Source organism: Marmota flaviventris, chromosome 1 (assembly GCF_047511675.1).
Source record: "Marmota flaviventris isolate mMarFla1 chromosome 1, mMarFla1.hap1, whole genome shotgun sequence".
NCBI lineage: Eukaryota > Metazoa > Chordata > Mammalia > Rodentia > Sciuridae > Marmota > Marmota flaviventris.
In genome coordinates this window covers 216,467,751-216,594,663 of record NC_092498.1, presented here as the reverse complement: position 1 = coordinate 216,594,663, position 126,913 = coordinate 216,467,751, and the positions used below count along the sequence as shown (strand labels likewise).

The window sequence follows — 126,913 nt, the reverse complement described above, 5'->3', positions numbered from 1 at the left end:
ATCTATATGCTGATTCTGGAACCTTACTTCCGGAGACTTTCGTGCTGAGAGAGGAGGAGTGGTGGAAGGGACGGAGCTCAGCACCCACACTCGCAGCCCCATGAATGTTTTCACCAGCAGAAAAAATCTCTGCTCCTTGGGGGATCAGGGAAGGCTTTGGAAGAAGAGGCCTTTCAGGTGGGCTCTGAAGTATGCATAGGGATTCACTATACTGGTGATCCTTTTGTAGGGAGAGGGGAGCCTGGAGCTCCCTTCACCTGACCTTGGCCGAGTGCCTGACTATTTTTAAAAAGTCATCAAGGAGGAAAGTCTTCATTTCTACTTTTTGAACCTGTCTTATTTCAACATTGTTTTTTAGGATATTGTTATTTGAAGTTGTACTTATTTGCTTTTTTGTGTAGGTAATTCATGCATCCACGTGGTTCAACAGCTAAAAGGTACCACAGGGTGTGAAAGGGAAGGTCATCTTCCTCCCACGATTCTTAAAACTAATCTGAACACATTCTGCATACCACTCTTCTCTCCTCCCAGGTCGCCTTGCTTTTTCATGAACACTATACCCTAGTGAACACTGGTGTTCAGAGAGCTTCCTCATTCTTACAGGGAACTACTTCCTAACATACTGTGTGAAAGAATCCAGGGTCCTCTTGAGGGGCACATAGACTTCTGTGGTTGCAAATCACTCTCGAAGTGAACGGTCTTGACCTGCTCCCTTTCCTAGCTTTGAGCTTCCTAGCTGTGGTCTTTGGGCCAGCTCCTGATAAGCATTCTGAGCCTCAGCCTCCTCCTGCAGAATGAGTTGTTTTGCAACTACAGGAGAAAGTGCTGGGTCCACATGTACATGCCCCGCTGACATTGCTAGACACTGCCAAGTTCCCCTTCCTGGGAGCTGTAGTGATTTACCCACTCCTCAGCTTACATGAAATGCATTGCCAATTTCCCCAGGGCCTGGTCCCCAGAGCATGTGGGCAGGCTTTTGGATTCTTGCAACCTGGGTACAAACTGGAAGCTCAGTGTCATTGACATTTGCATACCTCTGATGCTCAGAGGTGTTGTCCCCTGACACAGGAGGTAAAGGGTTAATGGGAATGGTGTGAGGGTGGGGGGTCTTGATCCCTGGAAAGGTGGTTTCCAAACCTTACTGAAAAGGTTAAAGGGGAGTTTGCTCTGATTTCCTGTAAACCACACCCTGTCCCTGGCTGTGCCAGGGTGGGGGAGGCCTGGAGAATTAGAGCAAACCTGGCTTCTGTCCCTTTGATTGCAAAACCCTCTCAGGGGAGACAGAAGATGAAAACACTTGCTCAAACTGATCCCCCGTGGCCCCCATGACTTCCCCACTCCTTCCTCCCATCAGCCACCCTATTTCCTGGTTTCATGATGGCCCTAAACAGGGGGACTGGGGCACTGGCAATGCTGACGAGGGACTCCTGTCCTGCTGCAAGGATTGGTTCCTTCTTCTGGAGCCTCAGTTAAGCCATCTGAACAGTGGCCCACAGGACAGTGCTGCTATGTGCCCTTGGGAGGGGCCCAATGCCTAGAAGTCTCCTGGCTGAGATGGGGGGATCAATACAGGGTCGCCATCCTTCAGGCTCGTGGTGCTGGGGATCTGGATGGGCTCCAGACCTGGTGACCACAGGCAAGGGGGCTGGAAGGGGAGCCAGAGGCCTGGAGAGGACCAGGCCCACTGGGAGGAAGGGGAATTCCTGGGCCTCGTGGCCTTTCTCGGGATGTGTACACATTGTGTCCAGAGGCTTGGGAGGGGAATGGTGGACAAGATGAGCCAGCAAGGGAGGGGTGGGGGTTCCCAGTGGAGGCCCAGGAAGCCCAGCACTCTTGTATCTGGGCGGGGCCAGGCTGCTGGCTGACAGGTAATGGGGCATCTGAATGGACTTACTCTGAGCAGGTGCGGCAGGCCCGTACCTTTAGGTCCCACATGCAGGCATTCAAGCAATCTGCGAGTATTTAGGGGAAAAAATGGCATCTTTCCTGAACATGCCTAGAATTTTTTCTGGACATTGGTCCCGACTCGGTCCAGTGTAGCTGCCGCGGCCACCGAGTTGCACTGTGTTGGTGTCACCCATCTGTGAAGTCTACAGGAGGCTGCGAATACTGCACTATTTACATAGGGGACTTGGCCATCCTCAGATTTGGCACCCCTGGGTGTCCCATAGGAACCAGGCCCCTGAGACTGCTTATTATTTTCCTGATGTTGAGATTTAACTGGAAGTCCTGTGTTTGATCTAGCACCCCCAGATGGGGTGCAAGGAGGGGGGTAAGGATTTAAGGGTGGGTCCCAGGCGCCCCACTGCACACCTGCCTGGGTACACCCTGCCCCCATTCTTTCCTCTGAGGACTGGCCAGCTAGTGTTTTCCCAGAATCTCCCTCCAGGACCCATGAGAGGCCATCCCCTTCTCCCTCCTCATTACTCATTAACCCACAGGTGACCTTGACCTGGCTGAATCAACCAACAGCCCCGTGTGTACACTCCGCAGACAACCCCCACCCCAGGAAGACACAGGGAAGGGAGGTTTGGGTCCCAGCTCTGCAGGCGCCTCCCATCCCAGCCTCAGTGCTGACTCTGTCATGCTGAGAGGAGCAGGCAGGACCCCATCTGCTGGTGAGAATGCAGGGACACATGATAAAGAGGACACCTGGTTTGGTGCCCTGAGCAGCATGTTTGTTGAGCCAGTTTGTATTTTTACTGACCCCTACTTCTTCTCCCCCTTGCCTGACTTTGATGACAGCCAGCAGACCCCCAAGCCAGTCCTTCTTTCCTCTCCCTGGATCTGGGTGCTAGCAAGCCCCTGGGTCCCTCCCAGTCTATCTTTCCTCTCCTCCCCATGGCCTCTGCTCCCGCCTGGTCCAGCCTCTTCCGTCCAGCTTGTCTTCTCCACAGTGGCTGGGGACTGTTTCTAAAATCCATTCCTTCAACAAAATGATAAAATGGAAAATTCCAGAAATAGCTGGGTACAGTGGTATATCTCTGTAGTCCTAGCTACTCAGGAAGCTGAGGCTGGATAATTGCTTGAGCCTAGGAGTTTGAGGCCCCATCCTTCCTCTCCTTCCCCAAGCCCGGGCAGGCACTAGGTTTGTCTGTATGGATATTTCACAGAGATGGAAACAGCCGGCGTCTTCGTGTCAGGGTTAATTCATGGGCTGCTGTGGCTGAGGCTCCTCTGCAGCGCAGCATGGATCACGCCTCACGGCTCCATTCCCTTAGGGCAGAATGATGTTCTGTCATGAGGATGAACGGAGTTTTCTATGGGCATTCCCCCATGGAGGGACACGTTTCCCCTTGGGAACTGTGACTAATGCTGTTGGGAGCAGAGGTGCTGGTCCAAGGACCAGTTCTCAATATATTTACCAAGAGTGGAATTGCTGCTGGGATCGTGTTCTGGGGATTGAACCCAGGGCTTCGTGCATGCTAGGCAAATGTTGTGGATTGGATGTGAAGTGTCCCCCAAAAGCTCACGTGCGAGACAATGCAAGAAGGTTCAGAGGAGAAATGATGGGATTGTGAGAGTCTTAACCCAATCAGTGAATTGATCCCTGATGGGATTAACTGAGTGATAACTAGAGGCGAGTCAGGTGTGGCTGGAGGAAGTGGTTCCTTGGGGGCGTGGCTTTGCGGTGTATATTTTGTATCTGGAGCTGGAATCTCTCTCTCTCTCTCTCTCTCTCTCTCTCTCTCTCTCTCTCTCTCTCTGTTTCATGATCACTGTGATGTGAGCTGCTTCCCTCTGCCACACTCTTCCACCATGATACTCTGCCTCACCTCAGGTCCTTGAGGAATGTAGAGGCATTTTTCTGGACTAAGAATTCTGAAACCGTGAGCCCTCAAATAACTTTTCCGCCCCTACAATACTGCGGGTCAGATCCTTTAGTCACAGCAGTGAAGACAGCTGACTAAAGAGCAACCCACCTTCCACTGAGCCACACCCAGCCCTTTGTATTCTATTTTGAGACAAGGTCTCACTAAGTTACCCAGGATGGCCTCAAACTTGAGGTCCTCCCCTGCCTAAAATGTTCCAGTGACTTCCCACTGAGCTGACAGGGTGGGCAAATTACAGCCCATGGGTCAAAGCCAGCTGGTTCTGTTTCTGAGCAGCCCTGGACAGAGCTCAGGTGGCTGCTATGATGGTGAGACTGGAGAACCTGCTGGGGTGGCGGCCTCTGCCTCTGTCCACCCAGGCCACCCTCCAAAACATGTTCATCACCACCTCCAAGTTGGAGCCTCCCTTCAGCCACTGCTGGGCGCTGATGGGTGTGATCTCCCTTGGGAGGCAGCAGCTCCCATGCTGCCTGGCCTCTGGACGGCCACTGCAGAGGACAGCCAGGCCCTGCCCAAACACTTTGCTGGGACTTGGTTGTTACTGGAGCAGAGAAGGAAGCTGCATTGAGGGCCAACTCGAAGCTCCCAAACTGCCTGCATTTCAAGTGACCCTTGGACATGTCACTCTGGCCAGAGTATGACTCCAGAGTCAGCACCCAGTGCACCCAGCCCTCTGGGCGCCTCTCCCCCTGGTGGCAAGTCTGAAGTGCCCTCCCTGGTTTTTGTCATAGGCTCAAATTTGCCTCTTCACACTGCCCCCCCCGCCTTAAAATAGTAACTCTCTGGCTCTTATTAGGCAAACCTTGCTTTCTTTGTCCTTAATAGATCCTTGTGGTCTCTACCTGGGGCTTTCTTGGTCCTCTGGCTCATGCCTTTTGGGTCACTCTGCCCAGGCATCTCCAAGAGGGAAACAATCTTCTCTTCCCTGGATGTCTTGAGACAAGTTCCTCCTCCTCATCTGGCCTTGACACAAGAGACCCCACTTCAGAGGAGCTGTCCCTGATCACCTGTGTTGGCCAAGGGTCTCCAGAGAAAGATACAACAGGAGAGAGTAAGATAGACAGAGAGACAAAGACAGACAGAGAAACAGGGAGAGAGACAGAGACACAGAGATAGAGAAAGAGAGACAGGGAGGAAAAGAGAGAGGGACAGTGACAGAAAGAGAGAAAGAGGTAGAGGTAAGAGAAAGAGCAGAAACAGAGACAGACAGAGACAGGAGAGAGCTGGACAGGGAGAGGCCCATGTATTTCAGGAAAGAGCTCCCAGGATGGTGGGTGTGGGCAGGCCTGAAATCTGCAGGGGCAGCCAGCAGGTGGAGGCCTCTGGGAAGAGCCCGAGGTGCGGCCTTGCATCCAGGAGCTGGGAACGGAGGCGGAGCTCTGCCTCCTATGTCATGGCCTTGAGGCAGAAGCCCTTCTCAGGACACCTCAGTGTAGGCTCCTCAGGTGACCGGTCATCTCCGACCCTGCCACCCAACATCATCCAGGGCCAATTCCTGACCTGCAAGTCCACTGAGATGCGAATCCCACCACAAAGACCTCCCCAGCCTCAGTTTTGGTCCTGGTCACTGTGACCAAATGCTCCACCCAGCTGGGACAACCAGCCGGGACAACCTTTCTGGTTGCCCTCCTCCATTTCTGTCTGGCTGAGTCCCTTCTGTCCTCCTTCCCCCCTTTCAGAAGGTCAGGTTCACAAGATCCCTCCTGTGCTGGTCACAGAACTGTGCACAGCAACCCCCAACACCCCCGAGGGTTAAAGAAATGAATACAATGGCCCCAACTGAAGCCAGGGTTTTGAGGTGAAGCCAGATCCCCCTTCTGCTGGCAGATGGGTTTGAGCAAACTGTGTCTCGCAGGTTTCCTTCTGGGGCCTTCTTGTCCAGCCAATGTGAAGAATAAAACCCACAGACAATAATGAAAGGGGAGGCTGAATGGAGCAGGAGTCACGACCTGAGAAGAGGGAATTCCCGAGATGCCGAGGGAACTGATGGTGTTACAGCCCCGGGGCCTTCCGGGAAACTGAGGCAGCGCAAGACCCCCCCCCACTCAAGCCCCGATGCTTTCCATCAACTCAGAAAGATTTCAGACATGTCACCCAGAGTAACAGGCATGAGTTTATTGAAGGTTTGGGAAAAGGGAAAGGGGACATTCTCAAGGGACAGAGAGGAGATGGACAACAAGCCTCGTCTGCACTCCAGATTCATTGGAAATCCACAGAAGTGTCCAGAGATTTCCCCCACATCTGCCTCTTGAGTTTTGATTGACAGCAGGATGACATCAGACTTCCAAATCCCCATGCTGACCCTTTCTAATAGGATTCTTTTTTTAAAAAAAAAATTAATAGCTGTAGATGTTCAGTGTGACTTAATTTTATTTATTTATTTTTATGTGGTGCTAAGGATCGAACCCAGTGCCTCACACATGCTAGGCAAGCATTCAAACAGCCCCTCTAATAGGATTCTTTTTTTTTTTTAAAGAGAGAGTGAGAGAGAGGGAGAATTTTAATATTTATTTTTTAGTATTTGGCAGACACAACATCTTTGTTTGTATGTGGTGCTGAGGATCGAACCCGAGCCGCACGCATGGCAGGCGAGCGCACTACCGCTTGAGCCACATCCCCAGCCCCTCTAATAGGATTCTTAACGCAACATTCTTAGAGATATTATGGGGAGAACTATTCTTATATCCTGAAGTGCCAGGATCTGGTCTGTGGAAAGAGTCACAGCCGTCTTCCCCTTTGGGGTAACTTGGGTTCCTCTTGTCAACCTTATTTCCAACCTGCATTTCTCCTGCAGATAATAGGTAGTTTCCTGGGGAATGTGACATATCCTGTCCACTAAAGCCAGGCAGGGCTGCAGGTCAACTGCTTCTTGGGAAACAAAGGCATCCAGGGCTGAGCACAGTGGGCTCGCTTTGTGGAATTAGTCCCTGAACCTCGAGTTCCCACCACTCACCTCTGTCAGCCCCTGGCACAAGCAGGGGGGCCGCGAAAGTGAGAAAGAAAAGGACCCAGAGAAGGTCAAGGAGGTGGGGGGTGTGACAGGGTGAGCCAGGGACCCAGGGAGAAATGAGGCACCAGGGACCACCTTCACAGAGCCTCTGGCATTTGGGGGCACTAGGAAGTGCCTAGGGCCTGTGAGGTAGTATCCCCCACGTTCCTGGATTGGGAGGTGGGGCCTTCCTGGACTTGGAATTCTTAGGGGGAGGGAAGTACCCTCTATGATGGTTTGAGAACGGCATTCATTAGCCCAATGTCTCTCTCTATAGCATTGTGGGCAAATACCCGGTATTCTACTCCTTTGATACCTAGTTATATTAAACCCTCCTCCTATGGGGCAATTCCTTTTAAAATGTCCTGTTTGTTCACAATTGTAGCATGTTTTTGGCCTGGCATCTAAAACCTGTTGTACTGCAGCTGCCAAGACTTGCCCTTGTTCATTAATGTCTCTACATAATTTAATATGTGTTTAAATCTTCATGTTTCCATGGTCTAATGACCTCTCTGCACCAATGATTTGCTTGCTCATAAGCCAGTTGTTTTATTAATGGCATTGCTTGTTCTGTATTCCCAAAAACTCTGGTAGCTGTTTGAATAAGCCTATCTACAAATTCAGCATAAGGTTCATTAGCTCCTTGTGTAACCTTAGATAATTGACCTTGTAAACCTCCATGTCCTTGTAAAGTCTTCCATGCGCTAACCACATCTGCAGCAATTTGTGAGTATATGGCAGGATCATATGCAATTTGTTGCTGCTGATCCTCATAAGGTCCCTCTCCTAACAACATATCTAGATTTCTCTGAGGATAACCGGCTGCTGCATTTCGCCTAGCCGTCTCCGTGCAAAATTCCTCATTGGCAACCTTCCATAACAGGTATTGTCCTCCATTTAGCACAGCTTTACACCTACTAGTCCAATCTGCTGGCGTCATGTTCAAGTTGGTAATGGATTCCACCATGCTTACAGTGAAGGGTGCTTGAGGACCTTAGGTTGTTACAGTCTCTTTTAGCTGCTTCACTGTTTTGAAATCTAAAGCATGGTGAATTCGCTGCCTTTCCTGCCTGCTCAAATACAGGGCATGCTAATATTTGAGGTCCTGTCTCAGGATCCCATCTATCAACTACGGGGATTGGGGGCCTCCCAGCATATGGAGGTGGCGCTGTTGGTTGGACACTTACACCCTCTGGTGATAGAAAGGTGTTAGTAGCAGTCTCCTGTTGTAACGTTTCCCCTGATGGCTTTTTCTGCTCTAAACTTTCTTCCTCTGTCTCACTAGCTCAGGAGACCTTCTCTTTTACTTGAATCTTTTCCTCTAACTCGAGAGACCTTCTCTTTTACTTGAATCTTTTCCTCTGACTAACTCGAGAGACCTTCTCTTTTACTTGAATCAATATGTCTTCTCCTTCCTCTACCATTGTCTGAACTGAAGGCTTTGGACTAAGCAACCAAGATACCAATGCCCACAATGGCAATGTGCCAACTGGCAGAGTCCCTGGGCTTTTCTTTTCTATTCTTTTTAAATCTTCACCATGATGGTTCCATTGTGATATATTTAACAACTCCTCCTTAAAAAGCCATGGGCTACATTTTTGTATTGTATCAACGTATGCCCTGACTGTTCTTGATTTTACTGAGATGCCTTCTTCCTCTAACAATTCACTTAACAGTCTTTCGGTTTGTTTTTTACTAATTTCTGATCCCGTATTTCTACTATAATGCAACCCAACAAGCTGACGCCAAATAAAACCGAGACAGAATGAAACAAAAATGGAACAACACAAAATCATTATATCAGCCTTTCTATCCTCCTGAAATGTCCATCCGTCCTTTCTCCCTATCTGTTCCTCAGATGTGAGCAGTTTTTCTTCCGTCTCACTCATCTCCAGGGACAGGCAACTTAAAACAAAAGCGAAACAAAAGGAAAGAAGAATCTTAAAATGGCTCCCCATCCTCTCGCCCTGCCCTCAGGGGCGAGCAGTCTACCTTCTCACTTACCCTCAGTCCTTCCCGTGCGGGCCACCAAATGCGTCAGTCTGGCTGGGCACAATTCACAAGCCACTTGTGAAGCACAAGCGAACTTTATTTTTAGAACACACACCTCACCACTGGAGCTCTACAGGAATTCTCTCAGAGCCCAACTGCCACCACAGGCTTCCCAGGAGCCGCTCAACCTCCCACTCCTCCTGCTCTTGAGGCTGATTGGCTGGGTTATGTGGGCGGAGCAAAAAAGTCACCCAATGAGCAACTCCGTGGTCTGAAAGGGCGGGGAAACAGCCCAATGAGCATCCCTGCAGAGGAGCCAATCAGCTGGCAGCTGGAAGCTTGCTGGGGCCACCATGAGCCAATCAGCTGGAAGTTTGCTGGGGCCGCTGTGAGCCAATCAGCTGGAAGTTTGCTGGGGCTCCTTCGGCTGTGGCTCTCAACAGCTGTACACCCTTCCTCCCAGAGCAAAGGGACTTCCCCAGATGACCTCAACCCTGGCTGGATACCAGGATCCCACCCATGCCCAGGCCCTTCCCAGAATTCAGATTTCAAGGGACTAGATGTGCACTTTGAAGAGGCACTTGCCATATAAACACCCCCACCCCTAACCTGCCCCACTGTGGCTGCTGCTCCCAACAGCACTGGTGAGGCTGTGACCTCAGCAGGCCCAAGCTCCCTCCCCCTTGCTGACTCATGTCTTCCCCTCTCCAGTCAGAAATACCTCCAAGGCCACCCACCTGCCAGCAGCCCCTGACGCCCCCTCTGGGCACAACCGCCTGCGCATCTACCCTTGGAGCAGTCACTAATCAGTTCTGGCCCTTTATAAGTGGGGACCAAGAGGGTGGGGTGAGCCTGGAGCAGGGCCAATGGCAGGCCTGTGAGACCTGCAGATGAAGGGCAGACACAAAGGAGACAGGTGAGCAAGAGGGCAAGGTGCAGGTGGGGATGAGGGGACAGGCAGAGCAGCCTGTGGTGCTGGGAAGAACAGGTGAAGCTCAGAGGAAAGGGCTCCTAAAAGGTAAATGTGACCGAGAATGTGGGTGAGGACGTTGGAAAGAGCCCAGAGAAGAGATCCAGAGAGGGCTGAGGGTGAGGACCCAGAGGGCCATGCAGAACACAGACACCTGCAAAGGTGATGCAGGTGAAGATGTTCAGGACGGGCCAGGTGAGGACAAGCAAAATGCAGGTAGATATGGCTGAGGGTGCAGAGGACAGCACAGGTGGGGGTTCAGCAGGGAGCACTGGTCAGATTCAGTGAGGACACAGGTAAGCAAGCAGGTGAGAACTGGGTGCAGAGGCGGGGGCTGCTGGCAGGGAGGGGGTGAGCATTCAGGTGAGGACGCAGCTGGAGGGCAGGTGAGTTAGGGCTTACTTCAGATGAGGTGCAGGGCAGGCTGCAGGGTGGCAGGTGAAGGAGGGAAGAAGGTGGGGAACAGGGGAGACAGCAGGTGCCCCTTTCCTCTCACAAAAGACTCCAGATTTGGGGAGACGTGGAGTACAACCGAAGCTTTATTGGAGTGGTGCGGTGGTGATCAGTTGGGGCAGCCAAAGACCACCATGCTCTCGGCGAAGGCGCCCAGGTCCTGGCACTGTTTCTGGTTCTCCTCGTCCTGGCATTCTTCTGCCTCTGGCCAAATCTCCACCCAGGTGTCCTTGCCAATGATGTAACGGATGCTGGGGGAGGGGCGGCAGGTCAGGCGGGGCGGGGACAGGGCCGGGGCGGGGTGGGGCGGGGCGGGCTCGCGCAGGCGCAGGACACCCACTTGGGTTTTTCTCCCCAGAGGTCAGAGGAGAGACCCCACAGGAGGTAGTGCTTGCCGTCCTGCAGCTTCAGCGCCTCTCTGCACTTGACGTGGCTGATGAACCTGCGCTCCTGCCCAGCCTGCACCTCATCGGAGCCTGGAGGGGAGCGAGCGCCAAGCTGAGCCCTGGGAAGGGGAGGGAGGAAGGAGGGGTGCAGGCAGAGAGATGGGGCGCTGTGTCTGACCTGACTTGATGGTCTGCTCCACGACCATGACGTACTCGTCGAAGTCCTCCGACAGCTCCGACCTGACCAGCCGGGTCTTGTACACTGTGGAGGAGGCGGGAAAGTCTGGGTCATGGGCAGGTTGCCCGTGGGGTGGGGGACACCCTCACCTGCATGGGCCCCTGGGCGTGTGGGTCCCTCCCCACCCCACGCGGAGCCCGAGGGGTCTCAGCCGGGCAAGCTGCAGTGAACCCTCCTAGGAACACACAACCACACGTGGTCACTTGGTCACCATCCCACAGTCATGCTCAGAGGCATGTAAGCAATTCCAGCCGCCCACAAGTAGAGTCACACCCAGAAGTATGGCTGCGCTGATGCATGGCCGTCCACAGCACTGTCCTGTCCAACCATGGCTATGTGCGACTCCCTCTCACAACCCCCCCCACACAAGCATGCACGCAGCTGTAGCCGCCCAAGACCCCAGCCACGCACAGAACCCCAGCTTCTCCAGTTTACTGTCGTCCACAACCAGAGCTTCATACAACACAAACCTCAAGTCACCCACAACTAGTCACATACACAATGACCAGTGACTCCCTTCCAAGTCATCCATGGCCGCTGTTGCAGGCAGCCACACAGAGTGCAGCCACCCGAAACTACAGGTACATGTGCCCCTAAAGCTGCTCCCATCCACAGCCCTCTCCAGCCACAGCCTCACACACCACCTGATGAAGGGCAGCCCCGCAGACACGCCCCCACAGCAGTATCCACTCAGGCGCAGCTTCCTCCCAACTCCACCATGGTAACCATGGTTCCCCACAAGGCTATGCCCTTCGCAACACATTCTCACACACTAGTCACCACAGCCTACAGGCCCAGGGCCTGACATGCACACCGCCATCCTCGTGTACACTCACGTGCACCCTCATGTGTGTACACACACACACACACACACACCCCACCCCCACTCACCATAGTCCACCCCAGGCTCACAGGCCTTGTCCAGCCGGTCATTCAGCGTGACCTCCTCCTCCTGCTGCATGAAGCAGTTCTCTGCAGGGTGGGGGTGGAGACTCTGTGTGAGCCCCACTCCTCACCCAGGGCTCACTGCCCATGGGTGTGGCTGGCCCCAGGGCCTATCCTTTTGGTGACCCCAGGGCATGGCTCCCAGGGTCCCCATTTAGGGTGGGTGTCTCAGGGTGGCTCAGGGCGCCCACCCTCAGCACAGCGGCACAGGTCCTTGTGGCACAGCTTGCTCAGCATTCCGTCCTCCTTGTCTGGGTGGTAGAACTGGGTGCACGTCTCCTCTGTGGGCAGAGTGATGGGGAGGGGCTCAGAGGCCTGGCCCTACACCCCAGAGACCAAGCCTGGCAGACTCAGATTCCCAGTGCCCAAGTGCCCAGGGCCTGCACATGCCAGGTCCCCAACCCTCTATTCCTGAGACTCTTCTGATCCTTGGGACCCTTGGGCCCTGGGAACTTCAAATCTCCAACCCAAATATCCTTGGGATCCTCATTTTTCCAACCCTCAGATCCCTAAGTCTCAGATTCTTGGGACTCTCAGAATCTTGACTCCTGGGTTGTTGGGACCCTCCTCTCCCCGACAGCTCATGCATCTATGGGACTCTCAGAGCTACATTTTTCTGTTGGAGGACTTTGAGCCCCTTAGAACCCCAACTCACAGGTCCCCAGGACCCTAAGACCCCTGGAGCCCTCAGTCTCCAGACCCTAGGTCCCTGGAACCTGAGAGCCCAAGCCCAGCTTGGCTGCTCACCCAGGTTGTAATAGGAGTAGACCTTGACAGAGCCCGGCTGGATGAGCCCCACATTGAAGTACTGGTGAATTTTGAAGGACAGACATTCTTCCTCGCTGTGTGAGATCTGGGGGGAAGGAGGTGAGGATGGTCAGTGTGAGGGGAAGGAGTTATGTGATGGGTCACTGATCCCCCGGGGATCGGGGCCTCCGATTCCCACCCAGCATCATGGGAACTTGTGCAATTTTAGGAAACACTTCCCCAAGAGCTAGAAAGGAACTGTGTGATGGTCAAGGTCATGAAGATCTCAGATTCTGCATGGGTTCATGCAGGGTGCCCTGGAGGGGGTGCAGACAGAGCCGAGGTGGAGTAATGGAGGCATCATAAGGAGTATGGGCAGTGGGGAGGAGGAGGAGGCTGGGCCGAGCAGCAGGCCCATTCTCTTTTCTCTCACTGCCCACTTGCAGTTAGGTCTGGACAGGAGTCAGAGCTCTGCTGACTGGTCGCTGACATGCCTGCTATGATTGGCAAGTGGCTTTCCCCCTCCCAAACTCATGTGGGGACACAGTTCCCTGGTGTAAGGGCATTGAGGTGCGAGGGCCTTTCAGGGAGATAATTAGGTCACAGGGCAGGACCTTTGGAAGGGATCATCTTGCAGGAGTGGGCCAGGTCTCCTGGGCTTGGATTGGTCACCACGACAATGGGGTGTGGTTTTCTGGACTTGCTCTCTAGGCTCTATTCCCACCATGTAACCGTTCTCTTGTACGTGCTCCCAGTATGACAGCTGAGGGCCCTTGTCAGATGCTCTCTCTCCTGCCTTCCAACCCAATTGGCCCTGTCTCCCCCAGCCTGGGGCCAGCCTGACCTGAGTACAAAGGTCAAGGCAAAAGAAAAGGGCAGCCAGATAAGGGTCCAGGTGCCTGTGGAACCTCCCAGGGGAGCTAGCAGGCTGACCTTGTCCAGGTAGATGAGGAGGGTGTTCTTGTTAGAGAAGGCTTTGCTCAGCTCGTACTTGGAGATGTATCTGTCCACTCCGGTGCTCAGCTGGGGAAGGGCGGGGCTTATGAAGAATCCCTCCTGGACCCCTGCTCTCCCTGCAGCCTCTTCCCCATCCCCATCCCCGAGCCCTTCATACCAGCTCGAGGTCATTTGTGTCAGGACCGAAGCCCGTCATCATGGCTATATCCAGGATGGACATCGTGGCATCCTCTTTTCCCAGGTACCTGGACAGGGCAGAGGGAAGGTTGTTGGAGCCCAGGGCTCTGCTCCTGGATGAGAGGGGTCTGTCTGACCAGGGATCGAGGCCTCCGATTCCCACCCAGCATCATGGGAACTTGTTCAATTTTAGGAAACACTTCCCCAAGAGCAAAAATGAAGCGTGATGGTCAAGGTCATGAAGATCTCAGGTTCTGCATGGGTTCAGATCTCAGTGCTGTGTAAATTTGATCAGTTATTTGACCCTTCTGTGCCTCAGTTCTTCTAGAAAATGACAGGAATATGGGCAGCCCTTACTTTGCATGACTCAGCTACTTCAGTGAACTAGCATCCCATGACATGGTTCAGACCACAGCACTCGGGATAGTAGTCATCCTTGCCTACAGTACAGACCTTGTTGCTAGCTCATCAACCCACAGAGTGCTCTGTAAAGCAACATGAGCTCCGAAATCAATGACCAATCACATGACTCCTCTGAAAGCCTGCCCGCGAAGATCACGGAGCATGCATTTATTCAAGTAACACACAGACAGCAAAGCATGAAGCTGTGGCGCCTCTGTCCTCCTGATGGACCCACATGACGCTTTACCCAGGTGGGTCCTGAAAAGAGGGAACTGGACAACAAAATGACCTTGCAGCAGAGAAATGAAGAGATGATGCTGGAAGTGAGCGTCACCTAGCTGCAGAAGGTGGCAGGTGCTGAGGACGATGCCCCTGCCGCCAGGTGAGGAGGGGTAGTGACAAAAAGGAGGACAATGTCCCAGAGGAGGACAGGCTTGGAGGATCCGCTCCAGGGGAAAGGGACTCCTGAGAAACCTCATGACTTGGGAGGCTCTAAGGATAAAATGGAGCGGATCTGAACTCAGACAGGAGCCCGGCAAGGCAGGATGGGAAAGGAGAGCTTACTGCAGAAGCCAGCCCAGAGAACAGTGTTCACAGGGGAGAGCTGCGCAGGTGTGTGGGAAACGCACGAGCCAGCTTCCCCGGAGGCTGAGGCACGAGGACCACAAGGCTGAGGCCAGCCTTGGCCACTTAGCCACACTCTGTCTCAAAATAAACATTTTTTTAAAAAAGGGCTGGGGATGTAGCTCAGTAGTACAGCATCCCGGGTCCAATCGTGAGTACCCCAAAGCAAGCAAAAAATCATAAGGGAAAACACCTTTATTTTCAATGTTCTAATGTTTTAAGTTACAGAACCATAAAAACAAACAAAAACCCTGCCTTACTATATTTTTCATTTCTTACACCATTTTGTGGGAGTGCTGGGGATGAAATCTATGGCCTCCTGTGTGCGGGGCAAGGGCTCTGCTGACAAGCTCCACCCAACCCTCCCTGTCATTTTTTTTTTTTTTGTCTTTGTGGTGCTGGGGATTGAACCCAGGAGGGAGGGCCTTGTGCATGCCAGGCAAGCACTCTACCCACTGAGCTCTTTCCCAGCCCCCTCCCTATCTCATTTTACGAGAGAGTACAACAGTTTTTAGGGTTCTGATAGAAAATTTAAAAGTCATGGAACAATTGTGACATCCCCATTGCTGCAGTTGACCGTCTGCCTCTACCACATGGCAGATACGTAAGATGGTACCAGATGCACGGGACACTCAGAACTCCTGGGTCCCATGGATCCTGTTCCTGGGGCTGTAGCCCAGTGGTGGAGCTGTGGCCTCCCATGTGTGAGGCCCTGGGGTCACCCCAGCCCACCAAAAATTGCAATAAAAAATAAGTAGAAGGAAATCTTGCTAAAGACAGAAGGTCGACCAAGAGGAAGCCCAAGGACCCAGCTTGTTACCTGGTACAGATGGCAAGGACCATGCTGCTCTTGGCATCCTGGGGCTTTTTGGCTAGAAACACAGAAGGGGGTGAGATGGGGAGGGCGTTCCTGGGTCCTGATGCAGGAGCCAGGAAGAAGAGGGAGCTGCCCAGCCACGCCCTCCGCCCTCTCTCTTTGAACAGAAACTGGCAAAGGGAATGCAAAGGGCCTTCATTCCCTGTACCTGTTTCAGGGGCTGGCTTTATGGTGACCCTGAGGTCAAAATTCTTGCATTTGACCTTGCCTTTGATTTTGGCATGGTACACTGTCACCACCTGTGAGATGGGAGGAGACAAAGTCTCAAGGGACTTGAGATGGCTGAGGATAGCAGGAGAGGGTCACTGTGGGGCAGAGGTCAAGGGCATGTGGAGGGCTCTGGGCAGGTGGAGGGCCATGGGGAGGTGGAAGGCCACTGGGAGGTAGACGGCCCTGGATAGGTGGAGGGCCTGGGTTGGTGGCTCAGCAGCTGTGGGGCCTCAGTCCTCACCGACAGTGTGCCTTGGCCTTTGCCCTTAGCTGTTAAACTGAAACCCTCGTTTTGCTTGGTCTGCAGGGGAGAGAGAAGAGAGGGTGTTAGGAAGCAAGCCTTCCCTGGCTCTGAGGACTTCCATAGCCATGTGCCTCCCTCCTGCTTCCCAGAAACCGTGGGGGGCGGAGGCCCAGAGCAGAGAGGGCTTGGCATTACCTCCTCTGATCGCAGGAGGCTACCGGATTCCCAGAGGAGGCGATGCTTGATCTGGGAGCTGCGGCTGGGCAGGTGGAGGGCCACCTCCATGTTCAAGTCCTTGTGGTCAGGTACATCTGTCTGATATTGCGCCAAGGCTTGGAACACCATGAAGGTGGCCTGGAACCCATGACAGAAGGAAGGTGAGCTGAGAGCCCCCACTGGGGGAGAAAGAGGCTTGGGTCAGAGTTAGGGCATTAAAGCTAGGCCCAGAGAGCACCAGAGAGCAGGGGTGAGACTGCGGAGTGGTGGGCACCGAACACACGGCTCACGGCCCTCTCACTGACACAGGCTCAGACCTACAGCCCACCAGCGTGTGACATTAAGATTGGAAGCCAGACATGGAGGTATCCGCCTGTTATCCCAGTGACCTGGGAGACTGAGGCAGGAGGATCTGAAGTCAAGGCCGGCCTCAGCAACTAGTGAGACCCTGTGGCTGCATAAAATCTAAGAAAGGGCTGGGGTTATGGCTCAGTGGTTAGGCACCCTGAGTTGAATCCCCAGTACCAAAAAATATAAAGACTGGAGTTCATCAGATGTTGAGGACATGTTCCATTTTCAGGAACTCCCCTGGATGCAGAGGCTTAGACCAGGACTTGAAGACCCTGCGGACGTGTCTAAGAGCCAACAGAAAGCCCAGCTGTGCTATGACTGGATGTGAAGGGTTGAAGATTGGTCCCCATGCAGCCTGTTGTCATGGGGTGTGTGAGGAGCACCTGAGGGCTCTGAGATCATCAGCACATGGACCCTTGGAGGGACTCACAGCTGGGTGGGCTGTTGACAGCTGGTGGAAACTGCAGGGGTGCCCCTAGTTGGAGGCAGTGGGTCCTTGGGCAGTGATCTGGTCCCTTCCTCTGGTCCCTTCCTGTGTCTGCCTTCCAGCCACAGTGAGGTGAGCAGCTCTACTCTGCCCCATGCTCGCCACCATGGTGTGGGCCTCACCAGGGCCCATAGTGACAGCCCCAAGCAACTATGGATTGAAACCAAGAGCCAAATAAATCCTTCTCCTCTAAGTTGATCTTCTCAGGCATTTTGTCACAGCAATGAAAAGCTAATACACCACATAAGATGCAAGGTCTAGAATCCCTGAGAATGGGGCCTAGACCTATCCAGAGGAGACATTCTTAGACCAGGACTTAGGGACCTGAAATGTGTCTAGAACGCAGTCATGGAAGAAAGGACCTCCTCGGAGCCTGAGGATGCTGAATCCGAGTGTGACACTGTGAAGCGACATTGGGATTTTAATGGAGAGCCCCCCAGAAAGAAAGAGGCTCAAGCTGGAGCCTGGGCGGCTGGATCCTGCAGTCACTGAACCGTGGTGTAGAAGGCCCTGGACGTGGTGTAGGAGGGAGAGGGCCTGGACGGTGCCCTGGAGTCAGGGAGAGCCCGCTTCAGAACGGGAGCCTGGTGGAAGTGGCAACGTGGACCAGGAGCCACCAAGGGAAGAGGGGGGCTCACTCCTGAGCTGGAGCCCCGAGGACACGGAATGGACAGCAGAGAGAGCAGAGGCTCCGCTCAAAGCCTGGAGCTTCTGGAATGAAGTCTGGACCCCCAGGAGGGTGTGTACCCAAGACAACCTGGGTTCTCTGCTCCTCTCCAGCCCCTTGCTGGTGGGACAGAGGGGCCTCCCGCCTGGGTCTCAGAGACCTGTCTGGGAGCGGTGGCAGGCTACAGGAGGTAGGGTGCAGGAGCCCAGGGGTGGGGCGCTTGCCTGGGTGGAGCCATAGCCGCCTCCATAGTATCTCTGCTCATTGAGCCAGCGCACCACGGGGGGCACGTTGTCGAAGTCCCTCAGCAGGAGCAGGGCCAACAGGGCATAGGACGTGGCCTCCACGTTGTAGAGATGCTTGTCTGGCTCCTCCCAGCGGTTCTTATCTGCAAAGAGGACACCCTGAGCCCCCAAGCTCACTGTCCTTGCAGCCTGGGGATGGCCCAGGGAAAGCTCAGAAAGAGACTCCTGCCTGCGAGGCACTGAGGTCTAATATGCAGGCCAACATTCAAGCCCTGCTCTGCTCTGTGGGCTCTGACTCCGCCCTTCAACCCAGTGCTCCCTACCCCTCCCTGAGTGAGCCAGGCAAGGGCCTTCTTCTGTGATTTGCAATGACAATGGAATTAGAGCCACACATCACAGCTCAAGGTATTCTCCCTTCAACCCAGTCTTGCATCCCTCCCCCTCCTTATGGCTGCCCCTCACCTGTGGATGTGTTTAGGAATTTTTCAAAGAGGGGGCCCTTCAGCCTGCCCATCTGGGCCAGGGCATAGCCAGCAATGGCCACGGTGTAGGGCCTCTGCAGGTTCAGATATCTGGATTCCAGGAAGTCTCCTGCCTTGGAGATGCTATCTCCCAGGAGCTGTGGGACAGAGGGGCGGGCACTCTGGTAGGTGGTCGCCACCACAGCCATGGTCAGCATCCTGCATGCGCCACTCCTGGGGCCTCAGGATACTGTCTGTCCTGGGACCTTTGTCTTGGATCTGTGCTTTCAGTGTTTCCCAGACCTCCTGGCCACCTGTGAGCGCCTTGTGACTGAACAGCTGCCATGTACCTGAGCGTCCCATGTCAGTGGTGTGCTGGGAGGTTATCAAGGAGCCCTCTCCTGCAAAGGCTGGGGGAGCCCTGGTTTGTACTGATTGGTGGTGTAAATCCGCCCCCCAGGGTCAATGTCAAGCTGCCAATGTGACGTCACTGAATCAAGTGTTGGGAAAAGATGCTCTGAACAGGCAGGAGACAAGAGGAGGAGTCCGACTCAGCAGGCAGCCTGGACGAGCCCGCCCCCCCGCCGTTCTCCCCCCTTCCTCCTTCTCCTTGCCATCGCCCTCACTTCCTGCGTGCCTGCTGTGTATCCACTTGCTGACCATTGAAACCCTGAGAGATGACAACAGGGATGCCCGAGGGTCGTGGCGATCTGGCCAAGACCTCCACGGATTAAGTATGGGGTGATTTACTAGGTAGTAGGTGCAGGGCTCTGGCGACCCCCCCAAGGCAGCGCCTCCCCTCCCAGGTGGACATTCCCCAGCTTGGGACAGGGGGCTCTGAGGAGGGCGCTTACGTTGACCTGCCCCTCGCAAATGTCCTTAGCCTCCTGCAGGGCGATGAGAACAAAGGCTGTGAGGGCCACATCACCTTCCACGCTGTTCTGGTAGCCACCCTGGGACGGGAGCAGAGCAGAGACAAGGTCACCATGTGTCCACACAGGGCAAGCCTGCTCTGGACAGGGTTGGGGCTCCTCCTAGGGCTCCCTTCCCTCAGGGACAGCCAGACTCTCTCATATGAATCACTGCAATCATTTGTTCATTCTGCAATGTCACCAGACGACCCCTCGCCTGGCGATGTGCCTACACAGGGGTAGATGAAAACCTGGCCCAGCTCCAGCCTCCTGAGCCTCTTGTCTAACAGGGACAGGAGGCAGGAGCCAGAGGCTCCTCCGTAGGTACAGAGGTTCCTCAGCTTCCGAGGGACTCACATGCCAACAAACCATGGCAAAAGGAAAATATCGTGTAAAATTCATTCGGTGCCCTGACTTTCCACACATCCTAGCTTAGCCTGAACTGTGCTCGGGACACTCACATTAACGCCCCTCCCACGAGGCTATTATACCAAGTGCTGAATTTCTCCTTCTTGTATTCAACCTGTGCTGAAAGGGAAGAATGGAACGTGGTGTGGGATATGGTTTCCCACCATCGTGAAGTGCAAGATCCTAAGTGGCACCATGGTAAGTCGGGGAGCACCTGTATTAATTTCTGACTTATGAAGGCTCTGCAGAATAGGACACAGCAGTGAATGAACTATGGGGCAGTGACCCTGTGAGGTCAGGACAGCTATCGTGGAGAGAGCACAGCTGGCACCCTGATCTTTAGAGGTGTCAACTCTCAGTGTGCAGGGGTTAGCATGCTGGGCACCAGTGAGAGCTTGTGCAAAGCCCCTGTGGCAGGACTGAACAGTCTTCCACCAGTGTGGGTAGGGTGTAGAAGGAGAGGGCAGGCTGTGAGGCTGGGAGCCTGGAGGTCAGACTAGGGCATTGATTCTCTATCTTGGGCATACCTCAGCATCACCTGGGGAGATGGGATAATTAGAAGTCATATTCCGGGGCCCTATCCCTAGAATTTCTGGTTCAACAGGTGTGGGATGCTATCCCAGAATGTTCATTTCCAACAACTTTGTGGGTGATGCTCTTGCGGGTCTGAATATCACACTTTGAGAACCACTCCCCTGTGGAATTTAAGATTCAGGGGAAGGGTTGGGGCTGGAGCTGGGGCTCAGCGGTAGAGTGCTCACCTAGCACGTGCCAGGCACTGGATTGATCCTGAGCATCACATAAAAACAAATAAATAAAATAAAGATATTGTGTCCAACTACAACTGAAAAAAAAAAAAAAAAAACACAGGGGGAGCCTCAGGACTTTCTTTGGAGACATCCAATCAGATTTGAAAAGCATCGGTGGTGAACACCTGAGAGCTAACAAGAGTGAAGCCCGCAGGGCAATGACCAGGAGCAGCATTTCCAAGGTCTCAGGGTGAAGGAGGGAGATATGTGGACCAGCTCCTCGGCTGGGGATGGGAGGAAGGGGCCAGTTTTGAGCATCATCCAGGTAGCGGAATGGGAAGCAGTGGAGATGGATTAGAGAGGACGTCAGAGTAGATGCCCAGGCTCTCCAGTAGGCCCTCTGCCTTTGCTTTAATGGAGTTCTTATTTATTTCTCAACAAGATGTCGTGCACTTTCATTTTGCACTTCTGGGTTTTACAGCGATGGAGTGACAATTATTTCCCTGTCCCTCACTTCGACCCACGCAAAGTGAATTGGGCGCCAATGGAATGAGGGAGCCTTTCTCCCGTGCCTCCCGTGCCTCCCAGGCGCCTCTCTCCCCCACTCTTGCCGTGAATCCCAATCGCTTACTGTCATTTGTTGTGCTATCACGGGCCCATCCTCCTGGAAGAGTCCATCGGGCTTCTGCTTCTCCAAGATCAGCCATTTAACAGCTCCACAGAGGACCTGGGAGTCGATGGCAATGAGGTTGACAGCCAGAGAGAAGACCTTCACCACGTAAGCTGTCAGCCTGGGGGCGGAAACAGAGTGAACCAATCCGCTCTGGGCTTGCAGCCTGCCATCCCAGTTACCCAATGAGAAGAGAGGGGCGGGGCCTGGCTCGGTTGCTGGGTTACCCCCAGGACTCCAGAGTTTCAGGAAGTCAGTGTTTAATGAAGCTCTACCTGAGCAGGTCACTTGGTTGACTAAAGGCTGCTGCATCCGTGGAAGCGCCCTGGAAGCGCCGCACAGGGCTGTTTGTGTCCTGCTGGCCTAGACCACCCCTGGCTGAAACCCAGGCCCTACTCTGCCAGGTGCCGGGCGGAGGCTGGCCAAGCTGACCACCCTGACTCACCAGGTGCTGGGCGCCCGGTTTGTGAAGGCGGCATAGGCGGAGCTGGGCTGTCTGTAGGCCAACTGCTGGGTGTACCCTGAGGGAAGAGAGTGGTCACCAGAGGAACGGGGTTTGCTGCTTGTGAGTACCCAAAAAAAGTGTGTGCCGAGGATGTCATTCGGGAGGTGGCAAGGGTTCCTTGAGAGCAGGAGGACTCAGGGTGGGGAAGGGGGATGTCGGGGAGGGAGGAGAGGGAAGCTTAAGGAGGATGGGGTTCTGAAGGAGTAAGAGAATAAGAGACGGGTGTGTCCATGGAGCTGAGGGGGTCTGGTGGAAGTGGGGACTCACTGGAGAAGGACTCAGAAAGGGCAGGGTGCCCTCTGGGCTGGGACACGCTCAGGGGAAGGGCGCAGGTGGGACAGGATGCTCGTGCCAAGGGCTCTGAAGGGTTGGGGGATCTGAGAGAGGAGGGGAGGGGCTCTGGGGAGAGCCATTGCAGGGAGGGCGGGGTCTCAGGGGAGGGGCGGGGTCAGGAGGGGAGGGCCCACCCTTCTTAATGAGCTCCAAGGCATTCTGCCGCTTCTCTAGGCCGAATTTCTCCCACTGTTCCGTCTGGTCCAGGTAGTGCACGGCGATGACCGTGGGCGTCATGCCGATCATGTTCTGTTCCCCGCAGCCAGAGGGGGTCACGATGAGGTGCTTCAGCCGCTCCGCGTCCACGGCGTCCTCTGCCATCTCCGCCACTGGGGTCCCTGCAGCAGTTGATTGGGGGGATCTAGTACAGGGGCCCACTGTGCAGCGGGTGTGGGAGGTCCAGGCTGCCCCAGCGTTCCCAGCCTCCCACCAGACAGGGCCAAGGGCTCAGGATAGGGAGGGGTAGGAGGGCGTGGCAGGAGTGAGGAGGCTCCGTGGCTGAGGGGCTGGACAGGGCTTCTTCATGGGACTCAGGGGAGCTCCTACTTCACAGGGGGGCCCTGGTTCCCAGATCTCTCCTTTCACCCACAGTAAAGTATTCTAGGCATGAATGTTTGTATGGTGCGTCATGCCCTTTGCCAGGCTCAGTTCTAAGAGAAGAGCGCACAGCATCCCCTTTAATAGTCACAAGAACCCTGCAGGCCAATCTGCTCTTTCAGTCCCCATCACAGATGAGGGAGCCAAGGCTCCTGGCCCCCAGCCCTTCAGCTCCCAGGTTGGGAAGCCCCTTCCTGCCCTTCCTCGCCCTGGTCTTCCATCCCAGGCAATTATTGGCAGAATTTCCGCTCTCCTCCAAATGTACTTAGCAGCAAAAGCTCTCTGTGAAGTCAGTAGTGCCAGAGGGCTCCTCTAAAACAGATCCAAGGGGCGCTGCCCCAGCTGATGTGGAGGCAGGTGTGTGGCTAACAGAGCCAGGCGCCCAGACACCTTCCTGGTTCCCAGAGGGTTGGGAATGGCTCACCTTGCAGGAGGATCCTGGTCTCCGAATCAGTGTCTGGGACTTGGTCACTGAGGTCTGCGGCTGGCACCTCCTCTCTCTGCACGCCAGCTGCAGGGGAGAGATGTGACGGCACCAGCCCCTCTCTCCCCTGCCCTGCACCACTGTGCCCAGGCTGTAGCCCCACACCCTCTCCGGCTGATGGCTCACCTTGCCCAAGGTGTTCTGGGTCCAGTGTGCGAATGGCCACGGTTTTGTTGACTCTAATTCCTTCGGGCTATGCGGTGTTGGGAGGGGGAGGAAGTCCAGTGAAGAAAAGGACAGACACACAGATGGTCAGCCAGCCACTGTCATGAGGATGACTCTTGCAGAGGGTCATACCTTACACAGATCTTGTGCAAATTCATCAGATAATTCTACATCAATGACGAAAAAGTGTGAAATCTTCACATGTAGTGAGAAACTACTTGGGCTAGCTCACTGGATCCTCACAATCCAATGGGGTGGGTGCTGCTTTCACTATGGTTTGGATATTGAATGTCCCCTAAAGGCCCATGCAATGCAGGCTGAGTCTCAGGGTGGTGCTATTGGGACGAGATGCAGCCTGCTAGAGGTGGGGTCTGCTGAGAGCTCTTTAGGTCACTGGGGTGTGCCCTTGAAGGGGATAATGGGATTGCAGACCCTCCTTGCTCTGTTTGCTTCCTGGCCAGGAGGTGAAGGATTCTGCCTCACTGCACACTCCACAGCAATGAGCCACCCCACCCCCACCGAGGCCTGAAAGCACTGGATCTGCCTGATCATGGACTGGAAGCTCCAACATCCTGAGTCAAAATCAACCTCTTCTCTTCAAAAGTTGGTTACCACAGGTATTCCATTATAGTGACAGAAAGCTGACTAGCACAGCTATCATCACTCACGTTCTCTGTAATTTAAAACCTTTTAGACTTAAGTAGAGATACTTAAGGTAGTCATGGTTGGGCACAGTGGTGTGTCTATAGGCCCAACTACTCAGGAGGCTGAGGTGGGAGGATTCCTTGAGGCCAGAAGTTTGAGGACACAGAGGGAGTGGAGGAGGGAGGTGCTTTGGCTAAGCATCCCTAGAATTAGTTGCAACACAAGAGAGGATTTCTCAAAAATGTTTTTTAAATGTTCATTTGGGCAACTTTTATTCACTAAGGTAATATCACAAGAGAATCATTTTAGAATGTGAAGCCTCAACTAGATCGAAAAGTGCTGTAGGGCTGGGGTGCAGCTCAGTGATGGAGAGCTTGCCTGGCAGGCACCAAGCCCTGGGCTCCATCCTTATACTTCAATGAAAAAGAAAACAAACAAACAAAACAACAACAACAACAACAACAAAACCCTGCCTAAGCTTAGCTGTGAAGTCCCTCTGTTCAGCAGCAAGGAATAGCATGTTTATCCTACAGCAGCTTCCCATGAAGCCGGATCCTGACCACGCTGGTCCTCATGATTCCTGCTGGGGCTAGATGACTCCTATTTACAAAATGAGGAAACTGGGATGCCAGAGGGGTGAAATGACTGGCTCAAGGTCACACAGTTAGTAGGACAGGGCTGAGGTTTAAATCTGGTCACCTGGCTCCAGAGTCTGGGTGTTTAACCCATTGCCATCCACGCATCTCTTAAATAAAAGAATATGCACAAAGTAAGCAGCACAGGGCCTGAAACATAGCGAGGGCTCATGAAACAGGGGCTATTTTAGCTAGTACTAAAAGTCCAACCCAGGCCCCCATCTGTGTGTACACAAAAGGCTTCCATGTGGACAGCAGTTTCTTTCCCAGGACCCCGTCTCCCCTCACTGGTAATAAAAGCCAGATTTTGTCTGGAGATTGAGTTTTCCCCAGGGAGCTGCTGACACATGTCCAAGGAAGGCAAAGCCCCTATTGGTAGGCTGTGAGTGTGCTGCCATGATCCATTTCAGGCCGCCAACATCAGGGCACATGGAACTGGGGAGACTGGTCGCTTTGCTCTCAGGAGCTGCACAGGCAGGCCCCCGCCAGGCCTGGCACTTCTGCCCACTCACAGCCATCCAGTGTGGGGCAGAAGGAACGTGGGACCCTCACTATGAGTTTATGTATTTTTAAAAGATGATTTTATTGTAGAGCCTTAAAACAATTGGTAAAAATATAAGTTTGCTTCCATAAAAGCTTGAAAATATGAATGATACTTGAGTCTGGCTTGGGCCGAAATCCATTTCCATGTAAAATTACTTTGTCTACTTGAATGCAGCAGCTTTTCAAAGCTTTAATTGTTTTCCCAACATCTTTAACATTTTGGAAGAAATTAACCATTAGAGGGAAAATACAAATGTAAAGAGGGCACTAATTTTTCCTTTTGTGTCAGTGTGTGTCACGTGCCTTGGCTTGACAATGTGGGATCTCGTCTGCTTTAAATTAAATTTTGATATTTCATTTACTGTCCCTTTATTGGACATTGATTTGGATTTCTTTCTTTCTCTCTTTTTTAGTAATGAGGATTGAACCTAGGCACACTTAAGCACTGAGCATATTTGCATCACCCCAACTTTTAAAAACTTTTTGAGACCTTGTATTGGTAAGTTGTAGAGGGTAGCCTTGAAATTGTGATCCTCCTGCCTCAGCCTCTGAGTTGCTGGGGTGAGAGGTGTCACGCCTGGCTGGGATTTCTTTTCCTCCCCCGGTTCTGGCAACAGAACCCGGGCTTTGTGCATACACTGTCCACCTTCAGCCTGTACCTCCAGCCCTCATTTTGATTTCTTCCATAAAATATCACATGGAAAACAATATAGAGTTCTGGTTTTATAATAGGAAAGGATTCAGCATGTGGATGTGGTGTTGGTTGCACCACAATATAAATGCTCTTAATGTCACAGAACTGTACACTTAAACATGCTTCAAGGGGCAACTGTTATGTCTATTTTACCATCATAAAATTGAAATTAAAAATGAATAAGAGGAGGGCTGGTGTTGTGGCTCAGCGCTCAGCGGTACAGTGCTCACTAGTACAAGCAACACCCTGGGTTCAATCCCCAGCACCACAGAAGAATAAATAAAAAATAAAGGTATTATGACCAACTACAAAAATAATGAATAAGAGGAAACATCATTTTACATAATAACAGTCATCATAATAAAATTATTGCATGAAAATACTATTGATCTTAATGACTGACATTATGGCATCCTTAAGAATTCTGTGCCTGATTTATCTCAGTCACATTACACTAATCTTGGCTCTGCCTCCAAATATCTGAGACTTCTAAATTTCTAAGCTGGACACTGCCATGATTCCTTTTTTTGGCAGGGATGGGGGTGTACTGGGTACTCCACCCCTAGCCCCCCCCTTTTTTTTTTTTTGATACAGGTTCTCACTAAGTTGCTGAGGCTGGCCTTGGACTTGGGTTCCTCCTGCCTCAGCCTCCTGAGTCGCTGAGATCACGGGAGCAGCCACTAAGCCTGGCTTGTGATGATTCTTAGGGTCTCAGAGCCTGAGTCACCCACCGGGGGTCAGCAGTATGGAGCACAGGCACCTTCCCTGAAGGACAAGGGACAGCGGATGCACAAAGGACTCACCACGACCTTCAGGGTCTTCTTGACACCGTCGCTGATGAAGTGGTTGTACACAGCAGCCTTGACCTCCACCTCCTGCAGCCCTGTGGTCAAGGGCACAATGACATAGGGCACTGGCACCGAGGACTTGGGCGGGATCATTATAGTCTGGTAGTAGCGCTTCTTGGCTGTGGCCAGGCTGCAGAACGCTGGGTTGTGGATCAGTTCCACCCTCACCTGCCAGGGAAGGAGGTGTCAGCGCAGGTGAGCAACAGGGCGTCCTCACATTTCCAGGCCTCCGCCCCCTCCCCAGGGCGCACCTTGAGACTCTCCTTCTCGCGGTAGTTGAAGAGGACAGCTCGGATCTCCACCTGCTCATTGCGCACCACAGAGTAGGGCAACCGCAGGTCGATAAAGAAGTCTTGCATCACCGTGACCTCGTAGGGGTCTGCCACGCAGATCCCTGTCGGCACAGAGACAGCACCAATGTCAAGGGCACGGGAAGGGCAGGGTGGGCCAACCCAAAGGGAACTGTAGCTTGAACTCAAGTTGCTGCCTCTTCCATAGTCCTGGCTCTCACCCTCAACCAGGGGAGCTGGCCCAAGCTGCACCTGACTCTGCAGAAGCCACAGACTAAACACTGGCCAAGGCATGGGTTCTAGATGGTGGAGGGGCTGGAAGTGGCCTTATCATTTGATGATTTCCTTTCTCTTTGCAGTTTGACTTTTAGATGCATGTGTAGGAAGATAGCTAGCCTAACTAACTGGCGGGTCTCCAAAATATATCTGCTCCTCCAACCAGGTACCCTAAAGCCTCCTGGGATCACCCAGAGCTGCGGATGTGGCTGGCTGGAGTGGGGCTGTTTTTTACTTTCATTTAATTAACTTTTATTTACACTTATTCCATCTCAACCAGATTTAAACTAAAAAGCTCATAGTTGAGGATAGATGTTGTGAATATAGAAAAGCTTATAAGCTGCACAATTTATAAGGGGGATTTTTATGAGTGAGTTAAATCTCAATTCACAAAAAAAGCAATGCTAGATTCAGTGCCTGGGAAACGTTTAAGTATGCTTGCAACAACTTGGGCTTGAAAATTTGCCTATTCAACTGTGAACATCATGAAACCCAGATACACATCGAAATATTCCCAGTGAAAATCTAGTTCTGAGATGCTAAAGGGAAATGCACAATGGATTGTGAAGACTAGTGCAAATAAAAGTAAACTATAGCGGGGGGTGGGTAGGGAAATTCTCTGTTCTTTCTGCTGAGTTTTTCTGTGAACTTAAAATTCCCACTAAAAAATGAAATCTATTTTTTTAATACCAATTTTGGAGACTAAGTGTCCGGGTCTGGCCTTTGAAACCATGCAGTAGCCAGGACAGAGGGAAGCGGGGCCGCTCAGCCCACCCGGGGAGTCTGTTGGGACAGGAAGGTGCCCGGGGCCCTGACTCTCCCTCACCTTTCTTGTCCGACAGGCTCACAGCCAGGATCTCCCAAGTGGTGATGGTGTCTTTCAGAAAGATGTTCAGGACCTTCGTGGAGATTCTGGGTTGGGAGAAGTGGGGGCATTAGAAGATGTCCAGCAGGGAGGAGGGCGAGGCCTGGGGGGCAGGGCACAGGCTGGAGGGGCAGGGCACGTGGGGGTGACCCAGCTCTTGATTTTCCTAGGTTGGGATGTGGGTTCCACAGTGGCTCTAGAAGAGATGGGAGGTTGCAGGTGTGTGCAGACGGAAGGTCACCCTGGTGCAGTGTGGGGAGCTGTGGCACTGGGCAGGGGGTGGCAGGGGTGGGCAGGGGCACCCTGGCCATACCCGTTTTTCTCTGGTTCTTTTAACTCTTCTATGGCCCACAACCAGCTCTCTGGAAACTGGCTTCTGGAAATGATGTCTTCTTCTGGAATTATGTCCTCATCCATGTCACCTGACGGGGTGAGAATTGGCTTAGGGCAGCCCACCTCCCACACTGTTCCCTCTGCACTGTGGGGGCTCTTAGCTGGGAAACGCACCCAGAGGCATGCTGTGGCTCTTCATGGGCCCAGGCACAGTTACCTTTCTGGAGTCCTTACTCCATTAAAAAAAATTAAAAATTCTATTTACAAACGTGTTGCTATCAAGATAAATATAACCTTGCCTTCCTCTGATTTTCAAAGAAAGGAAAACATTTGCATGGACCTCCGTAAGGATCAGGGCCCCTGCATCCAAGGATCTGTTAGTTCTGAATGCCACCAGCCCTTTGGAGAGCTCCCCAGACCTTGCGGGGACCACTGAAGAAGTGGTGGCCTTGAACAACCAGCTTGACCCTCAGCAAGTAAATACAGCTGGACAGGACTAGGTTCCACCCTGGCTGGGCTTTCCTCAAACGTGATGGACAGATCTTAGTTTGGCTCTGCATCTGCATCACAGTAAGCAGGTGGAATCCCATAGATGCCTGGACCCACCTGCATTCTGGACTACTCCTTCCAAGGGCAAGAAAAAAAAAAAAAAAAAAAAAACTAAACCTCAACCCAAACCCTAACCAAATGATTTGCATGTGTGTATCTGTGGACACAGAGCTGACTACACGTTTTGTCTCATTAAAAACTGAATGAAAGGGCTGGGGATGTGGCTCAAGCTATAGCGCGCTCGCCTGGCATGCGTGCGGCCCGGGTTCGATCCTCAGCACCACATACAAACAAAGATGTTGTGTCCGCCGAGAACTAAAAATAAATATTACAATTCTCAAAAAAAAAAAAAAAAACTGAATGAAGGAACGCATAAATGAGGCCTTTGATGGATCAAAGTTGCTTGTTAATCCATCAGGTGGCCTGACTTGGCGCCAGGCTTTGGGGCACAGCACAGACCAGTTTCCCTGGGTGAAGGAAACTTCAATCCTTCTGAGCCTTCCCACTGGCACCCGGTGTGGACAGCCCATCATCTGGGACCTTCTCTCCTACCACTGAGGTCCTGGGCACAGTGTGTGACTTCAGACTGACTCCGCAGGACTGGGACCATCTTCCTAGCAGGAACCTCTTCCCTCACCCCAGGTGGCTCCACACTAGATGAGGTGCTGCTTCTCCCTCACACCTGAGAGCCTGAGCCCTCATGGAAGGGCCTCCTTCCTCTCCCCTCACAAGGGACCCCTCTGCCCTTAGGTGAGGAATTGGTCCTTTTCAGACTCCAGAATAGGAGCTTTTGCACCTCATGGGGATGTGTATCTCCCTCCTTGGAGACCTCCCCCTCCCCCTCAGACAGGACTTCCCCCTCCCCCTTCAGACAGGACCTCCCCCTCCCTCAGACAGGACCATCCCCTCCCCCTTCAGAATGGACCTCCCCCTCCCCCAGAAGGCCCTCCCCCTCCCTCAGGCAGGCCTGCTCCTGTCCCAGGGACTCACTCCTGGCCAGGCCCAGGAGGCCCTCGCGGCGGCGGTGCTGCTGCCGCAGCTGGGTGATGTAGCTGCAGCAGTCCAGGAAGGCCTGCACGCAGGAGGCGCCCAGGGAGATGAAGCGGGCCCTGCGCTGGCAGGGGAAGCCCATGGGGTTCTCCCGCATCCCGTCCTCGCAGCACCTGCGCAGCTCCTTGGTCTTGTACTGACCCGCTGTGGGAGCACAGACCTGCTCAGGCAGAGCCCTGGCCAGGTGCCCCCACCCAGGAGAGCCCAGGGCAGACCAGGAAGAAGTGCCCGGGGCCAGCCCTCCCCTCCTCCCTCTTTGGCTCCTGGGAGGTCACCTTGGGGCCCAGATGGCCAGGCCCCGGGCGGGTGGTGGGGAAGGGCAGGCAGAGGGCCCACCTTTGTCCATCCTCTTTTCCATGAGCTGCACGGAGCGACGCCGGCGGGCAGCAGGTTTGGAGCACTCCAATTCTGAGGGGCAGGTGGACCAAGAACAGGTTGGGTAAAGCACCTACTGTGCGCCCTGGGATCACCCCTCACAACAGCCTCAAGTTGGCGTGTGGCTGTTTCCATTGGACAGATGAAGAAACTGAGGCTCAGGGAGAAGCCTGCTGGCGGGGCTGGTGGAGGCGGGACTTGAACCAGGTGCCCCATTCCAGAGCCCCTCGCTGCCCCTACCTGTCCTCTGGGCTGTCTGCAGGTCTTTGTTGGTCTTAAAGGCCAGCCCTGCGTCCATGAAGACTCCAGCATAGTCCTGCCCACTGCCCGGGGTGCAGCCAATGTCTGCCTTCTCCACCACGTCCCAGATCTGCAGGGGGTGGGTGGCCAGGTAGGGACAGGCAGGACAGCATCGCCTGTTCCAGCTCCCCACAGTCCACGCAGCCCTTCCCACCCACCCCACCCCACTCCAGCCCACCCACAGCTCCATCCCCACCTATGCCTAGCCCCACTCCTCACCCGACCCCTTCACCTCCAACCCCACTTGCATTTACACCTTCATTCCAAGCCCTGACCAGCTCACTCCTTCCTCACTCTCTAGCCTCACCCCATGCCCCAGGCTTCCACATCAGATGGCCCCAGAGTACACAGGGCCGTGCCCAAACTGGATCTTACTGTGACCATCCTTAAGCTGGACCTTGACCATGACCTTTCCCAAGCTAGACCTTGACCATGACCTTCCCCAAGCTGGACCTTGACCATGACCTTCCCCAAGCTGGACTGCTTTTCCATCTCACCACCCCACCCTGTGTGTCCACTCTGACGTCTGTTCCACCACCCCCGCCCCGTCCTTCACGCTCTCTGATCCCGGTCCTGCTCCACCCCACGCCATCCCTGTGCCTCCGTGGTCTTGGGTCCAGCCTCAGCCACAGCCGCCCACCTTACTCTGAGTCAGCTTGTTCTTCTTGTTGAGCACAAACACGCCCTTGTCGACAGCCACCAGCCCCACTCGGGCCCCACGGTCACCCTCTATCTTGAGGGTCATCTGCTGCCCAGGTAAAGGATGCCGGTCGTCCTTCCCACCACCTTTGACCACCAGCTGCAGGGAGGTGGGAGAAGCAGGAAGGAGCAGTGAGCCCTGGGAGGGCACCGAGGATGGGGAAGTCCAGGCCGGACCCAGAGGAGGAAAGGCGGAGGGTGGGGGAGCCGCGGGGATGCTCACCGTGCCCACGCACGAGTCCTTGACGTCCACCCACACAGAGTCCGCCACCACCTCCCTCTTGCCGCTGGCACCCATCAGCGTGTAATAGGCCACCAGGCGGAAGGAAGGGATGAAATCCGCAGTGATGGTCAGGGGCAGCACCACCAGGTCCTGGCCGGGCTCTCGGGCCTGGCGACCTGCCTTCAACAGCTTGCCCTTGTTCAGGATCTGGGGGACAGAAGGACAGAGGTCAGGGCGGGAGAGGAGGAGATCTGGGCTTGGGGAGGGATGCTGGGTGCTGGAGAAGCCGTGAGCAGGGCGTGGGGGCCCAGGGCCACGGACCAGGTAGGTGTAGTAGCGGATCTTGGCATCCTGGCCAGGGTCCACTCGCAGGTGGAAGTTGACGTTGAGGGTCTCGCCTGGCTTGAGCTCCATGCGAGACACAGAGAGGTGCAGGTAGTTGTTGGAGTTGAACAGCGTGCTGTAGGGTTGGGCCTGCATGGTCTTGACGGCCTGCCGCGCCTGGGGGATGCCCTGCTTGCTGGTGCGCACCTGGGGGAGGGGGAGAGGGATGGAGGCCAGGACCAAGGACACCCTCAGCCTGATCTCAAGGCACAGGGTGTGTGACCCCTGATGGAAGGAAGGCTTTGCAGATGGGGTGAAGCTAGGAATCTTGTGCGGAAGTTGCCCTGGACTATCTGGGTGGACCCGGGGGTGGGGTGGGGTGAGAGGAAGAGAGGGGGAGAGAGAGAGAGAGAGAGAGGGAGGGAGGGAGGGAGGGGGAAGGAGAGAGAGAGAGGGAGGGAGGGAGGGAGAGAAAGAGAGAGAAGGAAGGAGGGAGAGAGACGGAGAGAGGGAGGGAGAGAGAGGGAGGGAGAGACAGGGACTGAGGGAGGGAGGGGGAGAGAGGGAGGGAGGGAGGGGGAGAGAGGGAGGGAGGGAGGGGGAGGGAGAGAGAGAAAGGGAGGGAGGGAGGGAGGGGGAGGGAAAGAGAGGGAGGGAGGGAGGGGGAGGGAGAGAGAGGGAGGGAGGGAGGGAGAGAGTTGGAGAAGGAGGAAGAAGGAAAAGGAAGGAGGCCGAGGGAGAGGGGGGAGAGGTGATTTCTTGGACACATGCTGCTGGCTCTGAGGTGGAGGACAGGTCAGGAACAGGGCCTGGGGGTGGGGCTCTAGACGCTGGCAGAGGCAGGACACAGATGCTCCCTGGAGCCTCAGGAGGAACCACCTGCCACACCTGGATTTGGGGACTTTGAGGTCCAGAACTGCAAATGAATAATTCTGTGTTTGGTCACTAGGCTGGGGCCTGACCACCTGCCTTCAACAGCTTGCCCTCGTTCAGGATCTGGGGGACAGAGCCACAGGCCTGACTCATGCCAGCCCCCGAGGCCTAGAAGGCAGAGGGATGGGCACAGGAGCCCTGGAGGATGCACGTCCCTCTGCCGCCTGCGTGGGAGCCAGTGAGGGGCAGGTATCAGGAGAGCAGTGACCCCGTGCCAGCAGTGCACCCCTCCAGGGACACCGCAGAGCACTCCTGGTGGGATTTGGGCTCCTCAGTGCCAGGAGGCCAGGTGTTCCTCTGTGGCCCCTGAGACAGCTGACCTGTCTGCCCCAGGAGGATCCCTCCACGCCTGTGACAGCACCCCACTTGCAAATCTTGCAAATGGCAGGGTCCTTCTGTACAAGTGCCGAGCCCTGGGGCACCCTCTCCCTGGTGGCGGGAGCCCCAGGATGGGGGGACTCACTGTGATAGTCAGTGGCTGCCGGTTGTTGGGCGTGTTGATGGTCAGCTTGGCCACGCCATCGTCTTGCGTCAGAGACTGCACATCACTGTCCTGGGCCACCACGGGCACACGGCGGGCTGGAGAGCCATCAGGGTTTGTCACGTACACCTGTGGACATGGGGTGGGGGATCTGGTGACTGAGGTGTGCTCAGTGCTGCACGAGTGGGGCCAGGGCCCTGCCCCGGGGCTCACCATGAGGTCGAAGGGCATGGCTGGTTTGAAGTACTTGGGCGTCTTGGTGAAGTGGATCTGGTAGGGGGAGGTCACGATCTGTATCCCACTGTGCTCGGCCTCCACCATGTCGCTGCCTGAGGACAGGGACCATGAGGGTGGCTCCTGGCCGCCCCCGGGACCAGGCCTCCTCCCTTCGACGGGGTCCCACCTCCATACGGGGCCTCCTCCCTCAGACCAGAGCTCCCTCTCAGATGCCCCTGTCTTCTCCCTGGACCTCCCCTCTCTGGCTGGCTCCTCCCCCAGGGGGCTCTCCTCTCAGCCAGACTGCCTGGTGGTCCTGGGCCTCACCTGAGTGCAGGATGACAGTGACAGACACGTACAAGGACTTCCCCACCAGGGCGTCGGCGCGGGAGGGCTGCACACCATCCAGCAGCACCTGGCGGCTCAGGGTGGCCTCCCCGGTGCCATCCTCGATCTGGGGAGGGGACAAGGCTCAGCGGGGTGGCCCTGGGGAGCTGCCTAAGAGGGGGCGCTGGAGAGAGGGGCGTCCAGGGGCCTCTCAGGTACCACAACGCGCTGGAGGGACTGGGGCAGTGAGATCCTCTGGTCGCCATCCTGGACCCCGAAGATGACGAAGGCGGTGCCGTCCACGTTCTTCCCATACAGGAACCTGCAGGGCCACGGCGTCAGCCGCCCACTCTCGGAAGGCCACGGTGCCCTAACTTCTCACTGTGGCCAAACACCCACAGTCCTTGCCCTCACCTGACCTTCACCTGGCCTCACCTGGACCTCACCTGGCCTTCACCTGGCCCCTTCAAGTGGCGTCACCTGGCCCTTACCTGGACCTTTCTTCTGGCCTCACCTGGCCCTTCACCGGGCCTCTCATCTGGCTCCTCATTGGGTCCTTACCTGGCCCTTACCTAGCCTCTTCCCAGGCCCCCTCACCTGGCCTTCACCGAGCTCCTAACCTGGACCTCACCTGGCCTTCACCTGGCTCCCCACCTGGACCTCACCTGGCCTCATCTGGCCCTCACCTGAACTCTTCTCCTGGCCTCACCTGGTTTTCATCTGGCCTCACCTGGACCTTACCTGGCCTCCTACCTGGCTCCTCATCTGCGTCCTCATCTTGTATTCACCTGGTCCCATCCCAGGCCCTATCACCTGGCCCTCACCTGGACACTCACATGGCCTCTCACCTGGCTCCTCATCTCGGTCCCCACCTGGCCATACCCCATCCCCATCCTAGGCCCCCTCACCTGGTCTTCACCTGGCTCCTCACATGGACCTATCTGGCCCTCACCTGGCCCTCACCTGGCCTCACCTGGCCTTCACCTGGCTTCTCACCTGGCCCTCACCTGGCCCTCACCAGAACCCTTCTCCTGGTCTCACCTGGTTTTCAATTGCCCTCACCTGGACACTCACATGGCCTCTCACCTGGCTCCTCATCTGGGTCCTCACCTGGCCATCACCCATCCCCATCCTAGGCCCCCTCACCTGGTCTTCACCTGGCTCCTCACCTGGATCTCATCTGGCCTCACCTGGCCCTCACCTGGACCCTCACCTGGACCTCACCTGGCCTCATCTGGCCCTCACCTGAACTCTTCTCCTGGCCTCACCTGGTTTTCATCTGGCCTCACCTGGACCTTACCTGGCCTCTTACCTGGCTCCTCATCTGCGTCCTCATCTTGTATTCACCTGGTCCCATCCCAGGCCCTATCACCTGGCCCTCACCTGGACACTCACATGGCCTCTCACCTGGCTCCTCATCTGGGTCCCCACCTGGCCATACCCCATCCCCATCCTAGGCCCCCTCACCTGGTCTTCACCTGGCTCCTCACATGGACCTATCTGGCCCTCACCTGGCCCTCACCTGGCCTCACCTGGCCTTCATCTGGCTTCTCACCTGGCCCTCACCTGGCCCTCACCAGAACCCTTCTCCTGGTCTCACCTGGTTTTCAATTGCCCTCACCTGGACACTCACATGGCCTCTCACCTGGCTCCTCATCTGGGTCCTCACCTGGCCATCACCCATCCCCATCCTAGGCCCCCTCACCTGGTCTTCACCTGGCTCCTCACCTGGATCTCATCTGGCCTCACCTGGCCCTCACCTGGACCCTTCACCTGGCCCTCATCTGTCCTCACCTGGCCCTTACCTGGCCTCACCTGACTCCTCACCTGGATCTCACATGGCATCACCTGAACCCTTCACCTGGCCCTCACCTGACTCCTCACCTGGACCTCATCTGTCCTCACCTGAACCCTCATCTGGCTCCTCACCTGGACCTAACCTGGCGTTCACTGGTCCCATCCCAGCCCTGGCACCTGGCTCCTCACCTAGCCCTCTCCTGGTCACACCTCTTGGGCCTCACCTGGCTGTGATGGTGACCTCCAGGCCATTCGGGTCATCGATGTAGTAGAATTTCTCTGCGGGCTCCACCAGGACCTCGAAGCTGGGCAGCACTAGGGTGAGAGCCGGTGTTGGCGCGGCTGGCACAGGGCCCAGCGCTCCAGGACCCCCAGGTCCTCCCCCACTCACCGTACTCCTTCACCTCGAACTCAGCGGAGAACACCTGCTGCGGCGAATTCTCATACTGGGCCCGGATCTTCCACTGCCCCATGCTGCAGAGAAGGCGGGTGAGGGCAGCCCAGCTCAAGCCCTGCTCCCCCTTAGGGGACTGGGGACCCCCAAACCCCCACAGAGCCTGACGTACTTGACCAGCTCTGGGATGTTCCAAGACAAGGGCACGATGCCAAACTGGTTTTGAGAAGACAGAGTGTCCCTCTTGATGGGGATGCCATCTGGGGTCTGTAAGCAGACAGGAAGGGCTGTGGCTCAAAGTGGCTGTTCTGAGGCCAGGCTCTGCCCCCAGCCTCTTTGCACCCCATCTATAGGTGCAGGGGTTAAGGATGTGGACCCGGGTCCATCAGCCTAGGTTCAAACCATGCCATTTACAAATTGTGTGACCTCGGGCAAGTTACTTAACCTCTCTGTGCTCCATGAGCACATGCAGCAAAAGGAAACCATAAAGGCTCCCAGCTCACTGGCTTGGGTTGTCCTTCACATAAGCAGCGCATTGATAAGGATCAGTGCCTCTCTGAATGCAGCTAACAACTAGCATCTTCTGCCCACTCGTATGCCAGACCGGCACTGAGCCTTGTCTGTGAACACATAAGAACAGCAAGTTCATGGGTTCCGCTGCCAGCAGCTAACCTTCAGGAGACAGACCTCAAAGCCTGCTTTTCTGGGTTTGGAATGCGGGCGATTCTGTGGATGAGGTTCTCTGTTGGATGGGAGCTGGAGGCACCAGCACTTAGAGGAGGAGACGCGTGGACTCTGTCCCTGGCTGACCGCCTTGATCCTCTACCCAGTCACGGGGCCTTTGCACTCGCCACCACCTTGCATGATTTCTGTCCCTCCTCATGACAATCGCTGAGGGTAAGACCCCCTTCCTCACTCTGCTCTCCTTCCTGCGCCCCTCCTTCTTCCGGTTTGTTTTTATTACACCCAGGTAGATGCCAAGGACTGAGCTGAGTTCAGGTGTTGAGACCCTGAGACTCAGAGAAAAGTCCCTTCCCCTGTGAACTTGGATTCAATGGAGGGTGGAGGGGGTTAAGAAAGGAACAGATCATACCACACATGGGATCTGAGTGTGTGTGTGTGTGTGTGTGTGTGTGTGTGTGTGTGTTGGTGCCTGCAGTGGGGACTTGCAACTCTATGGGGGTGCTCAGGGAAGCCTCACTATAAAATTGGGGCAAGGGTGACAATTGAACAGAAAATTTAAACAGGCAAGGAAATGATCTCTGTGGCTTTTCAAAGAAAAGGTGTGTATATACTTATGTTTTAAAGCAGGAACTGTCTGTGCAAAGACCCTGGGGCAGGACTGAGCACAGCAAGGATGGCAGGGGTGAGGGGAGGAGGGGAGGCAGGGAGAGAATGGAGAAAGCTGTGTGGGCTGCAGGAAGGACCTAGACTTTTATCCCAAGGGAGGTGGGAGCCATGGAAGGCTGTGGGCAGAGGAGGAAGAGACCCTCACTGGGGTCTCAGAATGTTTGGGAGCATGTGCTGCCCTGTGGGTCCCCCTGGACCTCTGCCATCTCCAGACATCTCTCTTCATTGATGTCTCTGCATGTCTCTTTGTCTCTGGTACCCCCTGTCCATGGTCTCTGTCCTGTGTGACTGGCGCCTGGCTTTCTGTACCTCAATGCTGACGACGATGGTCCGGCCCACTGGCAGCAGCTTGTGGTCCACAGTGAAGATCCGGTAGAGGACTGGAAGGCCGTGGGAGAGACAGAGGAGCCCATGAGACCTGGCCCCACACCCTGGGGCCTGGCCCTCCCCAGCCAGCCCAGCCCGTACCCGTGGAGCCGGGAGTGTAGATGGTCTTGTCTGTCTGGATGAAGAGGTACCCGCTCTGAAGGCTGACCAGCACCACCTTCTCCACCATCGTGGCCCCGAAGTTCGCCAGGACAGTCACAAACTTGTGGCCCTTTTCCGACCTGAACTCCTTGCTGGCTGGGATCTAGGCATGTGCCAGGGGATTGTTAGGGGTCTGCTCCAGGGTCCCATGCCCTGTGTCCAGATTCGGGGCCCTTGGCGGGGCTGTCACCTGCTCCTCTTCCCCAGGGAACCTGCCCATCATTTTACTTTGCCTGTGTTGTCCAGGTTGGGAGAGGGCAGTGGCACCAGGAGCAGGAGCCAAGGGGGATCAGAGAGTGGACTGAGGGTGGGCTCAGAAGAATGACAGGGTGGGAACTCAAAGGGAAAGGGACTCAGAACGTGGCTTCGACTCAGGAGAGGAAATTAAAAGGGACTGAAACCTAGGGAACGGACTTAGAATAGAGAGGAGACTCTCAGGAGGAGACTCAGAGGAGAAGTTCCAAAGGGGAGGAGACTCAGAGAGGGGCGGGGTCAGAAAGGGAGGAGACTCAGAGAGGGGAGGGGCTCAGAAAGGGAGGAGACTCACAGAAGGGTGGGGCTCAGGGGGGAGGAGACTCAGAGAAGGGTGGGGCTCAGAGGGAGGAGACTCAGAGAGGGGAGGGGCTCAGAGTGGAGGAGACTCAGAGAGGGGAGGGGCCCAGAGGGGAGGAGACTCAGAGAGGGGAGGGGCCCAGAGGGGAGGAGACTCAGATGGTGGAGGCTGGAAGGGGAGTAGATTCAAGAGGGTAGGGGCTCACAAGGGGAGGGGATAGAGAGGGAGGGGCTCAATAGGGGAGCAGCAGACTCACATGGTGGAGTTTAGAGGGGGAGTACACCCAGAGGAGGGGCGGCAATCAGAGGAGGGGAAATTCAGAAGAGGCAGGGCCTGAGAAGGAGGACGCCCAAGGACATGGTTCAGAGGGACAGACCACAAAGAGTGGGAGGGGCTGTGGAGGTCAGCAGGGCTGGTTCCAGTCTGCGCCCACCTTGATGGTGACGTTGCCCAGGTGTCCGGTGGCGCCACTCAGCACCGTCTTCTCACTGGACAGCACTTGCTTCTTGGCTGGAAAGTCGTGGACCGTGACTGTGACAGGAACGTCCCCTTGAACTTCGTGGGCCTCCAGCACTATGTTTTCCTCATTCTCCAGCCTCAGGATGTTGGGGGTGATCATGGAGTACCTGTCCAGTGGCGCACAGAGCTGTATTCCCAGGGACAGGAGACTCCAGCCCTAGCCTGGTCAGTGCCTGGATGCTCCTCTCTTCCCTAGCACTTTTCCTCAGACCCTGAAGGGGATCCAATGACAGCCTGGGACACCTGCCAGCCTCAGGTCCTGGCTATGCCTTCCTCTCTGGCACTGCCACCTCCCTATCCCCATGGGCAGGACGGCAGTCACCATGACCTCCCACCCACTTAGCCAGGTGTACCTGGATTTGAAAGCATGAACATCTAGGGCTGCAGTTTCCCACCAACCCCTGATCCTCAGAAACAAACCCAGCAACCCTCTTAAGTCTCTAGACTTCCAAACCACAATTGCCTAAAACCATATACCCCTCAACCTCTAAACCCCAAGTCCTAGAATACTCCAAACCCAAACTTAAGCCTCTGACACCACGGTCTTATTAATACAACTAGATCCACACACTCCCAACCCCACATAAACCCAAAGTACCAAATCACTAAGCCTCCAAATGCTGAAACTCATGTATTCTGAACTGTTTGGACTTGCAAAGTCCAAACTCTTAAGCCTCCAGTTTACTCCAACTCATAATCGCTAAACACACAGACCCTCCATCCTAAACTTCCAGACACTCAGTTCCTTAAATGTGCAAACTCCAATTCCCCTGTGCCTGGATTCCACGGAAACCCAGCCCACAAACACCCCAGCCAGGCAGCCCAAATTCTCATGTCCTACCACCAACCTGAAATCCACAGACACCATGTGCATCTGGATTCTACAAGGACCTGAAGCCCAAATGCCTGCTCCCACCTGGGCCTGGCTACTCACATGGGGTCCCCCAGGGCCAGGGGGAGGCTGGCCAGCAGCAGCAACAGCAGACTGGGACCTGAGGCAGGTCCCATGGTGCAGGGAGAGTGGAGGCAGAGGGACAGAGGAGAGGGAGAGGACAGGGAGGAGTGAGCAGAGCCACTGGGAGCTCCTTTTATCCACTCGGCCTCTCCCCCACTCAGCCCTTCCTTCCCCTGTGGATTGTCCCTCCCAGGGGCTGCCCCAGATTGCTCAATACATTTCCTGAGGGTTTCAAGCCCTGTTGCCAGCAAGTCCAGGGGTTAGTAACTTGAGGACATGGCCCCCAATCCCCTTAACAGAAAGTCCCTGTCCGTTGACATGACAAATCTCAGGGTTAAGGTCAGCTGGCATGCAGGATTGTTCCCGTACTCGCAGTCTGTGATGGAGAACACTGGGGTCTGGGGGCTATGGACACATTCTGCATACCACTCTTCTCTCCTCCCGGGTCGCCTTGCTTTTTCATGAACACTATACCCTAGAGATCATTTCACACTGGTGCTCAGAGAGCTTCCTCATTCTTACAGGGAACTACTTCCTATCACACTGTGTGGAAGAATCCAGGGTCCTCTTGAGGGGCACATAGACTTCTGTGGTTGCATATCACACTCTCGCAGTGAACGGTCTTGACCTGCTCCCTTTCCTAGCTTTGAGCTTCCTAGCTGTGGTCTTTGGGCCAGCTCCTGATAAGCATTCTGAGCCTCAGCCTCCTCCTGCAGAATGAGTTGTTTTGCAACTACAGGAGAAAGTGCTGGGTCCACATGTACATGCCCCGCTGACATTGCTAGACACTGCCAAGTTCCCCTTCCTGGGAGCTGTAGTGATTTACCCACTCCTCAGCTTACATGAAATGCATTGTCAATTTCCCCAGGGCCTGGTCCCCAGAGCATGTGGGCAGGCTTTTGGATTCTTGCAACCTGGGTACAAACTGGAAGCTCAGTGTCATTGACATTTGCATACCTCTGATGCTCAGAGGTGTTGTCCCCTGACACAGGAGGTAAAGGGTTAATGGGAATGGTGTGAGGGTGGGGGGTCTTGATCCCTGGAAAGGTGGTTTCCAAACCCCACTGAAAAGGTTAAAGGGGAGTTTGCTCTGATTTCCTGTAAACCACACACTGTCCCTGGCTGTGCCAGGGTGGGGGAGGCCTGGAGAATTAGATCAAATCTGGCTTCTGTCCCTTTGATTGCAAAACCCTCTCAGGGGAGACAGAAGATGAAAACACTTGCTCAAACTGATCCCCCGTGGCCCCCATGACTTCCCCACTCCTTCCTCCCATCAGCCACCCTATCTCCTGGTTTCATGATGGCCCTAAACAGGGGGACTGGGGCACTGGCAATGCTGATGAGGGACTCCTGTCCTGCTGCAAGGATTGGTTCCTTTTTCTGGAGCCTCAGTTAAGCCATCTGAACAGTGGCCCACAGGACAGTGCTGCTATGTGCCCTTGGGAGGGGCCCAATGCCTAGAAGTCTCCTGGCTGAGATGGGGGGATCAATACAGGGTCGCCATCCTTCAGGCTCGTGGTGCTGGGGATCTGGATGGGCTCCAGACCTGGTGACCACAGGCAAGGGGGCTGGAAGGGGAGCCAGAGGCCTGGAGAGGACCAGGCCCACTGGGAGGAAGGGGAATTCCTGGGCCTCGTGGCCTTTCTCGGGATGTGTACACATTGTGTCCAGAGGCTTGGGAGGGGAATGGTGGACAAGATGAGCCAGCCAGGGAGGGGTGGGGGTTCCCAGTGGAGGCCCAGGAAGCCCAGCACTCTTGTATCTGGGCGGGGCCAGGCTGCTGGCTGACAGGTATGGGGCATCTGAATGGACTTACTCTGAGCAGGTGCACCAGGCTGGTACCTTTAGGTCCCACATGCAGGCATTCAAGCAATCTGCAAGTATTTAGGGGAAAAAATGGCATCTTTTCTGAACATGCACAGAATTTTTTTCTGGACATTGTTCCGACTCGGTCCAGTGTAGTGCTGTGGCCACTGTGTTGGTGTCACCCGTCTGTGAAGACTACAGGAGGCTGCGAATACTGCACTATTTACATAGGGGACTTGGCCATCCTCAGATTTGGCACCCCTGGGTGTCCCATAGGAACCAGGCCCCTGAGACTGCTTATTATTTTCCTGATGTTGAGATTTAACTGGAAGTCCTGTGTTTGATCTAGCACCCCCAGATGGGGTGCAAGGAGGGGGGTAAGGATTTAAGGGTGGGTCCCAGGCACCCCACTGCACACCTGCCAGGGTTGGCTGCTGCCTGGTACACCCTGTCCCCATTTTTTCCTCCCTGAGGACTGGCCTGCTAGTCCTCCAATTAATGTTTTTCTAGAAACATTCACACACCTTTTATTATAGTACAGTTATTATTTTTCTCAGCTATTGTTGTTAATCTCTTCCTGTGCCTGATTTATCAATTAAACCTTATTGTATGTATGTATAGGAAAAATCATGGCAGGCACAGCAGCAGCTAAGAACTGGGATTAGAACTCCGGCTCCAGTTCGTGTTCCATAGATGTCTGAGTGTCTGATTCCTGCTGTCACAAATGACTGTGAACTTACTGGCTTAAAACAACACACGTTCAGTACCCTACAGTGCTGGAGGTCAGAGGTCTGAAATTGAGATGTGGACGGGCCGGTGCCTTCTGGGGAGGTTCCATTTCTTGGCCTTTCCCAGCTTCCGGAAGCCACCTGCGTGCTTGGCTCGGGGGCCCTTCACATCCTGCCCTTCACATCTGCCTCCCTCCTCACACCTCCTGCTCTGACCCTCCTGCCTCCCCTTAGAAAAACCCCAGTAATGATGCTGGGTCCACAGGGTGACCCAGGGTGACCTCTCCATCTCAGGTTCTTCACTGAATCCCATCCCGAGCCCCTTCTGCATGTCAGGAAGGTCATGCCAGGCCTTAGGGTTGGGGACTGCACACTCTGGGGTTGGGGAGGTGGAGAGTCTGCAGACTGCACACGGAGGGAAACGGCTGCACATGGCCCCGTGCCTTCTTGCTTTAGATCCTCCCTGGCTCCTCCTGCTGCCCCAGATGGCCCTCAGGCTCACCCGGGTGTCACTGCAGCGCCAGTGGAAACTCCTGGGCCTGCAAGGCTCCGACTTCCTCATCTGGCAGCTCTGCCGATCTGTCTGGGCTGCAGCTGGGGCTGCTTCCCTTTACAGGAAGTCCTCCCCAGCCTGCCCCATGCTTGTGACCTCCTCCAAGGAATGTTTCTCAGAGATCCCAGGGGTTCCCAGGGACCCATGGGAGGGGAGAGAGGACAGGATCCTGAGAACCTGCCCTGAGTGGGTGCACAGGTGTCTCCAACCTGCAGTCACTCAGGGTTCCGTGAAGGTGCTGAGATCAGTGTTGCTGGCCCTGGGCACAGCCACTCATACCCATTGTTGCATAGGAAACTCAATCAACTCCAAGGTCCCAGAGTCCAGCTGTTGGTGGGCAGTGTGTGCAGTGGTGAAGGACAGCTCCACAGAGGGGCCAATGGTCTGGCTTTGAGCCTTTAGTCTCCACTTGCTCACTCGTGGTGTGACCTTGAGTGAGTTACTTAGCCTCTCTATGCCTCAGTCTTCCTGATGAGTTAAGGTCCACTTATGTGGGGCGGAGCACAGGCGGCCACCACTATGTCAGCTACTCATCATTTTGCCCTTGGTGGGGGCCACCTCTGGGCCCTCCCATCCCCATCCCCGTCTCCCCCAGGTTCTGCACATGCCATCCCTCACCTGGGCATCTCTTCACTTTCCTTGGCCTTCCTGGCTGAGTCAGGGCCTGTGTGGCTCATCCCAGATCTGATGGCCCCGTGTTGGAACTGCCTGGTGACATGTCCCTCTCCTTGACCTCCCACCCACCCTGAGGAAACATGAGCCCTTGAGGGCTGGAAAGGGGTGAGGGCCTTGGCCACTGCTTTGTCCTCAGCACTGACATGGGGCCCAGAACACGGTAGTTGCTCAATTAATATTTATTGACTGTGTAAAGCAAATACAGGTTGTAAACACAACTTCCACCGAGACCTCAACCCCCAGAAAGGCAAGAAACCAGGGTAGCAAAATGGAGTGGTCCTTATTATACAGCTGGAAGTGGGTGGTGGTCCCCTGGAGAGGACAGGGCTGCCCAGCAGTTGCCGGGAGGAAGGGGCAGTCCAACTTGTAGATGGGCTCCTCTGGGGACAGTAGCCCCGGGAGCAGGGTGCCTTATCTGCAGGGTGCCCCAGCTCCCACAGGCTTTGGAGTGTCAGGCTGAGAAGCGGGCGGGAGGAGGCCGCTGGCTGGGGGTGCAGAGACATCACAAGAGCTCTCGCCTGCTGGCTGTCTTGTTGACTTTGGTCAGGCCTTCCCGGAACCCAGAATCCGTCATTCTGGGGGCAGACAGCAGAAAAGGCCGTCGGGGGCTGAAGGGCGGCAGGCCTGCCCAGAGCTGCCCCAGGCCTGCCCACTCTGCTTCGGCCACCCAGGCCCTGCCCCAAGAGCAGTCCTGGCCCGCCACTCCACACCCAGGCCCACCCTGGCTGACCCTCCAGTGGGCCTAACGCAGCCCGCATCAGCCGTGGCCCCCCACCCCATCCCAAATGGTCTTCACCCACTCAGCCTGCCGGAGAGCTGGGAGCGGAGCTGAGCGGAGCCCCACCCCTCGCCTGGCCCCGCCCCCAGACGCCCTGGCCACACCCACTCAGCCGGCCTACACTTGCTCCATCTGAACGTCCTCCTCATCCTCCTGGGGCAGCTGCAGGTACGGGTTGTCCCCAGCTGGCTGGAATTTGTAACCCGTGAGCACAAAGAAGGCAAGGGTGGAGCCCTCCACCAAGAGCTGGGGACAAGGGGCAGAACGAAGGCGTCAGGCACCCCCCCACACACTGTAGGGCCCACCCCCAGGCCCACCCTCCCTCGAACCGAAGCTTCCCCAGGGCTCACCTGGTACAGCCACTGCCACTGGAAGGGCACTGCCACCCGCAGGAGAATGGCAATGATGCGAGTGAAGTAGACGTAACAGATGACCTACGGGGGCGTGGCAGGCATGGGACAGAACAGATTAAGACCACTGGGGTGGACAGAGGGTGGGGTGGGTGCCAAGAGGCTGGTGGTTCCGGGCCCCTCGCCAAGGCCTCCCCATGATGAGGGCAGACCTCTTACCATGACATAGTAATGTCGGAACAGCTTCAGCTTGGCCAGGTTCACTGCCACTGGGAGGTGCGCACAGACAGGGGGGTCAGGGGCCACTGAGGGCAGGACCAGGGGGAGAGGGGAGGGGGCAGGAAGGACACCTGGGGGAGTGTCCCAGGGCCAGAAAGTCTGGAGAGGAGGCTGGGGGTCAGGAGGTGGGAGGTGACAAGCAGAGAGAAAGGAGGTGCCAGGCAAGGGGAAGAGAGGCCCACGGGGTGTCCAGGGATGCAGAGGCCAGGAGTGGGCAGAGTCAGGAGGGGCATCCGGGGGCAGAAAGAAGGGCTTGCAGCAGGAAGATGGCTGGGGGCCGGGGGCACAGTCCCGGGAGCAGGTCTCACCCTTCCCGTCGGTGTCAGACGCATCCTGGAGATGCCGGATGGACCTGGGACGGGGCAGGGGACAGAGGGCAGTGAGCTCTGACAAGCCCACTCCTGTAGGGAGCAGGATCTCGGCGGTCTGGGTCCTCACCAGACAACTGGGAAGAGGATGGCGCCACAGCAGATGAGGTCCACTAGAAACAGGATCTCCTTCCAGAGCCCGTAGTCGCTGGCGCCCTCCTCGCGGGACTCGATGACAATGTACGCCACGTTGGCCAGGACCTGCATGGCCAGGCGGGTAGGTGGTCACCTCTTGACGTACCCTTGACTCCTGTGGGATGTGAGCTCCCACCTCGCCACCAGGATATGCCCCCTGCCCTCCTCTGATGGCCACGGCACCCCCACCCCACCCCCTGGGAGCCGTCCCTACACACCTGCAGGGGGATCACAACCCCAAACACCTTCTTCTCCTTGTCAGACAGGATGTACTTAATGAAGGCCCAGCCCGAGCCGATCAGAGCGATGGTGATGAACAGGAGCGCTCCCTTCAGCCTGGGGCACAGGCATTTGATGAGGGGGTGCCTCCCCTGCCCACTTCCCCCTGCCCGCCCCGCCCGGCAGAGGGGGCACTCACAGGTGTGTGATGTAGTGCACGACAGCAAGGCCTTCGATGGGGTGGCCCTGGCTGTTGATGAAGTAGTAGTTGATCTGGAGGTGGACGGACGGGTGGACAGTCAGACCAGGGGATGCCTGGGTGGGTGGCTGGTGGGGTTGTTGGGGACATGGGCGATCCCATGGGATGGGTGTAAAAACTTGAACGGTTATAATCAGGATTGGGGGGGGGGGACTCAACAACGGACAGTCATCACCCACAACAGCAAAAGGACAGGCAGAGTTGGATGAGTAGATGGCCAGGCAATCGGTGATGTGGACAATCATAGTTGGACCAGGGGACAGTCAGACTGGAGAGTGGACAGTGGGAGCTGGACAGGACAGGCAGACAAATGAGATGGGGAGACAGCTGCAGAGTTGGACACCCAGGCCTGCAGAGCTGGGGGGAGCCTGGAGCGTCCCACCTTCCCGGCCCGCCCCTCACCGCCTGGCCTGGGCGCTCACACTATGGAAGAGGAGGGAGATGCTCTTGGTGAACGCCAAGGCCGCCATGAGCCAGTGGATCTTGAAGACATTGTACCTGGCAGAGGGTTGGGGAGAAAGGGCAGGGAGAGCGTCAGTAGAGAGTAGGGATGGGTTGTGGCGGGAAGTGGTGGTGGGTGTGGACAAGGGCATTACGTGTTCCTGCAGAGCACGGACACCCAGAAGATGCCAGCCGCCAGGAAGCAGGCGGACATGATCAGGTACAGCTTGAAGAGGGGAATTTCAGCAGCAGACAGGAAGCCATCGGGGTTCTTCTCCCGGATCATCACCTAGGGAGGGGCAGATGGTCGCAGGGCCTAGCTCTGGACTTGGGGAGCCAGTACGGCAAGTCTCCAGCTCTCCTACTTCTGGCTGGGAAACTGGTCTCTGAGCCTCAGTCTTCCCCCATCTCTCCAGTGGGTACATAGCCATCCCTTGGTATTCCTTGAGGGTTTGGTTCCAGGACCCTGGTGGACACCAAAGACTGAGATGCTCCAGTCCCTTATGTAAAATGGTGTAGCATCTGCATAGAGCCTCCCACAGACTCTCAGTCATCTCTAGATGACGCAGTACCTGGAGCAACATGCGGCTGTGCCGGATTGCTTAGGGATTAAGAACAGGGAAAGTCTATGTACTTGGCACAGATGCAACGTTTTCCCCTAACGCTTTCAATCTGCGGTTGGTGAATCCTCTGACGGGACATGGAGGGCCGGCCATACGGGTGCTATTTCCCACCACTGCCACCAGGAGGATTTTAAGAAGTGACACTGGGGTGGTGCTCCTGGCCTGTGGCAACCACAGCAGCCAGCTGCTACCCCTCTGCTCACGGTGATGTCAAATGGACGCTCCCGGCCAGGCATGGAGTTGTAGCAGTTGTGGAAATTGAGGTTGTACTGGCCTTCCTCTGCCCTGGAGCCGATCACCACGTGGAACTGGGCAGGGGAGAGACGAGCTCAGCCTAGGGTCCCCAGCTGTTGGGGGAGGCCAGGCTGCAGGCACCACACACACTTACGCTGAAGTTGTAGGAGTTGTTGAGGTGGCCCAGGCCCAACACCAGCTCCTTGTCCTTCCCATTGGGGTCCTGAAGGGACAGAGTCCCTCCATCAGCTGGCCTTTCCAGATGGCCCAGGCTCGGGTCCCCATGCACCCCTGGGCTAGGCCTCTCTCCCTCCCACCCTGGCTCACCGAACCTGAGACACTGCGAGTTTTGCCTTGGCTTTGTTGACTGTGGAGGTTCCTGTAGGAGACAGATGAGTGATTTTAAGAGGAGCAGTCAGAGGGACAGCAAAAAGTAGGGGGATCCACAGTGTGACCCTGCCCATCTTCCTCCCTGGCAGGCAGCCTAACTCACCACTGTCTGCTTCGGGGGTGACTGTGGGCTCTGGCTTTGGAAGCGCTGGTTTGGAAGTCTCTTCGGGGAGAAGCCCAGGAGAGATGAACAATTTCTTCTGCTCCCCATATTTTCGTACCTGGACCCTGGGGTGAGAAGCAAGGGCCTGAAGCCTGGGGTCAGGCACACACCTGCACTGAAGGACGAGAGCCCCTCAGGCGCTCTGCATCTCCTCCCCGGGGACAGCACCTGGCTGAGCCTGGGGTCACCAGGTTGACCCCAGCATGAACCATCACCCATCAGGGCGAACCCCTCACTGCTCTGCTGGCTGCACTGGCCACTACCCGTTCCTCCAACCGACTCCTGCATTCCATGTTAGCACCTCATTTTGTACCCACAGTGAGGCAACATGATGTCGAGAGTCCCTGGCACCCGGCTGCCTAGGTCTGAATCCCAGTTCTTAAGACTCAAGTTTTCTCCTCTGAAGAATGGGCATAAGCACAATGGAAGGATCACTGAGTTCACACATGTTAAAGCTCCCGGGGCACCTCTTGGAGCGCAGGAGGCACTCAGCAAGGACGACGGCCTGTAATGCTGCCAGTCTCCCAAGCTGCACCTGGTCTTCTGCTGAGCCCCCAACATTCCCTGAGCACCTCCCTCTCCTTCCTCCCAATCATCAGAGGCTTGAAGCAGACACTGGACGGTAGTGGCTTCTCCCAGGAGACTCCAGGGTCTTTTGAGCTCCTGTTCCTCCTGATCAGCTCGGCACATGTGGGTATCACACTCAGGAAACCCTGACTTGGATCTTTAGCCAGTCGTGCCCCAACTCACTGCAGACCCTTGGTGTCGATGAGGAACAGGACCAGGAAGCTGCTACTGTTTCTTTGTAGAGGACAGTCATGGTAATCCCGGGTCTGGAGAGCAGGCAAGAGGGAGCAGGGGTTACCTCTTCCTATGGGTTGGTGCAGCCCCACCCTGTTTATCTCCCTCAGGTCTCTTCTTGTCCCCACCTCTGGGGAACAACCAGGGACTATGGGTTCTAGAGGCAGGAGACAGACATCCTCCAGTCCCCAGAGTCCCTCCTTCCCTCCCCACCCCTCCACTCACTGAGTAGGAGCGAATGCCACCAGATCGAACCCGGCTCAGACTGAACCCCACCTGGTGGGTGTAAACAAAAAGGGAAGATGTGAGGGACTCCAGGAGGGACCCCTCAAGCCACCTCTTTCCCAGCAACAGAAATGTGGCTTCACATTTACTGAACATCTACAGTGTGCCCAGATCCCACACTCTTTCTCTGAGTTTCCCAACAACCCATCTCTCCCCCGTCCTCTTCCTTCATCTCCAGCCATCACATATCTCTCAATCTGCATGTCACTTCCTCAAGAAGAACTTCAACAGCTCACCCTGTTTCCCACAAATTAAAATGTTGATGGGTTTCTGCTCTGGGCCCTGGGAGTTCACACCAGGACCTGACATGAAGCTCTGTCTTTTTCAGGGTGTGTGATTCTGAGCAAGTTCTGTACCTCCCAGCTGGGGCCATCCCCTGAAACCTGGATTCAGTGAATTTCCACAGCATTCCTGAGAGGTAGTTAAGAGGGAAGGAGTCCAAAGAGACTGCTGTGCAGAGGACCTGGTCCTGGTGGAATCAGTAGATGCTAGTCATTCACTCTGACTCCCGGGACTGGGGCTGTCTTGCTCACTGGTGTGCCCTCCCCTCCCATTAAGAACAGTGTCTAAGTCAGGTGTGGTGGCCTGTAATCCCAGCTACTCGGGAAGCTGAGATAGGAGGATTAAAATTTGAGGCCAGCCTGGACAATTTAGAGAGATCCTGTTTCAAAATAAAAAATAAAAAAGGGGCTGGGGTGTGGTTCAGTGGTAGAGGGCTTGCCTAGCATGCACAAGGCCCAGGGTTCCATCCCAAGTACTGCAATCAAAAAAGAGAGAGAGAGAGAGAGAGAGAGAGAGAGAGAGAGAGAGAGAGAGAGAGAGCGCCTAGCATATATCACATGAGATATTATTATTCCCAGGTGACAAGTGAAAAAACTGAGGCTCAGAGGCCAAGGGACTTGCCCATGATCACATGAGTGAGGGGCAGAACTAGAATGGGAATCCAGAACTGGAGGAGGAGGGGTGAAGCTTGTGCACCCAGCCCTCTTCCAAGCCCCTCACCAAGGGGGCCTTCTCGTCTGTCTCTTGGAGGTCCAGCCGTAGGAGCCTCAAATCCACTTCCAGGGAGCCATTGGTGTAGAACCCGAAACTGTTGAGCTGGATATCTGCTCGCTTCTCCCCCTGCCGGACACCAAGGAGGTAGAAACAGCTCAGACTTCTTTGTACCAGCCCAGCCCCAAGGCTCTGGCTGGACGTCTCCGTGCCTCCCAGTCCTCTTTACTTAGGACAGGCCTAGAGGGTGACAAGAGAGGATGTGAAGACCTCTTCGCAGGGTGTGTCCCCGAACCACTCCAGGACAGGGACAGGGTGGCCCTGGATTTTTCAACTACAGTTCTGGTAGTCCAGGAAGAGAAACGCTGGGGCAACTGGCCCTCACTGGCTGAGAACCACTCTGAAAGTAATTATTCATCTCAGTGCGCCTGGCCTTCACCTCCTGAAAACTTTCAGATTCCAACTGGAACCCCAGAGGGCTGAGATTTCGGCTAATCCCCCAAGATCCCAGCGAATGTCCCGAAGATCCCACTCGAGAATCCTCAGAACTTCCTCTGAATGGCACCAAGGGACCCCAATGTCCCCCAAAGTGAGCCCAAGAACTTAAAAGGGCTTAGAGCGAAGGGTCCCGAGAGATAGAGCCCCAGCCCCATCCGCAGGCACGACTCTAACGTGGCTGACCAGGTGACTCGTCACCAATACGGAGAGATTCTGGGACGAAACCACTCCGAGCCTACAAGCGGGGGGGCGTCAGACTGCTCCATCCCGCCTCAGGAGGGGGGAGGATGGACGAGACCACTCCAAGCCAGGGGCTTCTCAGGGGCAAAGTTGCGCCCCGCCACCCCAGTCCGCTGCGCGGCGGGTCTCACCGTCAGCGCCAGCCGGTGGATACGCCCGGAGCAGCCGCCCAACAGCAACAGCAGAAGGAGCCGCTGCCCCCACTCTGCGGGGCTCCAGCGGCCGAGCCCCCTCCTCTCGCTCACTGCCATCTCTGGAGCTGCCGCCTCCCCTGACACCGCCTCTGACGCCCACAAGCCCGCCTACCAGCGAACCAATCGCCGCACCATGGGGCCGAACTCTTAGGAGTTTCCAGCCCGCCCAACCAATCAGCTATCATCTCCTCGATGGACCGCGCCTATGCGACACTAGATGGATAGCACTAGCTCCGAATAGGAGTACTAATATCCCTTAACCCCACCTCCACTTTCACCAATCACTAGAAAGATTGTCCCGGATATAATTTGATAAACAGTCCGTCTAACCAATTATCCTGGACCTGATATCCGGCCCTTAAAGCGGAATTCCTTGACCTAACTCTTAACGGTCCAGGACTACATTACCCAGAATTCGGCGGACGTAGACGCACTGGACAAGGAGTAAAAGAACTACGTTTCCCAATATCCCCAAGGACAGACTTCCGCTTCTTACTCTGGGGATGTGGCTCCCAGCCAGAGCTTAGGCTTTGGGTAAACACACGCATCTGTTGAGGCTGTTCTGTTCTCCTAATCTTCCTGGTCCACAGAGAGGCCAAAACCTCGCCCTAGGTTAAGTCTTGACCCTTGGATGACTCGTGACCCCAGGCTGAGTCTCCAATCTTAGACTAAGCTACGGTCCCAGAGTGAAGTAATTGGAGGTCCACCTGCAGAATTCAGGCTTAACCCCTTGCTGCTGCTGAAACTCAGCTTTAGCCTGAAACCTTGACCCTCTCTCACACCCTACCAAACCCGAACGTCCCGCTCCCCGTGCACATTGAGCCTTAATCTCCGGCTGAGCCCCTGGTCTGTATAGGCCAGCCCTGACTCCAGATTAGTCCTTACTCCTGGACCGTAGTTTCAGTTCCTGATCCCTAACTGCATTGCTGAAACCTCTGGTAAGCTTTCTACTCCAGTCTGAGATCCCATCCCAACCATGGGGCTAATCTGGGCTGAATCCCAAATCCAGTTTGAGTCTCTGACCAGATTTGAGCCAGAATTTTGCTGGGCTGGGCCCCAGTCCCTGACTGAGCCACTGAATCCCACCTTGCAATCAAAGGGTTTCTAGCCCAGAAGCCACCAGAAGCTGGGGCCCAGTCCCAGAGGAGCCAACAACTCCAGTGTAGGTTGGGAGCCGTGACACGGGAGGAGATGGGGGGGGGGGGGCAGATTCCTCCTGCAGCCCCATCTGGGCGTCTGTTATCTGTGTGGCCAATGGAAGAGTGCCAAATGGGTGGCACCATTGGCACTTCTTCCCAGAGCCTCAAGGGGATTTACAAGGTGTGAACCGACTTTTATGGGAGTAGGATACAGACTTCCAAGCCCCAGGGCTCCAGTATCTAGGGGAGGGGCCTTGTTAGGATCCTAGGATCAGTAATATTAATGAAACCTGATTGGGCTCATGGATGAGACTGGAAAATGGGGTGGTGCAAGCATGAACTGCACTGGAGCGGGGGAGAGGCCTGGGACAGGCGCCCCAAGGACAGTTCGCCCTCAGTTTCCCAGTGGAGACTCTGGAGGAGAGAATGCAGGATGCGGTGGGGGCGCTAATGGACCCGGCCTTGGCGGAGGCACGTCCTGGGCAGGATCGAAGTCCTCCCATCCGTCCTGTGGCCGGAGGAACCAGACCATTAGTGGGACAAACGTAGACGCCTGGAGCCGGGTCGTCCCGCAAGAGCCGGGTGACCTCAGGTTCTCCCTTCAACTGAATGGGGGAGGGACTTGGCTTTGGTGGTTTTAGTGCCTTGGCCCTTTAAGGAACGATTGAGGAAAAGGGGGAAGGGAAGAACCATCTGCGGCGGGGGAGGAGGTGGGAGGATGAGAGGGGCCCCAGAGATTTAGAAAATGGGTGGGGGTCCTTTAAGGGGTCGGTCCAGTGGCTGCGGGCCGCAACGTTTCTTTTAGTGGGGCGGAGCGTCCGTTGGGCCCGCCTTCTCGTAGCCCCGCCCTTGGGGCGCCGAGCTGGGATCCGCGCGGGGCAGGAGGCGTGGCAAATCGTGAAGGGGCGTGGCATGACATAGAGTGGGCGTGGCAGAGCGAGTCGGGGCGGGGCCGGGCGCACCGCCTTGGGCAGAGTCTCCCCGCGGAGGGCGGCGGGAGGCGGGCGGCTGGCGGCGGGCATCGGGGACCGGGCGCGGCGGCGGCGGCGGCTTCGGCGGCGGGAGCAGCATGGATTGGGGCACCGAGTTGTGGGTGAGTCCGGTCGACCTGACTCCAAGTTCTCCCCTGTTGGAGTGCAGACTTTCCCCCTTTGTCCCCACTGTACCTTAGCGGGGACTCGGCACTTTCCCTTCTACTGACCCCTGGGTCCCCACCCTCTTACCCCGCGTCCTCTCTCAGAGTTTTCAGCGAGTCTCTGGACGCCCAGAGACTAAGGGAGAGTTTGCAGGACTGACTTAGGGAAACTGAGGCACGGGTTGGTTGAGAGTGAGGCGGAAAGAAGTTCTAGGACCAGGCCGGGGCAGCCCGGCGAGGTCACCTATTTTGAGCGCCCTGGTCAGGCCGGCGGCTTATTTTACGGCCCCTGGGTCCCTGCCCGCCGCTCGCCTGTCCGACTGGGAGGGGGAGGGGACCCTCTGGCCATCCTCTTCCCCACGTGGGACCTACTAGTACTGAGCGCCTTTCAGTCGCCTTTAACCTACACCTAGGGGCTTGGAACGCTTCTGGAGGGGGAGGGGGCTGCGAGGCTCAGCCCCTGACCCCTCTTGGCCCTTCCCCAGTTCACACCCGAGGGCGGGGCTGCCCCTCGGCTGCCTCTTATCTCACCCAGGAAGCCCCAGAAATTTCCCCCTCTCCAAGCTGGACCTCAGAGCCCTCCCTTTTCTGGGGGCGGCAGAATCCCTAGGTTCCCGGGTGCAGCAGGGTAGCTAGATCGCCACCTCCTCTCCCACTGTGGGATTATTTTTGGAGGCGTAGTGGAGTTAGTGGGGAAACTGAGTCACTCATCCGAGGACTCCGAATCAGAGAACTTGGTGTCTGCCTGCCCCCTGGCTATTCCGAAGTTCCCCCCCTCCATTAGCTGCTGCAAACCCTGCCCCTCTGGCCCTGACTCACGCCAGGCCGGCCGGATTTTCCGGTATCTGGGGGGATTAGGGGAGCCCGGGCAGTGGGAGGAGCCTTTCCAAATTTTACACCCCTCTAGGCTGTCGGGAGACCAAGACCCTGTTGTCCTGCAGGGGCCCCAGCCCTGTTCTCTGGCCCTTCCCGGGAAGGGGAGGGGGTTCCCGCCAGCTTCCTGCCTCCTCCTGCGCCACGCCGGGGCGGCGCCGGGAAGCCACTCCTCCTTGGAGCGCAGGGCTTTGAGGCTGCCAGTGCATCTGGTCGGTGGGCCCAACGTGGGGTCCCGAGGTCGTGACCCTGGCCCTCCCCATTCCATGCTCGCCATCAGGATCAGTTTGAGGTGCTGGAGCGCCACACGCAGTGGGGGCTGGACCTGTTGGACAGATACGTGAAGTTCGTGAAAGAACGCACAGAGGTGGAGCAAGCTTATGCTAAGCAGCTGCGGTGAGACCCTAGGCCGATGCGGCGCGGAACTACGGGTGGCCTGAGGCTGGGTGGCTCAGCCTTCCTGCCTCTGTCTTCCTTTAGGAACCTCGTGAAGAAGTATCTGCCCAAGAGACCTGCCAAAGATGACCCTGAATCCAAGTAAGGATGGAGAGGGGGATGACCCCCGCAGTCCTAAATCTGCTCCTCCTAGCCAGCCACCTTGGGTGTGGGGCTCAAGTTCTCTGCTTCTCCTTCTCTCATCTGCTAAGAAGGATGCTCTGGTTCTTGCAAAATGAGTGCCTTTGGGAAAGTGACTTCTCTATGCCTCTGTTTTCCTCATCTGGGAAATGGGACCGGTGACCATGGCCTTGTGTGAAGACAGCTGGGTTAAAGTATTAAAAGTGTCCAGCCCACAGTGGCTGTCAGAACGTGTCTCTTCATTCTGAGTCTCCCATTCCAAAATCTAAAAAACTCTAGAAATCAAACAAGTGTTTTTTTTATGTGTGTTCTGTGGTAACTTGACAGCAATCTCCAACAAAACTGACTTGATGTTGATTCTAGTCTTTTTATCCTATAGTGTGAATATTGTTGTTCTTTATATCCAAGGATTGAAAATGTTCTAGTGATAAAAATTGTCCTTGTACTGAACATACCCAGACTGTTCCCCCTTGTCATCAATTCCTAACAGTACAGTGAACGACTGTGCCCATGGCATCTACATTGTATGAGTTATACCCCTTTACCCAAGTCCCCACGATTCTGAGTTCTAAATCACATCTGAATCAAGGGCTGAGGATAAGGGCTATGGATCAGAACTTATCATTGCTTTGGGGATGAATGTTCGGAGCGTGTCCCTTCTCACCTGGAGACGGGTCCTAGGGCATCCTTCTCCTGGAGAACCTGAATCCCAGCCTCTCCCCGGTCCCAGGTTTAGCCAGCAGCAGTCCTTCGTACAGATTCTCCAGGAGGTGAACGACTTCGCAGGCCAGCGGGAACTGGTGGCTGAGAACCTCAGCGTGCGTGTGTGTCTTGAGCTGGTCAAGTACTCGCAGGAGATGAAGCAGGAGAGGAAGATGGTGAGGGCCCCACTCCCCGGGTCTTGCCGAGGGCACCTGCCGGAACCCTGGTGAGCCTTCTCGCCCTCCTTTCCACAGCACTTCCAGGAAGGACGGCGGGCTCAGCAGCAGCTGGAAAGTGGCTTCAAACAGCTTGAAAATGTGAGTTCCCTGGGTCGTGGGTAGCTCTGGCCTGGGGAGCGGGGCGAGGGTGGCCCATCCCCAGAGCTGCCCCCTCTTTCTGGCCAGGACACCCCTCTCCCAAGAGTTCCCAGCATACCCATGGCCCCCCATCTGCTGGGTGACTTCCCACCAGTCCCTAATGACCTTGGTTTCCCACCTCCCCTACTGGGGATGGCTTCACTCGCTTCTGTCTCCTCCACAGAGTAAACGTAAGTTTGAGCGAGATTGCCGGGAGGCAGAGAAGGCAGCCCAGACCGCTGAGCGCCTAGACCAGGATATCAATGCCACCAAGGCTGATGTGGAGAAGGTGCATGTGGGGCCTCTGACAGTCTGGACGGGTCAGAGTGGGACATGGCCGGAACCTGGCAGTAACCTCTGCCTTGTATCCCTCAGGCCAAACAGCAAGCCCACCTCCGGAGTCATATGGCAGAAGAAAGCAAGAATGAATATGCGGCCCAGTTACAGCGCTTTAACCGAGACCAGGCCCACTTCTATTTTTCACAGATGCCCCAGATATTTGATGTGAGCACTCCTCCGCTTTCAGCCTAACTCTTACACATGTGGCAACACCCCAGTGGCCACGTCCCCGTCCTGGGCTGAAGTAGAATTAGAGACCGGTAGTGACAAGGAGCTGTGCATTCACTCAAGCTTCCTTCCCGGGATGCCTTTCTCTCCTTCTGGAACTCTTACTCGCTCTTCTAAGGCCCCAGCTCTAACAACCTCTAGGTCTCCTCTATTTTCTCTGATTTCAGCCTCCTTTTCCAGTCCCTGTTCCAGCCTGGGTGCTGGGATCATCTGTGCTGCTTCTATTTTTTTCTTCAAAGCCCTGTTCCACTGTCTCCTCTTTTGAGGAGGCTTTTCTGAGTCCCTAGGCAAGGGTCACCTTTGAGACCTGCGGCCCTGTGTTTCAGCCCCACCACACTGGGCAGGGGCTGGTGCTGATGGCCTGAGCGCCATCATGTTTGCAGAGCCCGTCACATCTGAGCCGCCCCCACCCATGCTTCTCATGCCTTTGCCCTGGCCCCACAGAAGCTGCAGGACATGGATGAGCGCAGAGCCACCCGCCTAGGGGCTGGGTATGGGCTGCTATCGGAGGCGGAACTGCAGGTGGTACCCATCATCGCCAAGTGCTTGGAGGGCATGAAGGTGGCTGCCGACGCCGTGGATGCCAAGAATGTGGGTGTCTGTTTGGGCTGAGGAGTGGGCCTGGGGAGGGTCCCCCCAAACTAGGCACTTGGCCTTGCCCCTGACTGTCCACCCACTGCCCCTTCCCCCAGGACTCCCAGGTCCTCATAGAGCTGCATAAGTCAGGTTTCTCCCGCCCTGGCGACGTGGAATTCGAAGACTTCAGCCAGCCCATGAACCGGGCACCCTCCGACAGCAGCCTGGGCACCCCCTCAGATGGACGGCCTGAGCTCCGGGGCCCTGGCCGCAGTCGTGCCAAGCGCTGGCCCTTCGGCAAAAAGAACAAGGTGGGGGCCCAGAATCTTGTGGGAGAGAGCAGTGATGGGGACAGTCGAGGCCCCACTGAGTTGGGCCCAGCCACCGGAACGCTGAGTCCCAGGCAGGAATTTTCCTCTTGGCTGCAGGCCCGGGCTGGAGGGAAGGCGGGCGGGCGGGCGGCCCATTGGCTTGGGAGTCCCCCGAGGCTGAGGGGGGCAGGGTGGGGTCCTGTGGAGTCTGTCTGCTGCTTTTTGGGATGCTGAGAAAAGACCTGCTAATGGAATTTCGTGTGGCCTGATGGCTTGTGAGCCTGTCCTTCAGGAGTGCCTCCATCTGGTCCACCACTCCTTATGCCACTTTCTTTGGGGACTTTTTGGTTTTCAGTGTCAGACGTAGACCTTAACACCCTCGTTTCCACCTCGGACAGCCCTGGCTCCCCAGTGTGCCTTAGACCCCTCCCACTGACACCTGCCATCTTGGCCTTGGGCCCTCTCCTCCCCTGACCTTTCCTGCCTTCCACACCCCTCTCTGAGTGGCGTGCCCCTTTGGCCTGTGTCTGAGCCCTCAATTCCTGCATGTGCCTCCCACACCTTCTAGACTGTGAGTCCAGAAAGCCCCTGGACAGCCGCGGGTCTGCGCTAGCCCCTGGTCCCAAGGGCCAAGGGATGCTGGAGATGGGGTGGGGGGGGGCATGACCTCCAGGCCGCAGTCTAACGTCCTCCCTGCCACCTCCTGGATTTTGTGTTGCTCTTGCACGTGTGTTCTGTGTGGTTGTGCATCTCAAGTTGTGATTTTCTTACCGTTATGATTTTTTTTTCTTTCTTTCTCCCTTTTGTTTTTCCTTCTCTGCGTCCATCTTTACGTTCATCCGTCCATCCATCCTCGTTCTCTACTCCCGCCTCCTCCTGGCTCCTCCCCTCCCGGCCCCCGCTGGTAGCCACGCCCCCCACCCCTCTCCCCCCTGGGGGGCCCCCTGCCCTCGGCCTTGCCTAACGGACCCCCGTCCCCCCGGTCCGGCCGCGACCCCTTGGCCATACTGAGTGAGATCAGTAAGTCGGTCAAACCGCGGCTAGCATCCTTCCGCAGCCTTCGAGGTGGCCGTGGGGTAAGTGAAGGCTGGGGGAGGAGGGACGGCCCTGGCCCGGCCCGCCCAGCGGCAGGGTGGCGGACCCCCGGGCTCGCTTCCCGCGGCCGGCTGGGCCCCTCTCCTGCTTCGCTCTGTGCATGGCCTTGCTCCCAAGAACCTTGGAAGGGGAGGAAGGCAGACTTGAATCCTCAGGAGTGTGCAGCGCCTGGAAGCTTCGACTTCAGAATCCCAGACTCAGGCCTCTCTCCGCCTTGCAGACTGTGGCGTCGGAGGATTTTAGCCACCTGCCCCCAGAGCAGCAGAGAAAGCGGCTCCAGCAGCAGTTGGAAGAACGCAACCGGGAGCTGCAGAAGGAGGTGGATCAGAGGTACAGCCTGGCAGAGCCGGCAGGCAGGGGACAGAACCATGCCAGGGGGTTACATTTAAAGGAATGGTAGAGTGCTTGCCTAGCACAGGGGAAAAACAACCAGAAAATAATTACACTCAGATGCACCCAAAAATCTCCCAGAGACACCAACCAGCAGGGTGGTTTTACAGGTCATTCTTCACACACCCAGAGGAAACTGCTTTCCCTCTCCTGCAAACCTTTCTAGCGAACAGAAAGAGTGAGAGCTGCCAGCTTATTTAGGAGGCTGGGGAAACCTGGGTCCCTAAATCAGTGAGCAAGAACTCAAGCCAATAAAATTACTGGCTCCTTTTACCTCACTTCTGATTTTAGATACAAAATCCTAGCCAAGCAAATCCAATGACATATCACAAAATAATACACCATGTGTGGTGATACTTGGGTATAGGTACCTAATGCCACAGAACTGTACGCCTCAAGGTGACCACAGGAGGAAATTTTATGTTGTCTCCTTTACTATATCAGGAAAAATTTTTTTAAAGAAAAAAAATACACATAATCAGTTGGGCATTATCTCAATAATGCAAAGATGGTTCAATATCAAGAAATCTAGCAGTCTAATCACCACAAAAGGGGAGAAAAGGATATGGCTGTCTATTTAATAATTGAAACACTTTAAATATTAACAATAAAAATTTGCCAGATGAAAAAGAAAATCTTTACTCACTCTTTCCAAGCAGCAAAATCCTCTTCCCAGTCCTGTTACATAACAGGAATGACGTTTGCCACTTGCCAGGAGGCAGCCAAGTTCTAGTTTGCTGTCTGCGAGTAACCTCTCAGACAGATGGCTTTTCCGGGGGTGAAGTTTCATCTGGCACTAGGTGGTTTCAGGGTTTCTATGGTGGAGGGGCAGGTAAAGGGTGCGTGCCTAGAGTCAAGGGAGGCTGCTCGTGAATTCTAGCCGTCCCAGGAGTCTCAGGCAGCTTGCTTCACCTTCTTGCCTCAGTTTCCTCATCTGTGACATGGGTCAGGTAATGACTAGAAGGAAGTTGAGCTGAGACTGCCATATTCCATGAGTGCCCCCACTACCCGGATGTACCCGGAGGTGGGAATGGGAGACTATGATAGTCTCACAGCTAGCAATCACGAACACCTGCTGGGCTCCAGGCACTATTCTGCACCCTCCACATGAACTCCCTGATCTTGACTCTATGTTTCTTTTCTTTCCTGTCCTGTCCTGGAGCTGGCAAGGAAACCCAGGGCCTCACACTTGCCAGGGAAGTGCTCTGACATTGAGCTACAGCCCAGCCCCCTAGAGCTAGGATAATGCCTAGTATATACCAGGTACCCAATGTACATAGGAATAATTGAATTATTGTGGGGGCTTACTGTGTACCAAGTACTGCTCCAGTCCTCACACCAGCCCACACACGCTGTTATTCCCATTTTCAAGGTTAAGATCTGCAGACAAGGCTCTGTAGCCTAAGCTCACACCAGCAGGAAATGCCAAACTGAGAGTCAAACCCAGGCAGTGAGCCCTACTAGCATGGAAGCTCTTTGTTTTGAGACTGGGTTTGGCTATATTGCTCAGGCTGGCCTTGAACTCTTGGGCTCAAGCAATCCTCCTACCTCAGCCTCCCAAGTAGGTGGCACCACCGGTGCAGGCTACCGTGTCTGGCCCCCACCTTTGAGTTCTAACCAATCTCTTGCTCCTTGCTTCGAGCCCCTGTTCACCTGCGTCTCTTTCCTCCTCTGTCTTGCCCCAGGGAGGCTCTGAAGAAAATGAAGGATGTGTATGAGAAGACACCCCAAATGGGTGACCCTGCCAGCTTGGAGCCCCGGATCACAGAAACCCTGAGCAACATTGAGCGGCTGAAATTGGAAGTGCAAAAGTACGAGGTAAGGGGAAGGCCCTGGGGGAGGGGTGGAGTGGCGGCCAGCCTGGCTGAGTCACTGCCGGGTGGGGGACAGGGATCCAGCTGTTTCTCATCACGGCCTTGGGTGTGCATGGGTGATCTCAGGAAATCTCTGGGTGCAGGATGGGCCGACCTCGGAGCCCTGCCCCGGAGCTGATGTGATCTTGTCCTCCCAGGCTTGGCTGGCAGAAGCCGAGAGCCGGGTCCTAAGCAATCGAGGGGACAGCCTGGGCCGGCACACCCGGCCTCCCGACCCCCCATCCAGTGCCCCCCCAGACAGCAGCAGCAATGGGTCACAGGACAACAAGGAGAGGTGAGCTGGGAGGCCAGGCAGGTGTGACCCAAGAGAGCCACCCGGAGGGCCTGCTTCCATCTGCCTTCTTCTCCCACGCAGCTCTGAAGAGCCCCCCTCAGAAGAGGGCCAGGACACCCCCATCTATACAGAGTTCGATGAGGATTTTGAGGAGCCCACGTCTCCTATAGGCCAGTGTGTGGCCATTTACCACTTTGAAGGTGAGAACGGCCGGGGGGTGGGGGTGGGGGCACATCAGTTGCTCTGGGCGTCTCTGGCTAGGTTGTTCAAGTTCGCCTAAATCAGAGACCCGGGCCCACCCCACGACAGGGTCCAGCGAGGGCACCATTTCCATGACCGAGGGCGAGGACCTTAGTCTGATGGAAGAGGACAAAGGCGACGGCTGGACACGGGTCAGGCGGAAACAGGGAGGTGAGGGCTATGTGCCCACCTCCTACCTCCGAGTCTCGCTCAACTGAACTTGCCAGAGGCGGGAAGAGGGGGCCTGTCGGCTGCTGCTTCTGGGCCACGGGGAGCCCTAGGACCTATGCACTTTATTTCTGCCCCCGTGGCTTTGGCTGAGACCTGTGTAACCTGCTGCCCCCCATCCCACCTGTCATCCCAACAGACCCGCTGTGCCTTCCAGCGTCGATGTACATACTCATGTTCAAGTCTTCCCGCCACTCGGCTTGGGCCATTTCGTTTTATATAAAAAAAAATTATGTAAAGTTTCTGGAGTCTGTGCCTTGTTAGAGGATTAGATATGGGGCCGGATCCTCCAGTGCCACCCTCCTGGCCACACAAGGAATGAGGAAGGGGAGGTGAACTTGAGCACACCTTTGACAAACCCTGCCCCTTAATGGGAGTTGGCTTTAAGTCAGTGGGTGCTTGTCACTCCAGTAGAGGAAGAAAGATACCAAACTTCATTCCTTCCTGTGCACTGTAGCTTACTGAGAATGGGTAGGGTTTATTGAGTACCTGCTGTGTGCCAGGCACTCTCCACCATGATCTGATCTGAACATTAAGTTTTCATCTCAGCCACAAACCCTAGAAAGCACATGGTTTCACTTTTGTGTTGAAGGTCAGCACAGAGAAGTGAAATGATCTGCTGAAAGTCACACAGCTTTTCAGAAGTACAGTCGAATTTGAACTCCTGATACTAAATCTGCAAGTTCTCTTACCAAGAAAAGCCACATGTTCACCACCGGGCACTGCTTTCTGGGTGTTCCCAACTGTGGGGTGTGTATGTGTGTGGCAGGAGCATGGCCTCCAGTTTACCTAGGGTGAGGCAGGAGGCTGCTACCCCCCCACCCCCAGGATCCTTGTGCATTTTTGCAAACTTTGATCGCCTCCTTTTGTGAGGCCTGGAGCCAGTTTCCACTGCTCAAGGCTGTGAGGCGCCTGGGGCAACTTTCTTGGTCTCCTTGGAGGTCCCTGGAAGTTTGGGGTCCTGGTGTAAAGAAGGGTGTCTCTTGTCTTAGTGGTCAGGCTCTAGACACTGCGACAGGATGCTAAGCACATGTTGGAACTTCTCCAGGCGTTCTGCTAGGGGCGCACTGGCGCCCCGGCTCCCCCAGAGCAGCCTCCGCATGAAACCAGTGGTCAGGGCCTCCCTCAGATCCGGGTTAGGCTGGAATCCTGGAAAGTGGGTCAGGTGGGCTGGGGGTGGGGCCCGGAAGGCCGCCTCGCCCCTCCCGCACCCCGAATCGTTGTTTTTCACCTTGAGACTTCGGACCAAGCAAAAGGACTCTGCCCCAGTATGTGGGGCAACTGGGCGGGGTTAGTAGGGAAGGGGATCCTCTACTTTGCAGGACCGAGGGGTGGCTTTTCAGAGGCTCATTCAGCCAGGGCTCCTGGGGATGGCCTATTTCAAATACAAGATTCAGGGAGCCCCACCTTGGGGCCGCCCCTGAGGCAATTTGAGGTCAGAGCCATCTTGCATTGCAAGCTTGAGGGTAGGTTGGCCACCTTAAGAGAGGGAAGGGCGAAGGTCACCCTTGAAGGCGGGAATGGTCCAGATGAGGAACCCAGGATAGCAGGGAGTGGTGGCTCTGAGCGCAGTGAGCGTTCTACCAGGTGGAAGAACTGAGTCCTTTTGAAGGAAGCTGGGCGTTCTTGGGGGTCGAGAGTCCCCGGAGGCCTGGTAGTCCCAGGTGGGAGACTGGGAATGGGACCCCGTGGGTGTGGCTCGGAGAGGCGGGGCCGCCCCTTTCGGAGCCGAGGCCATTCTTGGCGTTCCCGTCAATACTGGTCAATGGTGTGCAAGCTTGGGGTGCAAACTCCCGCTCCTGTCCTGGGACAGGTGGGGTTGGAGGCATCCAACTGAGACTCTGAGGGGTGTCCCTGATGTCAGGACCCCTGGCGGCCAGGCGCAGAGCGAGCACTCACCTCGCAGGCGCTGGGCAGCCGCCTTGCGGAACTTGGGCGCGTCGCCGGCCATCTGACGCGCGCCGTGCAGGGTCCGCAGCAGCCGCTCGCAGCCCTCCTCCAGCGGCCCCGCAAGCTCCTCGCCCTCCAGCAGGCGCACCGCGGGCGCCCAGTGCGGCAGCGCCACCTCGCCGGGGTCGCAGGGTCCTATGGAGGGGAAGGGTCTGATCTGGGTTTGGGCGGTGTGTGGGTTTAGGGTTGGGTGGAGCCTAGGAAAGAAGCCAGAGCTGGGCTTTACGGGGCTTTACGGAGCCCGACTGGGTCAAGGGCGTGGTCGAGGGCAAGGCGGGGCTTAGGACAGGGCCGAGGCTATGGGCCCGGGACCGAGCCTAGTGTGGAAGGCGGGGCCGATGGTGAGGGGGACCGGGTCTAGGACCGAAATAGAATGCAACACGGGACCAAGATGGGATCCAAGACAGGACAAGGCTTGGGGACAGACACATAGAATTGAACCTAGCACTCCACACTTGGGGCAGGGGCGGGGCTTAGGGCCGAAGCCCCAATGAGGCGGGGCCTAAGATAAGGCTAGGACCCAGTCTCGCCCAGGGGGCGGGGTCTAGGACACAGGGGAGGAGTCTAGGGTAGGGGCGGGGCCTAGGGCTGAGCTGAGGTTCCAGTTAAAGTTGGTCCCCAGCTCCGCGAGACGACTAATCCCAGACAGTCACTTACCCGTTCCCTCATCCAGCGCCCGCATCAGCGGCTTCAGCTCCTGCTCGAAGGCCAGCGCAATCTCTGTGTGGCTCCGTCGGAGGTGGCGCCACGTATGTTCCAGCCGGGACACCTAAGCAAAGAGACCCGAGCCTGCCTCCTCTCCCGTTTCATTACCTGCGCTACAGCTACCTCCTCATCCGTTTCCCACACACCTGTGGCATGAGAAGGGCTCCCATGACCGCAGCCAGCCCGGGCAGGTCCCCTGCTGCCCCTGGCCGCAACGCCAATGCCAGTTCCACCAGGCCTCTCAGTGCGGCTGCGCGCTCCTCCAGCGGTCCAGAGCAGCCCAGCACCGCCAGCGCCCCCGCCAGGGCCAGTGTCTCTAGCCTGCGGAGGCAGAGAACAAGGGTCTGGGGGCAGTAGGGAGGTTTGTAATGCGTGGGAGAGTGGGATTGGAGGTGGCACTGCCCACCTGTTCCCCCCTGGGAGGCCGTGAATAGGGAAATGTTTGGAGAGCCTGGGAAACGCTCCCCTCAGCAAGTGCAGGGCACCTCCCCCGTACCCACTTCCCCTCCAGGAGCAAGGTTCCAGGTCGATGAATCACCTCTCCAGCAGTTCCAGCCTCAAGCGATGCCCATGGGGAAGCGTGAGCAGTTCCAGGCCCGAAGCGACGCCCATGGCAGCTCGCTGAAATTTGGTCACTCCTAGGAGGCCCGCAGCCTTCGGGAGGGAATTGGGAGGTCAGGTCCATGAAGCTAGTATAGGTGCGATTGGGCCCTGCCTGGCTTCAGCCCGCCCCGGCGGTGGGGGGGGGGGGGTGCAGGTGATTCACCTGGCAGTCCACCAATAGCAAGTGGAGGGCGGTGCTCTCAGGATGGTGATCCAGGAACAAACCACGGAGAATACACAAGACGTTGGGGTCCAGGGGCCGATTCTGGGGACCCAGCAGGCAAGATCGGGTATCAGGGGGGCAAAAGGAGACCTCGTTCTGTGGTCTTGCAAAACATTTGTCCTCCTTCACCATTTCCTCCTCCTCCTCCGCCTCCCACCATGGTGACTCTGGCTCCAAACAGCTTTGGCCAGGAGGCATTCTCTGGGCACTGGGCACGCGGGGCACCAGCTCACAGTAGGTCGAGGGTCTTCCAGAGGCATCAGTAAGCGCCAGTGAGGGTGTCCGGAGGGGCTTGGTTGGTGCCTTAGCATGAAGTTGGCCATCGGAGGCTCTGAGATTGTCAGCAATAGTCCCCAGGGGAGCGGGGGCCTTGGGCAACACGGGGTCACTGCCTGTCCGGAGCAGGGCAGATACCGGCATAGTAGAGGTTCCTGGGGATCATACAAGAGGGGATGATGGGAGTGCACTGAGAGAATAGCTGGTAAGGTGGGGGCAGGTGGGAGATTCATGATTTCCTTCTGATTCATCTGCTCATTCAGTGGATAACACAGTATCCCAGCCTGACTTGGGGTGCAGTTTTGTACCTTAACAACTTCTCCAGTATAAAGGCCACCCACACTTACCAATAGTTTGAAAACTACATTTAACTTTTTCATTTCTCTTTTTTTTTGGGGGGGGGGGGGTAGGGCCCTGGGAATGGAACCCAGGGCCTCACGTGTACTGGGCAAATGTCTACCACTGAACCATACCCAAGCCCCCACATTTTAAATCTGAGTTTTTCATTTTTGCCCTTGTGATTGAAGATGGTAAGCATGGACTGAACAAAATGAAAAATAAAAATATATTATTCAAAATTCAAAAAACTACACAAGTGTCAAAAAATGAACTTATTAAACTTCCAAATGATGCCTTGTGAGTTTGTGGCATGTTGACCTCTGGGGTTATTAGTACTTAAAATGATACCAAGAATTTTAGGAGACTGCATTTTCCAAGCATTTTAAAATGCTTTGTTCTAGGGGGCTCCAAGCCTCCCCAAGGGTCCCAGCTCACTCCAGGAGTCAAAGTTCTGATACAGTGGCTGAGGAAGTCCTCATCATCTCAACCCCAAGATCTCTCTGACCTTTCCCTATTCCTACTGTTCAGCTCACTCATCTCCTTTGTTTGAAGGAACAGTTCAAGCTCTTGTTCTGACCTCAGGGCCTTTGCATGGCCTATTTCTCTGTCTGGGTCACTTTCAACCCCAGTCATCCACACTTTTCCTTCCTGTCCTGTCCCTCAAATCTTTCTCAGTGGAGCCTTTCCTGACAATTACTTAAAGGTGCAAAATCTACCTCCATCCCTACACATCCAATTACCCTTACTACTTTTAATTTTTATCCCAAAGCATACACAGTGGACTTATCTTTGTGGTTCATGGTCCATTGTTCTCTAACAGAACATGGACCCTCTTGGGTGGTAATCTTGGGATTTTTTACTCATTGATGTACCTTAGCACTCAGGGCAGAGCCTGGCATATGGTGAGGGCTCATGTTGAATATGGGGGGAGGAAACAGGACAAACAGGAAATGAGGGGTCATGAGGGCAAGCCCTCCTTTAGATAAGATGGTCATGGTCAGCCACTTTGAGGCACTGGGGTTGAATGAGAAGGGGCCAGTCAAAAAAAGGTTAGGGAAATAGGAATGATCCTGTCAATGGTGAGAACAGCAAGTACAAAGGTCCTGAAGCCATAACTAGCCTGGGAGGTTCCAGGAAGTGAAAGGAGGATCATCTACGCTGAAGAGGGTATTTGACAAGAATGGTCAGAAAGGTCAGCCATGGAAAGAACATGTAGTTTCTTGGCATAATCACAAATACATATTTTTAAGCACCTACAAAGTAGGTGACAACACTGGGGGCATTATTGTCTCCATTCACCAGAACAAGAAGTTGAGGCTCCAAGAGGTTAAATCACATCCTAGATTACACAGATGGTGAATGGCAGAGCCAATGTGAGCCATGTGCTGCCCTGGATGACACTCACCTGATCCAGAGTGGTCTTCTTTTGACTCCCCTGTGAGCTCCAAGTCTGCAGGCTGACTGTTGCTCCACTTCCTGTCCCTGGAGGACAGAGGTAGGAGAGAACTATAGTCCCAGCCTAGGCAGGGCAGCCACTGCCAATGCTGGAAAAGCTGCATCCAGTCACTCTGTAACTATGCTTCTGGACCAGCAAGGTGACCTACCTCCAGAGGACACGGGCAACCGGTGAAGACATCTTAGTTATTATATTTAGCAAGGGAGAGAGGGCAGGGTTTCTACTGGCCTCCAGGAGGGAGAAGACAGGGATGTTGCCCAACTTCCCACAATGCTCAGGACCGACCCCCACAAAAGTGAGAGGGAGAAACCTGGAGGATGTTGGGGGTTGTCAAAGAAGCAGAGAGACTGCGAGTACCTGAAATGTTCTGTGCGGACTGGGCAGTCCATAAGTATATCTTCGCTAAAGCTGCGCCGCAGAGGCCCCTGCCGAATCACAGGCCTGGAGGCCACAGCCCCTGTGGCCCGGGACAGCGGGCGGCAGCCGGTCACGTAACTGAGAACCAGGGCAGGCATGCTGGGGAACCTCTCGTCCTCCAACTGAAAGAGAGCTGCTGGTCGGCCTGGCCGGGGGCGCATGACCACACGAAACACCTCGAAATGCAGAACGGAGCCCCGCCAGCGGCAGGAGATCACAGGGTGGCCCCCACGGGACCCAGAGGCACGGACCAGGAAGTCGCCATCTTGCAGAAGAAGAGCTTCGGCCTTCTGAGGATGGAGGGCAGGTGGCAGGGTTTTAGGAATGAGTCCAGACCAGTCGTCAACAGTGACGCCTTCCCTTCAGTTCTCCACCACAGAAAGCCACCCCCGTGAAATTTCTGTGCCAGGCAGAGATTGGGTAGTTTCACATCAAACCATTTCCCCTTTTATGGTGGGCACACAACTGAACTACATTTCCCAGGCTCCCCTGCGCCCAGCATCATGTGGCAAGAGCGGGCCAATGGGACGTGGGCAGAAGTTCTGTGGGGAATGTTCAGACCTGACTGGTAAAACCTTGCTAGAGGAAGGGGAAGCCACCGGATGGGTTTGGGTCCTGACCGATTCATGGAGCTCCATGTACCCCCTCTTCAACAACCAACATGAACAAGTTCACAGTGTTGATTGTTCTTAACTGATGACATCTTGAGACTCTGGTGTAGCCAGCTGACCCATGCAACTTCAAACTTGGTGAATGCCCTGGGCTTGCCATGCAAATGTGGCTTCAAGAAAAGCGGTTCGCTGGATCCTTACAGATCACCGTCCCCCTAAACCTCTCCTTTATACATTTCCAAGCAATCTTATGCTAACTGTGGTGGCTGGTGTCAAAATAAGGTGGGAGGGCCAGGACCCCTGGGAGAGGCAAAGTGGAGCTGGAGAGGAAGCTGAAGACAGAGGAATAAATACATGACACATGTACAACCCTTCCTCTGGGTCTGGCACTGCTTTTGGTGTAAATGGTATTAACTCACCAAGTCCTTGTAACAAGGCTAAGTGGGACGTTTTATTATGACCATGCTCAAGATGGAGAAACTCAGGCCCAGGAAGGTCAAATAACTTGCCCAAGATCACATAGAATGTACATGTCAGAGTACTGGGATTTGAACCCAGGATGTCTGGCTCCAGGAGGGGGGGTTAAAAACCAAAAATCTCCCAGAATCTCATTGGACATTCAGAGTCCCAGGCCTCCTGGGGATGTGACACCGAGTTGGAGGTGGGGAGCCTTGCACTGAAAGGGAGATGCCAGGAGAGAGACAGGGCTCCAAGGGAGAGATAGAGAACTGATGGGGGGGGCATTAAGACCCTCTTCAGTCTTCATCACTATCCTCCTCAACATGATCCCAAGATGGTGAAAACTGAAATAAAGAAAGTGATAGTGCACAGCCAGCCAAGCTTCATGACAGATAACAGTGCCCCTGCCACCAGTCCCAACAAACCTGAGCACTAAGTCCCTGAGTGGAGGGTGGGAGAGATTCCCCATCAGATAGTGCTGAGACCCTGCAGAAGTGGTACCTGGCGGGATAGGAGTCCATGGTACCAGGGTTGGTGGTTGAGGTCCTCTCCATTCTGTGGCCCCTGCATGGACATCTTGAGGGCAGAGGGTGCCAGGGTTGAGCTCTGTACTTTCAACAAGGCTTGGTCTTCTACATCTGCAGAATGAAAATAATGAGCCCTGCTTTTGGAGATGACAGTCCACATTCTATCATATCTTGAAGTACAACTGTGTAATGAGATATACGTGTGTGTGTGTGTGTGTATAATGTAAATACCCATGATATATATCATACATCTATTCTGTTCTAAATTAAACAAACTACTTATAACTGGATTTTACACACACACACACACACACACACACATAATTTTTGCTGGGCATTGAATCCAGGGCCTTATGCATGCAAAATACATGCTATATTACTGAGCTATATCCCTGGCCCAAGATTATATAATTTTATATATAAATAAATAAATTTATGTTTAGTATTTATTACATAAAAATAAACTAATATACATATGTTGTATATAAAAATCTGATTTGAGTAACTTACGTTTCATGTATTCTATTTATAAATAAACATTACATAAATTTACTTCTAAATGTTTAATATTATGTAAAAATAGAATTACATAAAATATATTTCTGGGGCTGGGGATGTGGCTCAAGCGGTAGTGCGCTCGCCTGGCATGCTCATGGCCCTGAGTTTGATCCTCAGCACCACGTACAAATAAAGATATTGTGTCCGCCGAAAACTAAAAAATAAATATTAAAAAATTCTCTCTCTCAAAAAAATATATATATTTCTGAATATGTATTGTATCTATTATATATTTATGTATTATATAATACATTGTATTATTGTAATATATAACATCTGTATGTTAGGCATAATATTACATCATGTGTTATATTTTATGTTTACATATTATATATAAAATTTATTATATATAACATATTTAAAACATATATATAAAATTTATATATATATATATATATATATATATATATAAGTTCTGTCTACTAATAACTTTGTATGATATAATGTCTGCCTCAAGTAACTTCTTTAATTTGGAGTTCTGTAGTTCCAGGGAAGTAGTCATGCATCTATGGAATTCGTGCAAAGAGAGAAGATGTAACATAAGCATTACTCTCAAATGGAACATAACTTTTTTTCAATACTGGGGATTGAACCCAGGTGCATTCTGCCACTGAGCTACATTCCCAGCCCTTTTATTTTTGTTTTGAGAGGGTCTTGCTAAGTTGTTCAGGCTGGCCTCAGACTTGGGATCCTCCTGCTTCGGCCTCCCAAACAGCTGGGATCAGGCGTAGCCCCCACACTTGATGGAAAATGATCTTTCTGAAGTGAAAAAAATGAAGCTGTTGTATACCACCACATTTCATAGAAACTTGATTCACGGGGCTGGGGGTGCAGCTTGGTGATGGCATGCACAAGTCTCCAGGCTCCATCCCCACCCAGCATGGGGAAATTTTTTTTTTAATTCACCGAGTCACTGAAGTGTCCTGTGTGTCAGTGCCAAGTGCTGTTCCAGGAACTGGACCCCCAAAGTGGACAAAAGAGATGGGAACCCCTGTCCTTGGTGGAGGATGTCACGGAGTACCTGGTGGAAAGACAAACCCAGGTGGGATGTGATGCAGGTTCAGAAGGCAGGATGAAGTTTCCACAGGTAGACAGGGAGGTCTCATTCAGTAAGGACCGGGAGAATTTTGAGGGTATCCACCAGGTGGCTCTCTGGGTGGAAAACCCTGAAGGGGGATGAATTTACAAACATGCACTGTTTTGGGGCAGTGGTCCTGGGGTTTCTCAGGATGTGAGATGATCTAACTTATCCCTTTAGCATGTGATGCTATTTTTCTCTTTTTAGCATTTTTTTCCCCAATGCTGGGGATGGAGGTCAGGGCCTTGCACATGCCAGGCAAGCGCTCTACTACTGATCTACTCCCCATGCACTTTTTAAATGCAAGGACACATTTGGAGAAATATCAGTGAGTAGCAATTTTGTGTTTGCAGTTTCTTCTTGTGTTTTGGAGCCCATCCATTCCTTCGTTCTAAGGCATTCTGGGAGCTTCAGAATCATTCCACAGGCCCCTGGGCCAGTGTGTCTCAAATGTTGGGAGATAAAATTGCCTTGGGTGGGAGGGAAGGGCGTCTATTTCTTAATCCCCCCACTCCTCAACATCATGTGAATGCCTCAGAGGGGTCTGATTCCTGCTTCCTGAGTCAGAGGTCTGTGGGCCAGGAAGGGGCAGGAAGTTTCCAGATCAGTCTTGGCCAGCTTTAGGGGAGGGCAGCTGGGCTGGGAGCTGGCTCCAGGCACTGCATACCTGAAGCCAGGTGTGTTCTGAATACCTGCCCACTTCCTGTTTGTCAGATGGGCTAGGCTCTGTGGCCTTGGTCTTCTCTTTCCCAATTCCAAACTCCTCTGCCTCAGGCCCCCCCTTAGTGGGAGTGGAGGTGGATCACGGCAAGTCAAGGTTACTTTGGGGATTTCAAGGTGGGCACAGGTCAGTTCAAAGTCCAACTAAATCATCCTCCTGCCTTTCAGATAATTTATTTGGGTGGTGGGGGAGAGAGAAAGGGGGTAGAACCGGGAAAGGGGCTGAGCTCAGGAGTGCCACCACATATAGGAGACAGCCACAAGCACACACAACACCCACACAGGGGGGCTAAGGGCTCTGGGGTCTTACATTTGAATTGAGCAAACACTGATGATATTGAGCACTCAGTGTGCACTTTGCCCTCTCTAGACCCTGGAGATGCTGAGATCAAATCCCTGCCTTCCCCTCCAGAGTACAAAGACTGATAGGTAAGACACATCAGGAAAACAATGAACGAAGATAATTTCTAAGAGAAATCAATGTGGGTGATAAAACAGGAAGATGTGATAAAGAAGGCTGGAGGGGGCAGGTTGCTTTAAGCAGCAAAGTCAGGAAGGCCTTTTCCAGGAGTTGATGACATAGGAGCTGAGACCACAGGACAGAAGGAGGCAGCACTGCAAAGATATGGAGTCGTCCGGGTGGCAGGTACAGCAAGTGCAAAGACCTGGCAGTGAGATGAATCTTTATTTTTACACTTCACACCCTGGAGGAGCTGATGTGGCTGCAATGCATCGAGCAAGGAACGGAGTGGAAATCGAGAAGGTCAGGGAGAGACCGGCGGGGAGAGACCTGCGGGGAGAGACCGCGCAGGAGCTGGTGCGACCCGGATTTTAATCTCAGTGCGATGAAATGGGAGCCTTGGAAGGGTTTTAAGCGAAGAAGTGGAGCGACCGATCTGGGATCGCTCCAGCGAAAGTGGAATCAGAGGATTCCTGGGTTGCACAGGAAACACAGAAGAGCGCATGCAGGTACGCCCAGCTACACCGACACGTGTGACGCCCAGCGACCCACTCGCTTGCTCACTGGATGCCCTCTCTAGTCCACGCAGACGCGCATGGACAGGCCCCCAGATCCCCCCTGCAAGCCGGTACCTGGAATGAGAAGATTCTCCATCTCCAAATTCCCTAGTCCTGGATCTGTCCAGGGCCTCCGGCTTACCTAGGCCGGATCCGTGAAGGTCTAAGGAGGATGAGCGGCTCCAGGTCCCTCCCTGCGCACTGCAACTAGGCTTAGCCTCCCAGACCGCACCTAGTGGGAACCTAGCCAGGCCACCTGGCCACGTCCTCTTTAGACCCCGCCCCACTGGACCGGGCCCCGCCTCCAAACGTAACCTCCCAGGCTCCCACCCCGCCCCTCGTCCTTGCCCCGCCCCTAGATCGGTTCTTTGCTAACCACGCCCCTTTTCGAAGGTATTTCTTTCCGGTAGACCCCGCCTCCTTGGGAACTCCGCTAATCCCTTCTCCCAATGGCCACGCCCCCTCAAATGTAGCCCCTCCTTCTTCCGACTGACCACGCCCACTCAGCGCGCACACACCGTTCTCAGGCCACTAGAATGATTTTCAAATGTACAGACCTTAGACCCGCCGCTGCCAACAGGCTCTCCCTGAGCACCCGTGCACCGGTGACCTGTGCGACCGAGGGAGGTGCTTCTTTCCCCAGCCCCAGGGTTCCGGGTAGGGGCGGGGCGCACGGTCTGGGTCTTATCCGAGGCCGGGGGTGGCCGCGGCTGTGACGTAGAGAGGCGTGCATTTCCTCCAGACTGCCCCCTTGGGGTTCCCGAAAGGAGCCCGCGTGGGTGACAGGTTTTGTGGAGAGACGTCCGGGAAAACACAGCACACGTGGAATCGGGCTGGACTGTGGGGCAAAACGAGGGGAAGCGCCCAGGTGGTGGGACGAGTGGAGAAAGTGGGGGGTGGGCAAGAGAGGCCGCTCTGCCCACCCTATTAAAGGCTCAAAGTGTAAGTTTTCGACGGTTCATAATAAGTCTTGAAAGCAGTAGCCACCACGACTTTTACTGAGCACTTACTGTATACCGAGACTTCGGCTTGCCTGACCTACCTCAAAATATTTCAGTTTCAGTAGGTCACTCGATGGGGGAGGTAGGTTCCCAAATTTTTGATGCAGACGCTGAGGCACAGGGGAGCGAAGACATTTGTCCAGATTGTCCTGTGTGTGAGTGGTCGAGACGGAATTCAAATCCGGAGGCGTGGAAGGCTTTCATCTTTGCAGCCCCACTGTCTCTGATCTCCACGATAATTGAGACTGCAGGGAAAGTAAATGGTGACCCATTTTACAGAGGAGAAAACGGACGCATAGAAAGCCAAGCATTCTTGGGGATGAAAGTTTTGCTGTCTGTAGGATCACAAAATTGGGAATTTCCAGGTAGAGTTCCCCTCCTCTGCCTTCCACCCCCACCAATAACAGGAAAGTCTCCAGGTTCCGGAGCGGTTTGGGTAGTGAGAGGGCCAGGGGCCCCTGCAGGGACGGAGTCTAGCGCCTCCTAGTGGTTGTAAGAATTAGAACCCGGCAGCTCCCTTTCAACCCAGGTTGGCCCAAAGCACCCATGCCCCCTGGGGACCCGCGTGGAGTGGAGGAGCCGAGTCATATGGAGAGGGCAGGGGGGTGCTGGTGGGGTGAATGGGGTGAGATAGTTCTCTCACTGAAGATGATTTCAGCTGGTGATAAGAGAAGGGCTAAACGAACGGATTAATGAATGGCACTCTCCAAGTCCCTAAGGACAGGATGATAGTAGCTTCTATTTGGGTGGTGGCCATGGCCATGGTGAGAAAGAATTTGGAATAAACGAAAGGCGGAGACAAGAGAGCTTTCGATCATTTATTAATACAGCCAACGGATATTTATGGAGCTCGTATTTGTGCTGAGTGCTAGATGGGGGAAGGGTCAGCAAGCAAAGAGTCACATATTCTCAAGTAGACAATGAAGAAATAAGCACAATCATCTCTCAGTACTGCGGGGAGTGTTTCAAGACCCCCCGAGGATTCGCAAATCTGCAGGTGAACCAGTCCCTTCTATAAAAGGTGTAGCATGCAGTATGCTTTAATTCATATCTGCACGACTTACTATACCTATCACCATGTCAATTTTGTGTACATAGTCGTTATACTTGTCTTTTTAAGAGAATAATGACAAGTAAAAAGCCTGCACATGGTCAGTAGAGACATTTTCAGTCTGTGGTTGGTTGAATCCAAGGATATGTAACCCACAGACACAGGAGAAAACTGTATAATAAATAGCAGGTTTGTTGGGTAGTGATCCGAGCTTAATGTAGGGTGATATGGGATGGAGGGAAGGCTGTAATTTGAAATGGGGAGGTTTGGGAAGACCCCAGAGCCTTCTGGGCTTCAAAGAGGACTTGAGCTTTTGCCCAGAGGAAAGTGGGAGGCATGGAGGGTAGAGGAGGGACAGTGCCCTGGATCAGGTGCTCACGGTCGCCCCCTGGCTGTTGCAGGGAAGACAGTCTCTGAGAGGCCAAGGCTGGAGTCAGGGTCCAGGCAAAGGTGACGGCGCTGATCCAGGCTGGGTAGATAGGAGCCGACCCCGGGTGGAGGCAGAGGAAGAGGGGACAAGTGGGTGGATTTCGGGTTCATGTTAGAGGTGGCACTGCTTAATTGCAAGGGGGTGGGATGAGGAGGAAGCAGTGACCTCACAGTCCAGCTGGATTGTTGCCCTGCAGCGCTACCTGCTCCCGGGTGCCCAGGCCTGTGTTGAGAGGGAGGTGGACAGCGAGGCCCATCCCGCGTGGACCGCGTGGGGAGGGGCTGAGCTGCAGGTGCTCCCTCTCCGCCCTCCAGCTCCTCCTCCTCCACCTCCTCCTCCACCCCCTCCGGGGTGACAGTTAGAGGCACAGAAGAGGAAGTGGTAGCCCTAGTTGTCGCTCCACAGGCGGGAGGGCGGGCGGGTGGGTGGTGGAGGCCGCGAGCGCTCACGGGCAGCCGGGCCCAGGCCTCGGAGGCTATGGAGCTGTGGCGCCAGTGCACCCACTGGCTCATCCAGTGCCGGGTGCTGCCACCCAGCCACCGCGTGACCTGGGAGGGGGCCCAGGTGTGCGAGCTGGCGCAGGCCCTCCGGGATGGCGTCCTCCTGTGCCAGCTGCTCAACAACCTGCTGCCCCAGGCCATCAACCTGCGAGAGGTCAACCTGCGCCCCCAGATGTCTCAGGTGAGGCCGTCTGGCCTTGGCCGGGATAGGGGGACCTGGGCTGATAAGGGGGGGCTAAGCACTCTGCGTCAGGGCCAGCAAAGTGGGGGGGGGGTTCTGCTTCCAGGCCAGGGCCGGCCCAGCGGGTGACCCATCTGAGGGTAGCAGGTCCCCTGCGTGGGTGGCCTGAGTCTAGCTGAGAATGGCCAATCGGGGTTTAACCCTCCAGCCCCGCCTGGCTCTCCTGGGACCATCTGGTGGGTCCTGGGTGGGGGTGCTTGGGAACTCTCTGGGTAGCCACCAGGGTGCCTGAGGTTCCGCCTGTGTTGACCCCCAGATCCTGGCTGTGGGGGAGGGGCCCCACTGACTTCTCCCCCACATGTGCCTCCTCCTCCCTGGCCCGGGCCCCTTCCTTCCCCTCACATCTTCCTTCCCCTTGGCTTCCTGCCTGGGCCTGGGACAGTGTGGTCTAGTGGGGGGCTGCAGCCCCGGGGCCCTGGACTTCCTCTCTGTACCCATCCCGTGGGGACATCGAGGCAGGCCTTGGTCCTGACCGCTGAGACCAGTTCCTGGGGTTTGGGGGCCTAGAAGGACTGCATTTTCTCTGCTGGGGTTTGAGCAGGGGCCCAGGCTCCGGGGGACGTAGGCTGACTGCATTGCCCCAGTGGGCTCAGGAAATACATTCAAATCCCCATTTGAATGTGGTTGGGGTGGGGGTGATGGCAGGACTGTCCTGTCTCTTTGGTACCTTCTCTGCTTCCCCATGGCTGCTGAGTGGGTTCTGCTGCCTGGGAGAGGGGACAGTGCAGGGCTGAGGAGCCCAGCCTTCCTGGGGCCTGGGAGCACATGGGTTCTGTTCAGGGAGCTGAGGGTACATGTCTCTGGCCCGGGGTCTCAGAGGACATGAGTCTGCCATGGATCAGGGGGACCTGGTCCTGTCCTGAGCCTTAGGGACATGGTCCTGTCCCTAGTCTGGGAGACATGGCCTCGCCCTAGGTCTGAGCATCGTGACCCTGCTCTGGGGTTCGGGGGAGAGCTGCTGTCTGGCCCTCAGCCCTCACTGCAGGGTAAGAGTCTTTCCCCAGCAGCTGGGCGGGTGGGCTGTGGCCAGCGGGGGCATGGCCTACTGGTTGTCTGAGGACCATGTAACTGGAGGAGGGGGAAGTGATTGTCCAGGCAGTGGGGTTCACTGGGGGCTCCTGGGGGGTTTCCTAGGGACAGGGCCATGGGCCTCCTCCTCTGTGTCCTTGGTGCCAGGGCATTGCTCCTCCCCAGCTGGGCAGGCCTTCCTGAAAGGGAGAGGGAACTCAGAGCCCTCTCCTGCCAGTCCCTCCGGCCAAAGGCCACCCAAATTTGCCTACATTTGCCTAAACCTCCCCCACCCCCCAGCTTCCAGGGCATGAGAAAGTAGCCGTAGATCTGTCAGGCCCAGCCCTGGCAGGGAGTCAAGGTGCCCGGGATAGCAGATAGATTTAAGGATGAACTTCCCCTCATGTGTGTCTTAACCGAAGCCGATTTTCTGAAGGGCAAGCAGTCATGGCGCTAATCCCTAGGGAAGCAGCTGCCCTCCCATGGCAGCCCCAGTCCTCCATACCAGGCCGAGTTGGGAAACCAGCTCTGGCCCTCAAAATGCACTTGAACTCAAAGGGCTAGGAAAAGGTGTCCCCAGCCCTGTGATCTGGCTGAGGGCCCTGGGTTGGCCTTGCCTGGCAGAGTCAGGCTTGATGTCAGAGGGGCTTGTGCTGCGCTTTGTCTGGCTTCCCGTGGCCAGCTGTGCAGGCCCAGGCTGGGCAGGGGGTACCCCGACCCTCCCAGTCTGGGGGCTCTGTGCCTTCCCGCCCCTGCTCATTTTGTCTTTTGGATCTGCACCCTGTGCCTGGACCCAGTGGGGATGTGTACGGGGAGCTTGGAGGTCCCCCCTCTGGCCCTTGAGGAACAACCGCTTGGTTTCTGGGTGCCTGTCAACAAATTTAAGCAGAGCCATGCCTGGCCCACAGGATGTGGGAAATGGGAAGGTGAGCCTCAGGGGTAATGGCACAAATAAAGGTGTGGAGGCTGGGCTGGGGTGCTTCCCCGATCCTCCCACTTCTCATTCCTGGCCCTTCTCCTTCGCACAGTTGTTTCCAAGGAGGAGGAAAGAAATCATATTCATCACCCATCCCCCCAACCAGCCGTCCAGCCGTCCACCCAACCAGACAACCATCCATCCATCCATTCACCCGACCAACTATTCAATTTCCATCCACCCATCCATCGACTCAATTACCCATCCATTTTTCCATCCTAACAACCATTCATTCATCCATTCATTCATTCATTTATTTTGGTACTGGGGATTGAGCCCAGGGGCTCACCAGGCTACACCCCCATCCCCTGCTAGTTTTCATTTTGAGACAAGATCTTGCTAAGATGCCCAGGCTGGTCTTGAACTTGCCATCCTCCTCCTCAGTCTCCTGAGTGACGGGGATGACAGCTGTGCATCACCAAGCCCGGCTCATCAGTCAACTAGTTAACCATCCATCCAGTAATCACTGTGTATGCCCGGCCCTGTTCTTGGTGCTGGGGATAGTGGGACTTAGACATGCAAACCCCTGTTACAGAGACACCTGCCTTCTAGCAGGGACATGCATGGATCGTCAGGAGGTGGTAGTGTTCTGAAGAAAGGAAAGCAGGGAGGGGGCTGGGAATGTGGGGTGAAGGAACGGGCCACACGGAGCGGGGACACTGTTCTGGACAGGGAGCTGCAGACAGACGCACAGGCCCCCAGGCAGGGCCGGCAGGGATGGCCCACCAGGGGGAGTGGTGAGGTGGGTCAGGTGGGAGTGAGGCTGCAGAACAGGGGGTGGGACCCTCTGAGGTCCAGTGATGTGGGCATGACGGGCGGCACAGAGACGTGGACATCACAGTTGCTCCTCTTCTGTCCTGGAGGCCGAGTCTGCAGAGATGGATTTGAAGGCCGAGGACGTGCGGAGGAAGGGATGGACTGGGGGACGGCACCACCAGGATGTGGGGCTCCTCAGACTCGGGTGGGGGCAGGGGCTGCCCAGGTCCCCGCCCGGAACACAGTGGCGCAGGGTCGGGGTGCAGCTCTGCATGCCTGTGGTCAAGGAAGGAGGATTGCATGAGCCCAGGAGTTCAAGGCCAGCCTGGCAACAGAGTGAGACCCCATCTCAAACAACAACAGAAAATATGTTTCTCTGGGGCCGTAGCTCAGCGGTGGAACGCTGGCCTAGCATGTGAGGCCCTGGGTTCCAACCCCAGCACCGCGGAAAACCCTAAAACACAAAGTACCAGAAACCAAAACACAGTGCTGCTTAGGGTGGGGGAGGGAGCTGGTGGGTCAGTAAGAGCGGGGGTCTGGGGGGTCAGTGGCTTGGGGAGCCACGCCTGCGTTCAAATCCTGCGCCACCACTTCCCGCTCCGCCTCTCCCCAGCCTCAGGTTCCCCGTCTGTGAATCTGAATCGTGGATGCAGACGGGCTTGGTGCTGATCAGTGCTGGTGTTCAGAGCCACTCCGCCTGCGCCTGGCACCCTCCAGCTCGCTGAGGTCTTCCTGGAAAGGATGTGGGGTGTGAGGCTGAGGCTGCGAGCCAGCTGGGGGTGGGGGTTCTCAGGGGGGAGGCGGGATTTTGCCCGTCTCACGTGTCCCCAGAATTTGGCAAAATTTGGAGACGTATTTTCCAGTTCCTTGAATTTTTTTAAAATTTTGTTTTGATTTTTGGATTGGCACGTGATCTTCGTGCTTATTTATGGGGTACAGGCACAGTATTACGGTCGGATACGATGCAGTCGGTCTGCACCCACCCCCTCGGGGTCATGAGCATTTCCATTTCTCTGTCGTTACTCTTACTTTGTGTTTGGAGCTTTCAAATCTGTAATTCTTCATAAAATGCAGGATAGGTGGTTTAAACTGCAGTCGCCCCTGTGCTGTAGAACAGCTGGGCTTGTTCCAGCTGAGCCCTGGGGCCTCCGTCCCAGCCAGACCCCCCACCGTCCCCTTCCAACTCTAGAAGTCACCCTCCTCTCTATTTCTACCAGATCAACTTTTTAGCTTCCACTAATGAGTGAGGCGTGGGCCTGGTTCTCTTCCTCGCAGGTTGGAAGGTGCTGGGGGGGGGGTGGAGGCGGGGAAGCTGCCCGGCCCCCAGGAGGTTCAGGATGCCCTAGGGAGGGAGCCGTCCAGCCCCGGGTGTCCACCCCGACGTGGTCCTCGGGGCTCACTTTCTGTAGATTCACCTGCCGTCTACTGGGGCTTGAAAACAGCAAATAGAAAACTTCACAAATAAACATCATACGTTAAAATAAGTTTTATTAAAGTCTGCGGTGCCATCGTTCCGTGTCCTTATGGGTTGTTGGCTGGTCTCTTACTCTGCCTGATGGAGAAGCCCGGCTTCATGGTGGGAAGGAATGTATGAAAAGCGGGGCCCACACCCCTGGGCTCCCCAGACTGCGCCTCCTGGGCCGGGTCGGAGAGCCCCGGAGGACCTGGGAAGCGGTTGGCTGTCGGGTTAAATAACACATTTGTGATCCAAATATTACAACACTTAAAGAGCTGCCCAGGGACGCTTCAGCTCTCAGCCCTGGCTGGAAGCTGCCTCCCCACGCGGGAGCTGCCTTTAATGTGTCGGTTTTGTCACGCGCACAGCCAGCGGCAGCCCGGGCTCTGAGTTAGTTACACGCTGTGCTCCATAATGGTGCTTTGTCAACCACGGTCCTCAGCGGAGAGTGGGGCTGCAGGACTCCTGTCCCTGAGTGAGCCTGTGTCCCCTGAGATGCTGTAAGCAGCACCTCTTATGTTTGAGGGGGGGCCGGGGGAAACCCACCTGCTGCACTGCCATTTGTGTGAAGGTACAGCAACACGGTTGTGTGTGGCAGGTGAAACTTGGTGACAGTCAATGACGGCCTCACTGGCTTCCGTGTTTATGATGCCAGGCTGTTGATCTCTGCTTAGGAGAACACTCCTTCTACTCACACGGCGACAGCCGTTGGTTGCTAAGCGGTCTGCCGTGGGTCGCAGGCAGCCACCTCGTGTGTCTCCTTGGCCGAGTCTTGATTGGACCAGCCGACCACGCGGAGCGCTTGTCGAGTGTGTAAGTGGGCCCGTGATGCCCCACAGTGACAGCATGCCTGATGTCACATGCCCCGGCCCTAAGGGACAGGCAGCTCCTCCCCCTTGCACCACCTGATGCTCTCTTCCTACTTTCCTCCCTGGGTAGCTGCCTCGGGATCTTTCCGGATGGACACACAGACGTCCTTGTGGAGGACGAGGCTGCACATGTTAAGCCTACTTAACAAGCATTTATGTTTTGCTCACTACACGTGGACCGTGGCCTCAGCGAGGGGCCAGCCAGCTCCAGACTGTCTGGCCTGGGAACTGAAGGTGCTTGCTACCCGCACCTCTGCAGGAAAAGGGTTCAGGTACTCGTACTAAATGCTCCCCACCCACCAGCCTGTTAAATCCTCACCACAACCACTAAGGTCCATAGTGCTATCACCCCATGCTCCACAGGGACTCGGGAAGTTAAGCAATGAGTGTGTCCCAGGTCACCCCACTGGAAACGGCAGAGTGGGGATTTGACCGCAGCCTGGTGGGGGTCCTTGTTTCCTGACTGTGACACCTGCATTCCGTTGTGTGGCTGACCCCCGTGGAACTGACCATCCCCTGGGACAGACACTGGGTTTTGCCAGACTTCTGTTATACCAAGTGCACAATCAGTGGCCTTGTCCAGGGTTTTCAGTGTCTTCACTATGGGCACACGTACACACAAACACAGACACACCACACACGACAGGAAGGGTAACTATGTGAGGGGATTAGATATGTCAATTAATTTGTGACAATCACAATACAATGTGGGCATATAGATCAGATCTTCACATTGTCCATCTTGAACAAATGTTTTTTGTTTGGTTTTTTTTGGAGGGGTATTTACCGAGGATTGAACTCAGGGGCCCTCTACCACTGAGCCCCATCCCCAGACTCAGGGTCTCTCTGAGTTGCTTAACGCCTCGCAGTTGCTGAGGCTGGCTTTGAACTTATGATCCTCCCGCCTCATCCTCCCAAGCTGCTGGGATTACAGGCGTGTGCCACTGTGCCCAGCTTGGACAAATTTGTCAATTATAAGACCAGGGGGAAACAATTTCCTTATTCTACAATTACAGCTTCTAAAAAAAAAAAAAAGACCTTGTCCATGAACCATTTTTCCTCTTCCTCACTGTGTGATCATGGACATGTTACTTAACCGCTCTGTGCCTCAATTTCCTCAACTATAAAATTGGAATAATAAAACCCTATCATAAAGCATGGTCATCAGAGAGACATTTACTATAAAGAACCTAGGGCCAGGGCTGTGGCTCAGTGGTAGACGCTTGCCTCACAAGGGTGAGGCACTGGGTTTGATCCTCAGCACCACATAAAATAAATAAATAAAAGAAAGCTATTGTGTCCATCAACTAAATATATTTTTTAAAAAACCTGGAAAGGTACCAGGTTGCATGTAACTGTTATTATCACTGCCATGTTTATTATCACAGGAGCAGGAATAGCCATGGGATAAATTTGCAGAAGTGGGATTTCTAGGTCAAAGTGCATGATCCTGTATGTTTTGGGGTAGATATTGCCAATTTGTTCTGTGGGTGGGACTTGCTACATGGGTCCTTCCAGTGACACCTTGTTTCTCTACCACCTCCCCAGAAGATTGTTCTTTGTCAGCTCTTGACGTTTTGCCAACGGGGTGGGTGATACATGGAACCCTTTATGGCCAAAGTCGCACTCTCCTATTCCAAGTGAGGCTGTCTCTTTTCCTGTGTTTTAGAGAAATTTGTGTTTTCTTTCTGTGAGATAATATCTGATCATATCACTTGCCTGCTAAGTTTTCCTTCTAAGGCTGCTGGCCTTTGTTCATATTGATTTTTAGAAGCTCTTTGTATATTAGGCTGGTTTCAATTTCAAGTAAAGTATTGACCAGCCTTGTGATCTTGGCACAGAAAAAAACTTCTTAGCCTATTATGAGCCCTGATTGTCTTCTCTATAAAAATGGGGCTCTTAATAGCATCTTATCTCAGAGCCGTGTGAAAGTTAAACATGGTAAGATTAAGTTGTAAATTCACAGTGATCAACGTATAGGAAGTACTGAATTAATGGGAGTCGTTTTTGTTAATTTGATTTCATGAAGCTTGAGTTGCTTGTAGGCAACTCGAATATATAAGCCAGGGTGTGTAATGTTAGCTGCTGTAACAAACTGCACCACTTCAATGATAATGCAAGTTCATTTCTTGCTCCCATCGCAGTTCAGTCTGGGTCACCTAGGAGGCAGCAGGGGGGTGGCCCTGCTTTATAAAATCCCTGCAGGGTTCAGGCTCCTTTTACCTCCTGGGACCTGGCCTCTCTCCAGCCAGAGGGGGAGGAAAGATGGCCGGGGAGGCTTCATGGGCTGAGGTTGGAAGCAGTGCCATTAGCCCCCTGTTGTTCTGTTGCCTAGAACCTGGGCTCGGCCCGTCCAGCTCAAGGGAGACGGGGATGGGGCTAAGCTGGGCGCTGGGGAGTGGAAGGATCTGGCTTGGGGGACATGGAGTAGCCAGGGCCACAGAGGAGGGCCTGGCTGGCTCTGAGGAAGACCCCCACTGAGGTGAGGGAAGACGTCAGCTGGGGACGGGGCCCTGCTGGGAGCAGGACCCAGTGATGTGGAGCAGGCTGCGAGGCTCATCTCAACACGCCTGTGAGGCCAATGGGAGGGAGGCCGGGGCGGCGCTCGGCCCTAGCCTTCCTTTACGTTCTATTTTGTTTACTGACCTTCTCTCTGGGTCCAGGGGACTTTCCCTGGGGACGTTGGGAAGACCTGCCATGGCCTTCCATGCCCTTGTGAACAAGACAAGTCTACACAGACCTGTGCATGTTGGGGACCGCAAATCAAGTCAAGATGGCGCCTGGCAGTTTGCCAGGAGAAGTGGTTTGTGAGGCAAGGCCACCAAGCCATTAAGATGGTGGGGATTCCTTATTGGCTGATTGCCGTAACTGGGTGATGCTAATTGAGTCAAGCTGTGTGTAATCCGTTAGGTATATAGACCTCTGCTGTTTTGCAATAAGGCGGTTCCCGCCAGCACCAGCGTCCTCTGGCCCCCCCCCCACACTAGGGCTGTGCCTCCCACACCCAGGCTGGGCCCAGCCTCAGGGCCTTTGCACAGGTGCCCCATCTTCCCAGCTCTCGTCCCCAAGTATGCTCCGTGATGGCCTCTTGCCCCCTGGGGCTTCCTGCCAGAGCTCTTACAGTTTCCACGCCTCCTCACACCCTCCAGCTTCCTCCCTTCTTTTTGTTTTCCTCCTTAGCACCCACTGCCCTCTGATTGGCCGCGATTTTTACTGAATTGTGTATTTTCTGCCTCCTGCACTGGAATGTCAGGGAGAGAACTCTTGTCGGCCGTTCCCGGCTGGAACAGCACCTGCCCCACGGCAGGTGCCTGTGAAATTCTGTATCCGAAGTGTGAATGTCCTCTCCATCTGTTCACTCAGTGCAGGGACGGACCAGCTCCCGGACCCAGCCCGCCTCATTTTATAGCCCACGTTCAACCGCTAGGACGTCAGGCCGTTTGGGGACACGCCATCCGTGGCCGCTCTCAAGTCTCAAAAACAAGAGTCGAGTAATGAGATCGAGGGACCCCACGGCCCCCAAGGCTGAGAAGAATTCCCGGATCTGTGCTGGGCGAGTCCAGGCTGCCGGGACCCACCTGCCTCGGCCCACCCCTAGCTACGCGGGTTGGGCCAGTGTCCACGCCTTCTCACCCCCGGGTTCTTTGCGAGACGGGATGATGATGGTGATGATAGAGGTGACCCTGCCATGACTGGTACCATCCCCCACCTCAGGCTTCTCTCTGTCTGGGGCCCTGGGCTGGGTCATGGAGAATTCCCTGATGAAGGAGGACACAGGTGACCAGGAAATAGGCGGTCGCAGCGTGGTAGACCATGCTCACTGGGAGGAAGGCGGAGCTCAGGGAGCAGAGAGCACCAGCGTCCTGGGAGCAATCAGGGTAGGCTTCCCGGAGGAGCTGACGTGCCAGCTGGACGTGGTAGTTGGGGACATGTTTGAGGGCTGAAAGGAGCTGTTTGTCCCTCTCCTGAACACCACTGCTATGAGGAAGCGGGCAGGACTGGGAGGTTTTGGATGGGCGTAGCTGGGTTTCTAGAAATCTTACCACATAGAGGGATGGACTGTCCTCCTTTGAGGCCAGGGATGGTGTTCTGGAACCTGACGTCAGGAGGAACTTGGACGTTGGGTCACTTGGGGGACAATGGGAGACATGAAGGATGTTTAGGTGGAGAAATCTAAAGACTGAGGAGTTTCTGATCTCAGTCTGCAGAAATTTCCATCGGGAACTTTTGATCTTGTGACATAAAAACCCGATGAAACTGACTTTGTCAGAGATGCTCATTGCCTCACGTCGTAACTGCGCCCTCGGGTTTGGCTGGGTCAGGGCTCAGATGGCGTCTCAGGACCTCCCTTGCCCCTCCTCTCTGTCCTAATCCTGCTTTCTCCGGGATTCTCCTGTTTCTAGCCATTCTCCCCCCTCACAGAGTCAGGCAAGGGCCCCCAACTGCCCCACATTGATTTTTTCATAGTTTTGAGTTCAGTGGAAATCACAAGGGTCTATTTTCTGGGGACTCAAGCCCAAACCCTAGGATTGACTTCCACTGGGCATGATATTTTGGGGGTGCATTTCCAGGGATGGAACCCAGGGTCCCCTGCACGCTGCATAAGCACTCGACCACTGAGCCACCCGCCCCCCCCCCCCCCCCAGTCCGTGACAGATGTTTGTTCTGGAGAGGTCCCACATCCACGCCTCAGCCAGTTGCTGAGCACAACATGTCCTGATTGTCAGGCCGGGACCCCCCCATTCTTGAGCCAACTCTTTCAACTAGGAGAAGAGACCGCGCGGCTGGCCACCTCCCTGTTCCGTGGGTTGGGGAGGAGTGGGAAGGGTTGGTTCCGTGGGGAAGCTCAGGGTGGGGCCAGGGGCAGAGGGAGAAGATGCCAGGGGACAGGAGGGTGCATCTGGCACCGAGCACCAGCTGAGGCTCGGATTCCCGGCCTCTGCATCTGACATCCGGGGCTGGCCCTGTCCTGGGAGCTGCTCTGTTTAGCAGCATGATTGGCAGGCCCTTGGCCTCTGCTCCCTTGGCTCCAGTGACACCTCTCCCCTGCAGCTGTGACCTCAGAATGTCTCCAGATGTTGCCAAGTGTCCCCTGGGGGAGGGTCACGCTGGGCGAGGACCACTCTTTCGGTGGAGCGGTCTCCCTATCTTGAGGAGTACCCGAGTGGGACTGGGGCGTGACCGGGGAGAGCCGGCAGTTTCTTGGAGTTAGCACGGCCATTGGTTTTAGCCAGTGGCCAGGGCGACGCTGACTGCTGGGGTCCTGCGTCCGCGCCCGTGGGGGAGGCTGGCGGTGTGTCCATCTCCCCGGGAGCTGCAGCACAGCCCCACACACTGACCTGGATCCAGGGGTGGGTCCCCCCGCGGTTCTAGAGGCTGGGAGTCTGAAACCCAGGAACCCGTAACCTGGGACCCTGGAGGCCGCCGGGGACAGTCCTTCCCTGCCTCTTCCCACTCCTGCCCACCGTGGGTGTTCCTTGATCGCCATCTCCCAGGGCCTTCCCCTCTGTGTCTCTTCAAGACCCGCCGCTGACTTGGGGGCCCACCTGGGCAGCCAGGACCATCTCCTCAGGTCAAGAGCCTCTGTTACCTACATCTTGCAAAATGCTTTTTTGTTAAACAGTGTCACACTCACAGGTTCCAAGCACTCGATGTGGTCACCTCTTTAATTAGGAGGAGAGGCACCACACCACCTGTGACAGAGAGTCCACAGGGGGCCAGACAACGAAACGTTGGCAGATTGTAATAAATGGTGCAGAAGAAACAGACCGCAGCCCCAGGGGGAGAAGAGAGGCGAGCTTCCTGGAGCGTGGTCAAGGAGAAGAGCGGAAGGAGGAGGAGCTAGGTCTGCACAGAGCAGGGAGGGCTGAGGCTGTGCAAAGGCCCTGTGGTGGGGTGTTGGGAGTGGCAGCAGGAGTCCTGGGAGAAGGAGATTGGTGAAGGCGTTCCAGTGACAAGGGATGGTGGCTCAGATCAGGAGTCCGCAAATTCCAGATCCAACTCAGATTTTGGTGAGACTTGCTGAGGGACTGGATGAAAAGAGGAGGAATTTGTAGCTTCAGGCTGCGTGAATGAGGTTCACTGAGATGGGGAGATGGGAGGACCGGGCCCCGGGGAGTTCCGACTGGACCGCGCGGGTCAGGCTGGTCAGGGCAGCACAGCATGGTGGCCAGTACCAGTTCCCATGTGGGGCCGGCAGGGTGGCAGCAGCTCTGTCCTCTGATGGGACATTTGGCGATGCCTGGATGCACTTGTCACCGGAGCCGACAGCGTGGTGAGCTACGGGTGCCTGGCGGGTGGAGCCCCAGGAGGCTCTACAGGGCCTAGGGCAGGACCCGTCTCCCAAGTGTCCATAGTGCTGAGACTGACCAGCTCCTGTCGGGGTGGACTCCAGGGCCCAGGGGTCTCGGCTGCAGTCCAGCTGTGAGGTCTGGGGAAAGGTACCACCCTCCCCGTGACTCAGGCTCCCCATTTCCCACGTGGGGTGGGAGGGTCCCTGCCTTTCACACTGTAGTAAGGATTAAAAATGAGGTAGCAGGGCCGGGGCTGGGGCTCCGGGGTGGACATGTGTGAGGCACTGGGTTCGATTCTCAGCACCACCCATCCGTAAAGGAATAAAATAAAGGTCTGCCAACAACTAAAAGAAAAAAAATTTTTAAAAATGAAGTGATAGCTGTGAAATTGCGAAGGGCTTCAAGCCGTCCCTGTGAATGGCTGGTAAATAAACCCAGGGGAGCAGGGGAGGTCCTTGGGGAGGGGAGAGAGTAACTGAGGCTGGCTCTAGAGGGCAACAGAGAGGTTGGGAAGAGGAATAAGAACCCAAGATGTCACACAGGAGAATCCAGTGACCTGGGAGGAATGCCAGACAGGGTAGTGTCAAGAGGCTAAAAGAAGAAAATGTGTCAACATCCCATCCGGGTCTTGTTACTTTGGAAAGAACAGTTTCCATGGAGTGGAGAGGACCCCGACACACAGTGTCTTTTTCTAGCATTTATTTCAAAACCACCCCAGCTCTCACCCTTTACCCAGTTCCAAAGCTGCTTCTGCATTTTCACGTTTTGTTAGAGCAACACCCCACTTGTCGGTCCCAATTTTCCATCTTAGTTCATTTTCTGTTGCTGTAACAGAATACCCGAGATTGGGTAATGTATAAAGGAAAGAGGGTTACTTGGGATCATGTTCTGGAGGGTGGGAAGCTCAAGGTCAGGAGCTGCAGGTGGTGTGAGCCTTGCTCTCTTTCAACTCATGGTGGAGGCAGATAGGCAACGGGCTGAGCTTCTGCCAGTAAACTCCCGCATAAAGGCATGGGATCCATTCGTGAGGGATTCTGCCCCACGATCCCAGCACTTCCCACCAAGACCCCAACACTGCCCCATTGAGGAATTAAGCCTCAACATGAGTTTCGGAGCAGACAACCCATGTCAAACTACAGCAGTAAATTCATAAAATATAACAAAGAGCAACCGACCACCCACAGTTCATTTATTGAGCATGTGCTATGTGTGTGGTTGTTCTCAGGATTTTGTGCTTCTAAACCCTTTTGATTTTCACAAAAAACCTCTGGTGTGGGCACCTGTCATGCTTAGGTTCTCTGTTGCTCTGAAACAAACCACCCCAAGCTTATGGATGTCAGATACAACTGTTTATAATTCTCCGACTCTGTGACTCAGGAATTCAGACAGGGCATAATAACTGCAGCTTCTTAGCTCTTGTGTTGAGAAGACCTGGTGGGGCCTGGAATTGTCTGCGGGATTATTTCTCTACCACTGAGCGACACCTCGGCCCAGAGGAGGCTCCTTTGTGTAATGTAATAGAGGACAGAGGCCGATTCCCCTGGTGGTTCCGAGGATGGGAAGCTCCAGAGCACGGGCCGCATCTGGGGAGGGCCTCCTGCTGCAGCGAGAAGGCACCGGAGGCAGAAAGAGGAGGCTGAGCTGGTCCCTTTACCAGGAGCCCACCCCTGCAAGAACCCACGCATCCACCCGGGAGGCAGAGCCTCACGCCTGGCCACCTCTCAACACCGCGCACCCGGGTTGACTTCCAACATGTGGGCATCGAGGGGTACATTCAACTGGGGCAGCTGCAGAGCATCCCAAGGGACATGGGACTGCCACCCTCAGACCGACCTGCCTCTGAGGCTGTGGAGTTGGGAGAAACACTCCAAGAGGCACCAATCATTCCTGGCTTCCTCCTCAGGGCCTCGGGGAGATCTGGCAGGCAGCTGGGCGCTGGGGGTGACAACCAGTTGCTCCCTTTCGATTGCACAGCTCCAGTTTTGAAAGAGCTGACCTTTGGTCCCCTGCCTCCCGTGTCCCCTGGTTCTGCCTCCAGGGCGCCGCCCCCGCAGGCCTTCGCAGTCCCTGTGCCCTCCGCCTGGAGTCCCACCACCAGACGCCCTCCAAGCCTCTAGTCCCAGGTCCCTCTCTGCACCCAAGCTTCCCGGATGACCTGTTTAAACTGGCACCTCTCCTGGCACGGCCCCCACCTTCCCCTACTTACCTGAGCACCCTCAGGTCTGTGGGACCCCCGAGGGAAACCCAGATTCGTGGATGCTCCCGTCCCTCGTGGGGAACGGCACAGGATTTGCCTAGACCAGCTGTGCGCAGCCTCGGTGGACTTTGTCGTCGCTAGACGCCTGTGTCGCCTAACGCGCTGTGCATACAGCTGCCCCGCGGGGTCACCAGGGGAATAATGGCAAGAAAAGGCGTCTGAACAAGTTCAGGACCGATGCAAATTTTTCTCTGAATGTCCCCGTCGTGGTTGGTGGGATCCGCAGATGTGGGCCACGTGGCGGTGGGGACTGACGAGGGTGCGTGCCACTCCTCGGTGGCCTCCATCTAGTAGGAGCTCAACCTGGGGGCTGGGGCGGGGCACGAGGTGCGTTTCTTAACAGGTGCACCTCCCAGGGCCTGGCCCAGGACGTGGCTGTCGCGGATCCTCCATAGCGTTTGTCACCTCAGGGAGGCGGCTCTGAGTGGGACTGATGGGTACAAGGGGCACATGTTTGCCTTTGTTCCTTCTCTTTATCAAGTGTGACCGGAGAGTATATTTTGCATTATCCACCAACGGTGGTTTAAATTATTTCCTTCTTTTCCACCCAGCCCACCAAGTCTCCTGTGTTCCTAGTTTTAGGGAGAACCCCCGTAGCTGTTAGTATCTGCAGGGGGTCGGTTCCAGGACCCTCGGGGATAGCAAAATAAACAGATGTAAGGTCCCTCATATCCAGTGTCGCAGTCTTTGCATAGAACCTACAAAGTCCTCCCGTGCACTTTAGACCAGCCCTGGGTGAATCAGAATACCTAACCTGATGTAAATGCTATGAAAATAGTTGTTCCACTGTGCTGTTTAGGGAGTGACCACAAGCCAAAAAAAAAAAAAAAGGTGGTCAGTACAGAGGCAGATTTTTTATTTTTCCTGAATATTTCAATCCAAGATGTATGGTTTACCCCGCTGGTGCTGAGCCTGCGATACAGAGTGCTGACTCTGTGCTAACTGACAAATGATATTTAAAGCAGGAATTGATAAATTTTAGCCTATTTATAGACCTGAGCCATCAGCCCAACAATAAAAGACTGGACACAGCCACCTCTGCCCAACCTTCTCCCCTCCTGCGCCTGTGCCTGCGCCTGCCGGCTGACTGGTTTGCAGGTCCCAGTGTTCTGTGGGTGTGGGGCTGCAGTTCTCCAGGGCATGCTGTTTGGGGTTTAGCTGTGGGGTTGTGAGTAGCAGCGCTTCGCCCCTGGTTAGTGCTTGGTGGTGTACAGGTGGAGCATCCCTACTCCAAAAACCTGTGATCCGAACTCAGGAGCTTTTTGAGCCGACGTAATGCCACAGTCTGAAGCCTCAATGCACACAAACTTTTGTTTCATGGGCAAAATTATCCAAAACATTGTATATAATTTTCTTCCTGCCGTGTGTCTAAGGTGTATGTGAAACAAAAGAATTTTTGTATTTAGACTTGGGATCATCCCCAAGATTACTCACTGTGCATGTGCAGATATTTCCAAATCTGCAAAATCCAAAATCTAAAAAAAAAAAAAAAACAAACCCTCCCAGTTTTAAGTTCAGACAGGGACCCTGGCAAGTCATTATACCTGTGGCGGCTCCCTTTACTTAGTCTGCACATCGGCAATGAAAATACCAGCTAAGTCCCCCGCTCAGAACCTGCTGCAAAGCCCAACCCACTGAGCCCCATCAGGCATTGATGCAGCAAGCATATATTGAGTGCCTACTGTATGCCAGGCACTGGGGCCCAGGGGCAGCCACAGCAAACAGGGCCTTGTTCCCACAGGGTCTTAGGCTGGCAGGGTGACAGACCTCAAAGTCTAAAAATCAATCACAGTTTGTTGGGTGATCAACAGTCCCCAGCCACAGTGGCCCTAGTGATCTAGACGGAGCACGGATGCTTGGCTTTTGAAATCTCAGTGACACAGAGCCCGGAGCTAAACGCAAGAACAGTCGCCCAGTCTGTCGTCATTTTAGGGATTCCCAGCCTACACAATCTGCTTCTCCACACTCCTGTCCATGAACGTTTGGGTGGATCCCACCTTCCGCCTGTTACCAGTAAACTGCTGTGAGCCTTCCGGCCCAGGCCTGTGTGTGGACTCACGCTTCACGCTCCCGAGGCAGTGCCTGGGCAAGGCCTGGAGCGTCTTTCTACTTAAGAAACGGACACTCGTCCAAGGCAGAAGCACTGCTGGACCCTGGGCTGCGCAGACCCCTCCTCCTGGCTCCCCAGCTCTGTGTCCCCGAGGGGCAGCCTGCCTTGCCTTCCTGCCCCCTCCAGCACCCCTCCAGCCTTACCGAGGGGCAGCCTGCCTTGCCTTCCTGCCCCCTCCAGCCTTACCTGAGCCTCCCCATGTCCCCACAAGCACGGGTCTAGCACACCTGTTCACCATCACTGTCACTGAGCACTGATGCCCACTGCTACCTGCTGGGGCCTGGCTCCCTGCCAGCCGGTAAGCCCTATGGGAACAAGGCCCTGTTTGCTGTGGCTGCCCCTGGGCCCCAGGGCTTGGCATACAGTAGACACTCCATATATGCTTGCAGCATTAGTGCGTGCTGGGTCTTGGTGGGTCGGGCTTCGGAACAGGTGCTGAGCGGGGATGTGGCTGGTGTTTCCATTGCTGATGTGCAGACTAAGTAAACGGAGCCACCAGAGGCCCAGTGACTTGCCCAAGATCCCTGAGACGGCACTGGGAGTCACCAGATTCACGTGTGGCCTCTCCCCGCAGCCGATCCTGAGTGTGGGCTGGGTGGAAGGGGGGGGGGAGGAGAGCAGGCTGGTTTATAGGGCACTTTGCCAGCAGGGCCAAGTCTGTAGAGCCTGCCCCTCCCCTTCCAAGCTTTGAAAAGGCTGCACAGCATGCCCACCTTCTCTGGGCAGCATGTGGGTCCCTCGGGTACCTGAGCCTGCGAGATTAAGGGTCCGAGGGGCTGGTGCCGGGGCCCCTCCACCCTCTCACTATCTCCCCCAGCCAAGCCCCGGTGACAGGCATTTCCTGTTTCCGGCCATCTCCCTGGGGCTGGTGTGGGTGGGGGAGCCAACAGCAGTGTGGTGCTCAGCTCTGGGTCCCCTCCGCCCAGCCCCCAGCAGAGGCCTCCCCCTCCCCCTGCTTCCCTGAAGGAAGGCCTGAGACCTGCTGCCCTTCCTGCTCTCTGCCTTGGGCAGGGCTGGGCTGAGGGGGAACACAGTGGCAAAGGGGGAAGAGGGCGCCTTGGCTTCACAGCAGTGCCTGCTGCTGATTTGCATAGGAGCACAATGCTGGCCCAACCCAGGGACCATCTCTGAGGTTCTGGAGGAAGGAGGAGGGGAGCTGAGAGTTTTGTCCCCCCCAAAGAGAGGAATCCTTCTCACATAACTGCTATATTTAAGGACCTCCAGTCCTTTGTCATTTTCTTGCATGCCTGAGGCTACCGGGAAGTCCTTCTGGTGGTCTAACCACAGTCATTGCTGCTGTCTGAGGGAGCCCCTTTTGTAGCTGGCCTCACCCCAGCCTGGAGGGGTGATGAATCATACCCCCTTTCCCCCTTTGGGGTATCACATGACTGAAGGGAAGCAGTCTCAAGGCTCAGCTGATACCCTTGAGGTCAGAAGGGAATTTCCTCTCTTGGGTCAGACACAGCCATCTGCTTAGTCGCCTCTGATGACCTGCTGGTCTGCTGTGGGGCCAGCCCACAGCCCACAAAGAGACTTCGTGTGGTTCAAAGAGGCAAGGTGGCGCACCGGTTAGGGGCATGGCATCTGGGTTCTGTGTGCTGGGATCTGGTTCCCCATTCCTACCTCTGTGGCCCCGGGCAGGTGATATCCCCTTTCAGAAGCCTCAGTTATCCCATCTGTCAAATGGGAATTCATTCCTCCAACAACTCTTACTGAGCATCTACCAGGTGCCAGACAGGTAGCAGGTGTGAGGCCGCAGCAAGGAACGAAACGCAAGGAGAATTCTGCTTCCATGAAGCCGATGTTGCTGTGTGTGTGTGTGTGTGTGTGTGTGTGTGTGCGTGCTCATGTGTACACACGTGCTTGTGTGTGTTTGAGGGATTGTCTCCAGACAGCTTTGGGAAAACAAGTCTATAGTGAGGGAGGGAAGGCAAGATGTGGAACAGGGTGCACGCGTGTGCTGCTTGTAGGCCCAAGCATGTGCAGTGACAGCCCACGCCTGTCATCCCAGCTATTCATGAGGCTGAGGCAGGAGGCTCTCAAGTTCAAGGCCAGCTGGCCTCTAGCTGGAGACTCTGTCTCAAAATAGGGTTGTAGCTCAGTGGTAGAGCATCCCTGCATTCAATCTCTAGTACTGAAAAAAGAAAAAATATATATCCTAATGAAAGGAGTTGAAATTTATGCCCCCACAAAAACCTGTGCACATAGACATTTGCAGCCGATTTCATATACCCTAGGATCCCAGCGCTGTGACATTCTAGGAAGGGCAGAACTATGGAGACGGTAACCAGATCTTGTTCAAAAGAGAGAGGTTGCTGGGAAGGGAGGGAGCGACGGCAGGGCACAGAGGACTTGCGCACAGGGAGACTCTTCTGCATGAGTCTGTGATGCTGGAGACACGGCCTTACATGTTTGTCCAAATCCACAGATCGGACAACCCCAGGAAAGAGCCCTAATGTGTAATGTGACTGTCCTGGGTCAGTGTGGGTTCGTTGATTGAAATAAAGGAACTCCTCTGTGGGGGACCTGACCGTGGGAAGGCTGTGCGTGGTAGGGCAGGGGTACCTGGCGGCCCTCTGTACTTTCTGCTCAACTTTGCTGTGACTTAGAGCTCTTCCAAAAATATAGTATATTATTAAAATAAATAAATAAATAAATAAAGGAAGCAAGAGCCGGCTGCAGCCTGCAGACGGGGCGGATGGAGACGGTAGGGCCTGTGGGGGTCGCTCGCCTCCCTCCAGCTCGACAGGGTCTAGCATTTCAAGAACAGCCCGCTCCTCAGCCGTGTGCAAAGACAGAAGACCCCCTTCAGGGCTCAGCAACCCTGACCCGTGGAACTGACCCAGCCAGGGTTCCCGAGGGAACCGTGGGGGCTGCAATGGCAAGAGCTGAGGAACTGTAACCACCACCACGGTCCTGCAAAGCCGAGGACTTTGTTATCTGGCCTTTTGCAGAAAAAAAAAAAAAAAAAAAAAAACTTAATGAGGTCCTAACTCCCGGGGTCTTACACCAAATAAAGAAAGTTTGACTCATGCAACAGAAATCATATGTGGGTTTTAGGCTTCGCTTGGTTCAATAATTTCAACGATGTCATGGACGACTGGATATTTCTCTGCAGTAGGTCCTTCTTCAGGCTTCAGGCCACTCCAAGATCTCCCCCTTGGGGCATCCAGTGGCTGCAACTGCTTCAAACCTCTCACCTCAGCCTCCACCACTAAGGGTTTGTAGAAGTCCCCGGCCTGGAAGAGGAAGCCTAGGTCTGGGGTCCCTACTCTCATTGGTTTAAACTGGGCCACGTGGTGATCTCTGAACCAATAGCTGTGGGCAGGGGAGGGGATATGCTAATTAACAAGAACTGGGGGTGGAGTCTTTCTTATCCCTTGTGACCACAAAAGGAAGGGGAAGAAACTATTTTGCGCAAAGGTAAATCAGGGCTCTGATGTGTGTGCAGATGCTCCTTCTTGATTGCGCCTGGTTGCTTCTCGTTGGTTGCTTCCTCGGAACTGGAGATTTGATGGCTGATGAGATGGTGCCTGCCCTCAAGGATGGTGGTCTCCCGGGGCTCTGGGTCTGCTCAGTGACCACCTGGTGCGACAACGGCTGCTGTGAATTCGCTAGGACAGCAGGTCTGCCCTGGAACAGGGTGGAGATGAACTTACCCCTGACCTCGAGAGGGCGAAAGAAAGACGTAGTTATTCCAGGAGCAGGTGGAGCCGCTGGAATCCTACAGTCCTGGGGGAGAGGCAGTGGGTCCCACCGCTTTGAACCGCTGCTGGGCTGCCTGTGCTATAAAGCCAAACGTGTGGCCCAGAACGCAGAAGTTCCCCTCCTGAGCGGCACCCCAATAAATGAATCCATCAAAAGAAATGGCAAGGAATGTTCAAGGCAGGGTTCTTCCTGGAACCGCGATGATGGAAACAACCCAAATGTCTATCAACAGAAAGGCGGATACAGGAAGGACAGCACGTCTGTACAGTACAGTAGCTGTGTGGGGAGATGTCATTACGTCGGTGTTGCCCTGTTCCTTCCTAGCAGCCTTCGGGACTGTGGGAAATAAATCTCTTTTCTGTAGTATGCAAGAGAAAGCACGACTTTGGCAGACCACTGTGCCTTCTGCCACAAGGAGGCAGTGGGAGAAGAGTTAAGGGCTAGGAGGAAGGAGTGAGCCTTCTTCCTCTCTGGGTGTCTACCTCTCTCTGGGAGATGAAGGTTAAACACTGGTGGGCATCTGGGGTCTTTCCAGTTTAAAAACATGCGGGTCAGTGAATGATCCTGGGCTTCCTAGCCTGAGCTGAGATGATGATGATGAAGGTGATGGTGATGGTGGTGATGGTGATGATGATGATGAAGATGGTGATGGTGGTGATGGTGAAGATGATGGTGGTGGTGATGGTGAAGATGATGGTGGTGGTGAAGGTGATGGTGATGGTGGTGCTGATGCTGATGACAGCGATGTTGATATAGTGATGATGATAGTGATAAGGACAATGATAATTTCCAGACATTAAGGGCTCACATATTAAGTCCTTTACACACTTAGTCCCTGAATTATGACATGGTTCAGTAGGCGTAAGTTCTCTATACCAGTTTATTGTCTTTATCCCCATATCACCTTGTTAGTACTGTGCAACACAATTTTTCAAAAATTGAGAGAGTAAAAAAAGCATTTATTATGCTCATGTGCTATGTGGATCAGGAATTCTGAAGTGGCTCAGCTGGGCAACTCCCCCTTGGGGTTTCCTATGAGGCTGAAGCCAGATGGCAGGAGGGGCTGCTCTGGTGTGAGGGCTTGAGTGGAGTCAGAGGAGCTGCTTCTCAGGTGGCCCAGCCACATGGGCCTCTCCACAGGACTGATTGAGCAGCCTCACAGTATGGCGGCTGGTGAGTAACCCAAGAAGACAGAGTGGGAACCACAGGGACTTTTATGACCAGTCTTGAAGAGTCACTTATTGTTACTTTCACTGTATTCTGTTCATCACATGAGGTCAGTCTTGGTTCACTGTGGGAGGGGATTACAAAAGTGTGTCCTATCTTTTCATGCACACGGGGAGCCAAGGACTCTGGGGCTCTCTTGGAAGCTGGCTACTATCATCACATTAATGGTTCTCCTTGATTGTCCTAGGACAGGACTGTCTTGGCTATTCATGATTCTGTATTTTCCCACATAAATATGATTAAAGCATCAAATTCAATAAAAAATCCTTTTGGGATTTTAACTGAAATTCCACTGATTCTAGAGCTTAATCTTGGAGTTAAAAATTTTAAACAATTGAATCTTTCTTGATAAGAATTGGTGTACATTCTACTCTATTTATGTAGTTTTTTCCCCATGTCCTTCAATACAAGGACACTTTTCTTCATACAGGGTCTACACTTCTTTTTGTTAGCTTTGTAAGCTGTTCCATGTGTGGCTTGGTTTACATCTTTAGGCAAATGCTAAATGGTTTCCTTTTTAAATCAAAGCCCGATTTTCCTGGTGACTTGCTAAATTCTTGGGTTTGCCTTGCAATCAGTCCCAGCGCCACACACGTGTGTAACCCACACCCTTATCAAGATGCAGAACCTCTCCGTTGTCGTTTGTGGCCTTCTTGAGTCAACCTCGCCACCCTCCCCTTGCTCCTGCGGCAACCACGGCTCGGCTCTGATTTCTATCACCATAGGTTAGTTGTGCTGACTCTAGGATTTTGAAAAAATATTATATTTTAGGCAACATTTTCTGTTTGCTGTGTATGTACCGACATGCAGTGGACTTTGCCTATTGAATTTACATTCAGAAACCTTGTATTACTGGTAGGGATGTATCCATATATTTTGGGGAGTTTCTGAGTTGCCGGGAGTGCCTCTCTCCTTCTTCTGTTTGGCTTCTCTGTTGGGTACAAGTGTGGCAGAATTTGATGCACAGCCAGACCCCTCTCCAGCCCTCTGCACCTTTACCTCAGTTCCCATGTCAAAGGGAATTGTTCCAGCATTTCACTATTGGCTGCAGCATTTTTCTCTAGAGCTTTTGAAGATGACCTTCACCTGGTTACAGAAGTTCCCTTCTAACCGGCTTTGTCACAAGATATTTTTTCCTTTTTTTTAAAATCACAAATGGCTGTGGAATTGCTACTGTGTCTTTTAAGTTTCTCTCACAGTTGCTAATCTCTTTTGACAGAGAACAGGCCTGGGATCAGAGCCTTAGGCAAGAAACAGGATCTGTTTAATAACATTGTATAACAGAGATTTTAAGGCAATTTTGTTTACAGGTAATAGTCTTGGTTTTCCTTTTATAGTAGGATGAGAGGATCTCTTTCTCTGTCCCTGCCCTCTCCCTCTCTCTTGCAGTACTGAGGATTGAACCTAGGATGTTCTACCATTGAATTGCATACCCAATCCCTTTTTATTTTTCAGACAGGCTCTTGATAAGTTTCCCAGGTTGGCCTTGAACTTGTGATCCTCCTCCCTCAGCCTCCCAAGTAGCTGGGGTTTCAGGCATGCCACCAACCTTGGCAGATATCTCTTCTGAGATACACTTAATTTATGTTAAACCAAATTTAGAGTCCAGTTCCAAATGTAGTGCTTCAGATGAAAAGTGGCTACAATTAAGAAGATACCATCTGAAGGTGTAAATGTGGGAGATGGTGATACCTGTGGGTGCTGCCTCCTCAGATTGAACCAACCTCGGATTTTAAAAATATGTGGACAAAATTGGGTCTGCACTGAGCATGTATAGATGTTTCTCTTGTCATCGTTCCCTAAACAATGCAACACAACAACTGTTTTTAAATAACATTACATTGTTAGGTATCCTACTTCATCTCGGGATGATTTAAAGTCTGCGGGAAGATATGCAGAGGTCCTGTGCAAACACCATGCCACTTTACGTTAGGGACTCCAGCATCCTTGGTTTTGGCGTCTGTGGGGGTCCTGGATACCAAGAAGCCACTACCTAATGGAGACTGTATGGAATCTGTTCACGTGCGCGGTGGAGGCGTCCAGGTTGAGCACGGGCTGAGTCCCGTCCTGGCTGAGTCCCTGCCTCAGTTTCATTACTTGAGAAATGAGAAGAAGAAGAAGAAGAAGAATGCCTTTCAGGGTTGGGAGGTTCTGCCTTACTTTTACAGAGTGCAGGAAACGGAGCCACGCGGGTGGCAAGGAGACGCAGCTGGGGGCGAGAGGTGGGCTCCAGGGTCCACGGGCTTGGCGCTCCCCAGTGGCTCCCCACAGACTCATTCTCACTGTCAACAGCTGTGGGCAGGTCCCTCCCCGTCCCAGCTTGCTTCCTGTCGGTGGAAAGGGCTGCGAACTCAGCTGGCCGTGCCCAGCCCTCCTCCAGCCGATGCTTCCAAGAAACATTTTCATGCTGCAGGGGAGGCTCAGGACGGCAGGCGCTTGCAGGTTAGGTTCCAGACCCCCGCGAGGAAGGGAGTTACAGGAAGCTTTTGGTTTCTGAGTCACATAAGATGTGTTTACACATCCTGTAGCCTATCGAGTGTGCAGTAGCATTATGTCCAAAATAACATTGCTGTCCCTTCATTAAAAAAAAAATTACTGGTAAAAACGGCAGGAATGATCTGAGCTTTCCAAGTTGCAGTGTGTTTGCTGGTGCAAGGTCCTGTCTCCGCGTTGGTGGCTGCGGACTGGAGTTGCTGGATGTCGTGGGCTGTGGCAGTTTCTTAAAGCAAGACCCCGTGGTGGCGTGGGCTGCGTGGATGGGCTCCTCCTTTCCTGGAACCTCTCCCTGAAGCCTGTGGTGCCACCTGGGAATGTTTCATGTGCAGTAGAAGCTTTTTCCAAATTAGAATCAGTCTCTCGAATCCGGCTGCTGCTTTGTCACCTGAGTTAAGGAGAGGGACAGGCGGGTCCTGGGGCCTGCGGTGTGGTCAGATTGTGTGGATTGTCTGCCGCCTTGTCTGGGTGCAGTTACGGGCACCCCAGAATGACTGCAGTGCCACTGCCACAAGTCACTGCTTGTACATCCCCACAACAGATAGAAGAATCATGACAAAATCTGCAGTGTCATGAGAATTGTTGGAAGAGGGGTTTTTTCTTGCTCCGCGGTAAGATTCCTGTGGTCCTTCCATTTGTCAAACATGCGCCACCGTGAAGCAGAGTGTGGCATACCTCTCTCACTGCTGAGGGACAGACTCCCAGGCCGCCACCTCTGCCCACTTGTCAAATGTGTCTGGTTTGCTACCTGCGGGACCCTGCTGCAGGTGCTGGACGTCACCATGGCGGGAGACCGTGACTCGGCCTCCTCAGGCTGGCACCTCTCTTGGGGGAGGTGGACAGTCAGGGACAGCAGACTAAGCAGAAGGTGCCGGAGTGTGGGGTGTGGTTTCCAATAGGTGGTGGGAGGAGGCCTCATGGAGGAGGTGGCCTTGGAGCAGGGACCTGGGGACCTGGGCACCTCGGGGGGGGGGGGGTGCTGTTCCTGGGGCAGCCCCATTGAGGCACCATGGTCAGCCTTCCAGCCCTGGGAGAGAAGACCTGGGATGACCACCTGGGTGGGGGAAGGTCCACAGTGGCTCACAGTCTCTGAGGTTGTCCTCTGTGGCTGGTTGGGTTCACTGCTCGGGGCCCGTGGTGAGGCGGACCGTCATGGCTCCCGGCAGAGGAGCTGCCCACCCCAAGGCAGCAGGAAACAGAGACGGGAAGGGCCTGGTCCCATAGCCCCCAGTGACCCAGCTTCCTCTCACTCAGCTCCACTACTACGGGTTCCTTCACCTCCCAATAGTCCCACAGGCTAGGTGAACAAGCCTGTAGCCTAAGGGCCTTTGGGGACACTTACGGTCCAATGGTAACAGACACAGAGGTTTAAATGACAGTTAATTCTTTAATAACAAACGCTCCCCCCCCCCCCCATGTTCACTCCTTCTGCTCCCGCCACACGGGCTCCGCGCTGCTGCACCAACAGCCTAGGCTTGGTCTGCCTCAGGGCCTTTGCCCCGCTGTGCCCTCAGTTTAGAATGCAGTTCCCCTCCGTGCTGTGGATTGGATTGAAATTCATACACTGAAGTCCTCAGGCCTGGACTCTGGAACACATTTGGAGCTAGGATCTTTACAGAGCAATGAAGTAAAAATGAGGTCATTAAGGTGGGTCCCAGTCCAACACCATAGTTGTCCTTACACAAAGAGGAGACCAGGACTCAGAGAGAGGGAGAAGCACTGCAGACACAGGGAAATGTGTCCACAAACCCAGGACAAAGGCCCCAGAAGAAAATGATCAGTCAGATTTTTTCATTGCTGTGGCCAAAAGACCTGACGAGAGCAACGTGGAAGAGGAACAGTTAACACTGGCTCAGAGGCTCAGGGGCTCAGTCCAAGGCTGGCCAACCCCTCAGCCTGGGCCCAAGGCGAGGCAGCGCATCAGGGCAGAAGCAGCTCAGAGCAGGGCAGCCAGGAGCAGAGACAGCTCCGGTCACCAGGGCAAAATTTCAACCTCAACGGCACACCCCCAGGGACTACTTCCTCTAGCCACACCCCGACTGTCTACAGTGACACCCAGTTAATCCACTCAAGGGGATTAGGTCGCAGCTCTCATGATCTAACCATTCCACCCCTGAACATTCTGGCACTGTTTCACGTGCGCTCTGGGGGACACCACGCATCCAGAACATAACAGAAACCAAGCCTGCCTGCACCTTGTTCTTGCACGCCCAGTCTCCAGAACTGTTCCGCACGTTTCCTCTGAATGGAATCACACAGGGCGGGGTACTTTGTGACTGGCTTCTTTTCCTGAGCTGTTTTCAAGATCCACCCAGGTGGTAGCGGGGAAACAGTACTTCATTCCTTTTTGTGGCCAAATAATATTCCCTGGCATGGATTCGCCCTTTCTGGACACTTCCTGTTACTGGAGCACATACTTATGGTTGTGGAAGGTGCATTTTAGTTAGACCTTCTAATGAAAATGCCCGAGGAGTCCTGGTTCACACTGGCTCGGGGACAGTATTGGGGGCTGAGGGAGAGATCCAGTCTGCACGCCAGGGAGGGTGGTGGACAGTTGGGTACAGCGCTTTAGAATCTCAGGACCTCAAGAGAGCTTCCTTTTCTTTTTTTCATCAGAGCCAGGTTGTGAAAACCAGGGCCATGTCTATGTGCTTGACTTCTGCGTGAGTTAATGTCCTTCAGACTCGAGCCACAGTAACCTGACCCAAACTGGCTTTGAAAAGGCAAAGAGTGTGTTGACCTTCAGGGGGATTCTGCACCTGTGGAATGAATCAGCCCATACGTGACCTGGGGTTTTGGTCTAACAGGGGGTCCCAAGGTTCGCCCACGCTTTAGCATGCCAACGTGTCATTTCTTTTTATGGACAAACAGTCCTGTTACGGCCTACACTACACTTTGCTCATGTGTTAGGGATTAATTTTATGTTCTGTAAATTGAACTGGGGGGGGGGGTCCAGGAGGGTAGATGACTTCAGGAGGGTCTTGATCTTTCTCAGAAGGCAGTGGATCTCCATCTTTCTCTCCCCGCAGTTCCTGTGCCTTAAGAACATCCGGACCTTCCTGTCCACCTGTGGAGAGAAGTTCGGCCTCAAGCGGAGTGAGCTCTTTGAGGCCTTCGACCTCTTTGATGTGCAGGATTTTGGAAAGGTGAGCTGGGTGCCTAAGGTCCCCGGAGGCTGGAGGTCCACCTCAGGGTCGGCCTCGTCCTGGAGGCTGTGCCCTGGCCTGGGTGTGGGAAGGGCTCTGTGAGCAGGCGGTCTTCGTTCTAGGTCATCTGCACCCTCTCTGCTCTGTCTTGGACCCCGATCGCCCAAAACAAGGGGATCATGTGAGTAACCACGGGGACACCAATCCCCCTGTGAAGCCCCTCCCTCCTGGCCCCAGGCCCCTGGCTCACACCTTCTGGCCCCCAGGCCCTTCCCCACTGAGGAGGACAGTTTGGGTGACGAAGACATCTACAGTGGCCTGTCTGACCAGATTGAGTGAGTGCCAGGCCCCGGGGGATGGAGGCGATGGGAGCACTGCTGTGGTGTGGGGGTGGGGGGGCTCTGAGGGACATGGCTCTGCCCGGGGGTCTCAGGGGACACCACCCTGCCACAGGGGTCTGAGGGACACCGTCCTGCCCTAGGTTAGGAGGACGCAGCCCTGGGCTGGGGGGTATGAGGGGACACAGCTTTGATACAGAGGGGTCCCTGGCTTGGGGGCTGGTGGCCTGCCTGACTCGGAGCCCCACAGCGACACTGCGGAGGAGGATGAGGACCTGTACGACTGCGTGGAGAACGAGGAGGCCGAGGGCGACGAGATCTACGAGGACCTCATGCGCTCGGAGCCCGTGCCCATGCCGGTGCGAGGGGCGCCGGGGGGCCACGGGGGGCCTGGGCGCGGTGAGGGCCACCCGGGTCCCAACCCGCTGTCCTCCCCACCCGCAGCCCAAGATGACGGAGTACGACAAGCGGTGCTGCTGCCTGCGGGAGATCCAGCAGACGGAGGAGAAGTACACGGACACCCTGGGCTCCATCCTGCAGGTGGCCGGGCGGCCTCTGCCTTTCCTCCTGCCACCTTTCTCTGTGTCCTCCTCTTGTCCCTGGTTCTCCTGTCCCCCCTCCTCAGGGTGGCTGTCTCCACGGTGTCCTTTAACCCACCTCGGGCTTCCCGCACCGGGTGGCTGCCCCTCTCCGTTCCTCTTTCTCTCCGTTGTCTGTCTTTCCTTTCTCTGTCCCTTGGTCAAGCAGCCAGTGGAGCCCCTGCAGCACCCCAGGCAGGGTGAGCTATGAGCCCAGTGCCCTGTCCCTGGGCCACCATCATCTCCCAAGGAAGTCACCCCCACCCGACCCCGGCATCAACAGTCCGCGTCCTGCCCCTGTGGTCAGTCGGCTGTCCCTGATGTTCCTATGGGGAGTCGCAGGCCGTGTGGCCTTTCTTTGGCATCTAGCTTCTGTCACCGAGCACAGCGTTCCGTCACACTGTGATGGTGGCAGAGCCTCAGGCCTGTCCTAGGGGAGTCGTGTTCCTGCCTGCTTCGCCGCCCGGTCCTGGGTGAGGGGCATGAGGCTAGGATGTGACTCTGATCTGAACACTCAGGCGCAAGCTCCGGGGTGGACATTGGCCAGCTCTCTGTCTCCTCTGTCTCTTGTCTGACGTTTTGCCTGCGCATCTCTGTCCCCTGTCTCTGTCTCTGTCCCAGTCTCCCCGGGGCTGCCCGGGGGAGGGTCTCAGCCTCCCTCACTTTCTCTCTCCCCCTTCTCAGCACTTCATGAAACCCTTGCAGCGGTTCCTCACGCCCCAGGACATGGAGAACATCTTTGTCAACATCGAGGTGAGCCCGTTGATCCCCAGCCCTCTTGGGCCTCTGTCCCAAGTGGAGGATAATCCACGGGTGTCACCTGGCCTGCCCTGTCCCCGAGCCCCAGGCTCTGACCCCAGTCCTCGCCCCTTCCTCCAAGTAGGACCTGCTTCGTGTGCACACCCTCTTCCTAAAGGAGATGAAGGAGGCCCTGGCCACCCCTGGATCACCCACCCTGTACCAAGTCTTCATCAAATACAAGGAGAGGTGAGACCCAGCTGGCCAGATCAGAGCCCTGGGAGCCCCTGCCCTGCCTGGGTGGGGCTTGGGGAGAGCTTGCCATCAGACCACTGGACAGGAAGGACTTTTTGTTGTGTGCTTACAGACCAGGCAGGGGCTTCCCATCTCTGGTTCAGTTCCCAGCTCTGCTGTGTGATACTGGGAAGCTACTAACCTCTCTGTGTGTCTTCTTCCTTGTCTGTAAATCAGAGTTCACTTGGTTGTGGGAGGGTTGAATAAATCAAGGTATAAAACGCTTAGCACAGGGCCCAGCACACAGTAGCCACTCAATAAGTGTTTGCTAAATAAGTGAACATTGGGCAGAGACTAAAGTCAGGCTCTCTGCTAAAAGCTGCATGTGTATTATCTCATTTGATGTTACACTAACTCTGTGTAGGTGCTGTGTTAGGCCCACTTTATAGATGGGGAAACTGAGGCTCGGGGATCTGCCCTTACCCTTTGGCCTGCCTCTTCCTGTAGGTTCCTTGTCTATGGCCGCTACTGCAGCCAGGTGGAGTCTGCCAGTAAGCACCTGGACCAAGTGGCCACGGCCCGGGAGGACGTGCAGATGAAGCTGGAGGTGGGGGCTGGGCTGCCTCTGGGGGGTTCTTCTCTTTGAGCTGGAAATGGCTCCACTTTCCAACTGGGGATCTGTCAAGGTCCCGGGGAGGGATGTTCTGGGCAGCCAAGGGGAGGAGATGAAGCAGGGCAGACATGGACCAGCGCACGGAACCCAGCCTCAGCTGAAATCCTGACCCTGGACCAAATGTTGACCCCAAGCTGACCGTCAGCCCCGAGTGAGCCCTAGCACCATGTCCCACGTGGGGCTGAACTTCCACTGAGCCCTGATCCTGAGCTGAACCCCTGAGGGGACCTGTGTGTCTAGTGGAAATTCAGAGAGGCTAGGGACAATGAGGTTGGGGACCCTCTAGGCGGGCCCCTCTCCCCTTCGGCCCTTTCGGCTGGCAGAGTGCCCGGCTTCCAGCCCAGCAGCACTGGCCACCTCGAGGTGCTCTTCAGCTGCTCCTGGCGGGCCCCTCATTTCCCCGTGGGGATCGATGATGACCCCTTCTGGTGTCCCTTGCTAGAAGCACCCAGCTCTGGGTGGAGAGGTGCCGTGTGTCCGCTGCAGTCCCCTGCGTTGGGCTCATCCTGGCCCCCAGGGTCCCCCTCTCCCTCACACCTGTTTTCTGTCCCCCAGGAATGTTCTCAGCGCGCCAACAACGGCAGGTTCACCCTGCGGGACCTGCTCATGGTGCCCATGCAGCGGGTGCTCAAGTACCACCTCCTTCTCCAGGTGCCAGCACCAGCGGGTCCTCGAGCCTGGCTTTGCCTACCTGAGCCTGTCTGTGGGGCGCTGGGGCTGGCTTCCCCGGCTTGGGGCGCTAGGGCCCTCTGGGATGGGTCATTCGGGTACATCCCAGCCTCCAGGGAGAGCAGGATGGAGGAGGACCCCGTGGGCCAGCCCAGTTTGAAAGTCCCCCAGCAGTGGGCAGGCCCAGGTGAAGCCTGACTCTGGTTCCCACAGGAGCTGGTGAAGCATACGCAGGACACAGTGGAGAAGGAGAACCTGCGGCTGGCGCTGGACGCCATGAGGGTGAGTGGGGTGTGGGCCTGACCGTGGCGCACGCCGCGGAGACTCTCTGTGAGCCTCTTACTGGGGGCTGCCCCTCCATCTTGGGCCAGGTAAAGGACCGGGCCGTGTGTGTGTGTGTGTGTGTGTGTGTGTGTGTGTGTGAAGCCACACTCTTCCTGCCCCACCCCCAGGACCTGGCGCAGTGCGTGAATGAGGTCAAGAGGGACAACGAGACCCTGCGGCAGATCACCCACTTCCAGCTGTCCATTGAGAACCTGGTGAGGGCGCGGAGAAGGGTGGGCCAGGGGTGTGGTCACATGGGAAGGGGTCTGTCGCCTTCTTGGTCGTCACTTGCTAGACCCTCTGTGTGCTGCGTAGGGCCAGTCTCTGGCCAACTATGGCCGGCCCAAGATCGACGGGGAGCTCAAGATCACTTCCGTGGAAAGGCGCACCAAGACGGACAGGTGAGTGGGGACAGCTTGGGTCTGGGGTGGAGCCGGATGGGGAGGGGCCAGGTTCCTGGGTGGGCGGAGTCAGCTTGGATGGGGTGGAGCTGGGGCAGGGGGCAGGGAAGGTGGGGGGGAACCAGCTTAGAACGGAGGAGCCCGGATTCCTAGATCGATTGGAGGTTGGCCTCGTCGTGGATTTGGGGAGAAGCCTGGGTAGGGATGAGGGTGGAGTCTGGTTTCTAGAAAGACGGATGGGGTCCCCCAACCAGCGCGTGGAGCCAGGACGGGTGGGTGGGTAGAGCCAAGGCTGACAGGTGGCCGGGCCAAGGCGGATCAAGTGAGTGAGGTCAGGGTAACAGTGGCCCTGGCCAAAGGGGCCAAGGAGGAGGAGGAGAAGGGACGTCAGAGTGCTAGAGGGACAGGAGGTTGGGGCTAGGAAGGAGGTGCCAATGGTTGGGAGGGGTCAGACCGTGGCGCCCGCCCGTGACCCGCAGGTACGCGTTCCTGCTGGACAAAGCTCTGCTCATCTGCAAGCGCCGGGGGGACTCCTACGACCTCAAGGTCTTTGTGAACCTGCACAGCTTCCAGATCCGGGATGACTCCTCCGGAGACCGAGAGAACAAGAAGGTGGGGCTCTGACGCCTGCTTGTCCTCGGTTGCAAGGGGCCGCTCGGGTCTGGGCACCTGGCCTTTGGACTGCTCGGCGCGTGCGCACACGGGTTTGCTAGAGCGCGCAGAACGGTGTTCATTAGCCCACTGAGCGCCCAGGGCACATCCTGCAGGGTCTTCTAGGCTCTGGGGCTAAAACCGAAACAAAGCAGCTACCATCCTTCTCCTGTGGTGCTTCCATTCTTGTAGGAAGCAAGAAAAAGACAGCGATGCTTTCCACAGAGAATGGGGCCGGGTGGAGGGGCTGTCTTCCCAGAGCCCGCTGGCCAGGGTGCTGTCTGTGGCCGTGGCCTTTGAGCCAAGCCGCTGTCCCTCCTGCTGCTGGCCCTCTTTCTTCCCTTTCCTTTCTCCCTCCTCCCAGAAGCTCCCCCTCCCTGGCTGCTCCTCTGTTTCGGGGTTCCCCACATCTCCCTATTTCCCTCCCGGTGCTAATTGCTCTCTTGAACCTGCCAGCCTGTGGGTCTGTCTCTCCTTCCAGGCTGGAGTCCAGGGGCAGGTCCTGCTCACTGCTCTGTCCCCAGGTCCCTAGCAGGTGTCTCATCTCCCAGCAAATGCTCTGGAGTAACTGATGGATCAATGACATCTCTGTGGGGTGTGTGTGTGTGTGTGTGTGGCTTGTGGTTGTGCATGTGTATTCGGACATCCTAGGCAGCCCTTGACAAGGGTAGGAGGGCAGGGTACAAGGGGCAGAGACAGTCCTTTGTCCCTGTGGGGGAGGGGATCATGGGTGCAGGGCCCCACCTTCTGCAGGGAACAGTGCCTTCAGTCCCATCTCTTCTCTGCAGTGGAGCCACATGTTCCTCCTGATCGAGGACCAAGGTGCCCAGGGCTATGAGCTGTTCTTCAAGACTCGAGAGCTGAAGAAGAAGTGGATGGAGCAGTTTGAGATGGCCATGTGAGTCCCCCTTCCCTTCCCTCCTTCTGTCCTCAGAGGACTCCATCTTGCTTGTGCAGGGCTGGGCTCTCATCCCTGCTCTGTCCTGACATGCCATGAGACCACTCTGAACTTCAGTTTCCTCATCTGGAAAATGGGAGAAGGGGCTCCAGGTTCATTCAACCTCAGCATGTGAAGATTCTGTGAAGCTTCAGCTGCCAGCTTGGAAATCTCTTCTACTTCCTCTCCCTCCTCCCTCCTCCTCCTCTCCCTTTTCCTTTCCTCCTCCTCTTCCCTCTTCTCCTCCTTTCGTTCTTCTCCATCGTTGTCATCTTCTTCCTCCTACAGAGATATAATTCACGTAACAACTGCACCATTTCAGAGTGTAAGTTCTGTGACATTTAGTGCATTCACAGTGCTGTGTGGCATCACCTCTCAACTGCAAACCTTTTCCCCACCCTGGCGACCCCCTGCCCGTCCTGCTCACACTCCACCCATCTCTCCAGCCCCTGGCCACTACTGCTCTGCTCCCCGTCTCTGCGCATGTTCCCAGCCCCACTGGTCAGCACAGGCAGAGGTGGAGATCCACCTGCGGATGACCTGACAAACCGGGCGGGCCATCTTCACGGGGACACTGTCCAGCCTGCAGAGGGATGAAGTGTCCGTCCTCTCTGCTTTTATTTTCTCCCTTCAGCTCCAACATCTACCCAGAGAACGCCACCGCCAATGGGCACGACTTCCAGATGTTCTCCTTTGAGGACACCACCTCCTGCAAAGCCTGCCAGATGCTGCTCAGGTGGGCGCTGGGGGGGGGGCCCAGGGCCCAGGCTGGCCAGCCCTTCCCCTCTAGAGCCCCCCATCCTGGGAAGCCCCGCCTTGACCTGTCCCTCTGCCTCTGGCGAGGACGCGCGCTGTGGGCAGCATGGTCAGCGAGCCCGTCCACAGTGCCAACTCTCCCCCACCTCCCCCTGCATTCCAGAGGCACCTTCTACCAGGGCTACCGCTGCAGTCGGTGCCGGGCACCTGCACACAAGGAGTGTCTGGGGAGGGTCCCTCCGTGTGGCCGACACGGGCAAGGTACCAGCGGGAGGGAGCAGGGGAGGTGGGCTCACTTCTCCGTGGGGGGTTCCCCACCCTAACGCTTTCCTTTCCTCCCGTAGACTGTGCCGGAACTATGAGGAAGGTGAGACCCCCCACCCCACACCTGCTTCCTTCTGTGCATGGGAAACCACAGGGGGCAGCACCCAGGAGACCCCAGCCGTGGGCCCTGTCCTCTGCTGGGGAGACAGCGATGGGCTGAGGGCCGGGCTGGGCACTAAGGGCCTGCTGGCCTTCTCCTTCTCTCCTTACAGGATAAGCTGCATCGAAGGGCTCAGGACAGAAAAAGGAGTGAACTCGGTGAGTGGGCAGGGGCCGCCGGGGGAGGGCAGGAAAGCTGGTCTCTGCTCCAGGGGTGTGGACCCAGGCACTGATCTTGATAATCACGTAATGCTCACGCCATGCCTGGCTTATAACTGTGACCCCGAGTTCCAGTCCCAAGGAACTGACACCCAGGGCCATTCAGAAATAGCAACGCGATTTCTTTACTGACTTTGCTCAGCTGCTGTGAAGGACCGTGGCAAAGCTGATTAAGATTCTCTTTCTAGCAAGGTGTGGTGGCACGCCCTGTAATCCCTGCAGCTCAGGAGGATGAGGCAGGAGGACCTCGAGTTCAAGGCCTGCCTAAGCCAGGCTCTAAGCAACACAGCGAGACCCTGTCTCTAAATAAAATACAAAAAAGGGCTGGGGATGTGGCTCAGTGGTAAAGCCCTGGGTTGAATCCCAGTACAACAACAACTAAAAATCTTCTTTCTCTTCGACCATCTTTTCTTATTGACTTCCCCCCCACCGCGCCACGCTGTAGTCTCAGCTGGCTGGGCCACCTCTGATCCTTTACCCCTACAAGAGGGTGAGGAATTCTTTTCTTTTTCTTTTTCTTCCTGTCCTGGGGATGGAACCCGGGCTCTGGCAGTGCCAGGCAAGCGCTCACCACTGAGCCATACCTCAGAGCCTATATGCTTTGCACCAAGACAGAAGACACATGCTGTAAGGGGCGAAGAGGGAATCAGTCTTGAGTGTTTGGCTCAGCAAACTTACGACCATGAAGTCAGCAATCAGATCAAGGTTTAGAACATTTTCATCATTTCAAAACGGGAATGTCCAATATAAAATAAAATGAGTTGCCCTTAAATAGTATTAACCTTTGTTCACTCAGACTAGCACTTCAGGTGCCATCTGTCACCTGTGGCTGGTGGCTACCACGTCTGATGTGCACAAGTTTGAACATTTCATCACCACAGAACACTTTATCAGACAGCATTGCTAGTCAGCACCATGTCTCCCAGAGAGGGCCACTGTTTACCCCTTCGTGGTAGAGTAGTTTTGCCTGCCTTTGGATTTCCTACCAATGAAGCCCTGGGTGGTTTCACGTATGTTCTTTTTGCATCTGGTTCTTCTATTCAACACAAAGTCACTGAGATTCATTGATGTGGTTGCTTGCAGCAGTAGCTCATGCTTTTCCATTGCTGTCTATTATTCCATTGTACGACCATATCGCAATCTGTTTATCCATCCTATTTATTAAAGACACGGGGTTCGTTGCCACTTCGAGGCCATTGCAAATAAATGCTGTGAACATTCTTGTTCCTGACTTCCAAGGGACATGCTTTCATTTCTCTTGGGTGTGTGTTAGAGTGGAACTGCTGGGCCCCAGGTGGACGTGGGTTAGCTTTAGCTTTTGGCCTAGCTGTTGACATCCTGCCCAACCATTCTCTAAAGCGAAGCTCCATCCCAATTTACAGACGTTCCAGTTTCTCACATCCTTGCCACCCCTGGGCGCTGCTGGTCCTTTTACTCTCAACTACTTTGGTAGGTGAGAGACAGCTTTGGAAGTCCCTGCGTGCCACTCACCTGTGCCCCACCTTCCTGTCCCCAGGCCTGCCTAAGATGGAGGTGTTTCAGGAGTACTACGGGCTCCCCCCGCCTCCCGGAGCCTTCGGGCCTTTTCTCCGCCTCAGCCCCGGTGACATCGTGGAGCTGACGAAGGCCGAGGCTGAGCAGAACTGGTGGGAGGTACGGGCTCGGGCCCTGGGGTGACGGGGGACCCTGTGGGAGGCCATGGATGCAGGTGACCTCGGGGAGTAGGGTCCTGTCTCCTAGACTCTGGAGATGGTGCCTGGGGTGGGGACGTGGACAGGGTTTCCAGGGGTGGTCCTTCTGAGTTGGCCAGAAAGCTGATACTGGTTGGTACCTTTCTGGGCCATCCAGAGGTAGATGGGCAAGCAGAGTGGCCACTGGGCAGAGGGGTGGACACACACACACACACACACAGACACACACACACAGCAATGAGCTCTGTCCATGTTTCTGTCTCTGGTTTTAGGGCAGGAATACAGCTACCAACGAAGTCGGCTGGTTTCCCTGCAACAGGGTGAAGCCCTATGTCCACGTGAGTGCCTCAGCCTGGATGCAATGAGGGCAGGGGGCCACAGAGGGTCCTGGGAGCGGGCAGATGTGGGAGGACACCCCTGAGGACCATCAGATGGGTCATTCCTCACTGCTCTGCTGCCCCGCCAGGTGACCTCAGAATGGAGCCAGGAGGGAGATCAGCCCCTCCTCCCAGATTCTTTTATGTGTGTGTGTGTGTGGGGGGGGGGGCTCCTTATAAGGTGTGCGGGAAGGAGGAGGGGTCCAGAAGGTGGGCCAGTCCTGGCTTCCCTTGGAGAGCTGAATCGAGTCCTGAAGACACGTTGTCCACTCTGGATGGACAGACCTGTCCCCCATCCCCGCGGCTCTTCTCTGCTCACTCTTTACAATTGCTGTGCACCTTTGCCGTTCTCCCCAGACCTCGGACACCCCTTCCTCCCTCAGTCCCAGAAATGACCCCACTTTCCACTTCACAGTCCAAATAGCAGTCTGCAGCGGGACCCCCGTCCAGCCTTACCCACCCCCCCCACTTGCTCGCGTGGGACCTCAGGGGCTCCTGGGTGACCTCAGGGGCTCCTGGGTGCGAATCTACACATGTATTATTTGTTTTTCCTGAAACAGTTAAAAGTAAGTTTGTGGATTTATTTTCCATTTACCTAACACTTGGTAAGACCAGGAACCTTCTTGTAGGGAATCATACATAGTGTGATTTAAAAAGCATGAAGTATGTACATTATAATCTGATTTAGTTCATTGTCTGTTTAGATTTTGTCAGTTTCCCCAAAAATGTCATAGAGAGATTTGGGTCCGGTGATCTCTCCACTGTCAAATTACACTGTGAGCTTCCTACTTCATCAATCTTTCCAAATTTATCGGGGGGTCCTCTGCTGTAAGGAAGCTAGTCTCTACCCCATTTGCCTGACTATCCTTCTGTTGTCTCCCTGCCTGCCTGTCTGTCTGTTATCTGTCTCATCTATTATCTGCCTACCTCTCTGTCATCCATCTGGTCTGTTCTCTCTCATCATTATCAATTACCCACTTATTATCTACCCATTCATACCTATCATCTATCCGTCATCCATCTATCCGTTATCTACCAACCTGTCCATTATCTATGATCTATTAATCACCTATCTATCCATCATTCATCTCTGTCCATTCATTATCCATCCATCCACCATTTATCTATCTCCCATTATCCATTACCTACCTGTCAAACATGTAGTCAATCTGTTATCTACCTACTATCCATTACCTGTCAATCAGCAAATCAATCCATCCATCAATCATCTATGAGGAATAGCTGTGGATTCTTACTTTAAAATTGTCCCAGCAGGAGCCCTGTCAGGCTGGTCCCTCTGTCCTTTTGACGTGTCCCCATCACTTTTTGAGCATGTCCTTATTTTCTGACACAGTACCAGGTCCATCTGGAACTTTCCCGGTCCCAGTCTTGGAGTTGACCATTTCTCCAAGGTGCTTTGTCATGGGGCCTCGTATTCAGAAACTGAATCTGAGCACCTCTCCAATTTCTGCCTCCAAATGATACTGCCCGTGGCCTCCTCTCCTGTTACACCGAAAGCTCTGAGAATAGATACAGCAAATTACCACTGTCCATTCCACCCAGGTCCCCAGCCTCCGCTGCTACCCACCTCACGACACGACCACTGCTGTGATTTTTATTATGCCTGTCTGGAGTTTCTGATTGCAAATACAGTAGATCTGCATGTGCATTCCTGCTTCACTGCAGTTCCCCCAGAGGCTCAGTACTCACTGTTCTGCCGCCCAATCCCCCACCTTAACCTACCTCTCCTTGTCACTGGACTGGAACGTCTCACCTTCCTTATTCAACAATTGAGGTGAACTTTGCACAACATAAAGTTAACTGTTTCCCAATGAAGAGTTCAGTGAAGTTCAGTTCACTTGTGGTTATTAGGTTCCAGCTTTCTGGAACAGGTAAGGGCACAGACACTCAAAGTGAATGGGCAGTCACCTGGAGCCCCAGGGGGCTGACTGCGGAGGAGGTGACAGGCCTGGGGTGTCTTCTGGGGTGATAAAAAGCATTTAAAACTCAGCAGAGGTGGTGGGTCCTCCTTTTTTATTATTTTTAAATGTGGTAAAACACTCATCGCAGAACGTTTATCAACTTAATCATCTTTCAGTTACCACTGCCAATGATCCAGTGGCACTGAGCATGTCACATGTCACAAAGCTCCAGAACTTTCTCGTCCCAGTCAACACTAACCCCTGTCCCCTCCCTGCCCCCGGCACCCACCCTTCTATTTTCTGTCTCTCTGGATCTGACGACTTTGGGGATCTCCTGGGAGTGGACCCTGCAGTAGCTGTTCCTTGGGGTCTGCCTGTCCCAGTGAACACAGGTCACCCATGTTGTGGGTGTCAGAACTTCCTCCCTTTTGACGGCTGAGTAACAGCCCAGGGTGTGGACGCTCGCATCTTCCACCCTGGACACCTGGTTGTGCCATCCTTTGGCCATTGTGGGCAATGCTGTTGTGACTCTGGGTGTGCAGATATCTCTTGGAGACCTTGCAATTATGGCTTTTGATTTTTTGAGGAGCCACCCAACGGTTTTCCAACGGAGGCTGCTCCAGTTAACATTGCGGCCAACAGTGCGCTGGGTACAGTTGCCACGTCCTCACCAGCATTTGCTGTTTTACGGTCTTTCTTTTTTCTGGGGGTGGGTGTGAGGTGTGCACTTTCACACTTATTTAGATCAAGGTCTGGCACGTGCTTTCTGTAAAGAGCCGGGTGCTCAGTATTTCCACTGTGCTTGGTTTGAGGGCCCTGATCAAACAGGTGGGAGGAGGACCCCTCCCCTGCCTGTGCCGGGGCAGCACCCCTTGCTCCGCTGCAGGCCTGATCCCGGTGAATGGCACCGTGGCTGGCACATGATTGTCGGAACGCATGCTGGTGGCGTGAGGGAGGGAATGAACCAAGGTTGGCAGCAGGTGCCCGGCGGCCTTGGCCCTGAGTTGGTGTCTGTCTCTGTTCTAGGGCCCTCCTCAGGACCTGTCTGTCCATCTCTGGTAAGTAGGACAGGGGCAGGGCCCCAGGCTGGGCATGGGAGGGGCCCCCAGGCCAATCAGCTCCTTGTCTTCTGAACCCTGATTGCTGACCTGAGAGTCCAGCCCTGGGCTGAGGGCTGCTGGGGTGGGGACAGACAGGGAAAGCTCCCGACCTGGAGTTTATGGAAGGAAAATAGTCACAGTGAGAGCTACGACGACGATGACGACGATGATGATGATGATGATGATGATGGCAGTTTCCTTTCCTCTGATTTCATTTTTATTTTGCCCACGTTTTGGATGTTGAGCAGGTGTGGCTCCTGGATCCTGCTAAACTGGGTTCAAATCCCGTGCCCAGCTGTAAAGCTGACCTGAGCCTCAGTTTCCCTCTTTGGGAAGCAGCTTCGTAACGGGATCTGCTCCAAGTGTTAAACTCCTTCTACTCCTGTCCAGGCGCTCTCCTAAGCTTTAGTTGGGTTGTCATCGCAGGGTCCCTCCGAGGCGAACATCCTCCCCCAGCATCTGAACACCTCTGATTTGGGGGAGGCCTTGGACTCCGTGGTCTGGTCTTCTGCCTAACTTTGTGGGCAGCACGTGAAAGGATGGCGTTTTCCCCTCCTTCCCAGGCAGGCTTGCTGCAGGGTGGGGTTATTTTATGACCCTGTGTCAGCACTTTAATGAGCTCACTTAATTCCCACAATTACCCCTTGAAATACAGGCAATTCTCACTCCCCTGTTGGCTGAGGAGAAATCCTTTGTTGCAAAGGGAGCTCAGGTGGGAAGTGATTTATCCGGTGTTGCATGTGGAGGAAGTGAGGGGGGTGAGGTTCGAACCCAAGGCTGCAGGATGTTGGCTCTGGGGGTCCCAGCAGGGAGCCCAGCCCTCTCCCTCTCCTGAGTCTCTGACGTGCAGCAGTCTTGTGCATTATTAATGTCACTTGTCATAAACATCCCTCTGCGGAATGCCCCTCTTTTCAAAAAAGGAAGTTGGGGTCTAGCATGGCACAGCCCTTCCCCCAGTGCTTACAGCAAGCACCCGAGTCTGGATTCCAACCAGGTCTGGAGTTGCGCTGGCCGGTGGGGACTAGGGCGAGTCGATGACCCAGGCTGACCTGGGCTGCAGAATTCAAGGGTGGAGCCCAAAGTTTACGAGATGAAGATACCTGATATGCTAATGCAACATCTTAGGAAATCAAAAACAAGCCAGAAAATTTGCCATGAGCAAAATATGAAAATTGAAAACACAGGATTCAAGATCACTAGGACGGAACTCCAAGCAACAGCTGTCCCCTACAATCTGTTTTAGTCATCATGGATTTTTTTGCACTCATTAAAAAAAATAACCAAGATGAAATTCAGAAAATTAGCTAGATTCATAAAATTAGTATTTAAATATTAACTATTTACATTGTCATATATTACATATAATTACATATTTTATGTAATCAACATGTATTATTTATATTGCATATGTACCTTTATCTCATATCATTATACATCTTATATTACCTTTATAATGTTTAAATCATCATATATTCTATATAATTACATATTATATAATTAATATTTTTACATATGTTGTAGTTTTACATTCATTTAATTTTATGATATATTTATCATCTATTACAATATTTATTTACATTTGTATTCCATATTTACATTGTTATATTATAAACAATTAATATTTTTATTCATATTGCACATTTACATCTGTAGCATATTGCAGACCATGTATTTTAATACACATCATATTTATTTGATAGTATATTTATATTTTGTCTAAAGTAACGAACACTTATTATTTATAGTGCACATTTACGTTTAAATACTGTTATTTTATATTGCATGTATATTTAAGTTCGTGGTGTATGTTATACCTGGTTGCATGTTGCACATAACTAGCACATTACTGTATTGTGTGTTCACATTGACGTCATGAACAGATCCACATGTGCACGTCTATTTAGTGTTTCCCACACACAGTGGTGCGCTTCCACCACTTCTGTCTAGTTCCAAAGCATTTTCTGCCCCCGAGAAGGACGGGCGGCCCCTGATGGTCACTCCCATCCATTCTGCAGCTCCCCTGGCACCCAGGAGCCACTTCCTTCCCCGAGGCTTCCCTGCTCTGGACATTTCCTGTCCTTGGAGTCCCATGCGTGACACTGAGCAGGATATCTCGGGTGCACCTGCTACGGAGCACCTGTCCGCACTTCATTACTTTTTATGGCTGATTTTTCTTTTATTTTGATTTTAAAATATTGCATTAAAATACTATTTTATTACTATTTGTGACTGGGATTTTTCGCACCCAAGGTGGGTGCCTCAGTCTTTCTACCCTACTTCCATCCTGGTCACCACAGAGATGGACATCCAGTGGGCACCCAGCAAAATGCCAGTAATGGCCAAATTCCAGAGACCCAGCCAGACCCCAAAGACTGAGCCGTCCCCTATAACCCATGTGTCAAACCTTGGGTGACTTGCCCAAGCCTGATGGCCAGTGCCCACCCCAGGGCTTCAGCATGACCCCCGTGGGGCTTGGTGCGGGGTTTGAGGCCTGCTGGACTCACCGGCCTGCTCAACACAGCATGGTGGGTGGGGAGGCAGCCTCAAGAGCTAACAGGTGGCCGCCCTGTGGCCCCTGTCCCTGGTGTGTCTCCGCAGGTACGCTGGCCCCATGGAGCGCGCGGGCGCAGAGAACATCCTCACCAACCGCTCAGACGGGACCTTCTTGGTGCGGCAGAGGGTGAAAGACTCAGCGGAATTTGCCATCAGCATTAAGTAATTCCTCCCTCCCTGCCCACCTCCCTGTGACCTGAACCCTGCTGGGGCCCGGGAAGAACACCTGGTCTTTACTTTATAAAAGTGTCCAGTAAGGACGGCCACCTTGACTGAGCTCCTGCGGGACCCTGGGTGCTTCTCTCTTTCTCCTTCCTTCTAATCGATGGGCAACTCACATGAAAGAGAAATGATTCACGGGGAGGCTCGAGAGGCTGTGGGTTGTCAACGGTGTCCGCCCTGCGGTGCGGTAGGACATCAGAACCTACTCCCTCCGCTGGGCCCTGCTGGGAACCGCATCCAGCCCCCCGCCCCTGCCCAGCCTGCAGTCATCACTGTTCTGTTCTCTTCTTTGAGACCATCTTTTCTGTTTCCACGTCTGGATAAGAACATGTGGCATCTGCCTTTCTGTCTGGCTTATTTCACTTACCGTGAGGTCCTCCAGTTTGTCCACATTTATCTGTTCTGTGGAGTGGTCGAGTACCGTCCATGTGTGCGTGGACCACAGCTTCCTCATCTGTCGCTGGACACCTCTGTCCATTCCAGGCCTTGGCTGTGGTGAACAATGCTGCAGTAAACCTGGGTGCAGGTGACTCCGATGGGCTGGTTTCATTTCCTTAGGATGGACAGCCAGTAGTGGGACAGCTGGGTCACGGGGTAGTTCTGTTTTTACTCTTTCAAGCAACCTTCATACCATTCTCCATGATGACTGTGCTGATTCACATTTCCACCAGTGTGTTATGATCTGATCGATGGGACTCTTACTCTGTCTGGGTCTCCGGAGATTTTGTATTTGCTTTTGTTGGGACCCGCAACAGGTAGATTTCTTTTCTTTGGTTGACATGTGGGTCAAACCACCTGGGGGGCCTCCCAGCCTACACAGGTGGTTTAGATTCAAGCCCCAGATGCACACGAGAATTCTTTTCCACTTTGGGTCTGAGATGGCTAAGCCTTCTCGCCACCTGCTCTCTGTTGATGTGAGGAGTTTCTCTCCTGACAGTGGAGCTCCTTGGACAGCCCAGTTGTGGAGTGTAAGCAGGCCACAGTAGCAGCTCTCCACCTCACATGGGCCCAGTAACTCATTTTCCATTTCCACCCAGTCGCCGAGACAAGCTCTTGGTTACCAAGATCAGCAAACCGGCTAGGGTAGCTCTCATTCTCATTGCTCGGATTTTAGTTTCATCTTTATTTTGGTCTCTGGGGTTTCCCTTACCTTTTTGAGAGGCCGGCATCCCCACCCCCTAGGAATTTCTAGGGGTTTTGTGGTAGGCCGCCATATTGGCGGAAGTGGGAGTCTCCTCCATGTTCTTCTCTTCTGTGGTTTGCCTTACTGGCAGAAACGGTTCTCTTCTCCCATATCCTTTATATTTTCTGTCTCCCATATTGGTGGAAGTGGGGTTTCTTCCCATACGTTCAGGAACACTGCTTTCTTTCTGAGGTCTCTCAATGGTTCTGAGTCAGGGAAGATGGTTCCTCTTGAATATGAGGAGGAGTTGAAGGCTTGCAGCCATCCCCAGGGGGAGGATTCCACTGGGGCAGCTTCTGCTTTGGGGGGGACAAGGTTCACCCTTCCCTGAAGGAGCCAGACTATTCCGAGGTATATTCCGAGGTTGGGGGGACACCCTGGGGCTGGGGCTTGGCCGGGGACAGGCCTGGCTCCAGAATCAGGGCCTCTCGTCTGGTCCTCTCTCTCCGTGGTTCTAGGTATAATGTCGAGGTCAAGCACATCAAAATCATGACATCAGAAGGACTGTACCGGATCACCGAGAAGAAGGCTTTCCGGGGCCTTGTGGTAAGGGCAAATCCACCCCTGCCCCGGCCTCCCGGAACCTGGTCAGCACCCTCCCTGCCCCTCCATCTTCCATGTCCACAAGGGCCCTTCCAGGGAAGCTACGGCCTCAAACTTATCCTGTTAGTGGCCAGTGATGATGATGATGATGATGGCCATGTAGAGGGCATCTATTAAGGTCCAGTATGTCATAGGTAGGACTCCAGTGAATTCTCAAAGCTTACCCTTCATCTCATGTCACAAACCAGCAGCGGCCACCTCTGCCTGGCATCCAAGTTAGCTCTGCCTCATCTGCTGAGTGGCCATTTTGCTGAGGGTTCAAATGCTTTGAGCGTTTTTGTGTCTGTTCAGTGCCCTGTAATTTTGATAACTTCTTTTAGGCATTTTGAACCTATTATGTGAGGCATGTGGTTCTGACCCGGGGTCTGCGGGTCCCCGAGGAGCCTGGTCCCCTGAAGGAAAATCCAGGGGACTTTTTTTTTTTTAAGGGGATGTCTTGGATTTTACCTGATTCTCAGAGGAATCTTTGACTCCCAGAAGGTTAATTCATTCCACACATTTTTTTTTTCTCCCCTAAACTTTTGGGAGACTTCCCCTCGATTTTTTTTTTTTATTTCTCAAAGATTTCAGGAAAGACGTTGGAGTAGTGTAATGAACATCTGTGACCCTTTCACGTGCATTCGCTCAGGATTGCCATTTTGCCCCACGCTTACTTCGCACTATTTGAGTGCGGGTTGCCACCAGGCTCCTTCACCCAGGGTGACGCTGGCACGAGTGCCCCCAGATCCGAGGTGTCACCGCACCTCTCCGTGCATCCCTGTCACCCTTTAGAAGTGGGACATGTGTGTGGAATCGCGCTCTCGTATTCGTCCACATTCCCAGCTTCCACTGCCCTGGCTGTGTTTTCAAGCTGCCCCCGGATCTGATCGGGCACCACCCGTGGCATTCAGTTCTCCTCTCTTTAGTCTTTAGTTTGCAATCGTTCCTTGGACTTTTGTTCGTTTGTTTTCTTACTCTTTCGTGGAGTTGGCATTTTTTGAACCCCGAACTCCAGAGCGCGGGCAGTGTGTCCTGCAGAGCGTCCTTCAGTCTTGACCTGAGTGTTTCCTGGTGATCAGGTTCAGCCCGCACATTCTGGCAGAGGTGCAAGAGCTGTGCCGCTGGGACTTGAACTCAGATCTGAGGTCTTATCTCAGAGGCTGGCTCTGGGCTCCCACCCTCTCCCGCTGGGGTTGGACCCAGGGCCTTGTCTCCCAGGCGGAAGGCAAGAGAACTTGCCTGCTCAGTCTCTGTGACGGAGTTCTCCATGTACAACATGGAAGGGTCACGAGCTGTCCACCATCAGGGTTCTCAGGAGGACCTGCACATAGGAGCCATACCACAGCGGTCAGTGTTGCCGTTAATTGTAAGGATAAGGACACCACAGGAGAGCCTGAATCTGCTGAGCTGGAGATTCGGTGTCTTTATCAGGAAGTGGAGTCATTGGCCGCAAGGAGAACTGGTCTTAGGCCAGGTGGTCTCTCCCCCATGCCGTGGTCCTGGCTGCCCAGCCGAGCTTCCCACCATGGGGAGAATCCAAGGAGTTGCCTACCAGGGAGTCCAGGAGGGGACCCCGGACCGGCCTCCTGGGGGCTGGCCAGCTGTGGCAGCATCTTCACGCCCTTCCCATTGCAGGAGCTGGTGGAATTTTACCAGCAGAACTCCCTGAAGGATTGCTTCAAGTCCCTGGACACCACCTTGCAGTTCCCCTACAAGGAGCCCGAGAGGAGAGCCATCAGCAAGCCAGCAGGTAGGCGCCTCGGGTGGGGCCCTGAAGCTCCGGCCCTTCCCATGGTGGAGGGCAAGAGTAGGAAGCATGCACCTCCCTCCCCAGGGCACTCAGGGGTCAGCCCTGTGGGTCAGCAGAACTCCTTCCTGCCCTGCCTGTCCACTCTGAGTGATTTGCACGTTCCTTTGCTGGAATGGAAGGTGAAGTGGGATCACTTTTGTCTGGGAAGATGAGGATAGTAGGAGCCAGAAGGGGATTCACCTGCACCTTTTAAGGCTATCTTTAAAACACTCAATATCAAGGAAGAATAATCTATAATCTCCTCCCCCGTAACACAAGACTGATGGCGCCGCTTAACTTCCTCTTCCTTTGCATCTCACCTACCAGATTTGTTGACATTAGGAGGAATTGTTGGATACAGTTTGTTTCATGTTAAGATAAGTAGGATCTATACTTTAGGAGTCTATTCTTAGTAATTGCATTTAACTTCACAGATACAGTATCAAGAGTTATTTAGATCACATCTGTGTTTGTTTTCCATGTTTTTCTTTATTTTTGAAATTTTAATTCAGATTCACATTTCATCTTGCTGGAGTGCATCCTGCAGTATATAGTTTTTTTTTTTTTTTTTCAGAAAAATATACGTGGGTAGAATAGTCTCTGAATTCTTACATGTCCAAACAGTTTTAAAGGATGGATTTATAAATCAATTATTGTTAAAATCTTGTAGTCTTGAAAAAGCAATATCAACATAACACCAGTACTTCAAGACAAAAATTGCATCTATGTTCATCACCCAATTAAACAAACGTTTCTGTCAGTATGTTATTTGTCCTAGTAATACCTATGTATCTGTACCTTTGTCTATATTTACATCCACAAATATACCGTGTTACATATGGTCTTGGTCTGTGTATGTGTATAAATATCTATTTTCAATCTTTGGAATTCTACAAATTGGGCCAGGGGTGTAGCTCAGTAGTAGAGCTCAAAGCCCCAGGTTCAATCCCCAGCACTGAAAAAAAAAAAAAAAGAATATTACAGATTAATTTTATATTTTAAGTTTCACTTTTATAATGTGAAAAGTTTACCATGAGCAACCTTAAGATAATTCAAATTAATAGCCTAGAATGTTTTTTTTTTTCGTACTAGAGATTGAACTCAGGGGTGCTTACCACTAAGCCACATCCCCAGCCCTTTTAATTTTGAGATAGATAGAGCCAGAAGTAGGGGACTTCACCTGCACCTTTTAAGGCTATCTTAAAAAAATAAATATCAAGGAAGAATTAGTGTCTACAATCTCCTAGATCATAGATAGATAGATAGATATTTTTATTTCTTGCTAAATTGCATAGGGTCTCACTAAGTAGCTGAGGCTGGCCTCAAATGTGAGATCCTCCTGCCTCAGCTTCCCGAGTTGCTGGGATTACAGGTGTGTGCACTGTGCCTGACTCTAGAATAAATTTTTTATCATTTTTCCTGGTCCATTTTCCTACAGTACAGGTACCCTTGGTTCCCACGGGGGATTGTTCTAGGGCCCCCCGTGGATGCTGGAATCCACAGATGCTCGAGCCCCTCATATCAAGGGGCCTAGTATTTGTATAAAACCTACATGTTTCCGCACACCTCGGGTCATCTCTAGATGACTTAGAGTTCCTAATACGAGGTACATCCCATGTAAATGCTCCCTACGCCACACCCGTTGGGGGACAATGGCAAGAAGGACGTCTGCACACGTCCAGCGCGGCTGCCATTCTTTCTTCTTGAGTATTTTCAGTGTGTGTTTGGTCCACAGATGTGGGACCTGCAGACACCGAGGGCTGACGGTCTATAAAACTCATCGTAAATTCTCTGTCAACGGTCTTCCTTGCTAACTTGGCTGTGCTGGGGCCAGGGCGTGGTGCTGGGGTGCTGGGGTCCTGCAGAGTAGAGGACATCCCGCACCCTGCACAGAGGAGTGTGGAGTTTGCCCTCCTGAGAGCGTCTCCTTGCTCCTCTGCCCAGCCCTCACCCACCTCTGTTCTCTACCCACAGCAGGGAGCGCCAAGTACTTTGGCACAGCCAAAGCCCGCTATGACTTCTGTGCCCGGGACCGATCGGAGCTGTCCCTTAAGGAGGGCGACATCATCAAGATCCTCAACAAAAGGGGGCAGCAAGGCTGGTGGAGAGGGGAGATCTACGGCCGGGTGAGGGATATGTGGGTGTGGGTAACCGGGGTGGGGTGACCTGGCTGTGGGGGTATGGCATTAGAGCTGAGGAGAGGAGGACGTGGGCTGAGGATCACATGGAGGTCTTTCCTGGCTGGAAGGGACACAGATTCAATTCATTTATGCAAGCTACATTTATTTACTGAGCACCTACTATGTGCCTGGCATTCTGCTGGGTGCTAAGGAGACAAAAAAACAAGCACGGTAAAACCACTGTCCTCATGAAACCCACAGTCTAGAGGGAGGTTACAACCTAAACTTATGGGCCTGTGACCAAGCCGTGACCACTGAGTGTTTGGGTTTGAGATGAGGCCACACAGGTTGGGCCACAAATCCAGAGAGAACCCTGACCTGCAGATCAGGTGGCCTCTCAGAGGCTGACTGGTGAGGAATAAATGAAGGCAGCTAAGTGAAAAGGTGACCAGTGGGGTTGCACAAAGTGTCGCAGGCAAAGGAACGGCACGTACAAAGGCCCTGGGGTGAGAGAGTGAGTGGCATGCGGGAGATGCGAAGGCAAGGATTTGCATCTGTCCTGTTCAGTGCAGTATCACAGCTGCCGAAGCAGTGCCTAGCTAGCACACGCTAGTGTTCAATACAGGAGGCATGAAGAGGCACAGTGGTCCCTGGGCTCTCTTGCCTGCTTGAATTCAGGCCATCAGGCGTAGGGTGGACCTCAAGGCTCTTCAATCCAGCTTGCTTCTGCCAAATTCTAATCTTTGTTCCACATAAGCACAGAACCTTCCGGTTTCATTCACTGATGGATCCCTGGGCCCCAGCGTTCTTCCTTGTTTGAATAGTTCCTCAAAAGTGTTTGCTGGGTGAGGACAGGGATAGGGAACATATGCGCTGCCCGGGAAACCCACTTGAGGAAAAGAGCTGATTGGATAGTTGCTCAGTAGAACAGATTGGTTAAGAACGTCGGAGAATGAACAGGGAGCAGTGGAGGAAATGGGACTTGGAACAGCCTGTCAGAGTGTTTAGGAAGGTCCGGGACGTACAGGACTCACCTGTGAATCTCCATCTTTTCATGCATCCATCCATTTCTATTTATGCCTCTGTCCATCCTTCCATCCATCCATCCATCCACCCACCCACCCACCCATCCATTTACCCACCCATTTAACATCATCCATCCATCCATCCATCCATCCATCCATCCACCAATCCACCCATCCATTCATCCATCCATTTACCCACCCATTTAACACCCATCCATTCATCCACCCACCCACCCACCTATTTAGCACCCATCCCTCCATCTCCACCTATGTCTGCACACATCCATTCATCCATCTCTACCCAAGCATTCATCCACCCACCCCATGCTTCCACCGTCCATCCATCCAACAAATATTTAACAAACATGAATTGTGTGCCAGGAGCTATTACAGATTCTTGGGATTCAGACACAATCCCCTGCCCTGGTAGAGCTTGCGTACTGGGAGAGTGGGGCCAAGAGCAAGCCCATAAATAAATAAAATATGTAATCAGTTGGAAGGTGATAAGTGAGTGGGCGACTGGAAAGCAGGAGAAGGAGAGAATTTGGGGGCTGTAGAGCTTTCACATTTGAATAGGGTGACCAGGAAGAAGGCTTTACTGATAGGGTGGCATGAGCAGGGACTTCTAGCAGGTAAGGGGGGGTCACCCCTGTGTATATTTGGATGATGTATTTTCTGGGGTAGAAATAAGAGCAGGTGCCATGGTCCTGAGGCAGGAGGGAGCCTGCCTAGTGTGGTGAGGGGCAGGAGGAGAATGCAGAGGCTGCTCTGACGGATTCCTCGTCTCTTTCCAGGTCGGCTGGTTCCCTTCCAACTATGTAGAGGAAGATTACTCTGAATACTGCTGAGCCCGGTGCCCTGGCAGAGAGAGAGGAGAAACTCCAGGCTCTGAGCCCGGAAGCAGGACCACGGGCTGTGACAGGTCCCAGTGGGCGGAGAGTCTAGATGGACTGTCCAGGGCCAGCATCCAGTTGGCAGGGCTCCCGGGATGGTGCCCTGCTATGGTTAATTTATAACTCACTGATTGCCTCTTGGGTCCCCCCTGACAGGCGGGGCTCGAGGCAACTGCTTTTAATAAAATGATAAATGCAGAGCTGGTGAGTGTCAGCGAGGCTGGACGGGGAGACGGGAGGGAGCGTGTGCCCAAGTCCGCCTCCACCCTCCCTCTCAGGGATGGCCGCCGTTCACAACAGACTTGAAGGGGGAGACGATTCCTGTTACCTTGAGTCGGGATCACAGAATGTACCATTCACGCGCTTTTTCTACAAAAGGACTTAACGACTATGTTCTCCCTCCCCCACCTTCTAACTTTGCTGAGCAGTAGAAATGTCAGTCAGTTCTCCATCAGATCAAGTTTACATTCCCAGGGCTTTGGCTCTGAGATGCTGGGGACACTGCTGGCTTCTTCTGTCCCCTGCCACCTGCCTGACATCTTCCACACCTCTCTGGGCACACGCAAGACATGTGGTCGTTTTCCTTTCACGTGGGGTAGGGATGGTGGTACATCCTGGTTTTCCTGGGGGCGGGGATCCTGGTGCAGTTATGAATCACGATGCTTTTAATTTTCCAAGGTGTCCTGGTTTGGATGATAAGTTACATGGTTACTGCCTTAGGGTGCCCCCTTCCAGAGGCAGGCCCCAAGATAAGGATTTGAGGGCACACAGTTTTATCTGGCAGATGATCCCAGGAAGGAGCTGGAAAGGAATAAAGAATAAAGATGGGAAAGGGTCAGAACCAAGCTAGGGGACATCCCAGGGCCACTGGACCTGTTCCTGATGGGAGATGGGGTTGGAGTTTCAGGGTGAGGAAGCTGAGGTCCTGATCCACCAGCTCCATCCACATTGCTTCAGGCTGCTCTGGTGGCCAGAGAATGCCAGGGGCTTTGGAAACCATCAGTCTCTAGGGATACGGGAAGTTTTGGTGGGTGGTGGGTTGTTGCAATGAAGAGATCTGCTGCACTCCAGTTAGTACCGGGGCTCTGCCTGCGCACCCCCTGCTTCCATTCAATGCAGCCGCCATATGCAACGTGGGGGAGAACTTGGTAGAACTTGTGCACCTGGACTCCGGGAGGCATAAGGAATCCTTGAAGCTCTCTGGGTTGTGGGTGGGCTGGTAAGGTGTGGGGATCCATCTCCAGACCACCCGAGTGTGACTCTATTCTCTCCCTTTCGACCATTCTCCTCCACATTGAATAGGCCTGTTTGCTTTTGTTGCAAAAATGCTGGTGTGGACTGATGGATGTTCTTGCACATACATTATTTACGATCAGGCTTCTTTTTTCTAAAAATTTAATAGGCTTTACTTTTAAAACTGCAGTGACATACACACAACATGCAATTTACCATCTCTCCATTTGTAAGAGCTCAGCTCAGATGCGTTCGGTGTATGGGCAGGGTCAGTTGCGCAGCGACTCACTCTGCAGAACTGAAACTCGACCTGCTGATCGGCTCCGGTCCCCTTCCCCCCCCCCCCCCCCGTCCCCCACCCCCGGCCATCATTATCCCCTGCTGGATTTTTAGCTGAAGTCCTTCAGGGTTTAAATTTTTTATGCTCATTGAGTCAAGATTCAGAATCTCAAAATAGACTTGAAGTTCAAGATCCAGAAAGTTGCTTTTTTTTTTTTTTTTTGGGTAAATCTCCTTCAGGCTTCTGGAATATAACCCTGACCGAGCAGAAGAGAAGGACTGACCGGGGCAGCCAGGGCTGGGGGACCATGGACTGTGAATAGATTTGGAGAAAAATAGTAAATTCTTCCAAATATGGCCCATTAATAAGGGAGGCAGCCCCCCCCCCCCGTGTCACCTGTCTGTGTCACCTGACCTGGTTCCATGACACATTGTCCTCTTTGATCTTGTAGCCAGCTTTCAGGTCACAGTAACCAAGACCCCAGGAAGTTCTAGGGCCACCCCTGCCCCTGTAAAATGAGCTGTGACATTTTGAGCCTGACGGCACCTCTGAGCCAGAGAGAGATGGAGTCACCTTTCCAAGGGCACAGAGCGAAGAGGTGCCTACGTGCAAGGCCACCCTGGGAACCGTCACTCTGGTGACTGGGGAGAGCCTGGCATAGCCTGGCTTCTCTCCACAATTGCAGGGAAGCCAGTGTCCACACAGCACCTGTGCACACCTGGCCAGGTGCAGGCTACACTACAGGAGCCTGGTGTCACGTGTTCTCTTGTGTGAGGGGCCATGAAGCTGGGAAGGGGCCCGGGGAAGCAATGGGGCCACCATGAGGGGGGCTTCTGCCCTTCCCCCTGGCTCTCCCATGAGGGGGAGGGCGGGGTAGTGGGGTGTGGGTGAAGCTGAGGTCCTGGACTTGTTCTTGGAGGTCCTGAGTGCTGTGCCCTTTAGCCCCAGGCTGAACCTTGGCCCCAGCCATGCACTGAGCGCTCACCCTGGTCTTGGGCTGGGCCTTTCAGCCTCGGCTCAGCAGAAGCTTATATTGGTCACCTGGGGCTAAGTTTTGCTGCAGTAACAAATGACACCACATCTCAGCACCTTTCTTTTGGTGGGGGAGGGGAGTACCGGGGATTGAACTCAGGCACTCGGCCACGGAGCCACATCCCCAGCCCTATTTTGTATTTTATTTAGAGACAGGGTCTCACTG

The 126,913-nt window shown here is 54.5% G+C and overlaps 5 protein-coding genes across 10 annotated transcripts; 2 read left to right on the top strand and 3 right to left on the bottom strand.

The window, feature by feature from the left end:
* Positions 1-10,305: 10,305 nt before the first annotated feature.
* On the bottom strand, positions 10,306-40,110 carry LOC114084403 (complement C3-like). Of its 2 annotated transcripts, none has more exons than XM_071603441.1 (41): positions 39,975-40,110; positions 38,955-39,147; positions 37,909-38,071; positions 37,750-37,820; positions 36,263-36,357; positions 36,088-36,170; positions 35,921-36,011; positions 34,119-34,221; positions 33,900-34,026; positions 33,570-33,685; positions 33,339-33,485; positions 31,940-32,149; positions 31,619-31,825; positions 31,337-31,495; positions 30,637-30,766; positions 30,358-30,429; positions 29,962-30,165; positions 28,403-28,511; positions 28,051-28,136; positions 26,910-27,052; positions 26,614-26,826; positions 23,255-23,321; positions 23,069-23,155; positions 22,182-22,385; positions 21,655-21,730; positions 21,171-21,330; positions 19,326-19,424; positions 18,473-18,629; positions 17,990-18,153; positions 16,240-16,398; positions 16,042-16,101; positions 15,739-15,829; positions 15,534-15,585; positions 13,668-13,755; positions 13,487-13,576; positions 12,554-12,659; positions 11,998-12,087; positions 11,753-11,833; positions 10,802-10,885; positions 10,578-10,713; positions 10,306-10,488 (listed from the first exon to the last, which is right to left on the bottom strand). In XM_071603441.1, exons 1-41 carry the CDS (start codon positions 40,046-40,048, stop codon positions 10,347-10,349), a joined length of 4,989 nt encoding a protein of 1,662 aa, XP_071459542.1. In that variant the 5' UTR covers positions 40,049-40,110; the 3' UTR covers positions 10,306-10,346. The 2 variants fall into 2 exon arrangements, with proteins under 2 accessions (XP_071459542.1, XP_071459544.1); XM_071603443.1 differs by lacking the exon at positions 39,975-40,110 and adding an exon at positions 39,889-39,969.
* Positions 40,111-44,034: 3,924 nt separating this feature from the next.
* Gpr108 (G protein-coupled receptor 108) lies at positions 44,035-51,097 on the bottom strand. 4 transcript variants are annotated; one of them, XM_071603413.1, is made up of 18 exons: positions 50,945-51,097; positions 50,085-50,204; positions 49,023-49,073; positions 48,747-48,829; positions 47,937-48,061; positions 47,776-47,822; positions 47,598-47,666; positions 47,413-47,517; positions 46,742-46,875; positions 46,568-46,643; positions 46,086-46,159; positions 45,886-46,003; positions 45,603-45,733; positions 45,473-45,516; positions 45,105-45,190; positions 44,886-44,969; positions 44,657-44,781; positions 44,035-44,332 (listed from the first exon to the last, which is right to left on the bottom strand). In XM_071603413.1, the coding sequence occupies exons 1-18, from the start codon at positions 51,062-51,064 to the stop codon at positions 44,260-44,262; spliced, it is 1,665 nt and encodes a 554-aa protein (XP_071459514.1). In that variant the 5' UTR covers positions 51,065-51,097; the 3' UTR covers positions 44,035-44,259. The 4 variants fall into 4 exon arrangements, with proteins under 4 accessions (XP_071459514.1, XP_027808347.1, XP_071459523.1 ...); XM_027952546.2 differs by having other exon boundaries at positions 45,105-45,154; XM_071603422.1 differs by lacking the exon at positions 49,023-49,073.
* A 2,045-nt stretch (positions 51,098-53,142) lies between these two features.
* Positions 53,143-61,585, top strand: Trip10 (thyroid hormone receptor interactor 10). Of its 2 annotated transcripts, XM_027952688.2 has the most exons (15): positions 53,143-53,239; positions 54,435-54,550; positions 54,635-54,691; positions 55,461-55,608; positions 55,687-55,749; positions 55,973-56,077; positions 56,164-56,292; positions 56,800-56,946; positions 57,048-57,242; positions 58,151-58,318; positions 58,558-58,667; positions 60,413-60,545; positions 60,739-60,875; positions 60,957-61,075; positions 61,185-61,585. In XM_027952688.2, exons 1-15 carry the CDS (start codon positions 53,216-53,218, stop codon positions 61,331-61,333), a joined length of 1,800 nt encoding a protein of 599 aa, XP_027808489.1. In that variant the 5' UTR covers positions 53,143-53,215; the 3' UTR covers positions 61,334-61,585. The 2 variants fall into 2 exon arrangements, with proteins under 2 accessions (XP_027808489.1, XP_027808488.1); XM_027952687.3 differs by lacking the exon at positions 58,151-58,318.
* A 30-nt stretch (positions 61,586-61,615) lies between these two features.
* Positions 61,616-72,909, bottom strand: Sh2d3a (SH2 domain containing 3A). Its single transcript, XM_027952686.2, has 11 exons — positions 72,840-72,909; positions 70,374-70,488; positions 68,884-69,020; positions 67,253-67,602; positions 66,845-66,921; positions 64,765-65,255; positions 64,537-64,652; positions 64,145-64,319; positions 63,951-64,062; positions 63,243-63,428; positions 61,616-62,492 (listed from the first exon to the last, which is right to left on the bottom strand). The coding sequence occupies exons 3-11, from the start codon at positions 68,956-68,958 to the stop codon at positions 62,332-62,334; spliced, it is 1,743 nt and encodes a 580-aa protein (XP_027808487.2). The 5' UTR covers positions 68,959-69,020; positions 70,374-70,488; positions 72,840-72,909; the 3' UTR covers positions 61,616-62,331.
* Positions 72,910-75,193: 2,284 nt separating this feature from the next.
* Positions 75,194-124,402, top strand: Vav1 (vav guanine nucleotide exchange factor 1). Its single transcript, XM_027952607.2, has 27 exons — positions 75,194-75,445; positions 101,688-101,804; positions 101,927-101,985; positions 102,071-102,139; positions 102,393-102,501; positions 102,587-102,682; positions 103,405-103,473; positions 103,604-103,707; positions 104,200-104,299; positions 104,921-105,016; positions 105,248-105,316; positions 105,487-105,573; positions 105,674-105,759; positions 106,239-106,371; positions 107,199-107,308; positions 107,982-108,083; positions 108,267-108,364; positions 108,448-108,470; positions 108,640-108,685; positions 110,262-110,398; positions 110,709-110,774; positions 113,762-113,793; positions 116,434-116,550; positions 118,252-118,339; positions 120,011-120,125; positions 122,139-122,290; positions 124,104-124,402. The coding sequence occupies exons 1-27, from the start codon at positions 75,242-75,244 to the stop codon at positions 124,155-124,157; spliced, it is 2,538 nt and encodes an 845-aa protein (XP_027808408.1). The 5' UTR covers positions 75,194-75,241; the 3' UTR covers positions 124,158-124,402.
* The last annotated feature ends 2,511 nt before the right edge of the window (positions 124,403-126,913 follow it).

Excerpts from the sequence above, each read along its gene's own strand:
- LOC114084403 (XM_071603441.1), bottom strand. The coding sequence starts at position 40,048 with ATGGGACCTGCCTCAGGTCCCAGTCTGCTGTTGCTGCTGCTGGCCAGC. Across the intron at positions 28,512-29,961 it reads CCTCCTGGGCCTGGCCAGGA|GTGACATGGATGAGGACATA; the intron begins GTGAGTCCCTGG and ends TCACCCCGTCAG. Across the intron at positions 16,399-17,989 it reads GCGGCTATGGCTCCACCCAG|GCCACCTTCATGGTGTTCCA; the intron begins GCAAGCGCCCCA and ends CATGGGTTCCAG.
- Gpr108 (XM_071603413.1), bottom strand. The coding sequence starts at position 51,064 with ATGGCAGTGAGCGAGAGGAGGGGGCTCGGCCGCTGGAGCCCCGCAGAG. Across the intron at positions 47,823-47,936 it reads CACCCCCGAAGCAGACAGTG|GAACCTCCACAGTCAACAAA; the intron begins GTGAGTTAGGCT and ends TGTCTCCTACAG. Across the intron at positions 45,191-45,472 it reads GTCTGACACCGACGGGAAGG|TGGCCCCTGACCCCCCTGTC; the intron begins GTGAGACCTGCT and ends TCCTGCCCTCAG.
- Trip10 (XM_027952688.2), top strand. The coding sequence starts at position 53,216 with ATGGATTGGGGCACCGAGTTGTGG. Across the intron at positions 58,319-58,557 it reads GCCTTCGAGGTGGCCGTGGG|ACTGTGGCGTCGGAGGATTT; the intron begins GTAAGTGAAGGC and ends TCCGCCTTGCAG. Across the intron at positions 60,876-60,956 it reads TCACAGGACAACAAGGAGAG|CTCTGAAGAGCCCCCCTCAG; the intron begins GTGAGCTGGGAG and ends TCTCCCACGCAG.
- Sh2d3a (XM_027952686.2), bottom strand. The coding sequence starts at position 68,958 with ATGTCCATGCAGGGGCCACAGAATGGAGAGGACCTCAACCACCAACCC. Across the intron at positions 64,063-64,144 it reads GAGCCCTTCTCATGCCACAG|GTGTCCCGGCTGGAACATAC; the intron begins GTGTGTGGGAAA and ends CTCTTTGCTTAG. Across the intron at positions 63,429-63,950 it reads GGCGCTGGATGAGGGAACGG|GACCCTGCGACCCCGGCGAG; the intron begins GTAAGTGACTGT and ends TCCCCTCCATAG.
- Vav1 (XM_027952607.2), top strand. The coding sequence starts at position 75,242 with ATGGAGCTGTGGCGCCAGTGCACCCACTGGCTCATCCAGTGCCGGGTG. Across the intron at positions 75,446-101,687 it reads TGCGCCCCCAGATGTCTCAG|TTCCTGTGCCTTAAGAACAT; the intron begins GTGAGGCCGTCT and ends CTCTCCCCGCAG. Across the intron at positions 105,760-106,238 it reads AGGCGCACCAAGACGGACAG|GTACGCGTTCCTGCTGGACA; the intron begins GTGAGTGGGGAC and ends CGTGACCCGCAG.